General features: G+C 52.1%; 2 protein-coding genes across 9 annotated transcripts; both read left to right on the plus strand.

Moving 5' to 3' along the window:
* The first annotated feature begins 13,580 nt into the window (after window positions 1-13,580).
* TRAF3IP1 (TRAF3 interacting protein 1) lies at window positions 13,581-75,354 on the plus strand. 6 transcript variants are annotated; one of them, XM_047846543.1, is made up of 18 exons: window positions 13,581-13,761; window positions 16,517-16,585; window positions 16,959-17,120; window positions 18,858-19,001; window positions 19,104-19,517; window positions 21,899-21,970; window positions 22,871-22,946; window positions 25,279-25,380; window positions 27,081-27,176; window positions 30,378-30,479; window positions 32,665-32,685; window positions 33,810-33,873; window positions 34,281-34,364; window positions 35,458-35,581; window positions 35,782-35,818; window positions 40,565-40,641; window positions 71,927-72,150; window positions 73,724-75,354. In XM_047846543.1, the coding sequence occupies exons 1-18, from the start codon at window positions 13,639-13,641 to the stop codon at window positions 73,887-73,889; spliced, it is 2,157 nt and encodes a 718-aa protein (XP_047702499.1). In that variant the 5' UTR covers window positions 13,581-13,638; the 3' UTR covers window positions 73,890-75,354. The 6 variants fall into 6 exon arrangements, with proteins under 6 accessions (XP_047702499.1, XP_047702500.1, XP_047702502.1 ...); XM_047846544.1 differs by having other exon boundaries at window positions 33,813-33,873; XM_047846546.1 differs by lacking the exon at window positions 25,279-25,380 and having other exon boundaries at window positions 13,582-13,761.
* A 20,870-nt stretch (window positions 75,355-96,224) lies between these two features.
* Window positions 96,225-113,258, plus strand: ASB1 (ankyrin repeat and SOCS box containing 1). Of its 3 annotated transcripts, none has more exons than XM_047846574.1 (5): window positions 96,225-96,576; window positions 100,481-100,622; window positions 102,853-103,155; window positions 111,248-111,633; window positions 112,891-113,258. In XM_047846574.1, the coding sequence occupies exons 1-5, from the start codon at window positions 96,528-96,530 to the stop codon at window positions 113,016-113,018; spliced, it is 1,008 nt and encodes a 335-aa protein (XP_047702530.1). In that variant the 5' UTR covers window positions 96,225-96,527; the 3' UTR covers window positions 113,019-113,258. The 3 variants fall into 3 exon arrangements, with proteins under 3 accessions (XP_047702530.1, XP_047702528.1, XP_047702529.1); XM_047846572.1 differs by lacking the exon at window positions 96,225-96,576 and adding an exon at window positions 96,830-97,031; XM_047846573.1 differs by lacking the exon at window positions 96,225-96,576 and adding an exon at window positions 96,831-97,014 and having other exon boundaries at window positions 100,476-100,622.
* The last annotated feature ends 26,756 nt before the right edge of the window (window positions 113,259-140,014 follow it).

Genomic DNA, 140,014 nt, shown 5'->3' on the forward strand with positions numbered 1-140,014 from the left:
TCTTTGTGGCCATAATATGTACTGTCAGCAGAAAGGAGGCTACTCAGGCTTCTGGCCTCCGGGTGAGGGCCCCCGCTCCCTCAAGTGCTGGTGTTAAGTCATTAGGGTTCCGGGGAAGGAGAGATGACTGCCAGGCATCCCTGTTTCACCCTTCCGGAATGATCTGGCCCTCGAGACCTTTCCTGTCAGCCCACCTCTCACCATCTGAGCCTGGAGAGCCAGACGATTGGGCGGACCTTGGCCCGAACCGTTTCTAGCCCTCAGGGTCAAAGGCCAGGAAGAGGTCACTGAAAGTCTCAGCGCTGGACGGATTGTTCCAAAGTGATAGGGAGGGTGGGCTTGGCCTGTGGCTGTGCCTGAGTCCCCCTGCCCTTGATGTGGAACATTGGCTCGAGAGACCCAGACTTGTGGTTTAGGAAAAGAAAATGGACTTCCCTTGTACATGAGCGTGACAGTCTCTGTTTTTAGTGGAGTATGTTTGTATGCACGTGTACACAAAGAGGAATGTGAAAACTTCAGTGGGTTTTCTCTGGGTTGTGGAACATGAATGACATTAGTTTTATTCTTTGTATTTTTCAGTGCCCTTCATGTATTCCTTAATGGGTACTTCTTATGTTATATGTACTTGTACATGTAAATTGTAAGTTCTATCTAGTCTGCATTTATAGATTATAAGCATTTCTTTTTTAATTGTTTTAATGTTTATTTATTTTTGAGAGAGAAAGACGGGGGTGGGGGGAGGATCGGGGAAGAAGGAAAGGGAGACACAGAATCCGAAGCAGGCTCCAGGCTCTGAGCTGTCAGCACAGACCCTGATGTGGGGCTCGAACCCAGAAACCCTGAGATCATGACCTGAGCCGACGTAGCATGCTTAACCGACTGAGCCACCCAGGCGCCCCTCTTATAAACATTTCATAATTACACAACTATGGTTTTAAATGTTATAAACTACTAAATATAAAGTAAAAAATTAATTTTGAACAGGATGTTTAGTATCCGATTAAGTGGCTTGTTCTGTGACCGGGGCTGTATTCACAGAGACAGAGAATAAGGACCAGCCCAGAAAAACAGCCAGAGCCCTGGATTTTTTTTCTCATTGCACATTTACTATTTTTGTCTGGCTTCTATTCATTTCCCAGAGTTTGTCTTCAATAATCAGATAAATATTAGCTCCACGCTACTTTGAGCAGCCACGGCCGGAAATTCACCAACCTTACGTTTATCGTGCAAATCTGCCAACATGGTAAATAACGAGAACAGTCTACAGAGGTCAGGGAAACAATGAACAAACCGCAGAAAACAATCTGACGATGGAGACCCGGTGCAGGTGTGAGCCCAGCGAACCGCCAACGGAGGCGAGCGCCGTGAGCTCTCAGGGATGGAGGACACACTGTGGTATTAGACATACGGAACACGCAGAGGCTTTTAAGCGTCACGGCAGACACAGATGCCACAGAGAGGTAGAAGGGATAAAGCGACGGGCGCGGGCGTACCCGCGAAGCCAGGGAAAGTCGACGCGGCGACGTTGCCCAAAGGCGGCGCAGAATTCGTGTTTTTCGGAGGGTCTTGTGCGCGTGACGGAATAAAACATATGCTGATGGGGGGCCCTGGAGGGAATACGGAAGAGTGATCCCGTTCTGTTGGGTGGATGCAGTGAAAGGATCGTCCAAGCTCTGTGCGTGGCCTTCCTGTTTTGCTTGTACAAAGAATCCAGGGTTTGGGTTGCTAATTCCTGTGCTCTCTTTCCCGCGTGGATTTAAACACAAACAAACAGGGGCGCCTGGGTGGCGCAGTCGGTTAAGCGTCTGTCCGACTTCAGCCAGGTCACGATCTCGCGGTCCGGGAGTTCGAGCCCCGCGTCGGGCTCTGGGCTGATGGCTCAGAGCCTGGCGCCTGTTTCCGATTCTGTGTCTCCCTCTCTCTCTGCCCCTCCCCCGTTCATGCTCTGTCTCTCTCTGTCCCAAAAATAAATAAATGTTGAAAAAAAAAATTTAAAAAAACAACAACAAAACACAAACAAACAGCCTTCAAAGGGTGTTTGCTTAGAGGCCCTGCGTGTCTCGTGAGCGGGATTTCAGGCAGCCGAGGCAGAGACTTAGCGTGGGCAGCGGGGAGGAGGCCCTGGGGGGCCGGTGGGTTCACTCTGCCCTGCCTGGGCCTGGTCCCTCTGCAGACGCTTCCTCCTCTGACGCCCCACAGGCCCCGGGGCTGGAACGTGGGACTACCCATGCTCTTCCAACAGTGAGGACCCGGCGGATCCCTGCGTGTCATCTGGGTGAGGACACGGGGCCCCGGAACAGTGCTGCCGGTCAGCACTGGGTGGGAGCTGCTTGGGGTCCTGGCAGTCACCTGATGAAGAAAGTCTCCACCTGTCCCAGGTGCCTGGGATGGGGACACTGTGTACCCTGGCCCCCCACCTTGTCCCCAATTTCCATTCTCGCTCTCCCCTCTGTCCTCCACTCAGGACTCCGGACTTCTTCTAAAACTCAGAACTCATCAGCCAATGGCTCCTTTGAGGCAACTTTCGATGGCACCCATGCCAGGATAATGGAGGCTTTTTAATTCTTAGGGGCTAAACCTTGGGCTGGAGGTTGATGAGCGTTCTCCAAATCTGTCTGAAATGCACTCAAATAAGAATTATCTCCCGGGGCCCCCGGGTGGCTCAGTCGGTTGGGCGTCCGACTTTGGCTCAGGTCATGATCTCGCGGTCCGTGAGTTCAAGCCCTGCGTCGGGCTCTGCGCTGCTGACTCGGAGCATGGAGCCTGCTTTGGATTCTGTGTCTCCCTCTCTCTGCCCCTCCCCCCGTCAATGCTCTGTCTCTCTGTCTCAAAAATAAATAAACATTAAAAAAAAATCATTTCCCCCTTTTCCAAGGATGAGCTTTGCCTCATCCTCTCCAAGGGGTTTGTTGTTGTTGTCGTTGTTTTAACCCTTTTATTCCCACTTTTCCCTCTGCTCAGTATCAGGTCATCGGGGTTTCAGGCCACATTTAGGTAACTCCAGGGATGAACTGCCCTCACGGACGCCCTTCGCCGGCAATAAAGGAAGTGACGCAGACTTGGGGGCGGAGCGTCTATGATGGAGAGTTGTCCCTCCAGGTCTTCGCAGGGTGCACAGGCCCAGGCCGCGTGACCCCTGCCACAGCCCTGTCGTCCCCGGCGGCTCTGGGCCTCCAGCTCCACGGCACAGTGTGAGTGTGGTGTGTGTGTGTGTGCATGTGTGCCGTGGGTGTGTGTATGTGTGAGGGTGCCCGTCGCCGGGGACCTGCATCTTTCATCAGCCTCAAAAGACTGACCCATTTTCCGTCACCGCCTCCCCGTGGCCAGCGGAGCCTTTGTTGGGTTTGTATAGCAGACCCGAACTGGAGCCAGGTCGTGTTTAAGAGCAGGGGTGTGGGCCTCGAAGACGGCCGAGGAGGCGCAGGCCTGGCTCTCCTGTGAAAGTTCAGCTTCTTTCCTCCCGGAAAATTTCGAAGACTCTCGTTTCCTTTTCCTCGGTCGTAGCTGAAACCTGCCTTCAGACACGAAGCCGACGGTGGACAGTGGGAACACCCCGAAAACATAGCCCGCGGTTGGTAACTGGGACACAGAGCCAGCTGTCGGGCCCCCACCCCCGGGGCTCAGGTCTTGCACCCAGCCGACCTCGTGTTTGCAGAGAGAGGTCCGGGCTAAGACAACCCCTAGTGCACTCAGCGTTTGTCCAGAGCCCTTTGGGTCCCAGCAAATTGAATTGTTTTTGGTTTGTTTGTAAAATGGCATTGCACTTAGAACAAAAACAATGGCTTTCATCTTAAAATACTCCATGCTCCTCTTGCCTGCGGACCCCTGAGTCGCCGGGTGGGGGGGGGGTCTGTCTCATCCAGTGGCTCCATTCAATGATGTAGCCCTCCTTTCTTCTAGATGCTGGAGTTGTGCCTAGTATTACCTGTCTGACACTTACAATCATCGTCGGGCACCTATCAAGCTTACCTATTCGGATTGAACAAAGTCACCCTGAGAGAACAAATGTCTAAATTGTTAGCTAGGGGCGCCTGGTGACTCAGTTGGTTAAGCGTTCCAGTCTTGATTTTGGCTCAGGTCATGATCTCATGGTTACTGAGATCAAGGTTCGTGTCCAGCTGTGTCCTGACAGCAGGAACCTGCTTGGAATTCTCTCTGCCCTTCTCCCGCACAGGCACACGTGCGTGCTCTCTCTCTCTCTCTCTCTCTCTCTCTCTCTGTCCCTCAAATTAATAAATTTTAAAAATTAAAAAATTTTACTGCTCATTTATTTTTGAAGAGGTGAGAGAGAGAGGGGGGAGGGGGAAGTATGAGTGGGGGAGGGGCACAGAGAGAGCAAGACACAGAATCTGAAACAGGTTCCAGGCTCTGAGCCGTCAGCACAGAGCCCGACACGGGGCTCGAACTCACGGACCGCGAGATCATGACCTGAGCCGAAGTCGGAGGTTTAAGCGACTGAGCCACCCAGGCGCCCCAAAACTGTAGAAAATGTGAATTGTTAGCTAAATATTGCCATTCTGAAGAAGCACATCATGCCTGGGCTTTTGTGTCAGTAAGAAGCCAGCAATGGGACGTTCTCCCCCTTGCGGGGTCGTCTAAGGGGAAACCTTCTCATCCATCAGGAGCCCTGTACGGTTGCCGAGAGCAGGCCCTGCAGGGAGTCCCAGTCCCCGTCCTGTCCTGCCGTCGACCCGGTGCACGATGCTGGATATATTCCTGAGCCTCAGGGTCTCTTCTGTAAAGTAGAGTGAACGGCGGGACCTATCCCGATTTTGTTTTAAAAATCGACGTTTAGGGGCGCCTGGGTGGCTCCGTCGGTTAAGCGTCCGACTTCGGCTCGGGTCACGATCTCACAGTCCGTGAGTTCGAGCCCCGCGTCGGGCTCTGGGCTGACGGCTCAGAGCCTGGAACCTGTTTCCGATTCTGTGTCTCGCTCTCTCTCTGCCCCTCCCCTGCTCATGCTCTGTCTCTCTCCCTCTCAAAAATAAATAAAACCTTAAAAAAAAAGTTACATTGTGGTGAAATACACGTAACATAAAGTTGCCATGTTCCTTCTTTTCAAGCGCAGCTCTGGGGTGCCAAGTGCATTCACCTTGCTGTGCAGCCAGTTTCCAGAACCGTTCTCATCCTGCAAAACCAAAACTCTCCTCGCCCTGCCCCACCTCCCCCCAGCTCCCCGGCAGCCGCCAGCCACCATTGTTCCGTCATTGGGCTTCCACGACTCTAGGAACCTCACGTAAGTGGAATCTTACAGTTTTTGCCTTTTAGTGAGCGGCTCGTTGCGCTGGGCCTCACGTCCTGGAGGCTCATCCACGCTGTAGCACAAGGTGTGGGCTGGGCCTCCTCCCCACCGCAGCCCATAGGCTGCACCCCTGGCCCGCACTACCTGCCCCCTCCTTTTCCCTTCCCTTTGCCCATCGGGTTGGTCTCTGACCCTCTCGAACTCCCCGGAATTGAGAGTTAAACCTCCTTTGGAGCCCCACCACCCTCGTGATTCATGGTGGGCCTGATCCTCAGCCATTTCTGACCTGTGGGCTGCCAGGGAGCGGGCCCAACCCGGCTGCCTCTCCCGGGCCTCCCCTGTCTTCCTGCTCTCTCCAGGCAACCCCCATCCGAGTCCGGGTCCTCTCGCAGCCCTGCGGTGGCACCCCCTGCCGGACGGCTGTGTGACTGCAGCACCAGGGACTCGGGTCTCCCTCTGACCCCCATCCTGGGGACTTCAGGTCAGGGGCCAGTGGGGGATGCCGCCCCAAATTCTCCCGTTAGGGGCTGCCTCCCCGGACTGCTCCCGAAAGCAGCGATCTCAGCTGGAGGTCCCTGGGAATGTGGGTTTGTGCCCCCAACTCGATCAGCCCTCTAATGGGGGCTGCCTCTGGGGAGCAGAAGGTGAGTAGACCCCTCTGGTGGTGTCCTAGAGAGGAGCTTAGCCGGGAGCTGACAAGGACCGATACTCCTCGTGGAGGGGCACCGGGGGGCACTACGGTGGTGTAAGCCTTCTCCTTCGGGTTCAGGTGGCCGAGGTTCATGGTGTGCCCCGAGAGACCGTAGAATCGGTTCCCTCTCCTGGAGCCTACGTTCTCCTGGGGCGGAGACACTGTGCAGCCAACCACACAATTCTTCAGTCGTGGCCCCGAGGCAGGGGCACCATGAGGCACAGGTCAGGTGGCCCCTGAGAAGGGGCCCACGTGTTGGTGGGAGTCCACTGCAGGGTGGCAGCTGGGGAGAGTTCAGGCGGGAGACTCCGTTTTTGGGTGATTCGAAAGGAAGCTGTGCTCTTGAACTCCAGCCTGTCATGTGTGAGAAGGACGCACACACGGGAAGGGCTGGGCACAGGGAGGTGGAGGGAGTCCCCGGGTGGGGTCCCTCGATTCCCTGCCCTCTTGCTGACACCCACTCTGGCGGAAAGCTCCGGGTCTGCACACGTGCCTCGTCCTCATGTACTTCTGGAAGGAGCAAATAGTGACCGACTCTAGATACTAGTTAACCAGACCTTTGGGGAAGGGGCTTGCTTGGGACTCTGGCGGCAGAAGACTCTTGCCCTTTGTTGGAGAACCAGCCTCCTGTGCAAAGAACATGAGAGCCGTGGTCCCTGCTCCAGGACCCTTAAGCATTCATCTGCGTGTGTTGTCAGGGATCCAAGGGCCATCCGTCAGGCCCCCAGGCTCTAGGAGACCCGGTTTAAGGGAACATATGGGGGGGGCACCTGGGTGGCTCAGTCAGTGAAGCATCTGACTTTGGCTCAGGTCATGATCTCGCGGTCCGTGGGTTCGAGCCCCGCGTCGGGCTCTCTGCTGACAGCTCGGAGCCTGGAGCCTGCTTCGGATTCTGTGTCTCGCTCTCTCTCTACCCCTCCCCTGCTCCTGCTCTGTGTCTCTCTGTCTCTCTCTCAGAAACAAATGCACATTAAAACAATTTAAAAAAATAAATAAGGGACCGTGTGGGATGGGGGCTCTGCCCTGATGGTTCCGGGGCCACTGCTCTGAGTGCCTGCTGTCACAGATAGTTATTGGGGGAGATGTTTGAGCTTATGTACTTCACATCCTTCACTTTCCTGGTGAAATAACTGACGACTGACGAGGTCAGAACCCACCCCATTGGGACACCTGGTTACAGGTAAAGGCCGCCCCAGGTGACAGCTACCCTCACCGCTAGTTCGGGATGCTTGCCACAGAATCTTCACAGGTCAACTTAAGTCTTGTAAATGACCCTGTTAGAAGCAGTTAGACATAAATGAGGCTACAAATGGGACCTGGGACTCAGTTTACCAACACAGTTTATCAATACCATGATTTCCTCCTCTGACAACTTTTAACTTGTGTTTTTGATCAAAAAGTTCTCACGTATTGAGAAGTAAATCTAAATTACAAGGAGGTATAAAGAAGCAGAAGAAATGTCCCATTATTCCAACTCCCAGATAGTCTCTGAAACCTTGAAATCACTGGACGTATTTACACACACACATACTCCCATTCGCACACATAGACGTTCAACGTCACTGAGATCCCATTGTTTACATAACATGGCAGTTTAATTTTTTTATTTAAAATTGTGGTATAAACAAATCATAGTATTAGGAGCCCTTTGAAAGAGCAGTTTTAGTAAGAGCATAGTCTATTCAACATCCAGCAAACAGTTATCGAGCGTCTGACAATGTTAAAGGTATAGGGGGTTCAGGGGTAGGCAAATCAACCGGGCCCCTCTACTAATTGAACTCACTTTCTGGGGGGTGAATGGGGTGGGGGAAGAGATAGACAACAAAAGCGCAGATAGGAATAAAAAAAATACTTTCATAGAGTGATGAGTACTTTGAAGGAAATAAGGTAAAGTAACAGGCTGGAGAATTCAGATGTGATCTATTTTTGGTATCTCTGAGATGTCACATGTGAGCTGAGACCCAAATAATGGCAAGGATCCAGCTGTATGAAGATCTGGGGGAGGAGTGTTATTCAGTTAGCGGGACCAGCAAGTGCAAAGGTCCTGAGGCAGAAATGATCTTAGCCAGTGTAGGAAGAAGGTCTTGCCTTCTTTTTCTCGAGGCTCAGCTGGAGAGGACAGGACAAAGCCTTCTATGCAGGGCCCTCGGGATTCACAAAATGGTGTCCGTCGCCTCCCAGCTTAGATGGGGAGCACACAGCAAGGTGCTTGACTGGCCGCACAAGCTGATGCCTTCCTTTCTGAGCCTGCCAGGGAGTCCAGTCTCAGATCCAGGGCTGGTGAGGCTGTCTCCAGGCTCTGGGTCACTCCTCTTTCACCTGGGCTCACCTCCCCAAGTCCTTCCCGCAGGCTGACCCACATCCTGGGCTCCTGGCCTCCCCTGGCCTTTGTCTCGGGGGAGGAGAGGCAGGGTCTGGATGCCCTTGGCTTTGTGGAGCTCTCTCTCCTGGGATGAGTCACGGCCACTGACATCTTCACTCATTCAGAAACTGCTTGTTGCAAAGCATCCTGCTGGCTCTTTATTCCTCGAACACTTCCTGTGCCGTGATTTCCTATGCTTCTTTAATCACTTGCCACTTTCATGAATGGCTCTTTTTTACGTTCTCTTTTTCTCTAATCCTTACATGACTCTGAGGTGCTGAGGGGTAATTCAGGCTGCAGGGCCCCCATGACGCCGGCCCCCGGAACTGGAGGCCGCCCGCTGGTCTCTGGGCCCCTCTGCCTCCCCACTGTCCTCAGGTGGATCCGTGTCTCTTTCTCGGCGTCTGGGACCCTTTGCTGCATCTTGCCGGCCCCGCTTGCCCAGGGCCCAGCCCTCCTGCCCCGGGTCTCCATGTGGAGGCCTCAGGATGATGCAGCAGATGGCTGGAGCATGTTCCCACACTCTGTGGCCTGCTTCCCCCAGACAGACCCTCAGTGGGATCGGGTGGCTCAGCTTCCTTGTCCCAGATCCTCTCAGAGACCCTCTCTCGTGGCCCTGTGGTCCCAAAGAGAGCAGTGAGGCCTGTACCCACAGGCCTGCATGGGCCTCCTCGGCCTAGATGGCTCCCCTGCTCTCCACAGGCTGTGGGAGAAACTGGAAGCAGGTTTCCCCCTCGTGTGGCTCTGGCTGGGCTCCTCAGTGGACCCTCAGGGGCCCTCCGTGACCATGCCCCCTGGCCCCACTGCTCTGTCCGACCACTCACAGACCAGCCATTGTTGGCCATGGTGTCCCATGGCTCCGGGCCCAGATGATTCTGCCCAGCGTGAACTTCCAAGGAAAGGGTCTAGGCAGTGTCTTTGGGGAAGGGAGGGCACTTGGGGTCAGAGGCCAGGCAGTGACCTCCCTGAGTGCCCCCTCTACCCTTACTCAGGCCAACCCCAGCCGATGTTCAGAGTTCAGAGGTGGGCGTTCCTCACAGGAGCCTCTGGGCTCCCAGCTCGGCCACGGTGAGATCAGGGAAGACTCAGGACCTTCCAGCTCTCAGACGTTGTGACATCCTCTGTATCTGGTGCAGCCCCGAAGGGCTCCATGCGGCGATCCTGTGAGAATGACATACCACCCTTCTCTCCCCAGCACCTGGAGGGCAGGAAGCTGGTGCGTCTTTGTCTGAAGGCTTAATCGCTTCAGAGCTTTGGGCCGGCTTTCGGGAACGAAGGGCACAGCCGTGAGGAAGGACACAGTCTCACTATGGCCCACTCCGCCATTTGGAAGACTTTCAGCGCTGTCAGAGGGGGGGTGGCAGGGAAGGGGAAGAGAGGGGCTAACCTTGTTCTCCATTTGAATAAGAAGTGTTTCAACATGGGCGAGGACGTTCAGAAATGGTGAAGTGGTTGGGGAATTCTTTTCTTCTTCTTCTTCTTCATGGAGTTTGATTTAACGCTCGTTCTAGGGAGGCAGGACATGTGTGCGATAAAGACAAATATGTGGACAAACACGAGGACAGTGAAGATCTGGAACCCCCGAAGGACCTGATTCACAGCGTCCACCATCACGCTGGACTGTTCCAAGGGACTGAACTGCTAGGCAGTCCTGCCCCTGCCTTGGGCTGAGTCTGGAATGGAGAACCCAGTGCTGAAAGAAAGGGGTGGATGAGAAGATACATATGTAGATGGTGGGGTTTCTAGAAAGTCAGGGCAATTTGACGAGGCAGGGGGCAGAGGACGGAAGTGCTCTGGCCAAGGGGGTAAGACCTGAAAGTTGGGGGGAGGGTTACTAACTGAGGGCCACCCGGGAGGCAACACCTCTGAGGGTGCAATTTGCTGCGTGCTTTTTCCCCACGGGGCACGGAATAGCCCTATATAACGAGGCTTGTCGAATTCCTTCCCTCCTAGGTTGTCATTCTCTTAGGTGGCCCCTGACTTCTCAGTGAAGCCTCAGACAGCCAGTCTGCCTGCCTGGTGGAGTGCAGAAAGAGACGAGGTTGGCACTCTTGGAGGGAAATGAGCCCTGGTGGCTCACCTGGCCTCTGTGTGGGTGACCAAATGCTGTCCTGGGTGCCATTAGCAGCGGGGTGAGTGATGTGCGGATATCAGAGGATGGCAGGGATATTGCTTACTGGAAGGTACGTGGTTCTCCAAGAAGTCCCCAGCCCCTGTTGACCTTAAAAATAAGGCTCTCGGTTATTTTGCCAGCCAAAATGGGTTTATGCTGGAATAGGGGAGAATTGCAATCAGGGACAAGCAACCTACAGCAAAACCATAGGCAAGTCCCTAGGACAAAGGAGAGAAATTGTCTCCAATAGAGGAAAGGGTGAGTTCAGAGGGCTGTTCCAAACAGAGTCCATTGAAGTAAAGCAGGAGTTGGAAGTACAGTGGCTTCTCATTGGCTGAGCTGTGACTGTCTCTCATTGGCTGGGCTGTTGCCTGGCCAGGAGGAAATCTTTCCTCCTGCTGCTGGGATGGTAAAATAATGTCCACGTGCAAGTTCCCTCTCTTCCTGTCGGATCTGCAATTGCTAACCAATGCTAGGAATGAGAGCTCAGCCTGCTGGCCTTCTGACTATGCTAAACACTCTTTTCTTTTATTAATTTTCACAGCACATAGCACGGATTCCATGAACGCCTGGACACTTTATGAGTTATCCTCACCAAATACATATGAATATCCAATTAGTACATGAAAAGAGGCTCAAAATCACAAATCACTAGAAAAATGCAAGTTATAACCATAATAAGATGCCATCACAGCACCACTAGAATGACTGAAGTTAATTTTTTAAATGTTTACTTATTTTTGAGAGCGAGAGAGAGAGATCAGTCCGGGGAGGGGCAGAGAGAGAGGGAGACACAGAATCCGAAGCAGGCTCCAGGCTCTGAGCTGTCAGCACAGAGCCTGACGCGGGGCTGAAACCCACGAACCGTGAGATCGTGACCTGAGCCGAAGTCGGACGCTTAACTGACTGAGCCACGCAGGTGCCCCAGGAATGACTCAAGTTAAAAAGAGTGACCTAGGGGGCGCCTGGGGGGTTCAGTCAGTTGAGCGTCCAACTTCGGCTCAGGTCACGATCTCACGGTTCGTGGGTTTGAGCCCCGCGTCGGACTCTGTGCTGACAGCTCAGAGCCTGGAGCCTGCTTCGGATTCTGTGTCTCCCATCTCTCTGCCCCTCCCCCACTCGTGCTCTCTCAAAAATAAATAAATGTTAAAAAAAAAAAAGAGTGACCTAAAAAAAGAAAAAAAGGACTGACCTGTCAGGTCTTGGCAAGGATATGGAGCAAGTGGAAATCACACACATGGCTGGTGGGAATGAGAAATGATGCCATCAGTTTGAAAACTTGGTGGCATCTTGTAAAGTTAAACACATTCTTACCATACAACCCAGGAATTCCACTCCTAGGTATTTATTTATTCAAGAGAAAGGAAAACTATGTTTGCCCCGACTTGTATGTAAATGTTCTTAGCAGCATTATTTTTTTTAAAAAGATTTTATAGCTTATTTACTTATTATGAAGAGAAGGGAGTGGGGACAGGAACAGACAGAGAGGGAGAGAAAGAGAGAGAATCCCAAGCAGGCTGCACGCTCAGCTCAGAGCCTGATGTAGGGCTTGATCCCATGACTGTGAGACCACAACCCAAGCTGAAATCAAGAGCCAGATGCTCAACCAACGGAGCCACCCAGGTGCCCCTAGCAGCATTACTTATAAATAATCAAAACCCAAAAGCAACTCAAATGTTGATAAACTGGTGAATGGATAAACAAAATGTACTATGGGATACTACCCAGCCACAAAAAGGAATGACGTATTAATGTATGTAGCAACACGGGTGGATTTCAAAATTGTAAAAGAAAGAATTAAACACAACAGACTATGTACCTTATGATTGCATTTATATGAAACTCTAGAAAAGGCATAATTATCATGACAGAAAGTGGATCAGTTGTTGCCTCCTGCTGGCAGAGAGAGGAGATAGACTGCATGTGAGCGAGAGGAAATGTCTTGATTGTGGTGGTGGTAACATAATTGTATATAGTGACCAAAATGCATTGACCAGTACGTATACTTAAAATAGGTAAAGCTTATTGCATATGAATAATAATCAAATATAAATTTTAAGTTAAAAAACTCCCACACCTAGAAACATCATGGGCAAATTTTTAAAAACCAATGATAAAAGAAAATCTTGAAGGCAGCCAGATACATAGAACAAAGGTCTACGGCAGACTTCTCTTCAGAAACTAAACAAGAGGCCAATGGAGTAAAATGTATAAAGTACTGAAAGAAAAAGAAATTGTTAACCCAGCTTTGCATGCTCTGTGAAACAAGCTTTCAAATGTGAAGGTGCAATAAACACTTTCAAATAAAGGAACCGTGGGAGCACTCTTTGCCTGCTGATATTTGCTAAAAGAAATAGTAAAGGAAGTTCTTTAGACAGGAGAAACATGATACCACATGGAAATTTGAATCTACCCAAAGAATGAAGAGCATTGAACATGGTAACAATAAATGTAAATAAAATTTTAAAAAGTACGATTAGAAGAGAGAAACAGATAAAGGGGGTCAAAGGTACAAATTTCCAGATATAAAATAACTAAGTTACGGGGATATAATGGACAGCATGGTGACTTTAGTTTAATATTGTGTTACATATTTGATTTGAAAGTGCTCATTACAATAAACAGCTTTTGAAACTATGGTGGTGGATGTGAACTAGACTTACTGTGGTGATTATTTTGCGACGTACACAAATACCAAATCATTATGTCCTACACTTGAAACTGATGCCATATATGTCAATTATATCTCAATAAAACAAAGGATTTAAAAATGGGGCTACAATCAGCATCTTTTAATAAAAAAGAACCAAAAACAGATCACAAAGCCTCCAAACTGCTGGAAGGACTTCTGCAGTGAACTTGTGCCGGCGGCCCGCAGACGGGTGGGACACAATCACCGACACCTGCTAGAACACCAAGGGCGTGGCTTCGTCCAAGTCGCGAAGCGCGGGCGCCGACTTCTGGGGCAGACTTCTCCCAGCAGGCGCTGCGGGCGGGGCGGGGCGCCGCGGCGCGTCCGTTGCTAAGGCCGCGCCGCCCTGGCGACGGGCTCCTGCGGCTCCGCGCACGCGCCGTAGCCGACTCCGGTGCACTGTGGGATGGGAGCCCGGGCGCTGCGTCCAGGCCGGAGCGGACGGCGGCGGCGGCGGGGCCGGCGGCGGCCCGGGAGCGCGGCTTAGGCTCGGCGGGTTGGCGGGGGCGGCGGGGGCGCGGGCTCGGGCGGCGCCGCCATGAACGCGGCCGTGGTGAAGCGGACGCAGGAGGCCCTGGGGAAGGTGATCCGGAGGCCGCCGCTGACGGAGAAGCTGCTGAACAAGCCCCCGTTCCGCTACCTGCACGACATCATCACGGAGGTGCGGGCGGGGCCGGGGGCCGAGGGTCGGGGCCCTGGTGCGGGTCGGGACGCAGGTGGGGGTCAGGACCCAGGTGAGGGCCGGAGTCAGGGTCCCAGGTGGGGGCTGGGGCCCTGGTGCGGGTCGGGACCCGGGTGGGCGCCGGCGCTAGGAGTCAGGCCCCAGGTGCAGCCGGAGTTGGGGTGCCAGGTGCGGGCTGGGGCCCAGGTGCGGACGAGCCAGGGTCGGGACCCGGGTCAGGGTCAGTGCCGGGAGTCAGGGTCCCAGGTGCGGGGCCCGGGGGTGGGGGTGGGGGTGGTCAGGGCCCAGGTGCGGACGGGCCGGGGCGGAGCCGGTTATCGGGACCCAGGTAGGGGTCGAGGCCACAGTCAGGGTTGGCGTTAGAGTCGGCCTCGCCTAGCCGAGCACAGCCGCTGCCCGGGCCCGCTGGGCCCAATCCCGCGGTGCCTGTGCACCGAGTTCCTTGCCTTCACCCCTGCTCTGCCCTCTCATCCACCCCCACTGGGCTGCCTCCCTCCGCCCCTCAGGGAGCCTTATTTCTTTCCTATGTATCTGTTAGAGCTCATCTTCCATTTAGCTTGGCAGGGCCGTTTTTGTGACCCCCCCCCCCCCCCTTCAGTGCCTGGCTGGTGAAAGGTGACCAGACATTGTGGGATATTGAAGTTATTCTTTTCTATCCTCATGTTTCCCGAGCATTCTCCACACTACTCTGCACCGTGGTCCCCATGTTTTGGATGTTCGATAAATACCTGGGGGTGAATTTGTTGAAGGTGGTTGTAGTGGGACCCCAAAGGGAAAACTCTAGAAGAGCAGGTTGATATTTGCTGCTGAAGGGCACAGCCTGGCCTCCATGGAGATTGTCTGTAACTTTTCCCCAGTGGATGGTGAATTACCGAACGGTGGAGACCGTGTGTGTTTGTTGCCATATCCTGGGTGAACTGAACTGAGTAAGGTACACAGAAGGTGCACAGCCAGCCTTTGTTGTTGAACGGGGCTGTCAGGGCTCCTGGTAACTCAGGCCGAGGCGCGTTCCGTGGTGCAGCTAAGAAGGGTATTGAACCCAGCAACTTGGGCGTGGCCTCTGGGAGTTAGGAATCAGGTTGAACTTGCAGGCTTCTGAGGGCTCCCCGAATTGGTGCTCGTCTTCACTTCTCTTTCCGACCGGTGGGTGCCTTCCTCTCCACAAACTGCTTTACTTATCCGCTCTCTCAACTTAGTTTATAATGTGCACCTCTGTGTTAAACACCCTAACTGTGCTTGAAACTCTGGAATCCCAGCCACATCCCAAGGCTGCCTTGCCTAGCCTCTACCTCCTTCCACCTGTCCCGGCCAGTGTTTGGGAGGGGACAGGGCCGTGTGGAGAGCCTGGTGGGAGCTGGGCTGTGTGCTGTGTTATCCTGCGAAGTAGGCAGGTAGTGACCTCTAAGCCAGGAGGTGAGGCTGCCTGACCGCAGTGCTTGCCACCATGGCCCGACATGACACCTTTATCTTCTGTGTTAGTCCTCTCTGGCCACTGAAGTGGGGAGGCAGGGGGCATATGCCTCATCCTGTGGGTCTTGGTGTGGTGCTGGGCTCCTGGAAGGCCAGAGCACATTGAAGTGGAGGAGGAGGAGGGACATTCTAGCAGGAATTGACTCGATTGACCAGGCAGCCAGGCTGTGTGGAAGGAGTTACACGTTCTCCACTGGGAACCAACGGTCTGCTTTTCTTTCATGGGTTTTCTTTCCTAATCTAATGCTGAAATTAATTTCTCTGCCCTGTGTAAAGGCAAATTCATTAATTGGCACCTACTTGTTAAGGATATTAGGATGATTGACCTATTGGAAAGCATTTTCAGGTAGGGGGTGAAGAGTCTCCTCTGAAAATTCTTCACTGCCTCTGAGTATTGTGTTCAAATCACCGTTGGTATCTTAGCTACGGCTCAACTAACTCAGCCTCTTTCATAAATCAAAGCATTGATCTTGTGAGGTTAATGTTTTGTGTCCCTTAAAATTATTATTCACAATTTTACTGCCTGCAAACTAGGAAAACGTCCAAAGAGACAAAATGAAAAGGTTCCAGGAATATTAAGGATTCTCTCTCTCTTTCTCTCTCTTTTTATGTTTATTTTTGAGAGAGGGAGAGAGAGAGAGAGAGAGAAACAGAGTGTGAGTGGGGCAGGGGCAGAGAGAGGAGACACAGAATCGGAAGCAGGCTCCAGGCTCTGAGCTGTCAGCACAGAGCCCGATGCGGGGCTCGAACCCATGAACTGTGAGATCATGACCTGAGCCGAAGTCGGTCACTAAACTGACTGAACCACCCAGGCACCCCTGTACTGAACCCTTTTGCTCCCTTGAACGGGACCCTCTTGGCCCCGGGACCTTGCAGGGACCGTTCAGCCTGACACGTGTTTCCTAAACACCCCCGCCCCCCACTCTCGTTTCCTGGTAGCGGTGCCCTCAGTTTAGATCTGATTTCCTCTGGGAAGCTTTCCCTGACACCCTTGCCCCTCCTGCATTTGGGTTGGGGACCGATCTTGTGCTCCCTAGTGCCCCGCAAGTGTTTGTAACGTTCACCCGTCCCCACTTCCAGACTGGGTCCTGCCTGGTAAAAGGCCGTGGCATGCGGTAGATACTCAAAAGCTTGTTGAGCAAGTGAAGGAATTAAATCCTGGATGTGGACAGGCTCTGACGGCTCCTGACCGTGGGGCTCAGGGGGTGAGGCTGATGAAGGGGCTGTCCCGTGAGGTGCTGACCGTGGCCTCGATCTTTTGAAGGTGATCAGGGTGACTGGTTTCATGAAGGGCCTCTACACGGATGCCGAGATGAAGTCTGACAACGTTAAGGTAGGCTGGGGGCGTCACACCCTCACCTTAACAAATGGGTGTTTTGTCAGCGGCGTGCCGGGTGTGTGTCGGCTCGAGGGGTCGGTCACTCTGTGGGCTGCGGTTCGCCCTTCCCGTTCCGTTTCCTTTTTTCCGCCAACTGCGCATCGTGCTGATTTTATCCGTTAACAAATGGAGTCAGTGTTTCAAGGTTTCTTCCGGCCTCTCCGCTAGAATTAAAAGCGTCAGCGAGTCATTTTGTTTCGTGACAGAGGGTTCGTATTTCCAGATTTGACATCTACCAACAGTAAGCGTGCCTGTTGAACATACCGAAGAGGGTGCAGAGTTCTTTGGAAGTACTTTTTTGTTTGTGTTTTGAATGGAAATCTTTCAGGATAAAGATGCAAAAATTAGCTTCCTTCAGAAGGCCATAGACGTGGTGGTGATGGTTTCAGGAGAGCCGCTGTCGGCGAAACCAGTGCGGATCGTGGCCGGGCACGAGCCTGAGAGAACTAACGAGCTGCTGCAGAGAATTGGAAAGTGCTGCCTCAGCAAGGTAATGCTGGCGAACTGCAAAGTGCTGTCTCAGCAAGGTAGTGCAGGGGTGCAGAGCTGGCAGGACCAGAAAGCAAGATGGGGACGGCAGGGTCGGAAGCGTGGGGAGAGGGTCTGGTGGCGTCTGTCAAAGGCTATGCTTCGCAGCCTCCGAGTCGCAGGAGAAGCGATTTAAAACTGTACCGTGAGACAAGTAAGGGGATGCCACGCACACCTTCTCCAGGCTTCACTGTGAACCAGGGGACCTCACAGGCGCTTGCTCTCGGGGCGGGTGGCCGGAGGCTGCGTGCCCGTGCACCCAGCCCTGCCTGCCTTCTCCTTTTGGGCCTCCTTCCAGCGCAGGGGCGGGGGCGGGGGCAGGGGGTGGGCAGGGCGGAGGACCTGCTTTTCTTCTTCTCTGGGGCTCATGGGATGTTCCTGTCCTCTGCCTACCTTTCTAGCCTCTGTTTTCTGCTTCTCTCCATCCCTCCCTTCCCTCCCCCTGCCCCGCACTGTCCCTCCGCACCTCCTCTCCTCCTGGCTGTTGGCTGCAGAGCTGTGCTGCCTTCAGAGACACCTTGTGTCACTTGTGCAGGGGCCGCTTGGTTACTTCCTGGGATCCTCGCTGTGGGTTTGAAGCTGGGGTCCCTGCTTAGACCCAGCCCGGGTCATTCTTGCCAAGGACGTTAAGGACATCTCAGCTTGGTGATGGCAGCAGGTGTCTCTAAGGCCTGGGGAGAGGGCATAGCTGATACAGCCCTTCGTGGACCCTGTGGATCGTGGGCGGGGCTAACCTTCCATGTTGCCAAAGTGGGAAAGGGTGGCCTTCAGCCCACACAGCGGTGGTGGGGGTGGGGGTGGGGAGCAGGGCCCCGAGGAGGCCTCCAGAGAGTCTCGCCCTGGTCTGCATCCAACTCTCAGGCTTGGAAACGAGGAGCTCATTCCGTCAGGGCCCCGGCTCTGTCCCCAGTCCCCACCCCTGCATCCTTCATGTTCCTTCTCTTTCAAAACACATTTGACTCCTGCCTTCCCTGCTGAACCCATTGCCAGCTTCCTGTTGCGTCTGGGCACAGCCTCTCCATGGCCCGGCTCACAAGGCTTCTGGAGATCGGGTCTACTTCCTGTCCCCCGGCTCCCTCTCAGCTCTCACGCCCGTGCCTGAACCCTGAGGTCCCCTGCATGGTCATGCTTCCTGTTTCTTTGTCTGGCAGCAGGTGTGGGATCGGCTGTCCCAGAGCCCTGGCCTCTCCTCCCTCCCAGGCGTGTAATTGTTGCATTTGGTCTCTCCCCCAGTACACACAAGCGTCCTTGACCTGTGGTCTAGCGCCTGGCGTGTGACAGTCGCTCAGGGCATCCTTGTGGAATGAACAGGCGGGATTCCTGAGCGGAGGTGTTCGAAGCCTCTGCGCGGTGGCAGGGACGCTGCAGGAGGGTTTTTGTGTTTCATAGAGCTCGAGTTAGATCATTCCGTGAGGCCCTTTCCATGCGGGGCCCCGTTGATCCTGGGCGGAGTTCAGGCACTTGTGGAACTGTGTGGGTTGCCTTTGTTGTCCGTGCTGACGCGCCGGAGGCGACCGTTACCAGGAGAGGCCGTGCTTTGTGCTAACAGTATTTCCTTCTAGTATTTTCTCCCGGGACCTTCCTGGGGAGACGCAGGACGCGTTTAACGAGCTGTCCCTGAATGCCGACACTCGCATTTGTCACTTGTGCTGATGTCACTTTCACCTTGCCTTTCGTTTCCTCCCGCTCTGATGACAAGCTCTCCAGTGACGATGCGGTGAAGCGAGTGTTGGCTGGAGAGAGGGGGGACGCGAAGGCAAGGACCCCCCTGACGTCCAAGTCTCAGGGACTGGACAACAGGAACGCGCGAGAGGAAGGGCCCGGAGTTCGTGAAGATAAAGAGGTGAATTGCAAGTTGTGCATATCCGGCAGGGAGATAATGAGTCTTTTTGTAGCCCAGGTAAAGGTGTTTATAAGTGATGCTGTTATTTGACCTTTTCTTCAGGATAAAAGATATTCTGAGATAAATGAGGAAGGTGCAAGGAGAGACCAGAAACAGAGGGAAGAAGTGAAAGAAGAAAGCAAAGCACGAGACAAGGACAAGGACAAGGACAAGACGACGGAGAACGACCGTGAGAGACACAAGGAGCCGGAGAGGGACAAGTACCGAGAAGGAGAGAGAGAGCGAGCCAGGAACCGGGCCAAGCAGGACAGGGACAGAGGCACCCGAGAGCGGGACAAGGACGTGGAGCGCACGAGAGAGCGACGGAGTGAGGCCGGGAAGGAGGAGAGACGGCAGGAGCGGGAGCGAGACAAGGGCCGGGACAGGGACCGCGACAGGCGGCGGGGCAAGGACGGGGACCACTCCAGGAACCCCGACAGGGAGAAGAGCAGAGAGCACGACAAACCGGAGAGGAAGGTAAAGTCCTGGTTGCGGCCCTCTGCCTTTAGTCGTCCGGGCACGCACGATTAGGAAACCGCTTCTCTCCAGCACCCCCTACGGCAGGCTCGGGTTCCCAGGGGAACCCCAGACGGACCCCAGGCGTTGCCAGGTGTTTTACGAGGTGGGCGTGCACGTGGGCGTTTCGGAAGACGGAGCTTCACGCCGTCGCTGTGCGCGCAGTTCCTACGTGTGCCTCGGCCGTGTGCAGGTTCTTACGCACCGCCTGGCTTGTGGGCACGGCTGACTTCTGGCAGGATTAGGGCCACGCTCTAAGCCCTGTGCGCATTAGTGGAGGAGCACGAGACCTCTGATTGCTGTAATTCTCGTTTGATTAAGTTTTCAGGTACATTTACGACAGGCCAGAAAATTTGTTTGGTTTCAGATGGTGTTTTCTAAACGTGCAGGAGACTTTTGGGCTCATAGAGGTGGGGAGGCCTCTGCCAGGACTGGCTTTGCAGGTGCCTGTTCTCACGGGGACACTTCGGCGTCCCAGAGGCGGAATGTGGAGATCTGCTGGTTTCCAGCTACTAGGAAGGAGGGGCCGAGGTCTGGAAAGGTTCAGGGTCTGCCCAGGTGAGGTGGTTGGGTAGTGAGGAGCAGGGCCAGTGCTGGCACTCGGGGTTGTGCCTCCCGGCCCTGTGGCATCTCTGGGATGTACTGTACTGGGCGATGATGGGCCCAGTGGGCATGACCCTGGGGGAGCCTCAGGGTCTCCCAGGAGCCCCCTGGAGTGATGGGCCCTATGGTATGTGTCCTGAAAACCAGGCTTCCCTTAGAGAAAGGCTTTAGAAATAACAAAGGCATTCTGCACATTTTGCCTCTTTTTAGAGGTCTAAGAAAAAGTATTTTTCACTGACCTCATTTTTCTGAGGCGCTAGCACGTTCTCTCGTTTTTTTTGTGCCCGAGTTGGGCAGCCCCCGGAACGGGATGACCTTCTCAGCTGTCCAGGTCTTATGAAGTTTCCCATACTGTACGTTCACTGAAACTGCTGATGCTGTGACCAGTGTTATAAATAGAAAGCTAATTCCAAAGACGAGTTTTTATAGGCGGGTCTGTGGGACACTGGAGCCTGGTGGGAGTGACGGCTTGACTTCGCGGGTGAGACCAGGGCGAGGGGCCTGTGCTGCTGCTGCCTTTTTTTTTTTTTTTTTAATTTTTATTTACTTATTTGTTTTTTAATTTTAAGTAGGCTCCTTGCCCAACGTGGGGCTTGAACTCACGACCCTAAGATCAAGAGTCGCCTGCTCTACCGACTGAGCCAGCCGGGCGCCCTGGGCCTGTGCTTCTGCTCAGAGCTGGTCCTCCAGGCCCCCAAAGCCGGCCGTCGGGGTGGTTTTGCGGGGCCAGCTGCTCCCGTGTAGATCTGGGGTTCCTCTGCAGGGTCTGCAGGGCAGTGCTCGCTGGTGGTGAGGACACCCCGTGTGGACACCTCCCAGGGAACCAGGCTCCGGGACTTTGGTACCGGCGGCTCTGGGGAGGCTCCCGTCCTCACCCTCCGTCAGCTCCCTTGACTCTCTTCCACTCGATTTCTGTCTGGAAGAGACGATGATTAGACTTTCTCAGTCCCCCTCAGGCTTTTTGTGAAGATGAGGCGGGTGGTTGGTGTGTCTAGAGTGTGGGGGTGTCGGGGGGGGGGAGGGCCAGGTGTCAGGGCTGGGGGTACGGTGACTCCTCACCCTCAGGGGACAGCGGGGCGGGCGAGGGGCTGCGCACAGAGCCTGGTGCCTTCCGCAGGGAGTTAGGAGGACACTCCCTCGTTGACTTGAACCGTTGTCCTTTGCTTTTCAGTCCTCGAGGAGGACGATCTCTGTGTAGTCTCTCCTGCTTTCTCCTCCTCGCATCAAGATGCGTCTGTTAGAGACCTGACTGTAGGACTGAGTTGGTGTGTGCAGTTTGCACGTAATTTGCTCTGGGAGAACTTTCCCGATGTACAGCCTGAAGCCTTCGCTTACAAAGAAGCGTCCATTCGGACGTTGCCCCACTCTCGGAAGCACGGACTGTGGCTGTGTGTCCGTTTCTGTTCACTCCTTACCCCGTTTCCAGATTCCTGCATCTCGCTGAGGAGTTTGGCCTGGTGTGGGGACCCCGCATGTCTAGGAGATGCCGTTCCGTAGTTTCCCAAGAGGCACCGCCCTGACCCCATGGCCCTGCCCGGTCTGCCCCATGGAGAAAGGTCCCGGAAGGCCCTTTGGAAACATGGGTGGCGTCAGGCCTGGAGTGTGACCGATGCTCTTAAGGGAAAGTGATCTTGCTGCTGGTCAGCAAGAAACGTCTCGCATCTTGATGTGTTTGTAGATGTCACAGATTTGAATACCAACAGAATAAGATGAATTATTGTTGTTGTTTTTTTTAACAGTCCTCGAACTCCGGGGAGGTGTCTAAAAAGTTGTCAGATGGATCTGTGAAAGACTCCAAAGCTGAAACAGAGGTAAACTTTAAAAAATAATTTCAAGAGACGTAAACGGGTAGCTGTGTTGATGTGGTGACCGCAGCACTGTGGCCTCTTCCAGCCCACGGAGACCCGGGCGCGGGACATGGCCCAGGCTCATGCAGGAGTCCAGATGTCCATGGTGGGCTGTGGGGCTTATTCGTTTATTTGACAAGTATGATGTATGGGGTACAAAGGGATGGGGGCGTCATCCGGGAGAGGGTCCAGTCTCCAGGCAGACAGGGAAAGCAGGGGCACTGGAGGGACCCCTCCAAGCTGTGCCCAGCCTATATGTGGGACCCTGCGGTGCGTATCCTATGGCTGGGGGACAGCCGAGGCTGGGCCATGTCATCTCTGCGCCTCTGGGCCCCAGAGGTTAGACTCATCCCGACTTTCACAGTCCAGTTTGCATTTCAGAAAGTGTATCCAGGCAGCTTCAGGGAAGATGGATGAGGTGTGGAGTGGAGGCTGGGGGCCAGTTAGGAGTCATCCTGGCAGGTGCAGCAAAACCACAGCGGCTGCTTTGTGCTGTCTTTAAACGTGAATGCTCGCACTGTGGATTGTTACGGACGGACGCGTGTGAGTGAATAGCGTATAGCCACCGAGAGTGAGTCCTCGGGAGCACAGCTGCTAAGATAGTGTTTCTCAGTGTGGCTGGTGGACTGCTGGCCTTTTTAGGCCTTTGCAGAAGATTGGTTTCTGACTGTAGAGTGAAGGGGCCTCCGTGTGTTCGGTTCAGCCGCGGGTCTGGAGCAGCCCCGTTCCGCTCTCGAGCGTCTGGATGGTGGTGTTCTCTTTGCTCTTTGTTCTTCGTTAAGCAGAGCTTGAGTAGGAAGTCTGCTCAACGTGTTGCTGTGACATACGCACTGATTCATTCCTTCTCCTTCTCTTTTCTTTAAGACTGAGGTTTCCACTAGAGCGTCTGGGTCCGTGACAGCAAAGATGTCAAAACGGCGATCCAAAAATTCAATGGAAGGTACTGCAAATTTATCATTATAAGTAACTGAAAATATGGAAATCGGTCACCGTGTCTGGTAGAAAAAAGTCCTGTAGCTAGAAGGCAGATGTACCATTGGGAGAATGAACAAAGGCTATGTGAAAGGGGTGAAGATATGTCTGTCTCTTTCTCCCTCTCTCCCTCTCTCCCTTCCTCTTTTCCTTCCTCTCCCTCTTTCTCTCATGCATGTGTGTGTGTGAGCCCATGACACCACGGGCAGGGGAGCGCCTCTTTGCTGGAGATCTGTTGCAATCTGGGAGATGTGCTCAAATTTTAATCTTCCAGAAATGGTTGCCGGTCGCCCGTGTTTCCTTGACTCTGGTCGTGTGAATCGGTAGGCTCAATTTAATCCTGATGCAGAGTGGCCGACGAAAGCACCCTGCTCTTAGGTGATGTTTACCATTTAAAGATCAGAAATGGTCCCCAGGAATCATGCCAAAAGCTAGGAGCTGGAGCTCAAGTGGGCAGGCCCGGCCGGGGCTTAGCCCATGGGCAGTACCTGGTTCTGACGGACCAGTAGGTGGGAGCAAGGGTCAGGCCGGTGCCGGCGAGCGCCCCTGCAGGCTTTCCAGGGAAGTGTCACGTTACTTTGAGCAGCGGTCGTGTCCGAGAAGGCACCCTTTTCCTACGTCGTAGAGGTCCAGGTAGCGTGGACCTAGCTGGACGTGAGAAGTGGCACGGAGATGAGGCAGAGTCCTCTCCTCATAATGGTATGCGGTGCCCTTGAGCGTCTCTGTGCCGGCACCGGGCCTCTTGTGGGCGATCTCTGTGGGCGAGGCTCCCGGGAGGGGCCCCTGGTGCCCGGGGCAGGCAGGCGTTCGGGTGTCAGCCGAGGTGCACACCAGTTCCCCGCGCCCGATGCCTTTTCCGGTGTCTTTGAGGCTTGCCGACTTGGGGACGTGAAAAATGAACGGTGCTGGCTCTTTTTAATTGCTAGTGAAATTGTGCATTTTTAACGTGTGTTAATCATGTGTATTGACCTCTCGGGCCTGTCCTCTCCTTTGTGGGCTCGTCACCGCCGCGATGGAGTTTCTGTGTTGTCCTTAATTTGTGCAAGCTCGCTGTCTGTGAAGCATGTCTGCTGATTTTTAGATACGTGTTTGTTCTCCCCCCCCCCCCCCCCAGTTCATCTCTACTCGCTGTGTTTCGTTCCTCACTTGCCTGAGTGCTTGATTTTTCTGCACTGGAAGCGGCCAGTCGTTTTTTTTTTGTTTTTTTTGTTTTTTTTTTTTTGGTAGTTTGTCTAGAGATTCGAGAGACGAGGATTTGTGCTTTATCCTGCATTTTTATATTTAATCTTTTTAGTGACGCTGTAAAGTGAGGCTCTCAGTTTATTTTTCTGGAACACCAGGTGTTCCAGAATTGTTGATATTAAGCCATTTTGTGCGCTTCTTCTTCCAGGTTATTTTACAACATTGCATCAAAGAGTCTCACGTCCCTCGAACGGAACTAATTGGTTTGTCAGGATTAGGTTGCCTGTGCCCTCACTGGGGAAGACTGGACACCTGTGGTTTCGAGTCAGGACGCGTGTCTCCGCCTCCCCCAAGAGGACGCGTGTGCCCGTGCTGGGCGGTGTCGGCGGTCAGGATCGCGCTCGTTTGTGGTCACTTTGTTCAGCGATGGTGTCTTCTCTCCCCCCCGTTACTAGCGATGAGTGTCAGAACGTGTGCGTGTCGCTGACTGTTGTCACTGCACCCCAAACCTGGCCTGTGTTCACCTCAGCCCATAGTTCTGTTGGTTTCGGGTTGTTTCAAGCTGACGGTCGTTACTGTCTGCTTTTCTAATAGCTCAGGGCGTGTGCATCTGAGTTGACTGGGGAGCTTGTGCCTTAGGGCTCCTTTCCTGTGGTCTCACTGAGATCCGATCACCAGAGATTCCAGGCTTTGTGATGATGAGCTTTACCGAGGTGCCAGCAAGCTGGCGGGCTCTCCCCTGCCTGCCAGTCAGGCGCGGACCTCAGCGCCCAGCCTCCCCCACCAGAGCTGCTGTGCTCAAATGGGTACGGCACAGGGCACTTGGGCAGATGTCCAGCATCCGCAAGGTGCATGAGGCACGGGACATCTATGTTCTACTCAAGGAGATGAGCCTACATTTACTGGAGTGTGGGGTCCCAGGTTTGTTAGACACACAGACTCTTAAAGCTCTTCTAGAATCCCCACAGAACCCAAAAAACATTCTTCATAACAACACGATGATTTTTGCCTATGATTAAGTAGTGTCTTATAGCAGAAAAATATACTACGAGTGACTGTACAATGAAGCATTACAAGTTAAGTTTAACACATACTTTCATTGTGCAATTTCACATCAGGAAGAAGGGACTCTAGAACCAGTGAAAATAGCGCCTCCCCTGAAAAACAACATAACCCTTCCTACAGTAAAGCTAAGAAGGAACATACCGTGAAACAGCTCGGTAAGACTAAGCAAGCCCTCGTGGGGGCTGTGAATGTTGGAGAGTGACACCGTTGCTTCTCTTTGACCAGGGGACAGGTGCAGCTCTGCGGGTGGAGCCCTGCTTGAGCCGGGCCGGGGCTGTGGGGGGGTGGCTCTGGCCAGGGTGGTGCAGGCTCGGGGCGTGAAGCCCTGCCCGCCAGAGCTGCCCCAACCGTGAGTGGGTCTCCTACCATAAGTCAGCGACGGGCTGAAATTGTCCATTTGAGTGTTCTGCAGATATTTCTGGAGTACCTGCCCCCCCCGGGGAGTGTAACGTAGAGGGACAAGGCAGATAATAAAGAGAACGAGGGTGCTGCCTTCACGTTAATGACGAGACTTTTGATGGAAACTGTAGCCGGGAGGGGTGGGTGCGGTAGGGGCGGGGTGCGTAGGCAGCGAGGCTCCGAGGACGGGCCATCTGGACAGAGAGTTGACAAGGTGACGGGGGACGTGCGGACGTCCGGGAACAGGCAGAGGCCCTGGGCGGGGGGACAGCCTCGCCTGTGTCAGTGATGGGAGGCCCAGCAGCGAGGCGGGCAGGGAGGGGAAGGGGGGAGTGGCCCCTGAGGAGGGAGGCCCGAGGTGTGGGCCACGTTGGTCAAGTGTTTGTAGCGAGTGTGAGCAGAAGCCCTGGGAGGACATGAGGCCGGACAGAGGCCTGATCAGACTCGGGTTTTAGAAGCATCTCCTTTTGAAACTAGAGAGGTGCGGGCGCCTGGGTGGCGCAGTCGGTTGAGCGTCCGACTTCAGCCAGGTCACGATCTCGCGGTCCGTGAGTTCGAGCCCCGCGTCCGGCTCTGGGCTGACGGCTCGGAGCCCGGAGCCTGTTTCCGATTCTGTGTCTCCCTCTCTCTCTGCCCCTTCCCCGTTCATGCTCTGTCTCTCTCTGTCCCAAAAATAAATAAACGTTGAAAAAAAAATTAAAAAAAAAAAGAAACTAGAGAGGTGCAATTATGGAGGCCGGACGGCAGGTAGGTGTCCGGGTGAGACCTGATGGCAGGGACCCGAGTGTCACTGGTGAGAGCAGACTGGGTGTAGGACACATTTATAGAAGGATGACAGATGTGCGGGGTGACCGCGGGGCACTTGCTAGAAAGGAGAGGGCACAGAGGTAAGGTCAGTGGGGAGGGGGCTGGGCACCTGTATGGCCCATTCACTGAAGCGACGGGGCTTTGGGAGGAAACGGTTGGTGGGATGGGCGGCAGCACGAGGAATTCTGCTTCCTGCGCACGAGGTTCAAGTGCCTGCGAACAGCCCGGTGGTGTGTGGAGACAGCAGTCGGAGGCGTAGGCCCGGGGTTCAGGGAGGGGCAGGAGCCACTGAAGGTGACGTCGAAGGAGGTGGGGGTCTTCTGCACGGTGGTCTTTCCCTGACACAGAAACTCGTGTGAAATTCAAGTAGGGGGCCGTGGAGATGGAGAGGGTGGGCTCCGGAGCCTGCCAGGACCTGCGGGGCGGAGGCAGTACTGCTGGGGGTCCCACAGTCCGGAGAGAGGGTGTCCTGAGAGCCGGGGGCCGGAGGGGCGGCGGGAGGACCGGGGGAGGCGTGTGTCCTGTGACTCTGGAGGGGATGAGCGAGCATGAGCCTCGTGTAAAGCCCTGTCCGTCCCAGCGGGAGGACCTGCCCCACACGCAGAGTCCTCTGCAATGTTTTAATCTGTTGTTAACTATTTTGTGTCAGGAAGAAAGGAAGATAGTATCTCAGCCAAAATTTTAGGCTCCATAGTGTCTGGATTAAATAATGAACCAGATCAGGAAACTACCACCTCGGATATAGGTAAGAAAAATATATTCTTTAGTTTAAATTCTTTACCACTTTGACGTAAAGTATTTATCTCGGTGTAGTTATATTTTTTATTATTCTAATCATGATATACTGAAGATCAGAAATGCTGCCAAATATTGATACAATATCAATGACCTTGATATTCCACTTGCTTCAATTTGCTAAGTTATGATAAAGAATATTAACTCAGTTTTAGTTAACTTTTACGTGCCTTTTTACACGTAACTCGTTTTCGCATCTGGATCAAGATGCTTTCTTCCTCTTGCTGGTGGGATTTAGAAAAACGCTGTGGGCGGGTGGATAGAGAAGTTATTCAGCTTTCCGGTCCTGCTCCGCTGTGTTGTATTAAGGGAACGCCCCCGATAAAGGTTTCAGGGTGCTTGCCGCGGCGCAAGGGGACGTTGTCGCCCACGGCTTGCGCTCTTACCCTGAGGCGGCAGTGGGACAGGTGCGTCGCGTCCCCGCCCTGCTGCTGTGGGGCCATTAGGTGCATGAATTCGGGGTTTCAGATGGGGTGATCCTTGATGAGTGTCAGTATTTGTGACGTTAAATTCTTCAGAAATATTAAGAAGCTTGAGTGACATTTAAGAGAAAATATAGCGTGTCTTTTTTTAATGTTTTTTTTTTAATTTATTTTTGAGAGAGAGAGAGCGTGAGCACGAGTGGGGGTGGGGCAGAGGGGGTTCTCACCGACGAACTTGACGGCGGGGGGCGTGCTGCCGTTCGGCCACATCCTCTCAAAGTATACGGATCTCCTTTCTGCGGAGGCTCAGCTGCGGGCAGCTCCGAGGAGGGGAGCCCCGGGCAGCCCCCGTAGCACAGGAGAGGGGTGGGTGGTGCCGGTCGTGTGAGCGGAGACCGCCACCTGGGGCAGCCGGCCGGGCGGTGACCGTCTGCCCGTGTCCCAGACCAGAGGGAAGACCCCATTCCTGCCGTTGCCACCTCTTGGCCTCGAGCAAGCTTCCTGGGTGCGTGGTCCGAGCCGCAGGCCCCTCTGCGCTCAGTGGGTGCAGAAGCACCTGCCTTGAGGCTAAATGAGCTCCGCCCAGAAAGTGGCCAGCTTGTCGCACGTGGGCCACACGGCACCTGCTTTGCAGATGCCCCGTTAGTTACTGTGGGTCTCGTGCTGAGATGGTCTGATGGGATGGAAGTACACCCGAGTGGCTGTTTAGACCTGTGCCCTCACTTGGTGGGTGTTCTCTCCGGAACCCTGTGGCACACGGTTCTCAGTTGAGAGCTTTGCAGAGATTGGAACGGAGCCCGGTGCCCCCTGGCGGCCACGAGTGGAGCCCTGCACCCGGTCCCTGGGCGGTCCCCTCCCTCCGCCCCCTGCCCCTACGTCCCGCCCCTGCAGGTCACCAGCATGCCTGTCACAGGGGTCATCTCGTGCTGTCGGGACTCCGTTTTCTCAGCTGCCTCATCTTGGCTGATTTTCCAGCTGGGCGTGATTTCCAGATCCAGTGCTGGGTCTGCTCACTGAGCCTTTCCTCCCGGGTCCCCTCACCCTGAGCTGGTGCTGCTAAGCCATGCTGGCCCCTGTTGTGCCTGCTCCCCGGGCCCTGGCCTGACTTTGGCTGCAGCGGCCCGCCCGCGGGACCGGGGCGTCACGGGAGCGTTCCTGCGTTTTGCTGTGTCCTCCCTCTTGCTCTCCCACGCGCCCCGAACCACCCCACAGGAAAGCTGTCCGCTTCTTCCCTGCTCCGTATCGGAGCACCAGCTGCGTGATGGGCCTGTTCTCTCTGCCGCTGTTTGACGGGACATGGGGACATCCTTACAGCTGCGTTGTGCTCGGGTGCTCTCACCCATGTCCTGTTGCTTTGTTGTGTACAACTTTTTATTATAAAAATGCAGAGTTGGGGCGTCTGGGTAGCTCAGGGTCAAGTGTCTGACTTCGGCTCAGGTCACGATCTCACAGTCCGTGGGTTCGAGCCCCGCGTCGGGCTCTGTGCTGACGGCTCGGAGCCTGGAGCCTGCTTTGGATTCTGTCTCCTCCTCTCTCTGCTCCTCCCCTGCTTGCACTCTGTCTCTCTTTCTCTCTCTCAAAAATAAACATTAAAAAGAAAGAAAGAAAGAATGCCACAAGACCTTGGAAGCGGTGAAACGGTGCAAAGTGTCATTGGTCCCCTTGAGATATAGGCAGAGGCGATGCATTTGGAAATCACTTACCGTATGGTGGGTTTTGTATGGCGTAGGAAAGTTTTGGCACTTTCAAATAAAGCGTAACAACCTATAGTTCTTGTGTTTTCTTTTAAAATTGATAATCTGCAGTTGCCAAGCTGATGTTTAAGTTTAGATTTATTTTTGAGGTTAGTATATCATATTCTTTGGTTGTCTTATAGATCATAAATAATTAACTATTGGAATCAGGCTGTTTAAAGCATTTTTATAGATCCAACAAAATTTCCTTAGAAAATTGCGTGTCTTCTATTGTATGTAGTTCTGTTACATAAAATCAGGTCTTTGATAGTTAATGATAGTTTGATTCTGATATAAACTGTTTATTTGAATACTTTAAAGAAATTGTAAGGTTGTGTTTCAGGAAAGGGAACAATTTTTCTAATTTTATTTTTGTCTCCTGATTTCATTTTAGAGAGTGAGGTCCTGTGGTGATGGGTTAGCTTTCTACCCTGGGTCCTGCCACAGTTTAAAATCTGTTCCTCTAGCACCTCCCGCCCCTTATTTTTAGTATAAAAAATGTTTTATTAGGTGTTTGATATTTTTTCTATTTTCATAGACATTGGCACATTAGTCAGCCATCAGTACACAAGTTATTTGGGAACTTTCGATCTCTAGGACTGTGCACTGTGCTGGAAGGATTTTTCTCTTTGCCCTGCTTTCCTGACACGGCCACCTATTTGCGGCTTCTCAGTTGGGCCTGGCCGCAGTGGGGAGGCGGGTGGAGAAGGTTCTGGAAATGGCGGTGGAGGGGCTAGTTGGCTTCGGCCGTGGGGACTCCACGCCTCCCCGCCTGGGCTGAGTGGGCCTGGGGTCTGCTCACAGTCCGGGCACCCCTTCCCTCTCCTGATCCCACAGCCACGCTGAGAGGAACGTTCTGGGTGTGAGTTCTCCAAAGCTGCCTTCGGTGGGTGTTCTGGGAGCTTGTGGGGTGGGAGAGCGGGGTAAGTACTGGAGCCGGAGGGGACCCGCCCGTGTGTGCGTCTTCGTGACCCATTTTAAACTGTTTTATGTCAGGCACAAAAGAAGCTAATACTAACTCAGCTAGCGTTTCAGACGATAATTCAGCTAGTCTGAGGCGTGAGCACGTCGAGCCAGGACCAGCAGTGAAGCGGAAAGGTAAGCGGGACACCCGTCTCCTCACTCCTTTCTCGGTGAGGGAGAGGGGTCCCCCCAGATGTAACCCTGGGGGGCTCCTCTCTCCCCAGAGGGCGGCGGCCAGGTCCCCTTGGCTTTCTGACCCACACGGAGTCCAGTCCCTGGTTCTTCGTCGGGACTGGATGTGGTGGGTGGCCCACTGTCGCCTTTTCACATCAGCTGGGCTAGGGCAGGCTGGTCACTGCGTGGTGACCCCAGTGTCCTTTCTGGGGTGGCGGGCGGAGCCCAGGCGGAGTCGGGAACAACCCGAACCGAGCTTCAGAGTCACTGCTGGAGTCCCGTCGGCCCAGCCGCACACCTCCCACGTTTCGCGTTCAGAGAGGACTTTTAAACAGCTCGGGACACTGCCCTGACCCGACGTTTCTGTCATGTCCTCGGGGTGTCCTAAGTCGCACCTTGGTGAGATTCTGCTCTGGGCCTGGTTTTTCTCTGCATCGAGAAAACGTTGTGGTGAAAGATGCGTCCGGCGTTTGTCGGGCACGTGTCGGGCTCGGAGGGGACGTCCCGCAGCCAGCGTCCGCGGGCCGGGTGACACTCGTCGGCTCGTGCACGCCGCAGGCCGGGTGCGTGGCAGGCCCGAGGCGGTGGGCGCGGGGACCCGGCCTGGGGGGGCGCCGTGTGGTGAGGGGTGCTGGCCGGGAGCGTGGGGGCCACGGGGCCGCATGGGGCCGGGTGCGTGCTGGCTGAGCGGCTGAATCGCACGTGGGTCGCGTCAGTTTGGTCCAGGCGGGGGCGGCCTGGGCCGTGTGGGCGGTGGGGGGACAGGCAGGTTCCGGGGTGCTCCGGGCAGGGTCTGCCCAGGGAGGAGGTGTGCGTGGGCGGGGAAAGAGGCAGAGCTGGTGAAGGGTCCGGACGAGACCTGCGCCCCTGAGGCTGGAGCCCTCGCCCAAGGGCGGGGGACCCCGCCTGCGAAGGGGTGAGGCCGCTGTGAGCTCACCATCCGGGTGTCGGCCTTGAGCTCCAGCAGCCGCGGTGTGTCCCCAACCCGATGGCGTGAGTTTCGACGAGAGCTTAGGAGTCTGGGGTCCAGGGCCAGGCAGCACGGTGTCGAGGAGAGGGTCTGCTGCTACCTGCTCTGGCCCCAGGGCAGGCCCGTCCCGGGGGTGAGCCCAAGCCCCCCGTTGCCATCACCCCGTCCTTCCGGTGGCGCTGTCTGGAAGCGCCATTTCCGGGTGCTTCCTAACCACCAACCCACAGTTACACTGGGCCTGGCCCCTGCCCTGTCACTCTGTGCAGCGTGACCTCCGGGAGGCTCCTGTGTTCCCTACGTATGGGCCCTGTAGGGCCTCCCGGTTCCTGTCGCCCTGGAGGCGTGGCCTCTCCTGTCCCGAGAGCCACCTTCTTTGGGGCACCATTCACGTGGCTCTATGACCGGTGACCAGAACGTTCTCAAGTGCGCCTCAGCGGGCAGGCTAAGGTGTCCGAGGAGCACTCTTCCCCCTGTGGGTGCGTGTGTGCCCTCGGGGCGACCCCGGGTCCCTGGCGCTGACTCGGACCCGTGCAGCTTCCGTGCTTCTGCAAACGTGGTCGTGTCACACAGAGATTGTCCTCCTGTGACTTGGGGTCCACCCCACCCCTGCCGGGCCTTCACTCGTGTGCTTGTGGCCACGTAGGTCACCTCTGTCCCCAAAAAGCAGCCCTTGAAGAAGGATCCTGGGTGAAAAGAGCAAAGGTAGCCCATAGGGAGCTAGGCCGTGGCAGAGCCCTGCTGGTCAGCTCTGTGGGGAGGGCCCCGTCGCTCTTGTCCAGTCGTCAGAGTGCCCGGAGCCTTGTTTGCCAGGTCACCCCTCTCGTCCCTCGTGTCCCCGTCGGTCTGCTGGCGGCTCCCTGGTCGTGTCAGCTGTTGCCGTGTATCTTTCATCTGTGTGTGTGATCCTCTCTCTTCATATCCCTTTCGTCTTTTCATTAATGGCATTTTATGGGTCATAGTTTCCTTTCTTCTTTGTCTTTCCCTCTTTGAAAACGAAGGGATCGCGGTGGGACACTGGAAAAGGCTCCGAGGAAAGGGCCGTGTTTTCCCGACAGGCGTTTGTGTTACTTAGTTTGTGTTTTTCCCTAGTCCTGCTCGTTTCGTATTCCGAGCGTCACTAAAACAAAAGTTGGTTTTCTGATGTGCCTTTTTTTTTTTTTTTTTTTTTTTTTTTAGGTGACTCCCCTAGTGATACAGGTAAGGAATGGCCTGCACTAAGTGTGTTTGCTATAAATTGTGTGTGTGTGTGTGTCAGTATGAACGTGGACTCTCAGATTTGTTAAGGAACCATACGTGTACCACTTTAAGATTTAATCTACACATCTTATGTTCCAGCAGAATGCATCTCAGGACTCTTTCCAGAGTAAAAAGTACATTTCTAAATTCAAATTTTGATTCATTCTATTCTCTAGAATACAAAGGCTTTTTACTTTATTTTTTTTTATTTTTTATTTAAAAAAAGTTTTTTTTTTCAACGTTTATTTATTTTTTGGGGGACAGAGAGAGACAGAGCATGAACGGGGGAGGGGCAGAGAGAGAGGGAGACACAGAATCGGAAGCAGGCTCCAGGCTCTGAGCCATCAGCCCAGAGCCTGACGCGGGGCTCGAACTCCCGGACCGCGAGATTGTGACCTGGCTGAAGTCAGACGCTTAACCGACTGCGCCACCCAGGCGCCCCAAAGGCTTTTTACTTTAAATAGTGGGATGAATTTAATTGCCTTAATAGAGTTTGTTACTTACCTATTAAGTCCTTTCACCAAAATGAAGAAGCTTTATTCAGATTACAAAAACAATTTGGTCCATACCCAAAGTAGAATCTGTTTAAATGCAGAAAAATATGAAGAAGGAGATGAAAAGCACTGTTTCTCATGGAAATGACTGTCCTTCTAGGACCCCTGTCGTGTGTGTGTGTGTGTGTGTGTGTGTGTGTGACGAGACACACTCGTTACTGTTACATGTTGGAGTGATGACGTTTTGTGCAGGGGGTCCGGTGTGCGGCTGGAGTTACCCACCGCCCGTCACTAATACATGGTGGCAGGTGACCCTCTTGACACCGCGGATTACACACGTCCATCCTTCTCAGGTTGTAGCTGACCGGATCCACCCACCTTTTCAAAGAAACAGAATCGGTTTGTACTTCCAGGGTTCGCACGCCGTCTCCCAGATCTTCACCACCTCTAGAAACGACTGTTCTGTCTTCATTAAAATGATAGACGAATAAAGCTCGTTTGCATTGCACTTACCCGATGGCTGTCTTTTCAAGCACTTACCTATTTGTGTTTCTTCCTTTGTGAATTGCTGATGCGACTGTCACGCTTCAGAAGAAGTCGGACCTTCTGTCCAGGAGAAATCCGAGCTGCCGAGCGAGCTTCCGGCCAACATCAGGTCTGCGGCCAACGTGCTCTCTCTTTGCACCTTCTGCCGTTTGTCCGGTGCTCGAGCTTAATTATGAGGAAATGCCTGTACAAAGAACGCAAAAACCGTTTGCTTAATTTTCACATGCTGGGTATAAGTAGCTACACATAGGGCATTTTAAAGATTTAGGGAAATTCATAATTATGGTAATGTTTTGGTTACTTTTTGGATCTTAAATTTAATGAAAATATAGGATTAAGAGACGGATACTTTCAACTTGTCAGGTTACTGGAATGTTCTTAATGCTCTGCAGACTGCGTCCTGACCAGTTGACGGTGGGACATTAGCGATGACATTGACCTGGGTTTTCTGTCGTCCCCTTTGAAATGTGCAAGTGTGTCACATTCCCTCTCTGGTTTTCCAATATCTGGGTTTAGAAAGCCACCTCGGCCTGGGAGTGCGAGACCAGCGCCTCCCCGGGTGAAGCGTCAAGACGGGGCGGAGGCGCTCACGGCGGACAGGTGAGGCCTCTGCTGCGAGGCGGGGTGAGGGTGGAGAGGGCTTCCTGATGGGGGAGTGTGTGTGGGAGGGGTTCGGGGCACGCCGGGGGCGGTGGGGGGGAGCACGGGGCAAAGCGAGGCTGGGCCCCGCCGGGGGCAGGATGATGCTTTTGAGGGCTGAAGGGCCTGGTGCCGGAGAAACGTGTACCGTTTCAAGAGCTCACGCCCAAGCACAGGTTCCCTCCTGACCTTGTACAAGGTCCCCGAAGCCAGGAAGAGGGTGTGCACGTGTGCATGCGAGCCTGCATGTGTGTGCGTGCACTTGGCTGTGCTGTGATCGTGGGGGAGGGAGTTACGGGCACTCGGTGAAGCGTGGTTGTGTTAGGCGGGTCGGGAGGAGGAGAAGGCAGGTGGGAGCCGCGGTGCATTTGGTCTGGAGGCTTGTGGTCCAGGCACAGGTGCAGCAGAAGTTAGTGTGCGAGCAGAGGAGAGCTGACAGCGGCCTGCAGTGGGGTGGCAGCGGGCGGGGCAGTTCCTGAGAGTGGCCACGGGAGGCCTGAGAGAGCCCTAGGACGGAAGCGGTCACCTGGGGGGACAGGGCCAGGCCTGCGGGCTGGGCAGCTGGGTGTTAGGCTGACTCAGACCGGTGGTAGGACTCGGGGGAGAGGAGGTGCTGGGCAGGGAGCAGGACCCAGAAAAGTGGGACCGGGGGAGGCTGCTGTGTTCTGGGAGAGACCCAGAAGCAGGGGTCTGTGGCCACATTGCCACCCCTGCCCTGGTGTTGCAACTTGGAAGAATAGGGCCCTCCGGGTGAGAGGCTGCAGGCGGAGGACTGGTGTCCAGAGAGTGCGGCCAGGGGAGGGGCAAGGCTCTGGGTGGGGGAGGCCCTGGGGGCCCCTGTGAGATAGGGGCACAGGGAGGGGGCTGGGTGAGGACCAGAGGCCAACATTAGTGGGGGCACAGAGGGCAGGACTCACAGGGACCCAGGCCTACATTCTGTGATGTTCTGGAGGTGGTTGGTGGTTGACCTCCTCCCTTGGAGCCCGGGGTGCATGGGATTGATGCAGACGTGTGGCCAGCACATTCCTGTGTGATGTGATTTCTGGTGCTCCAGGACAGGGAGTGGCAAAGCCGTGGCCAGTGTAATTGTAGACGCACAGAACTCCGACGGTGAGGAAGACGACCAGTTTGTGGTGGAGGCCGCCCCACAGCTCCCTGAGATGTCCGAACTTGAAGTGGTGAGTTAGCGGGAGCGTGTTTCTGTAGTTGCACTTGGACGACGCTGGAATCCATGCTCCCGCATTCAGGTTCCGGAGACGAACGTTCCTCTAACCTTTTGGTTAGATGTCCGCCTTCTTTAATTCTGTCGTTGCTTTGGGGACATCCGCAGAGGCAGGATTTCGAGAATCAGCTTTTTCCTCCTTCCTTTCCTGCCCAGGTGCCAGCGGTAGACATGGAGGAAGAGGAGAAACACGGTGAGTGTGGGGTGCGCACAGCTGTGCGCGGGAGGGGTCCCGTGCCCTTGAGCTCTGAGCGCCCCGTGTCGGCCAGGGTTCAGAGGAGCATCAGTGAGACACCGCAGCACGGATGGGCTCCTCCTCGGTTGGTGGCTCGTACTCCCGGATTCGAGGGGCGCAGCGCCCCGGGACCCCGGGACTCGGTCAGTAGCTTCCAGCGTGGCGTGGGGTTAGGGTAGAGGTTCGACCTCTGGGGTTGTTTCCAAATCGACAATATTTGTAATATTTGTTCTCTTCCCAAATGTCTTTGATTTCAAACAGTTGCAAAAGCAGGAAGAGTCTCCTAATGAACCCCCTTGTACCTATCACATGGCTTCAGCCGTGATCGGCTCATCTCGTTTTCTCTAAGCCTCTGCCTGCTGCAGACCCCATTCCCCCACGCTGTTTTCTTTGTTTGGTTTTTAAGTCTTTATTTATATTCCACTTGGTCAACATATATTGTAATATCAGCATCAGGAGTAGCATTCGGTGGGGCACCTGGGTGGCTCAGTCACTTGAGTGTCCGATTTTGGCTCAGGTCATGATCTCGCAGTTCGTGGGTTCGAGCCCCGCATCGGGCTGTGTGCTGACAGCTCAGAGCCCGGAGCCTGCTTCGGATTCTGTGTCTCCCTCTCTCTCTCTCTCTGCCCCTCCCCTGCTCATGCTCTGTCTCTCTCTCTTTCAAAAAAAAACACTAAAAAACAATTCTTCAAAAGGAGTAGTAGCATTCAGTGGTTCATCCCTTGCATAAAGACCCAGTGCTCAATCCTGACAAGCGCCCTCCTCAATGCCCATCACCTTTTGACCCATCCCCCACCCGCCTTCCTCCATCACCCTCAGTTTGTTCTCTTTCGTTAAGAGTCATGGCTTGTTTCCCTCTTTTTTCCCCCTCCCATGTTTGTTTTGTTTCTTAAATTCCATGTATGAGTGAAATCATATATTTGTTTTTCTCTGATTTATTTCACTTAGCATAATATACTCTAGTTCCATCCATGTTGTTACAAATGGCAAGATTACCTTCTTTTTGATGGCTGAGTAGTATTCCAGTGTGTGTGTGTGTGTGTGTGTGTGTGTGTGTGTGTGTGTACCACATCTTCTTTATCCATTCGTTAGTCGATGGACATTTGGGTTCTCTCCATAGTTTGGCTATTGTTGATAGTGCTGCTATAAATATTGGGGTGCATGTGCCCCATCAATTCTGTATGTTTCTATCCTTTGGGTGAATACCTATTCATATTTATCCAAATTACCCAATTGCTGGGTCATAGGGTAGTTCTATTTTTAACTTTTTGAGGAACCTCCATATTGTTTTCCAGAGTGGCTACACCAGTTTGCACTCCCACCAACAGTGCAAAAGAGTTCCCCTCTCTCCGCATCCCTGCCGACACCTGTTGTTTCTTATGTTAATTTTAGCCACTCTGATAGGTGTGAGGTGGTATCTCAGTGTGGCTTTGATTTGTGTTTCCCTGATGATGAGTGACGTTGAACATCTTTTCATGTGTCTGTTGGCCATCTGGATGTCTTCTTGGGAAAAGTATCTATTCATGTCTTCTGCCCATTTCTTCACTGGATTATTTGTTTTTTGGGTGTTGAGTTTGATAAGTTCCTATAGATTTTGAATACTAACCTTTTATCCAATATGTTGTTTGCAAAGATCCTCTCCTATTCCTTTGGCTGCTTTTAGTTTTGTTGGTTGTTCCCTTTGGTGTGCAGAAGCTTTTTGTCTTGATGAAGCCCCAGTGGTTCATGCTTGCTTTTGTTTCTTTGGCCTCCGGCCATGTGTCTAGTAAGAAGTTGCTGTGGCTGAGGTCAAAGGGGTTGCTGTCTTTGTTCTCCTCTAGGATTTTGATGGTTTCCTGTCTCCCCCAGATTGTTTTCAAGTCCTGGAGAAGATCATTTCTTCTGTTAACATGTCACGTGTCCCTCTAAAAGAGAAGGGCTCTTTAAAAACATATATATAACTATAATTCTACTGTGGTAACAAGACAATTTCTTAATGTCATCAAATACTGTTTTCCTAGTTGTTTTGTATATTTTTTCTATTTTGAGTCAGAATCCAAATAAGGTCCCTGCATTGCAGCTGATTGATGTTAACTCTTAGGTCTCTCTTAACCTCCCTCCCCTTTTCCCTCATAACGTATTTGTTGAAGAAGCTGGTTGGTTGTCCGTAAGAGTTTCCCACAGTTGGGTGTTGCCTGTGATATGCTTGTGGTTTTTCACATGCTCTTCTGTGCTTGCAACTTGGTTCCAGAGACCCAATCAGGTGCCAGAATACTTAGTAGGTGGTGGTGCTTCTTCCTGACGTCTGCATGTCTCTCTGCTTGTGATGTTAGCCTGGTGGCAGGAACCTGCCCTTCCTCAAGGTTAGCCGGAGGACGCCATTGTGCACAGCTTTGCCTCCCCAGCCGTGGCCCCAGGGCTCAGTCTCTATGGGAGAGGTGGGCGGCATGATTCATGCTCTCCCTTTGTTGATGGGTTTTCCTGAGTTTGTTTCCTGTCGCCATCCAAGCTGACTGTTGAGGGTTGGTGTTGATACCTGTATGAAATCACAGGTTTCCTTTTAATACACGTAATGTGCTTCATTTCAAGCCAAGTCAGTCTTTCTCATCAGTGTTCTGACTGTCCAGTGTTGACTCAGTGGAGCCTGTTCGAGTGGCTGTCTGGGACCTTTTGACACATCCCGGGAGACTTTGCAGCTTCCTCGTCTTCTGATATGGGGAAGATGTTTCATGCTCGCTCTGCGTGTTTCCCGCCCCATATCTGGAACCTTCCGTCTCTCCACGGAGCCTGGCTGCATGTTTCCTCTGGATTGGTCATTGTGTCTAGGGGTTTTCTTACCTTTTTTAAGACGAGAAAAATATATCCAAGTTCACATTGGCATTTCTAATGCAGCTTTACTCTTTAGAGTTTTTCTTAAATCTTTGATTTTATACATGCATATCTGTCTCATGCCCCGCATCCTGGCTCCTAGCGCCATCGGCCGTCTGTTTGCTGTCCCCTACGGCACGCACAGCACTTGGAGAACACCACCACCAGTAATGAGCCGCAGCAGATGACTGAAAACACTAGGAGTTTTCTTGGTAGGTCTGTCTGTTCTCAGGGTGCGTCCCACTGGGGACAGACAACCAGTTAACGGAACAGTTCTTTGTTAGGCTACGCTTGCCACTTTGATGTTAAGTTTCTTAGTTTCATTTTGGTTTCAGTTTTTAGGCATTGAAAAATTGGATTTAATTTTGTTTTATGTATGTAAAGTAGTCACTTGTTTCCAAGGTCAAATGTACCAAGCAAGATAGATTCAGAGATTCGGGGCTTCTGCCCTGTCCTCTCCCTCCCCCTGTAGGAAACAGTGAGAAATACGGCTTATACTTTCCTTTAAAAAGTATACGTGAATACGTGTCTGTGTGTGTGTGTGTGTGTGTGTGTGTGTGTGTGTCTGTTCACCAGGATCTATGCTTCTCCATCTGGCTTTTGTCACTGGGCAGCGTGTGCTGGCATTTGCTCTGCAGCGGTGCGGGGAAGTGGCTTCACCCCTGCTCCCAGCCCCGGCCTCCCTCACTGACCAGGTGCTTGGGGTTTACTCAGCCAATTTCATGTTGATGTACATTTGGGTGAGATGGTGTTTTAAAGAAAATGGTGTTTTTTTTTATGGTATTTACCCCATGGGTAATTCTTTTTTTCTAAGGAAGCTGAAGATTCTTGACTTAATATAAAAGGAGTATCTTGTGCTTAGAACCAGCTCAGAATTGTCACACGTGTTTGCAACACTTACCTGTTTAATTTACTCTTCATTGTTTTCCATTTACAAAGTTTTGGTTTATTCACCTTTGAGGAGCTCATTTCTTTGAAACGCTGAAATTTTTTAAAATTTAAATCCAAGTTATTTAACATACCGTGTAATAATGATTTCAGGAATAGAATTTAGTGACTCATCCCTTACATACAACACCCAGTGCTCATCCCAAGAAGTGCCCTCCTCGGTGCCCCTCACCCCTTTACCCATCCCCCCTCCCACAACCCCTCCAGTAACCCTCTGTTTGTTCTCCATATTTAAGAGTCTCTTAGGCTTTGTCCCCCTCCCTGTTTTTATCTTGTTTTTGCTTCCCTTCCCTTATGTGTCTTAAAGTCCTCATGTGAGTGGAGTCATATGATGTTTGTCTTTCTCTAATTTCACTTAGCATAATACCCTCCAGTTCCATCCACGTCGTTGCAAGTAGCAAGATTTCATTCTTTTTTTTTTTTTTTTTTTTTTTCTTCACAGCTTTATTTTATTTTTTTTTTTTTCTGAAATTTATTGACAAATTGGTTTCCATACAACACCCAGTGCTGATTTCATTCTTTTTGATTGCCAAGTAATACTCCATTATATATATAAACCACATCTTCTTTATCCATTCATGCATCGATGGACGTTTGGGCTCTTTCCGTACTTTGGCTACTGTTGATACTGCTGCTGTAAACATTGGGTGCATGTTCTCCTGCGAATCCGCATTTTTGTATCCTTTGGATACCTACTAGTGAAACACTGAAATTTTATCCTTAATTTCCACCACCAGCTACTTATCAGTGGATTGCAGACTCTCTTGCACCAAATAAAGATTATTTGAAGCCGTTTTCAGTATAGAAAGAGGAAGAACAAGAAATTAGTGTCCTCCCCACCCCCTCCCCATTTAGAATGGAAGGGCTCCTCAGGGCGGACAATAACATAAAACCACTGATTCTCAACAGGAGGGCTTGTGAAAAAGATTCTGGAGACCAAGAAAGACTATGAGAAGCTTCAGCAGCCGCCCAGACCTGGAGAGAAGGTAAGGAGGGCTTTCTGCAGAGGCTGCACACACTTGGAAGGTTCCCCCCACCTCCTCGGCCGGGAGGATAGAAACTCGGGGCTCCTCCAGTGTGTCCCGGGTGGGGCCGCGGCCTCGCCTGGGGGCTCGGGAGTCAAGGCCAGAGGCCTGTTCTGCTCTGACCCCGTGGCCGTCCCCTTCCTGCCTGGTGCATCCCGTCTCCCTGCTTGCAGGGTCGGGAGGCTGGCCGCCTGGCCCTGGCCGATGGCAGGAGAAGAGCCTGGGCAGCTTCCGGTCTGGCTTTTCAGTCTACCTGCTGTTAGTATGTGCCCTCCAGCGGTCTTGCTTACCGGTGTGGGACGTCCTTTTGTCGGGACCCATGGGCTTCCTGCCAGCTGCCACCCCTGGGCGTGTGACGCTGGGGTGCCTGCTTGCAGGCCAGGTGCCTCCAACGTCACGGCTAGGTTTTCTGTTACAGCCACTTTAACAAATAAGAGTATATCTTCACTTACTGGTTTTTTAACAGAAAGATGTTTTTTGGATAGTTTTGCTGGCAGCCAATAATTCCAATAAGTTTTACACACACACATGCACACGTGGATAATTCTGCCTAAAACGTCCTAGTTTGTCATGAAGATGTGGCCCGAAGCCGCCAGTGAGAAGACTGGTGAGAGTGACGTTCGAAGGGCGCCTGTAGTGTCACGGGGAGGGGGAGGGGCGGGGGGGGGGTAATGCTGCTGAGGCCTCGCTGGACAGCCCCCGCCGCGCTGGCTCCTCTGCGGCCTGTTGTCTGTTGCTGTGGAATTTTAATGTGTCCTGCTCCCGTTCAGGCCTGCGGAGCTGGCCTGGTGTCCCTGGCCGTGTTCCTGGCACTTGAATGTGTCCCTCCAGGCTGTTCCTGGAGGTAACCTTTGAGGCTTCACTTGGTTTAAATTTTATGGCCTTGCTTTTTATGCAAAGCACAGAGGTCTGTGCTTCAGACTTCCTCGGAAAAGTCCACTTCAGAGTAGGTATTTTGACTTTAGAAGATACAAGGAAAAAAACGTCCTTGTTTGGTGAACAATTTGCTGCTTTAAAAAAAGTACAGTTAGTATGGGGGTGCCTGGGTGACTCAGGTGGTAGAGTATACAATTCTTGATTTCGGCTCAGGTCCTGATCTCATGGTTGTGGGATCGAGCCCCTGTTGGGCTCCGCGCTGGGCGTGAAGCCTGCTTGGGATTCTTGCTCTGCCCTGCCCCTGCTCCTGTGTGCACAGGAGTGCTCGCTCGCTCTCTCTCAGAAAAATAAAAAGGTACAATTTATTTTTTTTCTCATTATCTTTAACATTTATTTTTGAAAGAGTGCAAGTGGGGGAAGGGCAGAGAGAGAGGGAGACACAAGATCGGAAGCAGGCTCCAGGCTCCGAGCTGTCAGCGCAGAATCTGACGCGGGGCTTGAACTGAAGAACTGCAAGATCATGACCTGAGCTGAAGTCGGTTGCTCAACCCACTGAGCCACCCAGGCACCCCAAAAAAGTACGGTTTAGTAAGTGTTTCAAGGTCTGCGTATTACAGGCAGGGGAAACGCATGCTGCTGTGTTTTCTTTAGTGTGTTGGTAAATATCAGGTTTACATTTCACCGACTGGTCTTCTAAAAACCTCTTAGAGTTTTTTAAATAAAAGAAATTAAAACACACCGGAAAAGCTGATGTCTTAAGCTGATGTCTTTTCTGCCTCCGCCCCAGGCCCATTGTCCCCAGGGCAGTCACAGGGAAGAGCTGGTGTGAGCCTTACTTTATAAGCAGTTCCTACTGCTTCGGGGGTTTTCGGTGCTTCCCCCCGGTGCTGGTACGTTTGCTGGTCGCTTTCTTCAGGCCGCAGTGTGCTTCTGAGACCTTCCCCGTTTGGATACCTGTGGATCTAGCTTGTTCCTCTTAACTGGTAACTAGTATTCCGTGGTTTATTAATTCCTTTATTGACGGATGTCGTGTTGACTCCGCCTTCCACTGTTGTGAACACACCTCCACGTCTCCAGGCAGATGGGAGCCAGTGTCTCCGGAACAGTAGTCAGCAAACATTTTCTGCAAAGGGCCACGCGGTAAATATTTTAGGCTTACGGGCCATACAATCTATTGCAGCTTCTCAGCTCTGCTGATAGCCTGAAAGCAGCCCTGGGGAGGACAACAGGAGACGGGAGGCGTGGCCGTGTTCCAATAAAACTTTATTCACAGCAGCGGGACCCAGCCTGGGGCTGGGGTTTGCGACCTTCTTTAGCGTCTGTGCCCAGACCCAGAGCTCCTGAGCGTGCACAGAGCTTTGATTTCACCCCATACCGCCAAATCATTCCCCGACTGGCTGCACTGATTTACTCTCCCAGTGGAGTGAGACTCTGTTTCCACACGTCTGTGCCATCCACAATCAGGACAGTGAACGTGTGCGTCGCCCTCCACAGTGGCCTGTGCCCTTCGGACTCCCTTCCGGCCACCTCTCCCCACGCCCCGCTCCCGCCAGGACGCGCCAGCTGCTCCTCTGCTCCTGGTCACTCTTGTTTGTTTCCCAGAATCGCAGATGGTGGAGTGTGTGCTCCTTTTTGGTCTGGCTTCTTTTCAGTCATCGTGTTACTTTGAGATGTATCCATTTTTCAGCATGTGTCCTTTGGCTTGCTGAGTCGTAAGCGTGTTGTAAGATACACCCACTGCAGTTGTATGGATTTATCATCCTCTGTAGTGGGTGTAGCCATTTGTCAGTCGATGAGCCGTCGGGTTGTTTCCAGTTTCGGCCAGTTACACTCCCTTCCGAGCCCTTGTGGGGACAAACACTTTCGTTCCTTCGGGTGAACACCTAAGAGTAAGATTGCTGGCTCACGTGGTAAATGTATATTTATCTTTTCGGGAAACCGCCGGGCTCTTTTCCAAAGTGGTTGTACCATTTACATTTCCACCACAGCAGAGGAGAATTCCAGCTTCCCCACGTCGTCGTCAGCACTCGGAACGGTCAGTCTTTCTAATTTTTTGTGTTTTAATTTGCGTTTCCTCAACGGCTGATGATTATTCTCTCTTCACTGCTGGTTCCCCCTCTTGCTCTTTTCTTCCTATTGAAGTCTTAGTGTTGCTAGCTTTTCTATTCTCTTGAACGAATCCTTTTTGCTTTGCCAAGTCAATTTCTTGAGTGAGTATATTCCGTTTTCCTATTTCCTTTTTGAGTCTCTTTGGGTAATTCATACTTGAATCAGTTAGGATTAGGTTCACCTATGAGTGAAGGAGAGATCGAAAACATTAGTGGCTTAAATGACGTGGGAAGTGCTTTAGCTCCTGAGTCAGAGTCTGGAGGTGGCGCCTGTGTGACCCCCGTGCCTCAGGGCACCTCATGGGCCAAGGTAGCTGTCCCAGGTCCATCCAGGACTGCCTGCCAGCCAACAGGAAGGGGAGAAGGAGAAAAGCATGCCCCTTTCCTTCCAGACTCTTTCTTGGAAGCTGTGCCTACTGCTTCCACTTCCGCGATAGTGGCCAGATCTTTGTCACTAAGGGGCCGTGAAGTGAGATCTTCATTCCAGAAGTCAGCGTGCTCAGTTAAAAATCAAGGTTTTCACATAGACGAGAATTTGCCAAAATTCCTCACTGCCTGGAGTGCTCAGAAGATGATATTTGCAAGGCACATGGGTGAGTGGAGGAGGCTGGCTGCCTGGCTAGGGCCCGAGGGTTTCTGGAACCAGCATCTCCCACATGCGGGCTGCACATGGGGCAAAGAAGCTTTGCTGTAGAGGCGAGAGCGGAAATCGGCGTCCCCTGGCTGTGCCTTCTCCAGCCTTTCTCCAGGCAACTGTTGCGTCCACGTTTTCCAAAGTCGTGACATAAACATGTTTCAGCTGTGCCTTTGTGATTTTAAAAATACGCCTATAGTTACAGTTTTCCTTTTCTTCCCAAAATTTTGTGTCTTTTTACCTTGAGACTTTAAAGAAACAGTTGAAATAGGCACCCTCTAGCAAAGGATCAACTTTTGGTTTTGTAGATAGGCACTTTTGTTTTCATTTCATTGGTTTCAATTCTTTATTTTTCCTTTTAATTTCCTTGGTTATTTATGTTTTTAGTCCTTGTGTAAAATACTTAGCTCTTTTATTTTTAGCCTTTATATTTTATTTTATTTTATTTTATTTTATTTTATTTTATTTTATTTTATTTATTTATTTATTTTTTTTTGAGAGAGAGAGAGAGAGAGAGAGCATGAGTCGGGGAGAGGGGCAGAGGGAGAGGGAGACCGAATTGGAAGCAGGCTCCACGCTCAGTGCAGAGCCTGCCTCGGGGCTCAACCCCACGACCCTGGGATCATGACCTGAGCTGAAATCGAGAGTCGGACGCTCAACCGAGTGAGCCACCCAGGTGCCTGAGTCTTTGCCATTTTTAAAAATTAATTAATTAATCTACCTATTTTAAGTTTATTTATTTATTTTGAGAGAGAGAGAGAGAGAACACAAGAGTACAAGAGCAGGGTTGGGGCAGAGAGAGAGGGAGAGAGAATCCCAAGCAGGCTTCATTCTGTCAGTGTGTAGCCCAGTGTAGGGCTTGAGCTCGTGAATCGCGAGATCATAACCTGAGCCAAAGGCGGGCACTTAAGCAACTGAGCCACCCCGGCGCCCCCTGAGTTCTTGTCATTTTAAACAGATATATTTAAGGCCGTACATTTCTCTTTAAGCATGGTTTATCTTTGAATTTTTAATATGAATATTAAAAGTTCCTTGAACTTTAAGATGAAATACTTTATTTCTTTTTATCATGTGGGTTATTAAGGAGTCTGTTCCATAGCTTTGAAACATACGGGTTTTTAAAAAGTCTTTTTACTGGCGATTTCTAATACAATTTCACGTTCAAAGAATATGGTCTATATAATATCGATTATTTGGAGTCGAGCTTTCTCTGAGGCCTAGTCTGAGGGCAGTTTTCACAGGTGTTCCGGAAAGCTCGCAAGGTGTGTGTACCTTCTGTACTTCGGATCCAGACTCCAACGCGCCTGGTTTGCTGAGAGGCGGCTGTAAGAATCTCTTCGAGCTGCGTCGGCCGCGTCTGCCTGTTGCCGTTACTGGTTTATACGTACCCGTCGTAATAGTAATTGCTTGCCTTCTCTCTCTCTCTCACTTAAAAATCAAATGGTAGATGTTTCCTCTGCTTTTCACATAAATTGTAGTTGCCTTTAGTCTCGGTACTTTGTATTTTCTTTGGAGGCAGCGTGTGTTTTCAGCATGCCTGTAGCCCAGCTGTCTCTCCAGCCGGTCTTTGAAGTTGTGTTGGAAGAAAAGCTATTTCTTATTGCACTAATGGACTTGAATAACACATTATAGAATAAATATGTGAATCAGGCCGCTTTGGGCATTTTCTTCATTGTCCTGACCAACTTGCTCTCTTTTCAAGAGGAAATATAAACTCTGCTAATAGGAAGATACTAAGCCCATGCCAGCATTTTTTTTCCTTCACATTTATGAAGGGGTTTTTGAAAAACAGCCAGAAGAGCAGTTTTATTGGTGTTTCTTATGCTTTAAAAATACTTGCTTTTTGAACGTCATAAAAAAGATGCTTGAGAGTGATAGGGGGCAATTCAGAGATGGTTCCCTCACCGGGAAGTGCTGCTCGGGGTTTCTCGGGCCTGCTTCTGTCTCCTCCTACATTCTCTTTCGGGTTTCTCCACATCGTGTCCGTTCTAATCGAATGTAAATTTTAGATCCTTTTTCTTTTCATTCAAATTATTTTTTTAAATTTATTTATTTTGAGAGTGATGGTGTGAGTGAGAGAAAGTGAGAGAGAGAGAGAGAGAGAGAGAGAGAGAGGGAGAGAGGGAGGGAGGGAGGGAGGGAGGGAGAAAGAATCCCAAGCAGGCTCCCTGCCACCAGCCCAGAGCCCAGTGTGGTGCTTGAACTCCTGATCCGTGAGATCATGACCTGAGCTGAAATCAAGAGTCAAGACACTTAACTGACTGAGCCACCCAGGCGCCCCTCATTCAAATTCTTTATTTTGAAATAGAGTATTTCTCTTAGTGGATTTCTTTTTTAGTTTATTTAAAGTTTTTGTGACTTTACTCTCTTCACCTTTTAAAAAAAATTTTTTTTAATGTTTATTTTTGAGAGAGAGAGAGACCAAGAGTGAGTGGGGGAGGGGCAGAGAGAGAGAGGGAGACACAGAATCCAAAGCAGGCTCCGAGCTGTCAGCAGAGAGCCCGATGTGGGGCTCAAACTCACGACCCGTGAAATCATGACCTGAGCCAAAGTTGGACACTTAACTGACTGAGCCACCCTCCCCTACTCTCTTCACCTTCTTTCTTGGTCACATAAAGTGTGTCTTCTGGAGGTTGTACATCTTTTCACATGTGAAGTTGGTGTGTGTGTTTAATTTGATGTGAATGTATGTATTTTACTGCCCTTCTCAGTGAAAGTTGTAATGAGGGACTAATGTAGCTATCAGCTGTCTATAGAGATTACGGACAGTCATCTGAAAGAAGCATTTCTTTGGGAATGTGTGTCTTGACTCTTGGCATGACCTTTTTTTTAATGTTTATTTTTGAGAGAGAGAGAGAGAGAGCGGGGGAGGGACAGAGAGAGAGGGAGACCAAGAATCCCAAGCAGGCTCCACACCGACCGTGCAGAGCCCGATGTGGGGCTTGAACCCATGAACTGGGTGGGGAATTGTGAGATCATGACCCGAGCCAAAGTTGGATGCTCAACCTACTGAGCCACCCAGGCGCCCCTTGAAATGACTCTTGACGGATGAAATGACCTTATCACGCACATGTTGTATTTTAGTTACAGTAAGTCGTATATAGTGAACAATTATGGGGCGCCTGGGTGGCGCAGTCGGTTGAGCGTCCGACTTCAGCCAGGTTACGATCTCGCGGTCCGTGAGTTCGAGCCCCGTGTCAGGCTCTGGGCTGATGGCTCAGAGCCTGGAGCCTGTTTCCGATTCTGTGTCTCCCTCTCTCTCTGCCCCACCCCCGTTCATGCTCTGTCTCTCTCTGTCCCAAAAATAAATAAATGTTGAAAAAAAAATTAAAAAAAAATTCCTTATTATAGTGAACAATTGTTAGCTAAATTCTTACATGAACATCAGGGATTTCTATTTTATTCCCTTAGCTTGGCGATCTGAATACATCTTTAAGTTATGTCTCATTTTGGTCACTAGGTGGTGCAGTTTCATCACAAATACTTGAACCCTGTCTGAAAAATGCTCTTCAGAATCCCCCCCTTAACTGAAATTCTGCACCTGATAAAAAGTATGTTTAGTTAGGATGTTTGTGGTCCCAATATTACTGGGAAAATAGAAATACTGTTTCCATTTAAATTGCTATGAAGGAAACAAGGGACACATACTACGATATTCTTCACTGATGAGACTTCGGTGGCCAAACAGGGAACCACTGACCCTGTCTTTAGTCAGAAAGGGTGAGTTTTTATTTCAGGAAATAAGGCCATCGCTTCATGTTCCCAAGAAGTGCAGTTTCTTCCAGTATGCAGGCTGCGCATTTTAGATTTTGGATGTAAAACTAGATTGTCACCAGCAAATTATCAACAATATCACTTAATATTTACAGACACATGCCATGGATATATCCTAGACTGTGAAAATGGTTTGGAAACCATCAAAATGTCACATGTATGTGAACTTTGTGAAGATCATTACGAGTAAATAGGCCTTCTTTGTATAAACAAAGGTCATAATGTGGATAAAGTGTCAGAGTCCTTTTCCCGAAAATACATATGTGTGACTTAAAATTGGATTGCAAAACTGTGACTAGCTGTAGCCTTAAAAACATTTCCAACTCAAATACCCATCGTCTTCTGTTTCGTACGTTCACTCAGGGAATGGTAACACAAATAAAGATTTTATTTTTACTCAAAACGTCAACTTGAAATCCGTATCATTATATTTGTCACTTTTCTAGATTTAGTCAGTTTTGGCCTGACCAGTCATTGTGGCCTCGTGTCCATCAATATCCTATTTGCTTTGTGTAAACAAGTCTTGAGTTTGACTTTCACAGCCTGAGTCTGGGGAGTTGGGGGCTCAGTGCAGGTGCCGGTGTTGACACATGGTCCCTGCAGCACGTTAATGAGGGATCGAGTTCTAGCCTCGGGAAGAAAATCAGTTGGTAAGGATTAGAATGCAGATCGAGGTCAGTCACAGTGACCATAATAGGTGGGCGAAGCTCAGCGGACCCCAGTGCGCTTGTGCGGAGAGCAGTCGGGGAGCAGTTCTAGAAGCTACGGCCGCCCAGTGAGTGTGGGCCTGCCGCGGGGGAGACTGGTGAGGCCCCGGCCCTGCTGGAGAGTTCTCTCCGGTTTGCAGAGCCGTGAAGACTTTCAGAAGTACCCAGTGAGACCTCACGAAGGTGTTAAAGGGAAAAAGACCCTTAGAGAGGAGAGGCTTACCCGCGATCGGGCTGAGCCTGGGCGAGCCGTTGGCGTGGTCTGGCTTCATTCTTGGCTGGGAGCCATGTTGCTGGGCAGGGGCCCTGGGGTCTCTGTTTGCCCGGGGGCAAGTGGGGGTTCCTCAAGTGACAGCGGTGAGGAGAGCCACGGCAGCTCTCCCCTCTTGGGTCTCGTCCCCACACGTGACCACCTCCAGTGTCACCCTGGCGTCCAGCACCCAGAGGGTCGGGGCGCCCAGCACCTGGCCCCAGGCCTTGTGCTCCAGGCCTATGTCCCATCTGTCATCTGGCTCCCGGGCACAGGGTCTTAACTCAAGAAGGCACACGGGCTCTTCGGCCACAGCAGGCGGGTCTCAGATTTCCAGGAAGCCCCGCATGTGTTAGGACACAGGCCCTGTCGTGCGTGGAGCTCTCGGCTGTAGGAGGAGCAGTTGTTTCCAGAGTTATTTTCATCCTGAAATTCCATGTTTCTTGGCTTCACTTTAGACAAATTTATTTCTTGGTGACTTTTTTCCTTATTCTTATTTTTGTCCTTTCTAAAACATACACATTTGTGCTCATTGTTTTAAGTGAGAAATGCATTTGTTTTATTTTCCGAGTTCCCATCTGTGTTGTTCCTGTCTGTTTGCTTCTGACTTGAGAAGCAGCTTCCCGTGAAGCACTCTGCTGCCCGAGGGACAGGCTTGGCGGATAAATGACCCGTTAACCCGGGCGACATGGGCTCAGAAGGGGCCGACATGGCCAACCAGTGACATGGCTTTCTCCCTTTTCTCTGGGAGATGGGTTTCAAGGCAATTTTTAGGGTAAAAAACTGAAATGCTTGACATCACAATACATACTTGGATTTCCTACTTGTAGCAGTGATGCACGTATAATTTTTCATATTGGAGCATCATCAAGGTTTTCTGATTGAATTCTCCAAACCTTTCTTTCTGGCCAAAGACCCCTCCCCACCAGCCGGGACCCCTTAAATAACTAACAGAGCCTCTTGGAAAGCCTTCTCACCGAGGCCAGGACTGACAGCCACTTCGTGAAGAGCTTGCATTATGTCAGGGTTTTGCTCTACATAAGCCTTAAACTTCACAGAAAATTCTTGGGGCGCCTGGGGGGCTCAGTCGGTTAAGTGTCTGACTTCGGCTCAGGTCATGATCTCAGGGCTAACGAGTTCGGGCTCTGCGCTGACAGCTCAGAGCCTGGAGCCTGCTTCTGATCCTGTGTCTCCCTCTCTGTCCCTCCCCCACTCATGCTCTCGCGCTCTCTCTCTCTCTCTCAAAAATAAGAATGAACATTAAAAATTTCTGATTTCACAGAATATTCTTAAATCCCTTACAAGGAAAAAAATTAAGATAAAACAGAAATGTGTTTATTTCAGACATTTGGTTTTCTGTAAATTATGAATAAAATACACCGCATGTTAACGCATGGTCTGAAGTTCACTGTTATAGGTGTGCTTCCTGTTACAAACACGATGCATTCAAAATGTTTTCTTCATTAGGTTTTGAAACTCAGGAATAATTTCCAAATACGCGTATTTTTGGTACTCACTAGGTTTCCAGGTAGCTTGTGAAAGCTCTATTGTACTACAAATAGAGTTCATTTGCATTGAAAGATGATAGAAAATTATGTTGTAATTGTAACAAATAAACCAAATGGACTTAATCATTTTACACAGCGTTAAAAGCAACTTTTGAAGAAAAGCAGATTTAGAAGCAGGTCAAACATTTTAAGTTGTGAGGGGCACTTTTGGGAACTTTCAGATCCTCCCGAGATCTGATTGATCACGGTGTTGAAGGTCCTGGCAGAGCATGTCGCGTTGTCCTCGCGGGGTCTGCCCTGCTGGGCCCACTTGGGGCCTTGTGGGTTGCGCTCAGCCTCCAGCAGGTGGAGCGGCCCCCGGTCTGGGAAGGAAGGGCTCCTCCGACTGCATGTCCCCGTGCGTGGTAGTGGCCACCATAATGTCCCAACGCTCGGCCAGCTTCGCTTGGGTGTGCTGCGGCTCAGAGAAGGGCCCCTCACCCCCACCCGCAAACTGCTCAAGAACCAATGGCCGACCTCATCCCTGAGTACTTGACTGATTGCTGCAGACTGGGACTTTCTGCATCAGCACCCCAGGAGCCCGGGCCTCCCAGCGCGCCCTGCATAGAAGCGCCCAGCCTGGAAACAGTGCACCCTCTGCACTTCCGTGACCTTGTCGACCTTGAAGAGGGTCAGCTGTTTCGTGGAGGGGCCCTTGGGCTGGGGGGTAGGGGTGGCGGGGGTTGCTCACGGTTAGATGCAGGTAGGGCCTCTGGGGCAGGAATCTCCCAGAAGGGAGGTGGCTGATGGCCCAGCATCCGTCCCAGGGCACGTTTCCCGCCACCCCGTGACTGCGGTGCTCGCCCGGGTCTCCCCACGCGGAGGACCCTGCCAGGCTGCCCCACTGTCTGCCTCCTTTTCCCCCTGTGATGACTCGCCTTTTCTGGAAGGTACCGTGAAGTGTGAGTGTCCTGCTCTTACTCTCAGAGTGACCTCTTGTTCATATCATCGCGGGCTCACGTGGGCGGGGTTCCTCGAGGGCGTAGACGCTCTGCCTCCTGTGTTGGTGCTCACGGTGTGTCCGCTTTGTCCAGTGGGGGCCCCTTCAGGTGGGCGTCTGCGTCCTTGCCGGCTGCTCTGGCTGCCTTCTTAGCTCACTGGGGTGTCCAGCGCCTCCTCTACTCTCCCTGCCCCCGGAGCCGCCATTTCTCCTGCTCCCTCTTGGCGGAAGCCAGATCTGCTGTCTGTGTGCCCACTGCCTTTGTGGTGTGTCAGCTCCCAGGCCCGCTCAGTGTCCGAGCCACGGGAACTGTGTGTGTGTGTGTGTGTGTGTGTGTGCGCGCGCGCGCGCGCGCGCGTGCGTGCACCATGGGCATCGGGCTAGTTTCTTCCCTTTGTTTATAATTCCCTTGTCCGGTCATGAGGAACATGTTGTTGTCCTCAATAGATCGAGTCGGTGAATGAATCCTGTGTCTCCTGTTGCTGCTGTCACCGCTGTCCCGGGTGCATGTCGTCTACACCCACCTTGGGCTCCAGCAACCCCTGCCCCGTGGGCAGGCTCCTCATTGCTGCTGGGCTAGCCATTTTCCCCGGATAGGACTCCCTCCACCCTGTGCTGGCTGCTGCACCCCTCCCCCACGTGGATGTCCTGAGTCCGGACCTGTGGCTCTCCCCCTCCCCCACGCGGATATCCTCACTCTGGGCCCTGTGGCTCTCCCCTCCCCCACCCTGGTGCAGGTGCTCCCTCGATTGGCCCATCTAACGGGCTTCGGAACTGAATGGTTCAGGAGGAAAGAACCACCAAGGACTTTCCCCTGGAATAGAATCTCGTCAGGTGGAGACCTATGTCTCTTCTGTGGCTGGCAAGGTGCTAGACGAAAGTTACCCTTAACTTGTTGACTAGATGAATTTCAGCGAATTAATTAAACACAAGTCACAAGAGACGGGTAAGTGGACGGGAACAGATGATCATGTATGAGGCAGCACCTGGCAGAATGAACTAAAACCCTGTGCGGAAAGACAGTGGAAGTTTTCACGATGCTTCTGGAGGAAAAGGGGACCTGGTAAGCAGGTGCCGTAGCCTCGGGGAGCCCCACACTGACCCCTCACCTTGTGTCCTGGTGCGGAGCCCTGCATGGCCTGGCCCCAGGCCTGGGAAGCAGGCACGGCTGTCTTGCCCCGTAGTTTTCTGCCCCAATGTGGACGTTGTAGTTTGGACGGTAATACAGATTTCAAAGTAAAGTGTGATGAGAATGGTAAGTTTCTGACCTAGATGGGATGTTGAACAAAGTATGGTTTTTTAGAGGCACTTGGGTCCTTTCACAGAGAGCGAGCACTCAGCCTGCTGTGGGTCTGCCCTTAAAAGGGCTTTTATGTTCCAGGAAAGAACATATTGTGAGAAACAATAGGTTCTTTTCAAAAAAACCAAAGTCAGAGTTGCTTTTAGATTTGCTCTGCAGCCCTCACTGCTGGAAGAAGAGGCAGCTGGGGCTGCAGGCTTGTAGGGAAACAGGTGGACTCGGGATTCTTACTATTTAGTCACGTTGGCATTACAGGTGTAGAGGTCAGGAAAGATCTACCCAGATGTTGGACGGGCTCAAGAAACATTGCTCTTGGATTCTCGAAAAAATAAATTGCCTAAGACCTAGTTCACCCAGAGAACTAGGAAAAGCAAACGTGAAAAACCCACACCTCTGCAGAAGCAGGGGGCAGACCTGTGCTGACGGGTGCAGGGGCCACCTGTCCCCTGGGGTGTGTAAGCACCTGAAAAGCTCCAGTCCGACCTGAAACACATAGTATAAAATTCGCAGTAGGGGGGGCGCCCGGCTGGCTCAGTCGGTTAAGCATCTGACCATTGGTCGCGGCTCAGGTCATGATCTCACAGCTTGTGAGTTCAAGCCCCGCGTCAGGCTCTGCGCTGGCAGCATGGAGCCTGCTTGGGATTCTGTCTCCCTCTCTCTCTCTTCCCCTCCTCTGCTAGCGTGTGCTCTCTCAGGAGTAAGTTTTGCAAAGAGAAGAAAAGCAGCCAGCCTGGCCTGAAACACAGTTTTATGGAAGAATAACATACGAATCGACGGTAGAGGGCCAAGGGAGGTAAAGTCACATGAAAATCATCATTCAGAACTTGCCCCCTTCACTTTCTTTTAGGTGTTTTTTGATGACTGAGTTCTTAGTTTTAATGTAATTAAATTGCTCGGCCTTCACGCTTACATTTCATGTTTTTGGTGTCTTAGTTAAGAAATCCTCCTCTGTCCTAAGGCCAGAAAGATACTTATTCTCTTTAAAAGATGAAAACTTTGTTTTGACACTTCAGTCCTTAATCCACCTGGAATTGATTTTCCTGTGTTGTGTTGAGACAGAGGTGCTGTGGTTTTTTTCCCAGTAGGAATAACCAGCTTTTCATCCTCCCCACATGGCTCCGTGATGTTACCTCTGCTGTATGCAAAAGTTACGCGTGCCTGCGGCGCTCTCTGGATCCTGGACCCCAGAGCTTAGCAGGCTTTTTCTAGAAAGGGTCGGCACGCACGCATTTGCAGCTGCGAGAACCACGCACGCTCTGTCACCGGTCTTCAGCTTCGCGGCCATAAACAGCATGCAGACGGGCGAGTGTGGCTGGGCTCCGGTAAAACTTTATTTACGGATGCTGAAAGGCAAATCCTCTAGAATTTTCATGTGTTCCAAAATACTACCTTTTCGATATTACTTTCAACTATTTGTTTTGTGAAAGCCGCTCTTCGCTTGTGGGCTGAACCAAAAGAAGAGGCCGTGGGCCCGGCTGCAGGCTGCGGTCTGTTCTCCCTGGCCCTGCCCGATTCCACACAGCTTCGATCAGCTTTACGAACAGGTCTTGTGACTGGTGATGTGCCTCTTCCCGGTCCTTACCTCCCATAGAGGTACTGTAAGCAACTTCTTTTTTTTTTTTTTTAAATTTTTTTTTTTAAACGTTTATTTATTTTTGAGACAGAGAGAGACAGAGCATGAACGGGGGGGAGGGTCAGAGAGAGAGAGAGACACAGAATCGGAAGCAGGCTCCAGGCTCCAGGCTCCGAGCCGTCAGCACAGAGCCGGATGCGGGGCTCGGACTCACAGACCGCGAGATCACGACCTGAGCCGAAGTCGGACGCTCAACCGACTGAGCCACCCAGGCGCCCCATGTAAGCAGCTTCGTGAATGCCACAAAAAAACCCTCTTGGGAACTCAGCAGGAGTGTTGGTGAACACAATCTCTCCGTGTATTTGGCCTCCTCTGATGCCTCTCAGTGAACATCTGTGACTTCTTTCTGTGGCGCTTGTGCCCATCATTTGGTAGGTTTGTATCTGGGCACTCTAGAGGTCGTTCTGCTCTTGGAAAGACTCTGCTTTAGATTTTTTTCCTGGTCATTGGTGGGTACAGGCTGTTGAGTGCTTACGATCACTTCCTCGATAAAACTACTGTTTGAAAAAGACGTCTGTTGATCCTTCTGTATTTCCTGTGCCATGGGAGCAGCTGGATACTAACCCAGAGAGGAGTGAGGTACAGACAGGTACTGTTGTCACCCCTGGTTTGAGGCGGGGGCATCAAGGGGGACTTGTCTGGGGCCATGGGACTGCTGAGAACCAGAGCCCGGGTGCAGGTGCAGGCGTGTGGCCCGCGTCTGAGCTCCTCCCCTGCGCTGTGCCCATGTCGCCGTTGCCCCGAGACCCAGTGGCCTTGTTCCTCCTCTCCGGTCCTCACGCTGTCCTCACCGCTGTCCAGTTACTCCCACTGGACCTCCAGTTCGAGAGGAGCGATAACAGCGATAGTAACACCTTCTTCCTTTCTGATTTTTAGTAACAGTTCTGGAATTTACCCGTTTCCGACTGACTTAATGTAGCATCGAGCAACCTAACAGACTGACAAAGTCTGATTTTTTCCTCCTATGGGGCTTTCTCATGAATGGGCGTTGAATTTTATTGAATGCTTTTTCTGCATTGAGGTAATTCCGTTTATTTCTTTAGTTCGCTAAATGGCATTTATAGCTTTCTGATATTAAGTGATCGTTCCATTTCTGAGATGAAACCAACATTGCTACACTGTCTTCTCTTTTTCAATGATTGGTAGATTCTGGTTGCTAATTAGTATTTTTCTATTTATATTCGCGGATGGGATGGGCCCATGATTTTCTTTTCCTCATATGATCCTTATCTTGTGTTAGTCCCAAGGTGAAGAGTGAACCAGGGAGAGTTCTTTTCTGTGTTCTAGAAGATACAGTAGATGATGGAAAGAAAGGTATGTTTCTTGACATTTTGGTAGGACTTGTCCATAGAACCATCTGAGTGTGATGTTTCCTTTATAGGAAAATTTTAGGCTACTGCTGTTATTTTTATATTAATTATGGGAGCATTCAGGCTTTCTGTTTCTTCTTGAGTCAGTTTTGGTTATTAATTTCTTTTTAAGTCCTCAAGTTTATTGGAAAGAAGCTCTTGATAGAATCCTTTTAACATCTGCTTTATTTGAAATTCAGTTTTGTTCTGTTTTTATTAATAATGTTACTAATTTGTATTTTTTCTTCTTTTTTTGAGGCAGTGCTTCCAGAAGTTTGTCTGTTAGTCTTTTTAAACCAATAGTTTTTGGTTCCATTGACCTTCTGTTTCGTATCTTTGTTCTTTTCACTGATTTCTCCCGTTTTCTTAATTTCCTTCCTTGTCTCTCTTTGTGTTTATTCTGTTGTCCTTTTGATTTCTAAGTTGGACACTTACATTACTAATATTTGCTTAGCCTTTTTTTAAACCTTAATATGAACTTGATTTACGATTACAAGTTACAGTGTTTTGTGAGTCCGTATTCCCTCACCAGCCATTTATTTATCACCTGCTGATTGTTGGGCGATCTCCCAGGCTTGTAATCAGAAGTGGATGTGTAGCGTTACCAAATGTCTTTTTGGCAGCTGTTGAGATTATCATCTATTAATAGATTCCTAAAGCTGAGCAGTTCTTACGTTCCTAAAATAACCTTTGCCTGGTCATAGTCTATTAATTATCCAATGCAAAACCATATTCAATTCACTAATATTTATTTTTTGTTTGTTTACATTTTATTTATTTACTTAAGTAATCTCTACAGCCAGTGGGTCTCAAACTCACAATTCCAAGATCAGGAGTCACATGCTCTTCTCACAGAGCCAGCTAGGCCCCTCAGTTTACTCATATTTTTAAATGGAAGTCTATATTCAAGTGACATTGGCCTGAAGTTTTCACACATGTGTGTGCTGTTGTTGCCAGTTGTTAGGAACATGATTATGTTCATTTTATGTAATTTTGTTAAGTTTATTTGTTTTGAGAGAGAGTGAGTGAGCAGAGGAGGGGCAGAAAGAGAGAGAGGGAGAGAGAGAATCCCAGGCAGTGCAGAGCCTGATGTGGGGCTTGAACTCATGAACCGTGAGATCGTGACCTGATCCGAAACCAAGAGTCGGACACTTCACTGACTGGGCCCCCCTGGTGCCCCTATGCAATTAATTTTTATAAAAGTTTTTCCCATGCCCTAGAATAGTGTAAGTCAGAGGAGTGATCTGGTTCACGGAGGTCGTGGAACTGTGGGGCTGCGTGCCCTTCCGTCCTCTCTGGGGGTGCGTCTCCCCAGGGCTGCTGCTTAGAAGCAGGAGTTCACTTCCTATTCGATGACGACTTGAGGTCCAGCAGCTCGGAGCCTGCGTGGTTCTGTGGGCAGCCGTTGCCGACACGGCCCGGGTTCCTTTGCTCTTGCCTGCAGGGCACGTGGGTATGAGGCCTGGGGGCCTGGGAGAGTCCTTCTCCGGTGTGCTCCCAGTGACTCCTCGTGTTGTCCCCCTTCCGTCCTGGCCCCAGGAGCCCTGGGATGAACAGAGTCCAGCTGCCCTGTGGCAGGGGCTCAGCAGGATCCCAGAGTTACGCGGTTTGTTCCTCGCGGGTACTCCAGCTGTCCTTGGGAAGTAGGGAGGAGCAGGTGTCTCTACATAATCGGGGGCCTGTTTTCCTGAGGCCCAGGTCTCTCCCTGCTCTCGTCTGTGCTGCCAGCCCAGAGTTTTCTGGAGGCAGGCTGCTGGTATCTCGGGCCTGCTGGACTGTAGGAGGACCTGTCGGAGAAAACTCCCATTTCGCTTAGAGACCCTTCCCGTCACCACGCAAGTCCCTGCACACAGGCCGCCCTTCAGAGGGGCCTTCCCTGTCCAGCGGCTCCATTAGTCCTGCCCCCACCCCATCGCCCACCAGTCTCTGACCCTGCTCGACCTCCTTCCCCGGCGTCCACCGCTCACTGAGACTGTGGCTGTGGTTTTGGATTGACTTTTGGTGGCTGGAGGAGTCGGGCATGGCGAGCACAAGCCAGAGCTCACCGCCTCGTCTGCGCCAGTGGGTCAGGGCACCTGCCACACGTGGTGGCCAGCGTGGCCTCGCCACTCGCAGGGGTACTTGGGACCTGACTTCCTGTGTTTGAATTTGCCTTTGCTCTTCTAGTGTTTCGACTCACTCCGTACAGTCTCCACTAACCCCATGACATCTATTTTCCACCGAAGACCTCGGATAGCCTGACTTCTCGTTACAGGCCTGCGCGCTTCTTTGCCAGTTCACGTGCCGACCGTTAACACGCGTGGCCTTCACGTTGCCCAGAGACTGCCGGGTATGATTGATGGTGAATTCGATCTGGTACTTCGGGGCTATGAAATACAGTCAGAATTTAGGAGGTTAAATATGTAAAAGCAGAACTGGAACCAGAACTGTAAGAAAGATTGTAGCAGTAGGCTTGGCAGAGAATGATGAAATCTAAAATAGCAAATCCAATTAGTTAATAAAGGGATGGAAATAAAAAGCAAAATAATTTAATAATCTTGGTGGCCATTTCCAGAGATTATAGGGAAAAGGGAAAAATACTTAAAAAAAATTTTTTTTAATGTTTATTTGTTTTTGAGAGACAGAGAGAGCGTGAGTGGGGGAGGGGCAGAGAGAGAGAGGGAGACACGGAATCCGAGGCAGGTTTCAGGCTCTGAGCTGTCAGCACAGAGCCCGACGTGGGGCTTGAACTCACGGACCCATGAGATCATGACCTGAGCTGAAGTCAGATGTTTGACTGAGCCACCCAGGCACTCTGGGAAAAATACTTTTAAAGTATATTTTTAGGGACACCTGGGTGGCTCAGTCGGTTAAGCATCCGACTCTTGATTTTGGCTCAGGTCATGGTCTCACAGTTTGTGAGTTCAAGCCCCATATCGGTCTCTAAGCCTGGTTGGGACTCTCTCTCTCTCTCTCTCTCTTTCTCTCTCTCTCTCTCTCTCTCTCTCTCTCTCTCTCTCTTTCTCTGCTCCTCCTTCCCCCAGTCCCTGACTCACGTGAGCTTTCTCACAAAAATAAATAAACATTAAAGTGTATTTTTTTTAAGTTTATTTATTTTTGAGAGAGAGAGAGTGCGAGCCAGGGAGTGGCAGAGAGAGAGGGGTGGGACAGATGATTCAGAGCAGACTCTGTGCTGACAGCAGAGAACCCAATGCAAGGCTTGAACTCACGAACTGGGAGGTCATGACCTGAGCTGAAGTTGGACACTTAACCGACTGAGCCCCCCAGACGCCCCTAAAGTGTATTTTTAAACTCGGATTGTTTGTGGCCCCTGCCTGTAGCATGGAAAGTGATCGTAAAATGTAAAGCAAGTGAACTTGGAATCCTACGTCCTTTGAAAGGTACTTACAGGTACGTCTGCTTAGAGCCACTGGTGCATTAGGACCATATTATTAAATACTGGTGCCAGGACCCCTCCTCAGACCCATTAGATCAATCTTTGGGCACGGTCCTGGCATCGGTAGCTTACAAAGTTCCCCAGGTGATTCTAATGCACAGCCAGGGACCAGAAGCTGCCGTAGAACTTCTGGTCCAGATGGTGCTGGGCCCCGGAGGAACAAGGTGGGAAGCTGCCTATGCCGGCCTCTGGTTCCTGTGCACAAGGCTGATCACGTCAACCCCTCAAAAGACCCCCTGGAAGTCTTAATGCTAGGAGAGGACAGAGCCTGTCCCTGCCTGGGTCCCTGGGTGGTGGCACTAACTGGATCTGGCTCATTTGAGCGGGAAGCTATGGAGGTGAGGCCGATATTGAAGCTTCTTCCTAACCGATAGAAAGCGTGCCCTGCTGCCCTTGCCCGGTGGCCTGGGTGTGGGCCAGTTATACATCTTCCCTTTGCTCCCACGAGTGGATGGGGACCTGGACGGATCCCTGGATGACCCATGTGCCCAGGTTGCTGTGTGAGCACCAGGGATGAGCCCATCCCTCCCTGAGCACATTCGCTGATCTCATGGCGCTCTGCCCTCCGGGTAGCACTGCTGTGAGAGGCCCGCACACACCTGGTGATCTCTGAGCCCCGAAACCTATGTAACACACAGGCGTAAAGAGACCAGGGGAGTGTGTGGTGGGATGAACGTGGGAGAGACGCGTGTCCGTGACTTCGATTGCGTGCACATGTGTGGGGCGTGCGTAAACGCTAGTGCGGCGGCAGGAAAGGTCTGCAAGGACCTTCCTGGGAGCGACTTCTGCGATGATCTCAGTTCTTCCCAGTCTGTTAAGTCTGCTCCTCTGGTTTGGTTTGGTTTTCCGAGGGTTCTCCTGGAGCCTGCTGTCCTGTTCACAAAATGCCACCGGTTTTCTCGCCACAGACAGCATGCAACATGGTGCCTGGTGTCTTTCGGGGCTGTGTGCATGGAGCTTCTGGGGCTAAGCAGCTGGGGTCCAGAAGCGATCTTCCTCCCCTGGTCGGCATTTGCGTGGCACGTGGGTGCTCTGACCTGGGGTGCATGTGTGTTTACAGTGTTCATGTCCTCTGGATGAGCTGGCCCTCCTCAGCAAATAGTGACATGACCTTCTTTGTCTCTCGTCACAGGTTTTGGCTAAAAGTCTGTTTTGTCCGCTGTAATACATGTGGCCTCTCCTGTCTTTTGGTTTCCATTTGTAGAGGATCTTTTTCCATCCTTTTGAGCCAATTTGTGTGTCCCTAAAGCTACAGTGAGTCTTGTCAGAAGCATATGGCTGGGTCTCGTTTTTTTAATCCGTCCGGCAACTCTATGCCTTTTGATTGGAGAATCTAATCCACTTATATTTAGAGTAATTGCTGATAGGTAAGGATGTACTAATACCATCTTATTGTTTCCCGACTGTTTTGTAATTCTCTTGTTCTGTTCTTCTCTTGTGATGTCTGTTGTGAATTAATGGTTTCCCACATGGTATGCTCTGATTCCATTCTCTCTGTGTTTTGGGAATCCACTGCACGTTTTTACTTTGTGGTTACCACAAAGCTTACATAAAACATCTTATAGGTAAGGTTGTACTTTGCACTGGTCATAAGCTAACTTCAAAAGCACACAAAAACTCTTTTTAAAACCCTTTGACTTCCCCCTTTTTAGGTTTTCAGTGTCACAGCTCAGCTCTTTATATTGTGTGTTCATTAACAAATGGTTATGACTGTATTTTTAGTACTCTGTTCTTTCACCTTTATACAGAGCTAAGTGGCTGACACGCCTCCTCCCGGCAGCGTGAGGGGCCTGAGTCTGGCTGCTCATCTCCGCCAGTGTTTCCTTGGCCGCACCCACGTTCTCATCTGCGCCTTTCACTGCGGCTTGGTGACTCTTCTTGGGATTTCCTGTGAGGCGGGCCTGCTGCTGGCAACCTCCTCCTCTCTGTCTGGGAACGTGTTTGTCTCCTCGCCTTCATTTCTGAAGGACAGCTCTGTGGGGTCGTGTTCTCATGGGCACTTGGTGTCTCTCGGCCTCTAAACGTATCCTCTTGCTCCCTCCTGGCCGGAAATCTGCGGCCTTATGGGGTTCCTTGTGAGGTGCAAGCTCTTCTCATGCTGCCTTGAAGATTCCTTCTTTGTGGGTGGTCCTGTTCTGTTATAAGGTGTCTGGAGAGGATCTCCTGAAGGTGAGTTTGTTTGGTGAACCTCGTGAGCTTCATGAACTTGGAACACCCAGACCTCTCTCCAGACTTGGGACGTTTCAGCCGTTGTTTCCTTGAAGAAGCCTTCTGCCCCTCCTTCCCCCTCCTCCTTCTGGGCTCCGGTAATGCTCAGATTGCTTCATTTGATGGTATCCCACGATCACGTGGCCTTTCTTTACCCCCTTCACTCTTTTTGTCCCGTTCTGTTGTCCTCAGAGGTCTGTCCTGTAATTCACACATTCTTTCCTCCTGATGCATCATGACGTTGGTGCGCTCTCCGTCGTGTTGTTTTCATTTTGTTCGTAGGATCTTCCGCTCCAGAATTTCTGTGTGGTTGTTTTTTATGATTTCTCTCTCTCTGTTAAACCACTCATTCTTTTCATGTATAATCTTCCTGATTTATTGAACTGTCTTTCTGTGTTTTCTCGTAGCTCACTGAGCTCTCTTAAAAGACCCGTTCTGAATTCCTCACCAGGTAGATCGCAGATCTCCCCGTTTTGGGGTCAGTTACCGAACAGTTACGGAGATACTTGGTGGTGTCGATGTTTCCCTGACTGTCATGTTCCTTGGAGTCCTGTGTTGCTGCGTTCCCCTTGAAGTAGCAGTGATCGCTTTCATCTTGCCTCACCGACTTCAGGAGACCCGTGACCTCTGTCAGCCCTGCTGGGGAGTCAGATGCTTTTTCAGACCTTGTGTGGACCCACCTGCCCTGTGTTTCTTGCTCCCTCTTGGGGCAGAATTCTTGAGTTTCTGTGCCTTCTCTCCACGCTGCAGTGCCCCAGGGCAGGCGGGCAGGCGCTGACAGCTCCCTTTTGCTTCCCCAGGGGCCGACTACAGCTGTTGTTTGTGGCCGCTCCCTGGCCCGCAGATTCGCACTGGCTTTGCAGTTCTCTCTGGCTGGCTGTCAAAGCTTGCTTGTGTTGCCATCAGGAGTGCACACAGGGAGCCAGCAGCAGGGCGGGGGTGTGTGGGTGTGGGCCCATGGGGGTGGGGATCCACGGGCAGGGTGGATTTTCTGGCGGGGTCCGCAGTGCAGTAGGACCTGGGTCCCTCTGATGCCCTCCGAGAGTCCTGTCTGCCTTCTCCCAGCTGCTCCCTGCCCCCAGTCATACGGCTCAAGACGCAGTGGTCTGGCGAGGGTGAGAGAGATGTTGGACCTCTTTGGCAGCGTCCTGCATGGCTGGGGAGGCCAGGTGCTCCCTCACCCCCTGTCACCCTGTCACTTTCCCCCATGGGAGAGATCACGAGCTGAGGTCTCTCCTGGCCCTCCACCCTGCCCCCTTGGAGAGGTGATGGGGGTAGAGTCAGACCGTTCCTCATACCCTTCTCAATGCTTTCAAACTCGTGTGTGTGTGTGTGTGTGTGTGTGTGTGTGTGTGTGTGTGTGTGTATTTTGTTTTTTGTTTTTTTTTTTCTCCATCGGTGTGCTGGAACTTCTCTGGAAACCGGGGTTTCCACACAGGCTCTCTTCGTCCATGGGTAATTGTCTAAGACGGTTCCCGGCCCCTCCTGGAGGCTGGCCCTCCCCGTCTGCTGCCTCACGGAGGGCTCTCTGCCTCCTTGGCTCACCGACACCCTCACGCTCTGAGCCAGAGCCGGGAGATTGTCCCCACACAGCGAGCGAGGGTGAGGGCGGGCTGGCCCCCGTCCTTTCTCGGGCTCTCAGTCAGATGTGGGCTGGAAACAGCTGCATCTGATGTTTTGTTGTTTTCTAGTTGTTTCCTACTTCAGCTCCAGCCTTTCCATTCTGGCCAGAGTCTCCTTGGGATATTTTAACAGAATTATAGAACCCTAGAAATCATGGTTAGGAACTAATATTTTGTTCCTAAATCATGTATTTTATATAATTAAGAGTGAACTAGAATATGTTCTAGGACTGAAGATCCACCTCTATCAGATAAATATAGTTCTGTTTCCATGAATAGCATTTCCTTTTCATCTCTGCCGCCACATCCAGGGAAGAGGCAGCCTTTCAGCTAAAACCAGGTGGAGGTCAGTGGTTGCAGCAACCTTTGACCATGGCTTACCTCCCAAGAGACTATTCTTGAACCAAAAAAAGTCACTAGTCACTAGTAAGTGTGTTATTTCTCTCTCTCTTTTTTTTTTTTTTTATCTTCTTTTAATGTTTATTTTTGAGAGAGAGAGAGAGAGAGAGAGAGAGACACTGTGAGCAGGGGAGAGGCAGAGAGAGAGGGAAACACAGAATCCGAAGCAGGCTCCAGACTCTGAGCTGTCAGCACAGAGCCTAACGTAGGGCTCCAACCCATAGACCATGAGATCATGACCTGAGCTGAAGTCGGACACTCAACCGACTGAGCCATCCAGGTGCCCCGTGAGTGTGTTGCCTCTTAAGAAGACATGGCGTTTATAAACTTCAGCATCCTTTGCAACTAGAGCGTGCAGTGACCTGGGAATGGGAAGGTGCCTCCGTAAGAGAGCACGTGTCCCATCAGCACCCTACGTGGCAGCGAGCGACTGTGTGTGTTCCCACCAGACTCGGGAACAGGGCTGCGAAACACAACCCTGTCCGACTATTCTGGGGGCTCTAGCCAGCACAGAAAGAGGCGAGGCGTGGAGTTCTTTACGGGGGGAGACGGGCTCATCATTAATTGAAATGACAGCAGTCTGCCAAGGAAATTGATCCCCAAAAGGTTAACTGTTAGAGAAAAAATGCATAGGGTGGCCAGTGACAAAATAAATATCCTAAGTCCGTGTTTTTCCTGCAAGTCAGCAATAACCCATTGAAAATAATGTGCCTGAAGTTCCTCTTCAGAACTGGGAACAAAAATGTAACTTACCAAGCCACGCATTTAACAAGAAGTTTATAGTAACTATTTTGAGAAGCCGCAGAATTTTACCAAGAGATGCAAAGGGCCTGGAAAAAGTCAAGAGAGTGTTTCTGGGTGGGAAAATCGATACGGTCGGGATGTTATTTCCCTCGACTTACTGTATAAATTTAATGGAATAACAGTAAGTATTTAGTGGATGTTCTGGAGCTTGGCAAAGAATATTCTCAGGTTCGTCTGGGAATAAATATGTGGAATAGCTTTTCATCAAAATGTTTGAAAGGACCGGTTTTAGGCCAGTATGACTCTGGTTACTTTAAGTAGAGGAGAGATTGTCGGGGCTGAGAACTGGAGCTCTGCATTTCCCCGTTGCCTGCTGCCTTTGTCAGTCAGATCGGCTCCCTGTGGGATGAAAGATGGCTTGAAAACTATTTCCAATTTTCGAGGAAGTCAGAAAGGCCAGTCTGAAGAGCCGTCGCTCCTGTGCTGTGCCCTAACCTGCAGCCGCTGTGGTGACCCCGCTGGGCCTCAGGCCGAGCCTCCTCACTCGTACTTGCCACAGACTTCCACGCGGTTCCTCCCCCGCCCCCCCGCCGTCCACGGCCGCCAGTGTCTGTGGAAGGAGCTAACGTGTAGCGAGCTCTGGTTCTGTGCCGGGTGCTACGAGGTCTGCTGTGGCGTGCGTTTTCCTCCCGTGGAGGTTTACCAACCAGTTCTCAGTCAGAGACCACTAGAACAACAGCTGCCGTTTCTAGAGCACTTGTTACGACTAAGGAGCTACAGACATCGCGTCATTTAACTTGACCGTAATTTATTAGATAAGCGCCATCCTCCTTTCCTAGGCCTAGAAACAGAGTCACAGAGTTATTGTGTCTGAGGTTGTTAGGCCGTAAGCGGCAGAGGCGGGTCGTCGCCCGCGTGGCTGTGTGGCCCCGTCCGGGCACGCGGCTTCTCCTGGAAGGTTTCTCTTAACAGCATCTTCCTGACTGCCTGTGAAATAATTGAGAAGATTTTACCCGCAGCTGTCAGATTGTGGAAATGCCATAGGAGTTGATGTTCCTTTATATGCACAGAAACAAAATGCCGGTTCATGAAAAATATTTGCTGTCAGTTGGTACAACCATTAAATGGAAAACTCTTTGACGTTATGTCACAAAGGTGAAGACCTACACACCCTTTGGCCCAGCAATGCCCTTGGTCATTGCACATCCCAGAGAGTCCTGTGCACATGTGCATTGGGACATATATAAGATCGTCCACAGTGGTCTGTTTAACAGTTGTAGTAGCGACTCATTACTTAGCTGTTCAGAATAATCACTTTTCCTAAATAGTTATCGTCGGAGCCCCAGACCAAAAACAACCCAAATGTCCATCAGCGGTAGAGCGGGTGGATAAAATCATGGTATATTTGTGTGATGAAATACCTACCGTTCAGCAATGCAAATGAACAGTATACAGGTGCTTGTAGGTACACGGTTGATTCTTAAATAGAACGTTGAGCAGAAGAGGCAGACACGTGTGGAAATGTACTGTGTGGTTCCGTCTGCACCCTACGAGGGAGACGGGCACACAGGGAAACTCGCAGGTGCACACAGACCCAGTAGTGGACCACGTGGAGGGCCGCGTGGTCGTAGCCTGGGGCGTTGGGGACCCTGGGAAGGTTGGTTTTCTTGACCCAGGCGAAGGCTGCTGGAGTCACTTTAGCATTTTGTTGTACCATTTATGTTTGATGCGCTTTTTTGTATGTGTGCAAAAAGGTTAAAGCATTTGATGGCAGACTGTTTTATTTTACTGTGCGTTCAAGGGATCGGGTTTGACCCACGCTAGGGACACATGTTTGGTTGAGAGAGAAGCTTGGCGGTAGAATATCTCTGGATGAACAGGACACTCTGAATAGTTACTCTGTCGATCTCTGCCTTTCTCTTGTAACTCGGATGCAGGCACTCTCGGCCTACGAAGAAAATGAGCTTTTGGCAGGTTGTACATAAATCAGTTCCCGAGGTCATGGGAGAGTATATTATTTAAAGCAAATACTCACACTCTTTGATTTATGATTCCCTCTCCCCACCCGACATTACTCAGGCCTTTGTTTATTGGGTTTGCTTAATGTAGGGTAGAGCTCTGCCCGGCAGCGTTCGTGACCCCTCGGATCCAGAGACAGAGTGGAAGGCAGTGTGCACATGCCACAGCCCTCGTGTTGCACCCTAAATCCTGCTCCCGAGACACTTCTGGCGGTGCCTAAGGGTCAGGCTCCTAAGGCATTCTTTTAAAAACAGCGTTTTCTTCTGGTGAAGCATCGCGATCGAAATTTAAAGGAACAAACCTTTCACGTCAGTGGTTCTTATTTATTTGACTTAGAATAAATCACCATAAACTTAAAAAGTCGCCATAAACACAAACGCTTACATTTCTGGAGACAAGTGTGCGTGCGGTAAATGCAAATCGTATGAAGTCCCAGAAGCAAGCAGCCGTTCACCTGGAAAGTCTTGGAAACTCACGCTTTCTGAAGCACATGTGCGAAGTGGGCAGCCAGACGCCGAAACGCTTTGTCAGAGGCCCTTCCTGCCGGAGAAGCAGCTGAGTAAACAGAGTGCGGCCTGCACGAGGAGCCGGAGGCCACAGCCCGGTGGGTTTGTGTCCCCGTGAGACCCGCCGCTGCCACCTCCGTGCGCGTCGCCCGTGGAGAGCGAGGCCGTGGCCGGAGTGCCACAGAAAAGTGTGGCCCGGAGATGTGCTCTCCCGGCAGAGAGTTTCGAGATCTGATTTCGTGGCAGCGGGGCATTTACATGTTTACAAAGTAGAGCTGGGACGGGACCGTGTCGGGGAGGAGGGTGTATTCTCGATGAACGATCCTGTCTCTCTGAAGCTCGTCAGTTGGTGCCGCCGCTCCACCCGCACGTGTTTTCCGGTACGTGCCGGAGTGCTCGGAGCAGAGTGCTCAGAGCAGGCCCGACTTCGAGTCCTCTGTAGCTGACGAGTCCGCCCGAGAGAGAGAAGGGCCACGTCGCCGCACTGGAGGCAGAGCACGCGGGCCTCGTCCCGCAGGGGCTCGTGCTTCCGTTCTTTTTGTCCGAGAAATTTATGGCAACGGTTAACGCCCATTGAAGGTTTACTACGTGCGAGGCTCCGGGCTGCCTATTTTATATGATCCCATTTAATCTTACCTACAGGGTAAATATTATTATTTCCATTTTATGGTGAGGACATTGAGCTACAGGCAGGTCAAGTGAGGCTCCCGGGGCCATACAGTGAGGAGGTGGCGAGGCTTCGTACGTGCAGAGCACGTGTTCCGACCGCTGGCCCGCGCGTTTCCCCAAAGGCTCCCTGTGTTCCCCGTCGTTTTGGTAGTGGACGTATAATGGTGGAGTTTCACTGTATCTTCCTCTTGTGCTCCCAGAAATTGAGCGTGGCTCGTGTGACTGATTCCTGGGTGGTGGATATGGTGCTAGATTCTCATATTTCACTATACGTATTAAAAGTCTATAAAACAAGGGTTTATAATGTTACGTTTGTCTGGAAATTCGCTGACACAGCTATACGGGCTGTGTATAAATCAGTCTGTCGTCAGAGGGGTGTGCTTTTAAAGCAAATAATCACTGGCTTATCCACCCCACCCTGCCATGTTCGTTTAGATGGAAGTAGTTGGTTGGTTTTTTTTTTTTTAATGCCAGAATTTTGATGTTTTGCCACAGCGTGTTTGCAGCAATGATAAAAGTTTCTCCCGGCTCATAATCCCAGCCCAAATGCATTTTGTTTTGAATTCTTAACCCCTTAAAAATAAACTTATAAACGTAAGATTAGTGTTCCCAATTCTGCTTGGCGCTGTGATTCAGAGCTATGAGGGAGTTTGACACGGTGACCCAAAACAGGGAGCTTGGCCAGATAACCCCTTGGTGTCTTTGTCTCCCTTGCAACTCACCTGTTTTATCGCACATTTACACATATTAGCCATGCTACGCTCTGCACCCTGAACAGTTTTGTATCAGACTCGACACAATGCCAAGTACGTGGGAATTATTTACCAAGCATTATGAATGGGTTTTAGTAGAATTTTAAATTGCTCAACTAAGTCAGAGTTTTACTAATCTGGATAAAATATTTTTTTTTAATTAATTTATTTTTTTTTCAACGTTTTTTATTTATTTTTGGGACAGAGAGAGACAGAGCATGAATGGGGGAGGGGCAGAGAGAGAGGGAGACACAGAATCGGAAACAGGCTCCAGGCTCCGAGCCATCAGCCCAGAGCCCGTCGCGGGGCTCGAGCTCGCGGACCGTGAGATCGTGACCTGGCTGAAGTCGGACGCTTAACCGACTGCGCCACCCAGGCGCCCCATAATCTGGATATAATAAAGACAACATTTTTTTTTCCCCTTGAGAAGTAGTTTTTTATTGTCTCGAGTTCATTTTGGTCATTTAGCATTTTACTTGAAAGGCATTTGTGTGGCCACTAACTTTTTTCGTCAGTGAAGTTTATTTTTACATAACTGTAGACTCAACGTGCAGTTGCAAGAAATAATGTACATTTTACATTCCTACCAGCCATGTCCAAGTAATTGAGTTTTGCTGCATCCTCACCGGCCTTTGGAGATTTCCCATATACTCCGTTTTCCCCACCGATACGTCGTGTAAAGCCACGTTCAGTATCATACCAGGATATTGACCTTGATGCAGTCAAGATACGGAACAGTTCCATCACCACAAGGATCCTTCCTGTTGCCCTTTACAACCACGCCTATTCCCTCCCCTCCCACCTCACCCCCTCCTCAGCCTGTGGCAACCACTAACTGTTCTCCACTTTTACAGTGTTGTCATTTCAAGAACGTTCTGTGAATGCAGTCATAGAGCATGTAGTCTTTGGAGATTGGCTGCTTTCGTGCAGCATAACTGTCTGGAGAACCATCCAGGTGGCTGCGTGAATCAGCAGTTCGTGCCTTTTTATTGCTGAGTGTTGTCCCACATGTGAGTGTAGCGCTGTTTCTTTAACTGCTCGCTTGTTGAAGGGCATCTGGGTGGTTTCTAATTTTTGGCTACTCTGAATAAAGCTGCTGTAAACATTCACGTACAGACTTTGTGTGAACATAACTTTTCATTCCTCTGGAATAAGTGTCCAGGAGTACAGTTGGTAGGTCGTCTGCTGGTTGCATGTTAGTTTTTCAAGAAACTGCCCAACTGTTTTCCAAAACCTGTTTGCAAAACCTGTACAGTTTACATTCCTACCAGCCATGTCCAAGTAATCAAGTTTCTCTGCATCCTCACCGGCCTTTGGTATTGTCACTCCTTTTTCTTAAAGCTACCCTGGTAGGTGTAGGGTGATACCACATTGTAGCTTCAGTTTGAATTTCCCTGATAAGTAATGATTTTGAACATCTTTTCATGAGCTTATTGGCCATCCGTGTATCCTCTTTGGTGAAATGTCTATCTGTGTCTTTTCTCATATTCTAATTGGATTTCCTGTTTGCTTTTTTACTATTGAGTTTCGAGAGTTTATATTTTTTTAGATACTAGTCCTTTGTCAGATACACGGTTTGGAAGTATGTTCTCTCTCCAACTTGTCTTTCAGCCTCTCAACAGGGTCTTCAAAAGTTTTTGACTGTGACAGAGTCAGCTTTGTCACCTCGTCCCTTAATGAGTCACGCTTTTGGGGTCAAGTGGGAGAATTCTTTGCTTGGCCGTAAATTCCAAAGGTTTTCTCCTAGGTTTTTTCCTAAAAGTTTTGTACTTGTACGTTCTACATGTAAGTCCATCACCCACTTTGAGTTAATTTTTGTACAAGAAATGAGACTTAGGTCAAGGTTCCTTTTCCCCCTCTGGATATCCAGTTACTCCAGTGCCACACGTTGAAAGGCTCTGTTTCTTTCATTGAATTGCTTTTGCACTCTTGTCAAAAACCAGATGGGCATACTTGGTTGAGGGTCTATTTCTAGATTCTTCATTCTGTTCCATTGGTCTGTGTGTCTATCCTGCCAATACCACACAGTCTTGATTGCTGTAGCTACATAATAAGTCCTGAAATGAGATAGACTGATTGCTCCCTCTTTATTTCTTTCTTAAAAAATATTTTAGCTATTCTAGATCCTTTGTCTTTCTGGATAAGTTTCAGGACAATCTTTTCTGTGTCTCCAAGAAATTTAGTTTGGATTTTGATAGGAATTTTATTAAACTTGTATATCAATTTGGGGAGAATTGACATCTTCACGATGTTTGAATCTTGCAGTTGAGGAACATGGTATGTCTCCCCATTTATTTAGATCTGTTTTGATTTCTTTCATCCACATTATGTAATTTTCGTACGCAAGTCCCACATATATTTTGTTAGATTTACACCTAGATACTTTTCTCTTTTGTTTACGTATACAATTGTAAATGACACTGTATTTTTAATTTCAGTGTCCACGTGATGACAATATATAGACATATAATCGATTTTTGTATATTTATCTTATATCCTGCAACCTTGCCTAACTCTTACTAGTTCTATGAGTTTTACCTTTTGTTTCTACTCATGTTTATTTAACATTTTCTGTGTGCCAGGCATTATGTTAAGACTTTCCATGTGCTTGTCCAAGTTCAGTAGGTAGTGGAGCCAGAATCTTGAGAGGCAGACTATTCGGTCACTTCATTTGTTAGTTTGGCAGATATTTAAGGAGAACCTATATGGGCCACAGTGGATGCAGACACAGGGCTCCTGCCCTCCTGGATCCTACAGTCTGAAACTGGCATTAGAAGTAACACAAATGGTTATATGATAAAAACAAGTTAATTAGTTATAATTTAATTAACAGCATTTGACTCATACTCTAAGTCAGTAAAGCAGTGACACCTTAGACAGCCTTGTGGAGCGGGAACATCCAGGGAGGGCTTCCTAAACAGTATCCAGTATCTTGGGAACGGTTTTCCAAGAAGCCAAACTATTCATTGGTTCTTGTCACTTACATCAATTTCTGAAATTCAGAGATGTCTGTGATAAAAGCTCATATGAAGAGAATTGTAAACGTCGGTTGCCAAAGAGCCCAGCAACTCCTGGCCAAAACTGAATGAAGTTTTCCAGTTGCCTCTGTCTCCTTCCCTCCTTTGCCTGCTACTGTGTGAGACCTCCCCCCTACCCTCTGCACCAGTGATTCCCACCGAGGCCCCAGGCTCCTTGACCTCTGTACCAGCCAGCTCAGTCCAGCCCTCTCCAGCTGACCCTCCGCTTGGCTTGGTGCTGCTGGCCATGCCCTGCTTGCAGACTTCCTCTCCTTCCTTTCCACGTTGCCAGGTTTCCTCCTCTCTGGAGGGTTCCCTTCCTCCTTTCACCTGGCGAGCTGGGTTGCGGTGTCATTTGAGATGGAAAAGAGGTCCATTCAAGGAGTGAGGTGCAGGGTCAGATCCCTTTTCTGTCAGTCTGTCTGGGAAAATCATCAGTGTCCCTCAGCCTTGGTAACAGTAACTATAAGTTTCTGGTCAGTTGGGGAATAAATCTTACTTTATAGAAATTTGCCCTTCAGACAGCCTTCCAGGTCAAGACCCCTCTACCCTTGAGAAGGGAAGGCACGGACCCCCGGTGGGCACAGTGTACCTGCTCCCATGGCTCGGGGCTGCGGCTGGCCCAAGTGTCACGTTCACAGGAAGGACAGTGGGTCCTGAGCCAGTACTGTCCCCACTCCTGTGTCTTTCCACCCTCGGCAGTCCCGCAGAAATGAGGATGTTTCCTTCTCTTCCTGTTTTCCCCACTGACCACAGGAGAAATTGCTTGTCTCTGAGTCAGCGTGGAAGAAGGAGAAGGACATCGTTTCCAAGGAGATAGAGAAGCTGCGTGTGTCCATCCAGACCCTGTGCAAGAGCGCACTTCCCCTGGGGAAGATCATGGACTACATTCAGGAGGACGTGGACGCCATGCAGAACGAGCTGCAGCTGTGGCACAGTGAGAACAGGCAGCACGCCGAGGCCCTGCAGGAGGAACAGAGGTCAGCAGGGGCGAGGGGGGCGAGGGGCCCCCACATCTGTCCAGGGCCCCGGGGGACATCTCCGCCGAAGGAGGAATAGAGGTCGGCAGGGGTGAGGGGGCGGGGGCGAGGGGTCTCACATCTGCCCAAGGCCCAGGGGGATGGGGAGCCCCCACATCTGCCCAGGGCCCTGGGGGGGATGGGGAGCCCCCACATCTGCCCAGGGCCCTGGGGGGGATGGGGAGCCTTCACCTCTGCCCGGGGCCTGGGGGACATCTCCCCTGCAGGAGGAACAGAGGTCAGTGGGGGCATGGGCCCGGGGAGGGGGGCCCCACATCTGCCCAGGGCCGGGGGACATCTCCCAGGAAACCACCACCCTCCCCAAAAGCGGTGTCTTCTGCATTCATACCGCAACATGCACTTTTTTGTAACAAGTAGGAAAGATTTGGAGTTACCTTTCGCACGTAATTAGATGTAGGCAGTAAAAACTATGGGGAACTGTGCAGTATGGGTATTATTTTTTTATGTGTCTTGCCACAATCCCCCCAGTTTTGTAACTGTTTGTAGTTTGGCAGTGTTTTCACTTTTTACTCCAGAAGAAATAAATACAGGTGAACCCATTTCGAAATTGCTACCGTGAAGGAAATAGAACCGCTAAAGAGAGACTTATCTTAGGGAAATGTTTGACAGTCTGTATTTAAAATCGTCCCAGCATGAAACTATATCAGTTGTTAATGTTTTTTTTTTTTTCCAGAAAAGTATCTGATTGGACTCAGTGATATATCTCTAAGCCCGTATAATAAGCTGTGTTATAACGAAGCTATACTCTTTTATTAGTCTGCTTATTCTTAAAAATTTCCTTAAGATTTTAAATTCCGGCACGACAGGAGTTAGGAAATCACCGAGAACTTTTTGGTGCCGAGTCCAGCGTGGTCATTTGTTAGCACTTCGTACGTTTCGTTTAACGTACTAAAAAGTAGCACCCAGATGGTTCTTCCTTCGCAAAACTGATGTTGCTTTATGGCAGGATGGTTGGACACCATCACTCTTTTTGTATTTATTCTGTATCGATATGCTTAAAAAAAACTAAAGGGAAAGGCTGATTTGACCTCTGCCTTCCCAGGTATGTTCTAGATTTTTCCGGGCACGTAACCCAGCACTGAAAGGCCTCATGCCTTGGGCAAGGGAGTCCGGGGGGAGGGTCTCTGGGGGGAAGCCCTTGCAGCCGGGTGAGGCTCCCCCTGGAGGAAGGTGAGGGAGGCGGAGGGCTGCCCAGGGCGGCGGTCTTGGTGGCCGCGCCGTCCCCAGGGCTCTCTGCAGCGTACGTCACGTAAAGACTTCAGACACATTAGGCTCCTGTGTATAATTTCACGTTTGACTCCACTTCGGGTCGCGGTGAGGCTGTGACCCCCGTCGTTCCCAGGCGTGAGGCTTTCGTCCCTCCGTGTCATCACCCGAGCGTGTTCGTACTCCTAGCCCTTTTCTGTGGATGCCGTGAATAACCTCTGTTTGTCTTCTTGCGTCGTTTCGGTCAAGAAGCACGCGTCCGCGGAGCCGCGTGGTCCTCACGAGCCCCTGTGTTGTTTCCCGCCAGCATCACGGACTGTGCCGTGGAGCCCCTGAAGGCCGAGCTGGCGGAGCTGGAGCAGCTGATCAGAGACCAGCAGGACAAGATCTGCGCCGTGAAGGCCAACATCCTGAGGAACGATGAGAAGATCCAGAAAATGGTGTGCAGCATCACTCTGAGTTCCAGAAGGTGAACGCTCGGATGTCTCGGAAGCTGCCAGCCCTCCTCGGGCCGAGAATAAAAAGGCAGAGAGAGCCTCGCTCCTCTCTAAGCTCAGTTTCCCGAAAAAAATGAAGTTTTCGGTGTCCTCCGACCGACGCGCAGGCACGCTCCCGCCCGGAAGGGCCGTGTTCTCGTACCTTCCTCCCGCTGGTGTGTGGCCCGTGGAGGGGACTCCCGCACGCGTGTTCTCCGTGTCTCGGCCGCGGCCTGTGTGCTCAGCTCTGTGCCAGAATCCTCCAGCAGGCGAGCGGTGCTGGTGCGCCGAGGGAGACCCGCGTCCCTCGTCTTCAGGTCTCAGACCTGGAGTCAGGCACTGGCACTTACACGCAGAGCGAGGTCGACTTTGATGAGCAAGGTCGACTTTGAGTTCATCCCCCCTTGCAGAGGGGTCATCTGAGCCTGTATCTCTAGGAGGCACGCGGGAGGTTTTTAAACCTCTTACCCACGGCCCATGCTGCTCGAGGTCATTTTCTCATGGGTCCCTGTTGCCTCTGGCTTGTGTTTACAGCCTTAAAGTTCAGAGATTTGAGGAGGTTTCAGTATGTCCTTGGCGGGAGTCTGGCCCCCGGGTTCTCCCCACGGAGGCAGCAGTGAGTCCGGGTGGGGGGCCTCGCTGTCCTGCGCCCGCGGCTTCGGCCTCTTCCCTCTTCCGCGCTCAGTCGTGCGTCCCTGGGAGGCAGGAAGACTTCGAAGGATGCACCAGTTGACCCCGTTTTTTTGATGTTACCATTTTTTTGGGAAATTGTTTTTTAAAGCAAGGGTTTTTAAAAACATGGTTTATATTTAGTTTTTCACATACGATATCGTCAACACTTACGAAAGTCTTAACTTTGTATGTAAAGGCTTTCCCCTGGTCAGAGACATACTCACAGCTCTTGGGTTCTGGGTCCCGATACCGTTATTTCTAGATATTTGTTGTGTGAACCACGCGGTGCCATTGAAACGCTAGAATTGCCTGAGGAGTTTTGCTTCTTTAAGGATTAGCACGAATGGCATGGGTAGGTTTTCTTCCTGGCATTTCCAAAATACGTCCTTTTCTAAGTTACGTGATCTTCCAAGCTGAATAAGCCTGACATCCGATTAAGTTCCGCCGTTTCCACACACGGGCCATCTCCTCGTTTCTACAGCGCACCGTTAAATTGTGTGATCAGATTGTGCCGAGTACGTTGTTGGAGGCGGGCGGCCGGCCAGTTAACTGTCCTTCGTACACTTCTCTCTCCTACTGAGTTGAACGACTTAGCCCTACAGGGACTGTTTTGCTTCAAGATGTCTGCCTTTTATGAATTTGTATATCTGAATAGAGTTTTTGTGTTGCAAAAGAATTGCATACATTTTATGTGAGTCAGATTTTGTATGAAGTAGTTTATCAAATTGTATCATAAAACTTATTTTTATTTTACACATAAATCATTAAAAACGATCACATATTTTTGCTAGAAGCGTATGGGTTGTGCAATTCCGTTCACACCTGGAAAAAACATTTATAAGCATTTGGGAGTTTTTTTATTTTCAAATGTGCGTATTTTGCTTTTTCTGGTGAAGAAAGTTCAGGGAAATTTACCTTTTCATTCATACCATGACACTTACACCTCTTCTGTGTAAATTGAGGTTTTATAAGCCAGGTAAGCATTTATCAGAAATTTCAGGATCATTCATGAAGTTGTAGAAAGTCTCTGCATGTGATTATGACCGTATCTTATCATAGGCACAGTCAGTCCTCAGGTTATTCATTACTTTGAGAAAATACACAAAGGAGATCATTAAGTGTTTTCCTCTACTTTGGCTGAGACATTTCCAGGAAGTACTGAAGTCACACTGCAGGAGTTCTAATTTAAAAGTTGAGCCGACGCTAATTTACGTTCGAAGAGAATGCGTAAAGCTTTGGAAAAAATAATTCAGGACTAAAATTTGAGCTTTCTGCCCCCGTATTCACGCTTATTTTTCTTTTCAGTAAGCAACTTAAAAAAATAGTAACGACTGGAATCTGTGAAGATGATGTCATTTAGTGGCACGAAGTGCAGGTTAGGATCTGGGGTGGCCTGGAATTGCATTCGGCGCTGACAGGTCCCCTGAAGTGTACTTGGACTTGATAGCTAAGCTGCGCCCGGCTCACTGAGACGCATCTTCCGTCCGTGCGCAGTGTCAGGGCATAGAGCGAAAGCAAGGCCAGCAGGGCGGGGACCCGCAGCCGAATGAACAGGTAGATGTCAAAGGTCACAGGCCGAGGGTGACCCGTTTGCTCGAGCTTCCGCAAGAATCCGGCTCAAACGAGGCCGCGCACAGCAAGACCATGTGCTCAGCCGTTCCCGCCGATGGGGAAGACATTCCGCTCAGAGCTGGACTCCGAGCCCAGCTCCGGAATCTTCCACCCACGCCGGCGATGCAGAGAGCCGCTCACCTCCTCGCCTCCGTGGCCACGCCTCCGAGGAGCCAAGCACCGCCTCCTTCGAGCAGGCTTCCACGCGGTGGTCCGCAGCAGAGGGTGGAAGTGAGAACGGGAGTCGCGGAGGCCCCCTAGCGGCAGAGGCCGGAACTCCTGTCACGCTCCGGAGCCCAGCTGGGGCCTGCCCTTGGGCTCTGAGGTTAGCTGTCCTGCGATGCGCTTTATAAATAAAAAGCTTTTATATTTTTCTAAGAGGTGTTTTGATAAGTATAGTTTATACAAGCCTTACAGTAAGGCAGAAGTGAGGCCCTGCAAGACTCCCTTTTTTGTTCGTTAACGAGCGTCTTCAGAAAGGGAGATTGGGAAGGACATTTTTTTTAACTTTTTTTTTTTTAATTTATTTTTGCAAGACAGTGAGAGACAGAGTGCTAGCGGGAGAGGAGCGGAGAGAGAGGGAGACACAATCCAAACCAGGCTCCAGGCTCCGAGCTGTCTGCACAGAGCCGGATGCGGGGCTTGAACTCACAAACCGTGAACTCATGACCTGAGCTGAAGTCGGTGCTTAACTGACTGAGCCACCCAGGCGCCCCAGGGAAGGACTTTTTTAAAATTCAGCTAGAGAAAAGACATTTAAATGGCTTTGAAACTATAAAAAATTTTAAATCCATATTTAGAGCTGAGTTCCAAATTGATAGCTTCTTAAACCAAGCAAGGAGATCTTTCTGGTAAGAAAACGGGGTTCAAAACGTGAAGTCCATAAATGACACGGAGGCTGTGCCCGGTTAGCCGGGGAGGGGTCCAGGCTTTGTAGACCAGTGTGATCAAAACCCACGCTGCCCTCCCCGGGCCAGAGCTGCCAGCAGGGCGCCCTCGGGCCCCCGCCCCCTTGTCACCTGCCAGGCAGTCGCAAGGGCACGCAGGACGGAGGGCCTCCGGGCTCATCAGTCACCCTCACGTCGTCTGTTTTGTCCTTCAGTGTGCTCTCACGTCTCCCACTTGGGTCTCAGAAAAAGCCTTTTAGCGCCACCATCGCCACGACCGTAACGATCAGAAAGCACTTAAGTTTGCCCTTCAGAACCTTCCTCGAAGCAGGTACCCGGCTGGACGCTACCAGCTGGTGTGCGGGGGGCTCCCTTCCCGGGGGACACTGGTGCGAACACGGGCGCTGCTGCTTCCCCGCAGGGGGGTGGTCCCGCCCCGACGGGCTCTGGCTTTTCTCTAGTGTCCCTCCTGGTAGGGACGGCACAGGACGTGCGTGGTGGCACGTGGCCATCGGGGCGTCGTCGAGGGCCGTCAGGCGCTCGTGGGCTCTGCAGCCGGCGGGGTTGTTGAGCCAGATCGCGGCTGTGCTGTCTAGACCTCAGGCATCTGGCGAGGTGTCCGCTCCCCTGGGGACAGATGTGGGAATGTCCGGATTCGTCATCGGTTGGAAGGACCTCGCCAAAGAGGCCGCGTCTGTGAATGGTGTTGCCCTGGAGGGAATTGCCGGTGGGCCTGCCTCCTGGACATCTTTCCCAACCACTGTCTGGGGGGAGCTGTGGCAGGCGGGTCTGTGTGACTCACACCGGCCTGAGTGCGTGGGCCGGACCCACACACTGGAGAACCGACTCAGCACGTGGGAACGTGAATCGGGACCAGCCCTGCCGCAGTGAAAGATGGCAGGAAGCATCAGGACGTGACGGGGGCTGCGTGGCCTTGGAAGCGCCGTGGAAACCCCCGGGTCGTCTCATGAAGCCGGACTCTGCGACCTTGGGAGGCGTTGGGAGACGAGGCCCGGCTGGCCCTGGGCCACGGCCTGATCGTGGCTCCCACCAGAGCCCAGCAGGGCACCCTGTGACTGTGCTGTGTGAAAATGAGTTTTTAATATTTTTAAATGTACTTTATTTCATTTTTTAAATATTTATTTTGAGGGGCACCTGGGTGGCTCAGTCAGTTGAGCGTGGGACTTTGGATCAGGTCAGGTCACGATTTCACTCTTTGTGGGTTCGAGCCCCGCGTTGGGCTCTGTGCTGACGGCTCGGAGCCTGGAGCCTGCTTCGATTCTGGATCTCCCTCTCTCTCCGCTCCTCCCCTGCTCACGCTCTGTCTCTCTCTCTCTCAAAAATGAATAAACGTTCAAATTTTTTTTAATATTTATTTTGAGAGAGAGAGAGAGAGAGAGAGAGAACGCAAGCAGAGGGAGAAAGGGAGAGCGAGTCCCATGTAGGCTCCACAGTGTCAGCACAGAGCCCTGTGTAGGGCTCGATCTCGTGACCACGAGATCATGACATGAGCCAAAATCCAGAGTCAGACACTTAACCGACTGAGCCTCCCGGGTGCCTGAAGATGATTTTTTTTTAAAAGAAACTTACCCTTTCTTTTATGTATCATTATCCTTAATCATTCCAGTTTTTTGTGTATTTGTGTGTGGCATCATTATAATTTTTAAAACACGGCTCTACAGTTTCATTTAAGGTGGTCTTTTTATTTTTGAAGAGGTGATCTATTGACACGGATCAGTAACGTAAGTGGCAGGGAGGAGACCACACGGAGCCCTCCCTCCCTCCCGTCCCTGCCCCTGCAGGCAGCCATCCCATTGGCCGCGCTGTTTCTTTAGGGAAAAGCAAGCAGACTGAGTACTCAGTCTTCTACTCCCCACAACACACAGAGTCACGAAGGGGAGCATGCCGTGTACACTGTTGCACACCTTGCTTTTCAAGTGTGCTCTGGGGCGCCTGGGGGGCTCAGTCGGTTAAGCGTCCGACTTCGGCTCAGGTCGTGATCTCGCGGTCCGTGAGTTCGAGCCCCGCGTCGGGCTCTGGGCTGACAGCTCAGAGCCTGGAGCCTGCTTCGGATTCTGTGTCTCCCTCTCTCTCTGCCCCTCGCCCTCTCATGCTCTGTCTCTCTCTCTCTCTCTCTCTTTCTCTCTGCCCCACCCCTGCTTGCGCTCTCTCTCTCTCAAAAATAAACAAACATTGAAAAAATTTAATAAACTCCTCTTACACTCATAGATTCAACCCCCCATGATCAGGATGGGTTATTCTGACTCATCGATTAGTTCTGTTACGTATTCATCATCCCTGTTTCTTGTCGCCCAGTGCTTGCCGTCTGGTTGTGAGGGATGGGCCCCCCCCGCCGTGTTGTCAGTTACCCCAGTCTTCTGTGGGTGCCCTGTCCTTGGGGCGTGGTCCCCCAGTGCTCCTGGAGTGCCGCAGGCTGACGGTGCGGGGAGCCGTGCGTCCCCTGCCAGAGGCTGCCGCTCCCTTCCTCACCTCTGCACCACGAGGGACACTGGCGAAAGCTTTCTCCGGTGCCTTCCGAGACGGTGTGGAGGACACCTGTGAGGAGGGTGCAGACCCCCGCCGCCCACGGCCCCCGGGACTCACGTTCTTGCCCGCCGGCAGCCGCCCAAGGAGCCCGCGTTCCCGGCCGGGCTGTGTTCCCCACTGTCACTTCGGATGGATGGTCCCCTCCTGGGTCATAATCCAACCCTACCTGGAAAGGCCCTTGGCAGACTTGAAAATCAAAACCGGGACCCGGACGCTCGGGTGACTTTTCATCGCCGGCTTCTGTGCCGTGTTCCTGGGTCACCGCATTTTGCTGAAGCACAGACGGTTTGGTATCAGCGATAGTCGGTGGACGGGTGTGGGTTTCAAGCGTAACAAGGGAGGAGCCCAGGCCAGAAGCTCGGCCTGCTGGCCCGCGGGGCACGACAGGCCTGCTTTCCCTACGACGGGCCTTGGGGTCATCCATGGGACTGTGCCCCTCGCCCACGGGGAGGAGACGGGGGGAGGGGGGCAGGAGCCGGTGACACGCACGGCCTGGGCCCTGTGTCGGTCCTCGCCTCACCTCGCCTCCGCTGGCAGAGAAGGACAGTCTGGTGAGGCCTGGGGGGCGGGCGCCCCACCAGGTGCCTTTTGCCCTGATGAACTGTTCTCATCTGGTGACAGAGGCTTCCCCTTCCCTTAAGAAACCGCCGAGGCAAAGACAAGATCTCGGTGGGAAGAAGGCCACGGTGGCCTGGGAGTGGAGCTTGGGGTTTGGGGTCCGTGTGGCCCGGACACCCCCTCCTGTACCTCTGAGCCTGTGGTCATGGCCTCCTCAGGCTCGGGGGGCCTGGCAGGAGCCATGGGGTGTTCCCAGCTGGTCGGCCCACGTCCCCTTGTGGGCGGAGGTTCTCACACCTGAGTTTCTACTAGCGGAGGGAAGCGCCTACTGAAATGTGCCACAGACACGCAGTTAAGTCCAGATACAAGTCCAGTCTTGCGCGGTTAGAGAGCCCACGACTAGCATTTTCTTGGGAGGGAACAGGACGGCGGTCTGAGCTGAAGTCTCGCAGGAAAGCCTTGCCTGGTTCTCGAGCCTGGGGATAAACAGGGCAGGGAAGGGCACAGGTCTGCCATGGCCGGCTGGCCCCCACGTGGGGGCTCCAGCCTGCCGGGTGGTGGCACTGAAAACAGAGACGCCTGCCAGAGGTTCGCGGCTTCGAAGCCGGGCACGGGGCCCGTTAGAGCTAAGGGGGCCCGGCACTTCTGGGAAGATTTGTTTTGTCTTCCCAAAGTGAGTGAGGCCCTTCTGGCTTGGCAGTGAGAAGCCAGTGAGACTCTGGGCTTCCCCAGGCAGAGGAGCCGCTTGCCCGCCCCACCCGATGGCCGGTCAGGTGCGGGTCCCCCGGGCCCTGGGCGTTGTCATGGTCTCGAGCGCCAGCAACCCTGGAGGACTGAGATGTAGACGCCCTCCACCGCCCCAAACCAATCTGTAAATTGAATGCAGCGAAAAAAAAAGTCCACATGGGGATATGGAAGAAATTTAAGCCGATGCTATATACTACAGAGCTCTCGTAATTAAAACGAAGTATGGGAAAACATAAATTAATCAATAAAACAGCACAGGAACTTCCGACCACAGAGGTAAACCTGGGGATTTTGTTTCTGATAAATGTGGTATTTCAAAACAGGCGGTTCAGATTGTTGTGAGAGTAAATGGTATTGAAGCCTACGGTTATCCACGTGGCAAAAATAAAGTTATAACCTTGCCTCGGACCACATGCAAAAATAAATTCCAAAAAAATTAACTTAAAAATATGAGACTACTGGGAGAAAATAATTGAAGAACACTTTGCATTGATCATATTTATAGATGTTTTTGTTATTTCTTAGCACATTTATTATCATACTATTTATATATTTATGTCATTTAAAATAGTTCTGTTTTGGGGCGCCTGGGTGGCTCAGTCAGTTAAGCGTCCGACTTCAGCTCAGGTCATGATCTCACGGTGTGTGGGTTCGAGCCCCACGTCGGGCTCTGTGCTGACAGCTCGGAGCCTGGAGCCTGCTTTGGATTCTGTGTCTCTCTCTCTCCTTACCCCTCCCCTGCTCACTCTCTCTCTCTCAAAAATAAATAAACATTAAAAAATTTAAATAGTTCTATTTGGGGGCACCTGGGTAGCTCAGTCGGTTAAGTGTCTGAGCCTTGAGTTTGGCTCAGGTCATGATCCCGGGGTCGTGGGGGAAATATCTCACGGTCTAGCCAAGCAAAAGTAAAAATCAGATGGCCCCCTTGGAAGAATATTTACAACATCTGTAACAGAGTTAATATTCATAATAGATGAAGACTTTTAATTAATAAGAAAAATACTTATGGCCCAATTGAATGATGGATGAAAGATACAGTCAATTCATAAAAGATGCCAATGGGGAAGAAGTGCGTGAGACCGACGTTTAACCTTCCTGTCAAGAAATAACGTGGCCGAGAGTCTAGAATCCAGACAGGACAGAGTTAACCTGGGTTGGAATCCCAGCAGGTCAGGCGCCCTGCCTTCGGCCTGTGCTGGGCTCCCTTACTGGCTTGTGACTTTGGGCAAGTGGCCGACACTTCCTGCCTCATTTTCCCCTGTATTTGGGTTAATCCACATGGCACCTACTTTGTGGGTTATTGTCAGAAATTGCACACCCCAGCCCCTTACTGCCCTGTCTCTGTCTCTTAACACACACACCCCCTGGTGCACAAAGGCTAGAGCTTCAGGCCTCAGCAGAGATGATCTTCAGGACCCCGGCAGGCTGAGCCTGGCTGTGGTTGCTGGTCCCCTCAAGGCCCCTGTCACGGCTCAAGTTTGCCTGGAGAGGCCTGTCTGGGCCCCAAGTGCCCTCCTCCAGCCAGGGAGCTTCTGTCGTTCTCTCCTGCACGGAAACCGCCTCCGCCGTGGCCCCGGGGACACCAGGGGAACATGGCAGGCAGCTCCTGATGAGATGTGCCTCTCGGAACAGATACTGATTGGGACAAGGACATTCGCCAGTTCTTCTGCTTCACTTTCAAGCAGCCTGTGTGAGATCCTTCCGGGATTTTCCAAAATTGTCATTTACACTCCGGGGCAAGGCTGTCTTCTGCGATCACAGGCCCGGCGCTGGCTGGCTGCCTGGCTGCCTGGATCGGCTGCAGTCGCCCTGGGCTTTGAACCTCAGTCAGGGCTCCCCGTCCGGGAAGTCTCCTCTCCCGTTCTGCTGGGGCCTCGGGGAAAAAGAACCCTCTTGGTGGGAAATCGTTTACAAGGATCCTTCGCTTCCAGTTTCCCATGTGAGCCTCTCCGGGGCTGGGAGTCAGGCCTCCTACCCATTTTACAGATGAGAAAGCCAAGGCTGCAGGGGCAAGTCACAGGCCTCCGCCAGCTCTAAATCCCAGGCACCTTTGGGGTAAACGGGGCCGGGGCTGAGTTGCAGAGCGTGTGTGGCCCAGGGGAGCAGCCCTGGAGGCTGCTGCTGGCGGTGGGGCTGCTTTGTCCTGTCATCTGAGCACAGCGCTAAGGAGACCCTTGCTCTAAGGGAGCCCAGCGCGCTGTGGGGGACCCCGGCCCTGCTCCAAACCCCGCACCCGGGCTGGACGCACAGCCACCTGCGGGCCGCAGCCGCTAAATCTGAGTGGGTCTGTGGGGCCCCCGGTACCTTAGGGACCCGTGAAGGTGTTTTGATTTCTTTTATAATCAGATAAAAAGGAACTTTTAGGTCAGACTAGAAGTTTTCATATATACTATTAACATAGTCGTCTTTCTATCAACACAGTTGTAAAAGATCATTTTTAATGCTTTTGGCGGAGGAAGGGCCCACGAAGAAAGTGCCCGCAGGCTGAGTGGGTGCCGGGTCCCACCCCGTCCCCCGCATGGCTGGGCCCACCTCGGAGCTGCCCTCTCTCTGCTCTCCGCCCGGCGCCTCGTCCAGGGGGCCCACAGAGCTGGCGCTCTTCCGGTGGGTTTTCCGCCTCAGGGGTTATGCGTCTGAAGGAAACTGTCTTTGGGGCACGTTCAACACAAACACTGGGATGCATTTAAAAATAGAAGGTTCCAAAAAAACCCCTCTTAAGCGTTCAGCTTATGGGGATGCTTGTGAAATCAAAACCTTGGCCGTGAACTTGGTTCTCTCAGCCCGTGTGCTCCTCCCCGATGCCCCCCCCCCCCGCCACAGTGGCCCCCGTGCCCTAGCCGAGGGCGGTCCCCACCCCTCCCCCCCGACCCCACGGGGCTCCTGTCCTGCAAGGCTGCACACCCGTTTCTGTATCTCCCTCATCTGTACACCTGCCCAAACAACCGTGCGTGCTGTTTAGATTCTCGGAGCCCTCAGCAGTGGAATGAGGAAGGTCACAGCTTGTAAAGGGCAAGGTGGTCTCCCGGGGGGGTGAGGCGGACCACGTGTCATGCGGCTTCCCCTCCCCGTGCCCTGCAGAGGGGCCTGGCGGGGCCCAGCCTGTGGGGCACCTCCAGTCCACACCTGGCCGCCTGGCTGCCTGCCTGGCCGACCCCCAGGTGCTGGCACTCGAGGCCCTGAGCTCTGGGCGCCGGGCGCCGGGCAGGCCGGAGCCGCCTGTGCCCCACGAATGTCATGCTTCCGGGAATTGTGCGTGATTTTACAGTAAATAATTGCTTTTAATTTTATTTATTTCAAAAGTTTTTAGTATTTATTTGTTTTTGAGAGAAAGAGAGAGAGACCCAGAGGAGGCAAGGGGGAGGGGCAGAGAGAGAGGGAGACACGGAATCCGAAGCGGGCTCCAGGCTCCGAGCTGTCGGCACAGAGCCCGACGTGGGGCTCGAACTCACGGACCGTGAGATCATGACCTGAGCCGAAGTCGGACGCTCAACCGATTGAGCCCCCCAGGCGCCCCACACACTTTATAGTAAAAACAGAAGTAGTCAGCAGGGAGAATTCATCACTTAATTGTCTTCCTGTGCCCCTGAGGTTATTTTTTATCTGGACTGTTCGTCTCTTCCCAGCTGCTGTTTCGTTTCATTCCCTTCAGCCAGGCTGGGAGTAGTGACACTATGGAAACGGGCAAAGTGACAGAGTGACCCCAATAATGACGCACGTGTCAGAGCCACACTTGTGAGTCGCGGCCACAACGCACACAGGAGTTCAGCCAAAATCAGCAACATCTTCTATGAGAATAGATGTATTATATCCCTGTTAATATTTATAATTCACCTCCCCCCGCCCCACCCCGACCAGGGGAGGAGACAGTCTCGGGTTTGGTCCTCTGGCTGGGACTGGGGGGCAGGAGGGTCTCCTTGTGGCTCAGGGCCTCCCCCCTGCCGGCTCCGCCCACCGGAGGGCAGCCCCTGCAAACCCCCCTAGGTGCCTGGGGTGATCCTCCCTTCCAAGACCATCTCCTTCCAGAAGTGGTTCATCAGGTGGCATTCCTCCCGAGTCCCCAGGCCCCTGTAAAGGCGGGTCCGCTGGATCTGGGGGGGCTGCCGCGGGAGGAGCGCAAGGAAGGTGAGCTGATCGCTTTACAAACAACCGTACCTGCCCTGCAGCAGACAAAACGGCCTCCTGAGGTTCTAGCTCCTTCAGCCTCTGTTTTCTGGAACAGGCGCATTTGGGGGCTTTGGGTGTGGCCTCCTCCCCGTCAATTTAGTGGCTCCAGGCTGCTGAGGCGCTCCTAGGGGTCTGGCATGTGGCAGGGGGGTTCCAGAACCAGAGAAGAGCTGGAACACAGGGGGTGGGGGTGGGGGGCATTGCAGATGGGGCAGAACTTGCCTCCTCCACCCCAGGGAAGATGGGCTGCCCCAGCCAGGGTCCTGACCTGGGAAGCAGGGGAGGGGGGGGTCCCCCGTGTCCTTCCCTGATCACCGATGCCTCTGTGGATCCTGTGTGGGGCAGGCGTCAGGCCAGCAGCAGCAGCACTGAGTGGCTCAAGAGGTAGGTGGGTGGCGGTTCCCGCTCCTTTGCCCCCACAGCTGCTGCTTCTGGCTCAAAGACCTTTGTTGTTTGAGCTTTCTGCTCGCCGAGTATTTGTTCGGCCAGAAACCAGCGCCAAGAGGGAAACAGACATGGCTCACGGCCCCGCCTTCCTAAGTGAACCCCCGTTCACATGCTGGCCGCTGGCGTGGGTCCGTTTTCCCATCTTTACAAACCGTTTTTACAGGGGAGCTCGGTCATCACCACCATCTGTCTCCGGAACTTTCTCGCCTTCCCTACTCTGTCCCCAGGACACCCTGCCCACCCCCCACCCCCAGCCTCTGGCGCCCACCCTTCTGCTCCGACCCTGTGGGTGTGACGGCTCTGGGGACCTCACGGAAGTGGAACCACACAGTGCTGTCTTTCTGCGACTGGCTCGTCTCACCAGGCACGACGGCCGCGTTTCATCCAGGTTGTAGCCTCGGCAGCCTTTCACTTCAAGGCTGACATCTCACTCCATGGAGAGACCACATGTTGTTTATCTGTCCGCTGATGGACACACAGGTTGCTCTCAGTGCTTGGCTGTCGTGAGTAATGTCCAGATCGTGAACGTGGCTGTCCAGATCCCTGTTTGCGTCCTCGTTTCCCATTCTTTTGGATGGATACGCGGAACTGGGGTTGCGGGGATCACATGAGGATTCTCTGATTGTTTGAGGAATCCCCGGTCTGTTTCCCACAGCAGGGGCACCGTTGTATATCCCCACCAGCAGCGCCCAGGGTTCCCATCCCCCCACATCCCTGCCCACACTTATTTTTGTGTTCCGCGTAATTTTGAAAAGGATCTTGGGCACCGTGTTATACCATCCAGGCCCATTCTGTCAAGCCCGTTGATGGTCTCACCCAAATGTGCATCCTGGAAGATGTTTCTCCTTGTTTCATCACTTACTGAGAGAGGTATTGAAAAGTGTCCTGCCCACTAGGAACGTTATTTCCCTTGATGTATATTTTCATCCTTTGCCTTTACATCTCTCTGAATTTTCACATTTTGTGTCTCTTGAAACATTCTGTCAGGCAGTCTTGGTTTTCACCTGGAGAATCTGGAGAATCTATTCCATTTGGACGTATTATACTCTCTCATTACGTGGGCTCAGTTTTTCCTACTTTTTTGCTCTTGCTCACTTCCCCCCTGTTTTTTTTTTTTTTTTTGCCTTGTTTTGGAAAAAGAAAAGTTTTTGTCCTATTTCTTTATTTTTATTACTCCATTTTCCTAGACCTGTCTAGTTTGAAAGTTATGCTTTCAAACTATGGTCGTTATTTTAATAGTTACTTTAGCTACTTTAAACTCCTTCGAGTTTACAAAGTCTAAGATTAATCTGTATCTTTTTTTTTTTTTTTAATTTTTTTTTTCAACGTTTATTTATTTTTGGGACAGAGAGAGACAGAGCATGAACGGGGGAGGGGCAGAGAGAGAGTGAGACACAGAATCGGAAACAGGCTCCAGGCTCTGAGCCATTAGTCCAGAGCTCGACGCGGGGCTCGAACTCACGGACCGCGAGATCGTGACCTGGCTGAAGTCGGACGCTTAGCCGACTGCGCCACCCAGGCGCCCCAGATTAATCTGTATCTTTAGCTTCCTTCCAACAATACGAGGATACCCCTGGCTAATATGATGTAGTACCTTGTGTTTTAAGTTTCTTTTAATTAAATTTTTTTCATTTCATTTATTTATTTATTTATTTAAATGTTTATTCATTTTTTTAAATTTTTTTTTTAACGTTTTTTTATTTATATTTGGGACAGAGAGAGACAGAGCATGAACGGGGGAGGGGCAGAGAGAGAGGGAGACACAGAATCGGAAACAGTCTCCAGGCTCTGAGCCATCAGCCCAGAGCCTGACGCGGGGCTCGAACTCACGGACCGTGAGATCGTGACCTGGCTGAAGTCGGACGCTTAACCGACTGCGCCACCCAGGCGCCCCAATGTTTATTCATTTTTGAAAGACAGAGAGAGACAGAGCACAAGCAAGGGTGGGGCAGAGAGAAAGGGGGACATAGAATCCGAAGCGGGCTCCAGGCTCTGAGCTGTCAGCACCAGAGCGCGACATGGGGCTCGAACTCACGAACTGCGAGATCATGACCTAAGCGGAAGTCTGACGCTCAACCGACTGAACCACCCAGGCGCCCCTAAAAAATTTTTTTTAACGTTTATTAATTTTTGAGAGAGAGAGAGAGAGACAGAGCATGAGCAGGGGAGGGGCGGAGAGAGAGAAGGAGACACAGAATCCCAATCAGGCTCCAGGCTCTGAGCTGTCGGCACAGAGCCCAACTCGGGGCCTGATCCCACCACCCTGGGATCATGACCTGAGCCCAAACCAAGAGTTGGATGCTTGATGGTCTGAGCCGCCCAGGCGCCGCCCCAGCCCTGTGTTTCGATTTTGCCTGCTTTTTTTTTTTTAGTTTGCGAATTGTTTTATTGTTGCTTATCTGGGCAGCCGACTCTCTCAGAATGTATTCACCTATTTACCAATATCTGCTCATCATTCTGTCGTGCATCTCAGACTTCCATCCGGGACCCTTCTCCTTCTTTCTAAAACTGATCGATCGCTCAGAAGTCTCCTGAAGGAACACGTGAAGCAGCCAGCAGACCTGTGTGCACAAAGCTGTGCGAGCAGCCTTGAGGCTTGCCTGGACAGCGAGTCTATGGAAACCGTCCGCCCTCGGCCAACCTGCCTTCCTCCGGTGGCAGGGGCCACGCGCCCAGCTCAGCCTGAGGCCCCAGGTCATGGCATCCCCACCTCTGGAGCTGCGGGCGGCCTTCGCCAGCCCCCTGCCTCTGCAAGGAGTTGTGCTCAAGCTGGTACTTAAACTAAACAGACTTCCTATAGGAAACACACACACACAATCACACGTCTGCTGACGTCGCTTTTATGGACATTTCCCCAAGAAATATTTCTCTCTGGAAAAATAAATTCACAGGATGTAATTAAAACCACTATATGTGTATGTTGGCCTGGGCGCTTCCTAAGTGCTTCACCAAATGGGCCACCAAATAAAGAAATAAAGGCTGGCTTTGTTCACGTCTAGGAACAATGATCTTTATTAATTGTAGCCCAGGGCATTCTTGGGTTACTTTATGCATTCAGAAGCAGCCAGCACGTGCCCTCGGTGCTGACCGCAGTGTGTCCACAGCTGCAGGGGACAGGGCGCGGGTGGCGCTGGGTCAGCCGGATAGAGGCAACTGAAGGTTGAATGGCAGGTACTTTCTGGCTGTGACCTTTGAGAAAAGAATATCGCCGTCTCGTCTTCAAACATCAGAAAAGTTTCTGAAAATCAAAATCAAAAAATTTCTGAAAGAAAGTTACCCAAGCAACGTGCTTTTGCGTGACGTGGCAGAAAGGGGCTATGTGGCTGCGTTGTCTTCCGTGGCCCTCTTGCTCTGCCCCTTTATCTACTTCTTTTGGGGGACCTCCCGGGCCCTGGGGGGGGGACCCAGCTCTGGGCCTGGCACCGGCCCCTGTGGTGGGCACGGGGCCACAGGACGGCACTCAGAGTATTCCCTGGGATGGAGGGAGCATGAGGGCTGAGAGGCTGTTTTCTCGCAGTTGCTGAACGAGGTGTTTGAAGGTCGATGGTGACGCCACGCAGAGGAAACTGTCACAGTGGAGGCTGCACACAGAGCAAAACAACTCTAAAGATGGATGACACTTGGGGCCAGACTTTGGGTTCCAGGATCCAGCTGTGCCTGAAGACCATCCCACCTTGGACACCCCTGTTCTACAGACGTCTTAGTGGGTGTTCAGTTTTGTCAGCTTGTTTAGGTCATGGTGCCCAGCTGTTTGGTCAAACAGCAGTCCAGATGTGTGGTGAAGGTATTTTGCAAATGGAATTAACATCCACAATCAGCTGTCTTTAAATGAACATTACCCTTAATAATCCGGGTGGGCCTCATCTAATCAGTTGAAGGCCTTAATGGCAAAAATAGGTTTCTCTGAAAAAAAAGCAGTTCTGCCTCAAGACTGCAGCATACAGACTCTGGGTTTCCAGGCTGCCAGGCTGCCCTATGGATTTTGGACTCAAGACTACAACATCAGCTCTTGTCTGAGTTTCCAGCCTGCTGGCCTGGATTTCAGACTTGCCAGCCTTCACAATCACATGAGCCAGTTCCTTAAAATAAACCTCTTTGTGTGTGTGTGTGTGCGTGCGTGTGTGTAATAATAGACACATATAAATGCACATACACACATACACACACACACACACACACACACACATCCTATTGGTTCTGTGTCTTTGGAGAACCCTGACTGATACAGAGGGCTTCCCAGGGCAGACCCTAAAGTGTGTGCAGGAGATTAAGCATGGGCTCCCAGGGGACTGGAGCAGGCAGTGGCAGGGGACAGGGAAGGGGGGCCGCAGGTGGAATGCGATTTCAGGCATCGGCAGGAACCAAGCCGTGGGAGGCTCGGAGTGGGAATCCTGCCTCCGGCAAGGGGTGTAACTTCCACGTACTTCTTTGTCTCTTGCCTCTTTGCAGAGTGGTGGCTGCGGGCATGAACAGTGCCTGCTACAATGGGATAGATGCTTCTGTCCCTACTGGTTTGAGTTGAGACCCTCATTAGCAATGGGGAGTCCTGACAAGTCACCCACGGGCTGTGTGAATGAGGGGAACCGAACCGCCTTCCCAAAGACCATGGCAGAAACTCGTAATCATCCAAGTGGCCAGACTCTGCTGGTCGATACAGGCTTGGAGCAGGAGCTCTGGGGCCAGAGGAGCCTGACCCTGGCCCACTGGCTGTCCAGGGCTCTGTCTGCAGAATGTGAACCGAGAGACCCATGGTGGAGGTGAATGCCTGAGCTGATGGTCGCGAAGGGTCAGGCTGGAGTTTCTGTCTCTGAGACCAACGACCAGTCACAGGGGGAGGGGCTGAAGCTCAGAGAGGACCAAGGAAACCCATCTGCGGAGAGGGGTAGAGGAGAGGCTGGCAAGCTGAGAGAGGGAGGGTGAGACACACAGGGTGCTAGAGGGAGAGAGTCAGGGACAGTGAGACATCGGGGCAGAGCAAGACCAAGGTTCAGGGAAACAGAGGCAGAGATGGAGAGGCAGAGTGATGGGGAGGGATCGACAGAAAGGCAGAGAGAGCGACTGAATTATCTAAAATAGTGGCAGCGATATACACCCCTCCCCCACTGCCGTCTTTGCTTTGGAAACGACATTGACATTCCTTATCGAGAGGTGGGCAAGGTCTCTCCCTCTCTCTGGACACTCCCCTGGGAATCCAGCCCTCATATTGTGAGGAGCCCAAGTCCACAGGGAGGCCACATGTCGTGCTCTGATGGCACCAGCCCGGGAGCCGGCGCCCCTCAGACGCCCCCAGCCCCAGCCTTTGAACTCCCAGCTGAGGCCTCGGACATCGGACATCGTGAGGCAGAGGCAAGCCTTTCCTGCTGTGCCCCATCCAAGTGCTTGGCCCACGGACACCCTGGGAGATGACCCAGGATCGCTGTCCTTGGAAGCCGCTCAGTTCTCGCTTACCTGGCAACGGATGAGGAGAGAGAGAAGGGGCACGAAGGGAAAGAGACAGGCAGAGATAAATACAGAGACCCGTACCCGAGCAGGCTGCAAGAGAGAAACACAGCAAGAGTCAGAGAAGCTTCTGAGTCCAGTGCAGCCAGCCTTTCTAGGCCACCTTGTGTCCCCAAGCCAAACTGAAGACTCCTTTGGACCCAAAGCAGCTTCAGTGGGCCTGGTCTGTGTCTGTTGGCCACCGGGCCTCTCGCAGGAATGAACGCAACCTTCCCGTGCCCCACGCTGCCCAGCCCACGGGACACAGGTGTTTTCTGTCCTCTGGGCTCTGGCTGGGCTGGTGTGGGTGGCGTGGGGTCACCCCGGGTCTCCTTGGAGTCCTGCATGCGTTTCCTCCTCGTCCCTCTGCACACGGCAGCCAGTGTGCCCCTTGTCAAACCTGATCCGATCCCTGTACCCCGAAGCCTTCCCTGTGACACCAGGGGAGGCCCGGTCAGTAAGCCGGCCCCTCCCTGGCCTTCACCCGACTGCCCAACTGCCCGTTCCCCGGACTTCTCTTCGTGGTTGACTTTCTGCCCTTCTCTGCCTCCTGCGGAAGCCTCCCCGCGCCCCAGCCCTGCTCTGTCCCTCACAGCCCTCGCTCAGCCGGTGATTTGTGATTCTGGCTCCATTTACTGGGGGTATTCATTGCTTGCAGCCGCCCCCATAAGTCACCACACACTCAGTGGCTTAAAAACGCAGAAATGTATTCTCGCACAGTTTGGAGGCCAGGGGTCTGCAATCGAGGTGTCTGCAGGGCCGCATTCCTCCTGGGGCTTCCAGGGGCAGGTCCTCCCGGTCTCTTCCGGCTCCTGATGGCCCCCGGCTTCCTTAGCTTGTGGCCACATCCTCCAACCTCTGCCTCCTTCTCATGTGGCTTCTCCCTGTGTGTCTGAGTCTCCAATCTCCCTCTGCCCTTCTCCTATCAAGACACTTGTCATTGGGCTTAGGGCCTAGCCTGAGTCCAGGGCCCTGAGATCATTGCCCGGATTTCATCTGCAAAACCCCTTTTCCGAACAAGGTCGCGCTGTCCGGTTTCAGAGGTTGGGAGGTGGGCTTCTGCTTCTGGGGGGGGGGGGGGCACTGCACACCCCGCCACATTGGGCCACAGGTTCCATGGGCCGGGGCCGGGTCTGCTCACCCCTGCACGCGGGACCACGCACAGCGCCTGGACGAGGACGCTTGTTAGCTCTGGTCGATGAATGACTCTATCCGTTTGTTCAATAACCAGTGCTGGGCAGCTCCCGTGAGAGAATCAAAATATTTGCCCGACCGGAGGCAGCTTTCGAGGAAGCTCCGTGGCCGCCAGCAGAGATAACACGGCTCTGAGTCCAGGTGGGAAGAGATAAACGAGGCGGATGTGTGCGTGGGGGCTGGCGGGGAGCCCAGGCCCCCCCCCCCCCCCCGAGAGGCTCGGGTGGGGGCAGGGAGGCATCTGGGGAGCCGGAGAAACACGTCGCCCTGGGCTGCTTTGTGGGGGGCCGGCAGGGTCCGGGTGGTGCAGACACTGGCTTCTGGATGTGTCCTGGGAGCTGCCCGAGGGAGGAGGCTGGGGTGAAGGGCCCCCCGTGTCCAGCGAAGGAACACGTGGGAGTTCCCAGGATGTCATAGGAATTGTCAGCCCACATGACAGAGCCGGAATCTCAGCTACTTTCTCTGCAGGGCAAGTTGACCTGGTGGCGAGGGGGGGAGGCAGTTCAGGGCAATTCCAGGGCTGGGGGAGGGGCCCAACTCACTCTGGTTTTAAAACCGGGAGTCCTGCGTTCGGGAACCCCCTCGGTCGGGGGCGCAGCGGGAGGGTTGGTCCCCTAGGACCGGGCGAGTCGTCCCTGAGTCTGTGGGCTCTGCCGTGAGTCACTACCCCCTGCAGACTCAGGCACAGGCCCTTCCTGCGTCTGGAGGCCTGGGGCTGAGATTTCCTCGCCAAGCCCCAGAATCTCCCTCCCCCTCCCTGTGACGGGAGCACGGCAGGTGCTTAGGAAGGAGAAAGGAGAAGATGGAGGACACGTGGTCTCGCTGCCACCTGTGGGGACACACACCTCAGCAGGTCAGCCCGGGGCTCCACGCTGTCCTCGGCCATCTCCGGCCCGGGGGAGTGGGTGTGTGAAGAGGCATTGTCGGCCACACTGACCGCTCCCCACCCTTCTCCACTGCCTTTCCCTGCCCCAGCCTGGCTGGAGGCCTGCTGGGACACTGCCTCTGACTTGCTTTGACCCTTGCTTCCCTCCCAGCCTGGGCAGAGGAGGGTGGGTCCCCAACCCGGGATGCAGTGTGGGAGAAGGGGGGCCTGGCCTGAGGCTCCTGGGAGGAGATGCCCCAAACGCAGGCCCAAAGGGTCCCCAGAACCAGGAAAGCTGCCCTCTCCCACCCTGTCGTTTGGTGATTTACTGCCCGTTCCCGGAGCTGGGCGGTGGGGATCGAGCTGCCAGCACCCCTGAGCCCGGGCCGGGGTCCTCACCACATGCAGCTGTGGGGCTCAGGCTTCTAGCCACTGGGAGCACTAGCAGTGTTTTGGGAGGAGGGGAAGGGACAGGAGCGGGGACGAGGGGCCCCAGCCCAGACCTCCTGAGCCAGAAAGCTATCGTTGGACATTTTTGCTATAAAGATGATGCCTGATGAGTAGCACCATAGCTAAATCTCTCACGCATCTGGTTACTTCCCTAGAATAAATGCCTAGAAGAGGAGTTTCTGATCAAGGATTATGCCAAGCTGTCCTCCAGGAAGACTGGGCTAGACTCCAAGGAGGGCTCATCCTGGGGACAGTGGGCATTTTGTTCTGGGGACATAGATGGGTGGGCTGCTGTGGGGGTGGCCTGAGCTGTCAGATGGCAACAGGAGGCTGTGGGTGATCTTACGGTGGGAGGAAGCAGTGGGTGTGGGAGAATGTGAGGGTGCTGCTGGGACTCGGAGGGGGGCAGACACAGCCCCCACTGTGCCTGGGGTGGCACCGGCCCCGTGTCCATGGGCTGGCATGCCCCGTGAGCCCACGCCTGGGCTGGCACTGGCAAACTCTGTTGGTTATAGATTACGTGAGCTGAATTACTCCCATCTGCAGAATTCACTGATCATCCTCTTGTTGGTGGGTTTTCGGGGCTTAAAAGACCTGGAGGAAGTGGGCCCTGGAGAGAGGTGAGGCCTGAGGAGAGCGGCCCCGGGGGTGCCGAGAGCCGTCTCAGCCACTGTGTGCTTTGGGAATGGCACCAGGCCCCTTAACCTCAGGCTCCTGAAAAACGGGAGGGTTAATGCCTCTTCCAGCGCCTGCTGGCATTGACCGTACCGTCCTCGCCTGGTGGGCACTTAGGAGGAGGGGTGGGAGGCCATGAATGGAGTGGGGCCTCAGATCTTTCTCAAGAAGAGACAGGATTCCGAGGGCAACATCAAAGCCAGGCCTAGGCACAGAGTGACGCTCTGCTCTGGCCACCTAACCCCTAGATACAAAGGCACTGATGCCTGGGGACTGGGAAGGCAGCACTGCTGAAGGTGATTGGGACAGGGCTGCACATTAGAATCACCTGAGCCTCAAAAATCATGAAGGCCCAGGCCACACTTCAGACCATCTGCTTCAGGACCTCTGGGGTGGGGGTAAATGGGGCCAGCCTTCCTTTTTTTTTTTTTTTAAATGATGGTAACATTTAGGGGTGCCTGGGGGGCTCAGTTGGTTGAGCTTCCGACTTCGGCTCAGGTCATGATCTCATGGCTCATGGGTTTGAGCCCCGCGTCGGGCTCTGTGCTGACAGCTCGGAGCCTGGAGCCTGCTTCCAATTCTGCGTCTCCCTCTCTCTCTGCCCCTAACACACTTCAATTCTGTTTCTGTCTCTCTCAAAAATAAATAAACATTAAAAAAAAATTGTGGTAACTTATACATCATAGACTTTATGATTTTAAATGTTCCCCCCCCCAAGTTTATCCTGTGAGGGAAAGAGAGAGCAAGCATGCACATGTGATCGGGGGAGGGGCAGAGAGCTAGGGAGGAAGAGAGAATCCCAAGCAGTCTCCACATTGTCAGCATGGAGCCCCCTATCTGGGGCTTGAACTTATGAACCGTGAGATCATGATCTGAGCCCAAATCAAGAGTCAGACGCTTAACCAACTGAGCCACCCAGGCACACATATTTAACTTTTTTAAAGCGTACAGTTCAACAGTGTTATGTGCATTCACACTGTTGTGTGATTGATCTGTGGTCAATCTCCAGAACTTTATCATCTTCACAGACTCAAACTGTGCCCTTTAAACAAATCCCCATTCTCCCCGCCCCCAGCCGCTGGCTCCACTGTGCTGTTTTCCTTCTCTAAAGAATTTGACTCCTCCAGGGACCTCACACAAGTGGAATCATACAGCATTTGTCCTTTTGTGAATGGCTTATTTCACTTAGCATGAGGTCCTCAAGGTTCATCCATGTCGTAGAATGTCCTTCCTAACATGCATATCATTCCATTGTATGACCCGACCACACTCTATCTATTCCAGCGCTGATGGACACTTGGGTTGTTTCTGTGATTCCGGACCCAGTGGGCTGGGCACACCCCTGGTTCCCGGCGGTGCAGCACCAAGGGCGTCACCCCCAACCCTCTGCCAGGGGTGCTGTCTGCTGTTATCAAGTCCAAACAGCATTGCAGGAAGCCCTCTTCCCCCACCAAACACCCCCGCGGGCCTGCCAGGTCTGCGGCCAAGGGAATCCGAGCTCCAGAACCCACGCTCAATACACACATTGACTGTACTGACAACGTTGCAAGAAGCGAGAGCGCAGAAGTTATTCCTTTGTTCACTAATTTATTCAACAAATGCTTTGTGTCAGGCAGTCAATAAATGCTACAATTTAATAGACGAGAGCCCTGCCCTCGTAGAAAGCATTCTGGGGGTGCATTCTGCTAGTAGCACATTGATACATGCACCCCGTAGTGGCGCCCGGCCATCAGAACCGGCCGCGGGGAACCGAGCTGGAAGTCCGGCACCTTCGCATCCACGCTTTCCCGGGGCTGCTCCGGAGCGGGCCGCTGCTGCCCACGCAGGCCTTCTTTAACCCGCACTCCCGGGAGCGCGCCGTCAGCCCCGCACAAACCCGATTCCCACCAGCCTCCCGACCCGCCCGTGGTCTCGCAGACACCCGCGAGCACAAGGCCACGCCCCCTACCGGGGGCGGGGATGGGGCCGCCCAACCAGCGCTCGCGGGAGAGCGCTAGGCTCCGCCCCCAGGTGAGCTTGTTTTTCCAGACCGCTCCACTTTCGTGCAGAAACCGCCGCACCGCCGGGCCCAACGGCGCGCACCCCCGACAGGCCGCGCCCCCGGAAAGCCAGCGCCCCGCTGCCGGCGCTCGTTGGGCCTCGCGTCGGGACGGGAGGCGTCGGGACCGGAGGCCGGAGCCCCACTCGGAAGCCCGCGAGGGAGGTGCGCGCTCGCCGGAAGCCGCGCCCCCGACGCGGCCCACCTGCCCGCGGCGCCGGAAGTGGCTGTGGCCGCTCTGCTTCCGGTCGGCGGGGCGCTCTCGGGCCGGGGCTGCTGACCGGGGGAAGTCGGGAGCGCCCATGGCGGAGGGCGGCGGCCCCCACGGGCGGGCCGGGCCGGGGCCCGCAGGTAACGTGCGCGCCGCCGCCGGGCCGCGGGGGCGGTGGGGCAGCGGAGGGCAGGGTCCGGCGTCCCCGCGGGGGGGACGCGGCGGCCGCGCCCGGGCCGTGCTTCCTCGTCCCCGGCCGGCCGGGCCCACGCAGCCGCGCCCTGCCGCCGGGGGCGGGTCAGCGCGGCTCTCCGTGCGGGGCGGCCCGGCCGCTGCGTGTGCCCGCTCCTCGGCCTCGCGTGGACGTCCTCGCGCCGGAGTTACTGTCCTGTGGAACTTGCTTTTCTAACTGCCGGCTCCTGAGCCGGTGGGGATTTGATAGGACCCCAACTGTAACAGTAGGACATGGATCATCTCCCAGCTCCGAACGCACGGGTCAGGAAAGCCCCCAGAGGCCAGCCCCTCCCGAGGGCAGGTGTTTTTTTCTCCGCCCCGCCACCCACGGCTTGCCTGGGGAGGTACATCACACGCACAGGCAAGGGACAGCGATAACACCGTCCCCGGCGAGCTCTTCGTGACACAGCATGTCCAGGGGCCCACCGGCAGAGGAGGCAGCGAGGAAGGCTCACGGCGACCTCCCACAACAGCCCTCAGACTTAGGGTTTCCACCTTGAGACCCTCGTCCTAAGCACAGGAGAGGAGAGGTTCGCCCTAACCTGTGGCGGGATTTCCTCCGTGTTAGTTGTCTGGGCTTGCCCTGCCTACCGAGTGCTTCTGTGTGCTCTGCACTTTACGGGTTCGTCTCCCAAGAGTTTCTTACACCTGGAGACTGGCTCAAGTGGGCCTTTTCATCCCTCCATTCGTCCACCAGACGTTTATCGAGGAACTCCTGCAGGCCAGACCTTGCCTGGGCGGGGGACAGCCCAGCGAACCGGGGCAGGTCAGACAGAGCGCCTTCCATCCTGAGATTCGGCTGATACTGACTTTGACCGCAGGTATCAGGCCTTTGGTGCCTGGGCTGTCATTTCAGCCCGAGGGAGAGGAATGGGCTGAGAGGAGGCCTGAGGGCCCCTTCCCAGTAGGGACGGGAGCCGTGTGGAAGAAAGGCTGCTCTGCTCCTGTATACAGGGCTCTTTTGTATCTGTGCAGTGCTGTTTTGTTATTTAGAGTGTTGCGGGCCCGGGAGTGGAGGGGCCGCGGACATTTCCAGTGAAGGTCTAAGTGCTCTGCGGAGTAATTGCGTTGACAGTGGAGGAGCTGATCAGAAAAGCACAAACTTGAAGTTATCCTGGGATCTGGAGCTGGGGAAGAGGAGGCTGCACTGAGCTGGGCCAGGGAGCGGGTTGAAAAGCGGCCAGCGAGGGGAGGCCCGGAGAAGAACCTAGCAAAAGTCCATGGCCCCCCACTTAACCTGTCAGGCTTTGTTCTATGTTTTCTGCATCTTACCCCTCCTGCTTTGAACTCTTTCACTCTGTGGGGTGAGACTGTGGGTAACTGCAGTGGAGGAGAGTTTGGGGCGGCCCTAAGGGTTCCTTGGGGCGGCCCTAAGGGTTCCTTGGGGCCTGCCTGTTGATCTGCCACAGGTGTTGTGGGATCAGCTTGAGGGACCCATGTGTTTGTGAACCCTTGCTGCCCTGCCCGTCTGCCAGTGACCCGTTGAGTCCTAAAGGGCAAGGAAACATTCATCACCCCCACTGTGCCAGGGCCAAGCCTTGTATACAGTAGGTACTCAAAAGAGATACGGTTTGAGTATAAAAACCAACTTCATCATTGGAAGGAGTGCACCTGCGGAGGGGCGTCCTTCTGTGCCTGGTCGCATGCTGGAACAGGGTGGCAAGGCAGGAACTTGAGTGCAGGGAGCCGAGTTCGTGCGCTTTCCTTACGCCCCTCCCTGTCTGTGATGTTGTATGCAGAACTCTTGATTATCTGGAGATTATTTCTGAGCTCTAGTGTCAGGTGAAAAACTCGAGAATTTGCAAGTAGGTATCTGATTTTACAGATTTGTTGACTACCTATAGTCCGTTCAGGCTATAACAATACCATATACTACTGGGTGGCTTAAAAGCAATAGAGATTTATTTTTCTTAGCTCTGATGGTTGGGAAGCCCAAGACCAAGGCCCCAGCAGATTCTTTGGGGGAGGCCTGCTTGTTGGTTCATAGACAGCAGCAGTGCCTTGTCCTCACGTGCTGGGGGGCGAGCAGGAGCTCTCTGGGGTCTCTCTTAATAATGGCATTCATCTCATTCATGAAGGTTCTGCTCTCATGAGCCAGTCACCTACAAAGTCACTACCTCTTCAAACCATCACCTTGGGGGTTAAGATTCCAACATTATTTTTGGGGGAGACACAAGCATTCAGTCCATAGCAACTACTCTTTCTATCCCTTACAGATTTTGATACCCATTTATCTTTATATTAAGGTCTTTCCTGAGCAGTGGATTCTGTTTATGTTTTTATTCTGATGACAAATAATCAGTTCTGTTAACTAACTGGTAGGGTAGATTTCGTGTCATATGTGCTGAAAAAAAATGATTCCCATTCCTATTTCCAGATAAACTTTTATGATATTTGTGTTGCATATAAGAACCCCGAAGATGGGGCACCTGGGTGGCTCAGCCGGTTAAGCGTCTGACTCTTGTTTCGGCTCAGGTCATGATGTCACGGGTTTGTGAGCCTGCTTGGGATTCTCTACCCCTCTCCCGCTGGCATGCTCTCTTTCTCAAAATAAGTAAATAAACATTAAAAGAATAAATACCCCCCCCCCCAAGAGATTTGTTAAACCTCTTCATTTATGTGGTACCATTTAAAAGTTTCCTAGCATCGGGGCGCCTGGGTGGCTCGGTCGGTTAAGCATCCGACTTCGGCTCGGGTCATGATCTCACGGTCCGTGAGTTCGAGCTCTGCGTCGGGCTCTGTGCTGACCGCTCAGAGCCTGGAGCCTGTTTTGGATTCTGTGTCTCCCTCTCTCTCTGCCCCTCCCCTGTTCATGCTCTGTCTCTCTCTGTCTCAAAAATAAATAAACATTAAAAAAAATATTAAAAAAAAAAAAAAAAGTTTCCTAGCATCGACTCTTAACCCGGGTGCATGGTATGTGCTCACCGCTTCTAGTCTTTGTTGTTTTCCAGGTTTATAGTCTGTTATGCGAGGCTGGCCTTCTATTTATATGCACGTTTTTAAATTTTCCTTCTTATCAAGGTGTAACTTATATTTAGTGAAGTGTCCCCATCTTAGGTTACCGGCTGATGAGTTACTCACGTAGACTCCTCTGAGGTCATTACCCAGTCCCCTTGTTACAAACAGCCGCATTTGTTTGGCTGTTGAATTTTGCCAAGGGCAAGTGTCTTTCTGTAATTCAGAAGGTGATCCTATGGTTTTTTCCAATATTAAGACACTCCTACATTCCTGGGATAGGTAGAGTGATATTATGGTGGATTAAAAAAAATTTTTTTTTTTAATGTTTATTTATTTCTGAGACAGAGACAGAGCATGAGTGGGGGAGGGGCAGAGAGAGAGGGACACAGAATCCGAAGCAGGCTCCAGGCTCTGAGCTGTCAGCACAGAGCCTGACGTGGGGGTCGAACTCACAGACTGCGAGATCATGACCTGAGCTGAAGTCGGAAGCTCAACCGACTGAGCCATCCAGGCGCCCCTATGGTGGATTTTTTGATACGTATTTTAAATTGAACCTTGCTAATATTTTATGTAGGATCTTCTGTATCCTTCAGTACGGTTGACTCCTTACCTCCCACCCCACCAGCGTTTTTAAAATTCTTGCCCTTGCCAGGTTTGGTGTCGGGAATGTTCTTTCATTACGGGAAACTTTCTGTATTTCTCTGTTTTTCTGGAGCACGGGAATGATTTGTTCTTGAGCATTTGAGGGGTCCCGTAGCCAGAGGACAAAGGGCTCGCTGCAGATGGCGCCCCCTCCTGGCTGGTGTTGGCAGGGTTTCCCCTGGCTGACAGGAACCCCTCTCTTCAGTGCAGGTCCTAATCTGAAGGAGTGGCTGAGGGAGCAGTTTTGTGACCATCCGCTGGAGCACTGTGAGGACACAAGGCTCCATGATGCAGCCTACGTGGGGGACCTCCAGACCCTCAGGAGCCTGTTGCAAGAGGACAGCTACCGGAGGTGAGCGTCACTGTCCTGGGGCTGGCCCGGTACTTGGGCCCCGTGGGTCTGCGCGGAGCTGAAGTGCATGATCCATGAGGGTCCATGTGACTTCCTGGTCTGCAGGTGAAGGCCCTGGTGCTTTCCAGGCCAGGGGGAGAAAGGAGACCGGGGAAGCATGGTCAGACTTGTAGGGAGACCTGAGTTCAAGTCTCGCTCTGTCATTGACCTTTATATTTCCTGGAAACTTCTGGCCCTCTCTGGTGTCAGTTTTCTTGATGGTAATCCTGATGGCAGCACTGTTACTGTCGTCAACAGTGGTCCTGTCCGCTTCCAAGTCTCTTGTGGCTCTTTTTTTTTTTTTTAAATAGTTTTTATTTTTCTTAATTTTCTTAAAGTAGGCTTCACACCCAGCACGGAGCCCAAGGAGGGGCTTGAACTCACGACCCTGAGATCAAGACCTGAGCTGAGATCAGGAGTTAGATGCTTAACCAGCTGAGCCACCCAGGCACCCCCAAGTCTTTCGTGGCCTTTTACCCTAAGCTGTATACATAAGTTCCCCTTTGTTATTTTCATTTGGTTACCTCTTGGTGGGCGTGGACTTCCTGAGGTACCCCATTTATACATCACCCCTGATGTGCTCTCCTCTAGCTTCTCTGGTCCCCAGTTGTCTGCCTCCTGGGCCTGGGGCTCTGTCTCAGGTCAGGTGTCTCACCCTCCTGGGATCTGCTCTGAGCTCACCTTCTTATTCCCTCTGTCCATAGAGCTCTGCGTGTTGCCCGTCAGATCCTCCAACCCCGTCAGGCTCTTCCTTCGTAGCAGCGCGAGCGTTGATGTTACCTTTTTCCCACTGGGGACACCTGGGAGAGGGTAGAATCTTCCTTGCCTCCGGGGGTTCTCTGTTTTGTGTGTCCAGGACTGGAGTCCCAGCTAGATTTGAAACTGACCTGCCACTGGAAACTCCTCATGCTCTGTGTTTCTGTTTCCCCTTCAGGGAAGTTGATAGAAGAAAAGCCTGCGTATGAGTGGTGAAATTAATGCCACATTTTATGAATAGCTCCCAAGAGAAGGATTTCTAACAATACAAGAGTAGGTTTCTTTTTCTACTTCTAATGTCTTAGCATTATTGTTCAGAATAGATAGCAGTATTAAAAAAAAAAAAAGCTGTAAATTTCTAGGAAGGATTATCATACAAAGACATCAGATGGATTCCACATGAATATTTAATATGAACGACTCAAGCCCAGAGAAACGCTTGAATTTGCAGAGGTAACAATAAAAACAATAGAATGAGACGGAGTTCAGCTGGGTCTTAGACAAGTGTTTTCATACTGCTTTTCCAAGTACTTTTTTTTCTTGTTTTATTGGGGTTTAGTAAATCTGTCTCGACGATATTTTCCTGTTGATGTGTACTTCTCTGATGAGGAGTCCTTGGAGCGTTCCTCGGTCTCCTTGGCTAGTGGAAGCCAGTGCGCCGAAGGAGGAGCCCCTGGCCCACTACGTATTTGCACGTCACTGCTTCCGTGATCCGGATCACCAGGCTCTGGTCACAGCTGCCTCGGGAGCGTGAAGTGAACCGCGTCTTGATGGAGGACGTGGTGGGTCAGTGGACTGCATGGCCGTGGCACTCCTTGACAGGGAACCGTGGCCTGATTTTCCCTTTTGATGAGAGCTGAGTCTGGCCAGTTTCCCTCTGCTGATGTTGGCCAGGAGGGTAGCCCCGTGTGGCCTTAGTGATTCCTGCAGGCTGTGACTTGTGCTGTGTCACAGGTAGAGGGACCACAGCGGTCACCTGGCTCCAGTGAGGATGCCGAGGCCCGACCTCAGGCCTTCACAGCTGGTAGCAGGTGAAAAGGGGCCTCGGGACCCTGACCCAGATTCCCGGTGAGTGTCCTGCTCTCCACCCCGCACTGACTCCCTGGGCAGACCCGTCTACCCTTTGTGGAGCAGAGAGCTCTGGACCGAGAATCAGGAAATCTGAGATCTCAGCCCTAGTGCCCATCTGTCTGCCTGTGCCTCAGTTTCCTCTGCCGTGGAATGGGCCCTTCAGATCTGCTGTGCCACGTGCACGGATCCAGCATTTCATAAAACAACGCACGTGGGGGCATTCTTAAAGCACAGGAGTGTCCGTCTGAAGAGGTTGCCCTCCTGCTGTCTGTTTCATGTAGGTACCAGTATGAGAGGAAGCCGAGCGGCTCGTCAGTTTTCCAGGCTGCCCCTCACAGCCTGGCTCCCCTATGTTCTTTCTTAGCCGCATCAACGAGAAGTCTGTCTGGTGCTGCGGCTGGCTGCCCTGCACACCGCTGAGGATCGCGGCCACTGCCGGCCATGGCAACTGTGTGGACTTCCTTATCCGGAAAGGGGCCGAGGTGGACCTCGTGGATGTAAAGGGACAGACCGCCCTGTACGTGGCTGTGGTGAACGGGCACCTGGAGAGCGCCCAGATCCTCCTGGAAGCCGGCGCCGACCCCAACGGAAGCCGGCACCACCGCAGCACCCCAGTCTACCACGCTTCGCGTGTGGGCAGGGCTGACATTCTGAAGGCCCTCATCAGGTCAGTACTGTGGAGGCCCGGCCACCCTTGTGCCGCATGGGTCCCTGCGGGGGGCGTGGCCCCAATGCTGCTAGTTCCTGTGGCCGTGTTCTCATTCCTTGTTGTCTGTGTTTGCCTCTCTCTATCTCACGTTAGGCTTGTTAAAAGATTTGTCTATTGTAGGTCTTTCTAAACAGCTCCTTCTTAGCTCTATCAGTTGTCTTATTTTTGTGGTTACTGGTTAATTTGTTTTAATTTTTTCCCATTTGCCTTACTTTATTTTTCCCCAAACTTTTGCCGTCGAATGATTATTTTTTTTCTTGAAGTGTCAGCTTTCAAGATTATTAATTTGTCTTTGCCTATAGCTTCGGTCATATCTGCTAAGTTTTTTCCTCATTTTGAAATTGGTATTATTGAAGTCGCTCTCCTCTTTGTTCTTATGGCTATGGAGGAGAAGGGTTGAATACAACTTTGTATGAACCAATTGCATAGTATTGTGCACAGGTAATGTAGAGTATGTAATTTGCATTTGGGGGATTCTTTTGAGTTTGTTATTTTTTTAATGTCGAACTACATTGTTGTGGTTGCTTGAACAAAGTACATGACCGTGGGTGTTTTAGTTGCGTAGTACAGTATGGTAGCCTCAATTGTGTTTCATGGCCCCTCTTTTTTTCTTTTTTTCTTGTTTCTTTTTTTCTCTTTCTCTTTCTCTCTCTCTCTCTCTCTCTCTTTCTCTTTTTTTTTTTTTTTTTTTACATTTTTAGCCATTGGATCTGCCACAAGTTTAGAGAAGTCTGTTGGTCTTTAATCACTGTTGTGATTTGTCAGTGTCCCCTTTTATTTCTAGTATTTTTTGCTTCCTATGTTTTGATGCTAATTGAGCCCCTAGAAGTTCTTGCCTGTGGGTTGTATGCACATTATCGAAACCAAAGGTAACTATAGGTTTCACTGAAGGCTCATTTACATAGCATTCTGCCACTTAGTTTTACTCTGGGTTTAAGTGGTTCTTTGGGTGCTCACCTTTCTTCTTTGCATGTATGGGCTTCTTTGTTTTTTAATAGAGTCAACATTATTGCCATAGTTGATGTTAGGTCTGTGTCTGTCTTTTCGTTCTTTAGCTGTTCCTTAGTTTGTATCATGTTCCATGATCTGTATTTTCTTTGCTTTCTCTGTATTTTATTTTACTTAAAATTTTTAAAATTTTATTTTTAATTTTATTTTTGAGAGGGAGAACGACGGAGAAAGTGAGCAGGGGAGGGGCAGAGAGAGAGGGAGAGAGGGAGACACAGAATCTGAAGCAGGTTCTAGGCTCTGAGCTGTCAGCACAGAGCCCCATGCGGGGCTTGAACCCACAAACCACAAGATCATGACCTGAGCTGAAGTCGGACGCTTAACCGACTGAGCCACCCAGGCGCCCCGCTTTCTGTTACTTTACATGGTTTATGGTCTTATTTACTTACTTACTTGTACTTACTTACTTGGTTAATTAACTTACTTATTTTTGGTCTTATTTTAATTGTACTAATAGTTAACTTTTAAAAAATCTGGGGGCGCCTGGGTGGCGCAGTCGGTTAAGCGTCCGACTTCAACCAGGTCACGATCTCGCGGTCCGTGAGTTCGAGCCCCGCATTGGGCTCTGGACTGATGGCTCGGAGCCTGGAGCCTGTTTCCGATTCTGTGTCTCCCTCTCTCTCTGCCCCTCCCCCGTTCATGCTCTGTCTCTCTCTGTCCCAAAAATAAATAAACGTTGAAAAAAAAAAAATCTGAACAAGATTACGTTTTCATATTCTGCCTCCAGTGACTTCTTTCTACCAAGGTGCCTTTTTCCGTGCCTTGCTCTGGAGGCATTTTGTTCTGCGGTTGGACAGAGTGTAGTTGAGGTAGGCAGTTTGCAGTGTGGAAAGGATTATAAGGGTCCCATTGTGCCAGGCCCCAGTGGGTGTGGTTCTGAGGAGCAGGAGGTCTGCCGTCCCCCATGCCCAGCACAGAATGTGGGTTTTGAACCAGGTACCGACAATATATCTACTCCATCAAAAAAAAATTTTTTTTTCAACGTTTATTTATTTTTGGGACAGAGAGAGACAGAGCATGAACGGGGGAGGGGCAGAGAGAGGGAGACACAGAATTGGAAACAGGCTCCAGGCTCTGAGCCATCAGCCCAGAGCCCGACGCGGGGCTCGAACTCACGGACCGCGAGATCGTGACCTGGCTGAAGTCAGACGCTTAACAGACTGTGCCACCCAGGCGCCCCCAAAAAAATTTTTTTTAAGTGACCACGGAATTGGCTTTTGGAGAGACAAATGAGGGTAATATGGTTGTTTTGCTAGAAGGTGATAAAGCTGTGATGGTTTTTGCCTTCTTTTTAAGTATTTTTAGCTTGATGATCTAAGCCACCTCAGTCCCCTGTCTTTGCATCTTGGAGAATGTTAGTCATTAATTTGGAAATATTCGTGAGTAGGATCGGTCAGTGAAATTTCATCTTGGTTCCAGAAATCCTTGAAGGCATCTCAGTCAGTTCATGATGCATACCTGCTTTGGGTTAGCTGCAGGCTCGTCCTTCAGAAGTCCACACACAGATGTGCTGTTTGAGAAAGCGTTACTGTTAGTAGACATCTCCTTCCCTCACTGGAGCCTAGGACGTTACTTTTACAATGAGGTACCAAGAGCATATACTAAAAAGTTTTCTCTGAATTACCAGGTAATTGACTTACTGACTTGGAAAATAGGAACGGGGTGGTTCAGTTACTGAACAAGTAATACAATCTACATACGGTGTCAGCTCCTGCCTTGAGTCATTGTCCCTTATATGCAGGGCCCTTTGCTGTCACGTTGTAATTTGCTGTTTCTCTGCAAGTAAATTCCATTTTGTTGCTTTTAAATTCCCTTGATATATGTTGCTGATGGTTTTTTTTTTTTTTTTTTTTAAAAAGGTAAGGAGTGGTGTTTCTGTATGTGCAAAAGTTATACTGATTCACTGAGTTGTCCCGGTGGAGCCTTGCCAGAATATTAAAAGCAGGAGGGGAATTTTGGAAAATATTCAGGATTAAAATGAACTGGATCTTATCCAGTATGTTTTTATGAGGGGCTGTCTCTCCCGTAGCTCAGCTAATACCAGATTGTCCTGTTGCCCAAAATTACAAACAGTTTGGAACACCTATCCCTAAGAAAAGGAGGGGAAAAAAAAAATCACCCTGTAAAATCGAGCTCTCTTTTTCTTAATTGATCGAGTGTGTGAAATGAAACACCAGTCTCTGCTTGGTTTGGTACGTGTTTTAGGATGTTTCCGTGGTCCAAGAGGATAGGCGATGTCTGCGTTTGTGGTGTCTGACGATGCTGCGTGGCATCCGTGGGGCAGCGGATGGTCTTGTGAGCACATCGGCCTGTGTGCCCCTCCTTCTTCTTCCTTAGGCCTGTGCTGCCCCAGAGCAGAAGTGTCGGTTTCAGGGAGGAGTCCCTTCGGACACTCAGAACAGTGCTTAAGGGACGGGTGATAGAACATAACTGCTGGCCAACCGTGGAGAACGAGGCTGTTTCCCGTGCCCTGGACCCTGCTCGTTGGCCCGTCGTCACTGCTTTCCACGATTCCCTATTTTCAGTGACACGTGCTGACAGAGCCCGTGTGGCGTTGCAGGGCTGTGTGGGGGAAGCTCAGGGAGGCAGGTGCTGACCCAACTGGGAGCCGGGGAGCGCGTGCTGGGCGGGAATCTCACAGGGGTGAGGCTGGGCTCTTCTCGTCGCGCCCTGTCAGGTTGCACCCGATTACACTTGTCCCGTTGCCGCTGGAGCGCGCTTGGATCTTTTGATTAAGGCGGCGTCTGTCACGTTTCTCCGCTGTAAAGCTATTCTTTTTCCCCCTCTGTAATTATTTAGTTAGTAAGTATTTTGTGGGGGGGTACCGTGAAACACGTGTTTATCCTATTTCTTATCAAATTTTTAGTGTATTCATTTATTTGTCTTAGACCTGTGGTTTCCCAGTGAGTCATAATCCCTTACTTTATTATTTTGATGCTCAGATTGTCTTAAATTTGGCTACAGGGAGCCCTGTCAAACTGGAACCCAGCTTTGTCCTTATGACCTGTCCCCCAACATCCTTTGAACAATTCCTTACTTTCTCCTATAACAATATATTCTAAGCTCATCTAGTACTGTGCTTGTCTTAGCTCTGGGATTAGAGATTTCTCCAAGGAGTCCTGGCTTCTTTTTAGTGGAGAATGGTGTTTAGAAGCCAAGATCTGGTTACTGGGAGTGTTTATTGCTTATGGGCTGTTCTTTTCGGGCTCTTGGACTGGACAGAGCTAAGGTTACATATACACGTTTCTTTTCTATTTTATTTTATTTTATTTTATTTTATTTTATTTTATTTTATTTTATTTTTTATATTTTATTTTATTTTATTTTTTATATTTTATTTTACTTTAATTTTATTTTTATTTTTAACATTTATTCAATTTTGAGAGACAGAGAGAGACTGAGCAGAGCAGAGGAGGGGTAGAGAGAGAGGGAGACACAGAATCCAAAGCAGGCTCTAGGCTCTGAGCTGTCAGCATAGAGCCCGATGCGGGGCTCACACTCACCGTGAGATCATGACCTGAGCTGAAGTCGGAAGCTTAACCGACTGAGCCACCCAGGTGCCCCATACATATACACATTTCTATCTGTATTTCTGTCTCTAAATACAGTGACAGTTGAGTTCACCCCAATACTTCTAATCCAATCTGGTACCACAGGGGTCATCTTACTTTTCTCCCTTTCCAGATTTATTATTGGCTTTTCTGACAGAGGCCTGGTTCCACTTATCCTTAACATATTTATTTATTTTGCAGTCCCTCCATCTATAACCGATGTCTTAATGTTGCTGCCCCCTCCCACACATGCCTCCTCACCCCATGTGGGCTCTAACACCCTGTGCTAGGCAGTGTTTTTTAGCAGACGTCCTCTAAACTTTGCCAGGACACTGATAACCTGAGCCAGGCCACCCTTTGTGCTTTAATCAGTGGCCTCTGCTTAAAGTGACCTGGGTTGGTAGTTTGCACTTGGGCTGGGGGAACTCCAAATCCTGACAGTAAGTTGTGTATTTGGACTTCCCTGAGCGCAGTGACCAGGGCAGGTCCCTTGTGGGGACCCTGAAGACTCTGCCTTTGTGGAATGGTTTAGAGATGGGCCCTGCTGAAGATTGAGGCTTCTAGGTCTGGCCGCCCACGCACCCGTCCTGTGAGAGATGCATTTCCTCACGTCTGGGCTGTCACCGGGCCTCAGAAGAGAAGAGCTCGTGGACAGCCATAGGGTTAGCTCAGGGACTGCCGTGAGCATGCCCATCTGGGAGCGGGGGGTGTTGCATGAAGCTGTCCTACTGGCAAGCTGTGCTTCCTGTCTTGGGTTCTTCTAGGTGAATCTGATGCTGGGAGTGGTCTGGATCGTCTGGTTGTTTTGCAAAGAGGAGCCACCCTGCAGGCAGGACGTGATGGCACCAGGTGGCTACACAGTTGGGTTAAAGTGGTTTCTTTTGCTTTTAATTTTTGGGGATTGCTTTTTATTTAATTTGTTTCACGACATAGATTTAGCTGGTTCCAAAGTCAAATCTATAAAACAAAGTACACTTAAAAAGTCTAGCAACTTCTATGCTGGTCTCCTTCGACTCCCCTGTAGATGACCATTTAAAAACTTTTATGGTTTATTCCCCCTTGTTAAGTTGTAAGCCTAGTGTGGATATGTCTAGGAGTGTTGTGTTGCAACCGCTTTCCCCCAGATAAACAGTAGCATACTACGCACTTTGACTGTCCTGCCTTTCTCACTTGTGAAACGTATTCTGGAGGTCATCCAGAGCAGTCTTTAGCGACACTCCTCACGCCTTTTCATTGTGGTACAGCGCGGCTTTATGCGGGTGGAGCACAGTGTATTCAGCCGGTCTCCTGTTGAGGGACCTGTGGGTTGTTTCCTGTCTTCAGCCGTTATGGATGATGTTTCAATGAATTGTGTGCATGCTTCTTTTCAGAATTGTGCAGATGTATCTTGGGAATAGATTCCAAGAGTGTGATGGATGGGTCAGAGGGTAAATGCATACGTAACTTTGCCAGCTGTTGCCAAATTTCCTGCTGTAGGGACGGTTCCATTTTGTATTGCCGCCAGAACTGAACGAGACTTCTTGTTTCTTTAGAGCCTGGTCAATAAAATTTTGGATTTATCCCCGTCTGATAGGTGAGAAGTGGTATCTCAGGGTAGTTTCTCTTGTTTTCTTTTTTTAAAAAAATTTTAAAGTTTCTTTTATTTACTTTGAGAGAGAGTGGGTACAAGCTGGGGAGGGGCAGAGAGAAGGAGAGACAATCTCAAGCAGGTTCCACACCATCAGCACGGAGTCCGACGTGGGGCTTGAACTCACAAACTGTGAGATCATGACCTGAGCCAAGATCAGGAGTCGGATACTTAACGACTGTGCCACCCGGGCATCCCTAGTTTTTCTTTTTTTAAACTATAGTTGACATAGTGTTGTATTAATTTCAGGTGTAAAGGTAGTTTTAATTTGCATTTGTGTTATGAGCGAGGCTGAGCCTCCATTTTTACATGGCTAAGCCTCTCTAGCTCATTTCCAATAGAGCAGTTGATCTTTTCCGTTTATTAGCTCTTTATATATTAAGGATATTAATCCTTAATATCCTTAACAACAACATTCCCCTAATTTTGTATATCCTTAACAGCAACATTCCCCTAATTTTGTACATACTGCTTTACTTTGCTTATGCTGGGTTTTTTTTTTTTTTCTATGTAAAAGTTTTTCTTCAATTTTCATGTTAAAAACCTTTGCTTTTACAGCTTTCCTTATTTGCTCTTCCAAATGACCTTTCTAATCAACTTCTATAACTCCAGGGATGTTACTATTATTTGTTTATATTTATAATGAACTTATTTAGTTCTCGAATGGGATTTTCATTTATGTAATAAACTTAGGGAAAATTGACCTCTTAATGTAGACCCTTCCTCGCCAAGGCAACGGTGGTGGGTCTTTCCTTTTCCGAGAGCTACTTGTGTGATGCCTTCAGTAGTATTTTATAACTTCCTTCATGCACATTTTAGACACGTACCATTAGGTTTATGCTTAGACAGCTCACTTTAATTTTGCTGTCATAAACGAGGTCTTTTCCGTTTTGTTTTTGAACTTGTTTTTGTTTGTATATATGAAGGCTGTTGGTTTTATAGCTTTATTAACGTACTTAATAAATTCTCTCATTGCTTATTGTATTTTTATTAATTATTCAGGACTTTCCAGACATAATCATACCTTCTGAAAATAGGGAAGGTTTTTCCTTTTCTTTCTCATCTTAATTGGCTGATTGCTTTCTCTTGTCTGGTTGCGCTAACACTTTTGTTTGAAATGCCTAACTGAGAGTAGGCAGGAGAGTGGGCTCCAGGAGGAGAGCCGCCCCTGTTTGCCCCCCATTAGGTGAGACTCCGACATCTGGGTCTTGTCTTGAGAAGGAAATGTCCACCACTTCTTATTTTATTGAGTATTTACGAACCTGCATTAGTGTTGAGTTTTGTCACATGCCTTCAAGTTTTTTTTCCCACCTGTAGAGATAATCGTGGTTTCCCCCTTAGTTCTGTGAATATGATGGACTGTGTTAATGGAATTTCTAATACTGGAACTGCCCTTGCATTCTTGGAATAATCCTCATGAGGTCATGGTACGTTGCCTTTTTAATATACTTTTGGATTCTCTTTGCTAACATTTTATTGAAGGTTGTTAAATTGATACTCACAATTGCAATCGGTTGGTAGTTTGTCTTTGTGGTGGGGCCTTTGTCGGGTTTTGGGATTGTTTGGCCAATTTCGTAAGATGACTTTGGAGTTTTTCCTTTTTTTTCCTTTGCTTTGAAGTAGCTGAAATAGCTGTGGAATTGTTGGCTCTTCAGAGGGTTTAGAGAGTTCCCTTGTAAATTTCTTGGTGAGTGGATTCCAAGTTCTTAACCGCTGTCTTACCTTTGCTGGAAGTCACGAGACCCTTGTGATCTGTGGAGGCTCCTGTGCGGCGCCCCGGTGCTCACGGAGGTCAGGCTGTCTCCCGAGGGTGCCGTGGGAAGCTGCCGACTTGGGTCTGACTGTCCCTGTGCCTCCCCTGCAGGTACGGGGCTGACGTTGATGTCAACCACCACCTGACTCCTGACATCCGGCCCCCTTTCTCGCGGCGCCTCACCTCCCTGGTGGTCTGCCCCTTGTACATCAGCGCAGCCTACCACAACCTCCAGTGCTTCAAGCTGCTTCTCCAGGCGGGGGCGAACCCCGACTTCAACTGCAATGGCCCCGTCAACACGCAGGGCTTCTACAGGGGCTCCCCCGGCTGCGTCATGGATGCCGTCCTGCGCCACGGCTGCGAGGCCGCCTTCGTGAGCCTGCTCGTGGAGTTTGGAGCCAACCTGAGCCTGGTGACGTGGGACTCCTTGGGCCCAGAGTCGAGAGGCAGAAGGAAGGTGGACCCCGAGGCACTGCAGGTCTTTAAAGAGGCCAGAAGTAAGTGGCCTGACTTCCGTTCTGACTCGCAGGCTGTTTGGGTCGGTTGAAGGAGTCGAGTGGCAGGGATGAAAAAAGCCTCCAACTGAGCACTTAGTCAGAATCTTCAGTTACGGCTAGGAATTTTCGAGAGTACTTCCAGATGGGTCTTTTCTTTTCAAATTCCTAGACACAAAGACATCCGTGGAAGCGCGTGTTCTCAGAGTGCCTGAAATTATGTGCTCTTTACCCCTTTGCTCTGCTCTGTGGCCCCCCAGTTCTCTCTCTGACACACGGTTTTTAAATGTTGGCCTGACACCAGACTGCCGGCCCTGCCCCCTCCAGGGGTCCTCACCCCCTTCTTCGGTTCCACACCAATATGTTGTTTTTATTGTGTGGTACCTCTGATTTTTGTTAGGATAAAGCCCATAGTGCGCTTATTTCGGAAGAACGGTTTTGCTAACGAATTAACAAATCGATAGGCTGTTTGCAGTTGATCTGGGGCTTGGTCTTGTTGCCAGAGTCCGTCTCTGGGACTCAGAAATTGACCTTGTGCGCCTCTGCAGGCTGCTGCGTGCCCTCTGCGACCTGCCCGCGCCCGGCCTCATTCTCACCTGGGTCTCGAGGGCGTCTGGGTTGAATACCTTTGCCCCCACCCTTACCTCTCATAGAACTTTAGGTTGTTGTGTTTTTGTGGTTGGGGTTTCCGAAGGCTGTCATTAGAACCCGCTCCTGCCTGCCGGGGCTTCCCCGGAAGAGTTGGTCGGTGGTCAGCGGGAGGCACCCCGGGGGAGTGGAGCCTCCTGCGTCCTGCCTGCTCCACGGGGCACAGCCGTGGCTGGGCTCTCCTGCCCCAGAGCAACATTGTGGGCCCGCACGCCTCACATACTGCTTGGCCTGTCTGTCCTGGCCCCCCTTGGGGTTTCTGGACTTGACCGAGAGCGGAGGCTGACTGCGCGCGTGTGGGTCAGTTGCTGACATCTGGCGGGGCCTTCTGTCGTCGGCCCTTGTTTCTCTCTAGGAAACGAAACACGGTCAAGGAGGGGCCGTCACGGTGAGCAGGTGCCCCGGGGAACGAAGCTCTCACCCCTTGGGCAGGCGGGGGAGGAGCAGGTGACAAGACCTTCCTCGCCAGGGACTGCCCTGTCCCCTGTGAAGCTGGGCAGTTGGCAGTGAGTGTCAGTGCGTTCTGTCAGTCGCAGCCAGCCTTCCGTCTTCAGGCTTCGGAGAGGAATTAACCTCCCTCCCTCTCTGTCCCTCTCTTCCATGGCGTTCCAGGTGTCCCCAGGACCTTGCTGAACCTGTGCCGGGTGGCTGTGAGAAGAGCTCTTGGCAAATACCGACTCCATCTGATTCCCTCGCTGCCTCTGCCGGACCCCATAAAAAAGTTTCTGCTCTACGAGTAGAGCTCAGATGCAGCGGTCGACTGCGCGAAGAGGAAGGTGACTGCGGTGAAAGCGAACACCGGGTCCTGCCCCTGTGAACCAACCACCCCCTGTCCTCTGACCAAGTCCCATTTGGCTGTTGGTAAAGCAGAAACGGCCTTGTTCCCACGGCTTGTATCTCCACCTCGGGTGCTGGGGGCACTGGACAGTCCTTGGGTCATTGTCGGCTGAAAAGTTCATACAAAACCTAATTTCGCTCTTCCTCAGTATCTCTGTTTTGGATTCTCACAGTCGCATATTAACGAAATGGGCCGTGCGGCGTGTGCAAGGACGGGCTGAGGTTGGAGGCCTGCGGACAGCTAGCTCCGGCAGGGAGGACTGCTAGCACTTTCCAGAACTGTACTTCCGTTGATGTTTGTACTTCTCCATTCAGTTGTTTGATTCAAGCCTTCTAATGCCTAAAGGCAAGGAGAGTTTGGTGGAAAAGTAGAGCTCTGGAACGCAGTTCATGGACGTGCTGGGTTGTTTTCCCTGCCCCCGGGGTGGCCTGTGGCACCTGTGTACACACGGCCCTTCCTTGCCACTGGAGCGTTGTCTTCTCGTGGTGGCGGTGTCCTCCGTTAATTGTCCTCACTGCGCGAGGGTCCCCTGGCCTCACGGGTCGGCTGTGTTGTCTCAGTGCTGCGTTTGCTCACCATCTAAAGAGGTACCTTCCGCAGCGCTGCCCCTGTCCTGATACCGACCGTGCCTGGCACTGCGCCACCGGGTCTCGCGGCTTCTCTTTGAGGAGTTTCCCGACGGGGATTGATCTTGGGAGGCGCACACCGAAGAAGTAGCCAGTAAACTGACTGCCTACACTCGGACCAAGGACCGCTCCAACAGCATTCACTGCCAGTTCCGACAGAAGGGAGGCCCCGCGGCGCTGCCTCCTAGTCCTTGCGCGCACCGGGGCGGGGAGACTCGGTCGTCCTCCGGGTGGTTCCACAGTCTCAGTTGCTTGGTGTCCAGAGGACAAAACATGCGGCGTTTGGTTGATTGGTCTTCACCGTTGGGGACCGAACGTCTTGGTCATTGCTCCTAGAACCCGAGGACGGGGATAGCGGTGAGGTCAGAGGGCCTCCGCCGGCCTGCTGGGGTGCCGGGAGGTGACGTGAGCCGGGTCACCATCCCCAAGGCTGCGGTTGTGGGCAGGGCTCACTCACACCTGGGCTGTGCGGCTCGGCTCTGTCCACAGGGGTGGGGCGGGGCGGGGCGGGCCGCCGGCTGCCCTTGCAGAGCCCTCCAGGAGATGCTGCTTCTGGAGAAACCACATGTGGCACTTTGAAGCCTCTGAGGACCATTGTGTGGAATCATGGCGACTCTAACCCTTGGAAGGCTTTAGAAATGGGCAGATTGCAAATCTGCGTGTAGGTATTCTGTAAGAAGAGATACCTTGTTTGTAACAATTGCACTGATGAATGATACAGGTTTATTTAATGACTAACAGCGTTGCATGTCGTAGCCCAGCAGACAGGCGGTGTCGGTCATTGTCGTATGCGGCTCGGGGAGAGAATTCTCAGCCCCGCCTTGTGTGCGGTGGACGGCTCCACCGGAAAGCTGTGCTGTGACCCGCGGGTGCCTGTGTGAGGTCTGAGGGCAGAGGAGTCGCTGGATGGTTCAGAGGGGAGACGCAGTCACTGGAGGCTTTATGCGGCTGAAGTGATCCTGTCACAAGCTCTGGCTGTGCGTGGTGTCGGTGTGGGATGGCTGTCCGAGCCCGAGATTGGGCTTGTGTGCCGCCACCAAAGACCCGGGACCCTGGATGGCTGGCGCGTGCCGAGCCGGGGTCGGTCATGGCGCAGTCGGGAGCTGCGGGTGCGGGTAGCTGGGGACCAGCGCCATTAGAGCCACGGCCGAGCGCTGCTGGGGTTTCCGCTGAGAAGGGCTGGGGGTGCTCCTTGTGCACTCGGGGTGGGAGCAGGCCCACGGGCTGTGCCAGGACCTCGGGGAGGTAGGGCTCTGCCTGGGCACAGGGGAGCTTGAGCGCCCCGTGGGTGCACTGGATGCTGGTAGGGGCAGCGTGTCACTGGAGGTGTGAAGGCCGTGGCTGGCCACCTTGGTGGGCCTGAGAGAGGAGTCCGGAGTAGGTGGTCGTTCGCCTTACTTCTCAGCTCTTCCGGCTCTGGGTCCCCTTGCGGCCCAGGTTCTCTGGGTGAGTTGCGTCCGGACTCGGGGCCCGCACGGAGTCTGCCCCGCTGGGTGCTTTCTGCAGAGGCCTGTGAGGGGCAGGGCCTCTCCAGCCCTGCCCAGGGTAGGAGGGTAGCTCCATTCTCGGACCTTCTGGAAAGCAGCACCTGGGCACGCGGCCAGTGCAGAGGTCTCGCACCTGTAGGCGCAACCTTCAGGCTGCACGGAGCCAGGGGCCCAGCACAGAGTGGTGTCAGCGTCCATTGCCCAGTGGAGCAGGTGCAGGGCCGGTTTCTGGGGGGTGGAACCATTTTCCCAGGGTCTTTCTAAAAGGAATGGACTGAGTTGATCCTCATAGTTGGGCCTCACCCGGACCTGGCCAGGGAGGTAGCATGAGTCGGGGGGGGGGGGGGGGGGGGGGGCGGGGGGCGGGGGTGTCTCCCACTCTGCCCCTAGACTGTCACTGTGCCCCAGGGCAGTCTGCAGGGGACTGGGGCCTCAGCTTTTCCTTTGAGGAGGACAGGTCTGATCAGCCAGACTCTGCTGATTGTTTCGGAATCCTAGCAACTTTGAGGTTCAGCCTCTAGTTTGAAACTTCTGCTGCCAAACACAAATCTGAAAACAGGGATAGTTGCTTAAGGTCATTCCTACCTGTTTTGAGTGACACTGTACTAAAGCCTCCTTTCCTTTTGTTGGCAAGGATAGGATCCTGGAGAAGAGAGAGTAACTGTCAGAACACTTCATAAAATCGCGTTTCTGAGGCATGGGGCACCCGAGTCCGGGGTAGCAAGGAAATGTGGTGATGAGGCTGCTGCCTGGCTGGGCCCAGAGTCGTCCCCAGGGAGGGGCACAGCGAACCAATGGGAAGTTGCTGGTGTCCCGCCAGCCTGGTCCCAGGAGTGTCCTTACTGTCCCCACACAAGGGGCCTTGGCTGCTGTGGACAGATGGGCAGGGATTAGGGTCCGGGGCAGCGTCGATATTTGAGAATTCAGCTCTGGCATCCTGGGTGGGGATTTTGAGTACATTTCCCAAAGCCATCGATGTCACGCCCAGCCGTGCCTTTTCATGTTAGTTATGTTATTTATGTATTTATTTATTTATGCCCTGCCTTGCTCACGGAAAGGGATCAAGGCAGCGATGCTTGGCTTTTGATGTTCTGTTTTGATCTTTGCTAAGGTCCCGTCAACACGCACCTGTCAGGTGATTTTGAAAAGAGAGGACAGTTAGCAGTTTCCTCACGTTGACCGTGTTTCCGTTTTCAGGCCTAAGTGCCGTCCTGTTTTCTTTTTTCCCTCTCCCACGAATTGGTTGGGGCAGAAGGAGGGGGGGAACGTGCCGTGCCGCGAGGGTGGGCCTGAGCAAAGGGAGATCGGCCTGAGAGAGACGCGCTTTGTGCTTTTCCGCTCCCTGCCGTGTGGCCCGGGCAGGTCCCAGGTGACGTGGAGGCTGTGCTCTCACACTGGCAGCCGGTTGACTGTGCCTTCCCACGGGACTTCGTGGGGACGCGTGGGAGAGCGTGTGACGGCACTTTGTGCATGAGCGGTCCCTGTGACTGTAAACTGCTCTCCCTGTGACTGTTGTCCTTCTTCTCAGCGGTTATGCGTTAGAGGCGATGATGGTGCTGAAGAGTCTGTGACCTTGGGGATCGGGCTGTCCTTTGTGTCCCAGGGGGCAACGAAGGTCATGGGAGCCCACAGCGTAGGCCTTGGCACAGGGGGCTCTGGGCAGGTCACAAAGATAAGGACATGTGTTAAATAACGTACAAAGTCAAGTTTATTCGACCTAAAGGATCTTATTGTATTCTGAGATAATGGCCTTCCTAATTTGGGTGATAAAATATACTTTTATGTAATCAAGGAGATAATAGAGGGCAATATTTTTATTTTTTAAAATGCTCTTGGCTATAATATATTGGCTGCTCTTTGTCAAGCCCCAGAATTTCTTTCTAAGTTTGCCAGTCTCTTAGGTCTCAAAGTCAGGGAACCGCGGTCTAGCTGTGGTGTGTGTTTGCATGGTGATGAGAAGTCCTCTCGGACTCTTCAAACAGCCTATACGTTGTTGACGGGAGGGCATCACAGCATTTCTGCTGCCCGCTGATCTCAGGATCACCACGTGCGGCGTTAGGAAGGGCGTGCTTACGTCCTGGCAGTGACGGAAGCTCCCTGTGGTGATAGGCCTCTGGCCTTTTCCTGGGTCTGTGAGAAGCCCCCCCCGGGAAGTTTCGCGTGGCCTTCTCAGGCCTTCTCAGCGACGACTGCCCTTACCTCAGGCCCTGGGGGCCTGTGGCACCGCTGAATGTTGGTGACGACGCCAGCGGTGGGTCTTGTGCCTGCCGGGCACTCAGCGACCAGTCCTGAGGGGTCTGGATTCCCTTCCAGCTTGTGTCTGCTCGCTGGAAGTGCCTCATTTGGCCGTGTGACCTCTTTGTCTCTGGCTTACTCATTCATCCTCCCCTCCACCCCCAGCCTGACCCCCTTGGCGTGGAGTAGAGTAACTGATGTGCACTCATTAATGGTTTGTGGGATTGTGTCCACGGAGGGACGTGCGGATTTTGAAGTGGAGGGTAGTGACGTACACGACATGTACTAGAAGTTCTGGGCAGACAATCAGCTGGAGGAGTGAGGCAGGGAGAGGGGTGACTTCTGTTGCCTTAACACGTAATTGCTCAGTGTCTGGAATACGTGGGGATCTTTTTTTTAAGTTGTTTTGCTTCCAGATGTGCACAAATGCATTTGGAGTGTGGTGGGTGTGCACACAGCTTTCCCGTACGTACGACACCACAGCAGCGTCCCTGCTCGGCTCCGTTTGCACGGCTCCCGGTGCTTGTGGGTGTTGGGCACAAGAGTGTGACACGCAGGGGGCCAGTGTGCCCGGAGGCGTGCTGCAGGGTGTGTTCACCGTGGCCTGCTTCTCCCTTCCGCTTTGGTGATGAATGAGTGTCCCCCGCAGCAGCGGGGACCGTGACTGTGCCTGCCCTTGTGCCTGGTGACGAGTTTCTCTAAGTGTGATGAACGTCTTCGATACGTTGTTGTAACTTTAATAAATGCTTTATTACCCTTTAATTCACCCTGCCCATGCCTTAATTTGGGGGACTGTTTATCTCAATGGGTAGAGATGGGTCTTGTGAAATCTTTGAATACACATTTCGGGAAAAGTTTCTCTCTGGAAAGTTTCTAACAATATGGAAGGAGGGACTTTTGGGAGCTGCCCTGAAGGATCTTGCTGTGTTGTAGGGAGGCTCCCAGAGTGTGGCACAGGCTTATACTGCTGGATGGAACCTGTTTTACTTAGTGGGGTTTCCAGTTTGAAGAGACCGTGCCCCTAAAGTGTTTGAAACCCATGGCTTTCAAGTAAGGTGACATCCCTACAGTGCTCTGCAGGGGGGAGGTGCTGGAGAACTGTGGGAAAAACCATGGTCTCTGGGCCCATGTTATACGTGACTTATTTTGACAGCGGGAGGGATGAACCCAGGAATGGATGAACTAAATAAAGACATATCTCATATCTCAGTGATGCTCTAGCACGTTCTCTGTGTGTGTGATTTCAGATATTTTCTTCATTCTTCACCCCGACCCCCCCTCACCCCCAGCCACACACACACCCACACCCACACCCACCCACCCACACACACACCCCCTCCTGCTCTACTGAAAAGGTGGCTTGTCTCTGTCTCAAAACCAGCTCAATTTGTGTGGCAGAATTGCTAGTTTTCCTTCACTCTCCATTTTTTATCTGTGATAATAGAACCCACAGTTTTAGCTGGACACTTAAATTCCCAGAATAGTCTTCATTTTCCAGTCTCCTGTATGGTAGGTGTGGCTGTTTGCCAGAACTCCTTTCCGAAATTGTGTTAAAATGATAGGGAATTTCACTTTTTTAAAAAAAGTATAAATCCCTTAAGATGACTGAATGGCAACAAAATTTTGGAACCTCAAGAAAATAGATGAATGGTAACTACTACAGGCACATCTGAGAAAACGACCTTGTAAGAAGTGAGCGTATCTGAGAATCTGACTTTACTGCCAAGCTCCCAAAGGCTCTGGGGTCGGCAGTTCCAGGGACCTTAGAAGTGGCTGTGAAAGAGGGTGAGAGTGTGAGGACCGGCGGAGAGCCAGGTCACGGGACCGCCAGGACTCCCCGCTACACACAGTGGGATGCTTGTGCCTGCCCCGGCCCAGTGGGCCCTGAAGGGAGGTGTGCCGCATCCAGCCTTCCGTGTGTGAAGTCTGCAGCTGGGTAATCGGGCTCCTATCCTGTAGGCAGCAGCAGAGCAGAAAGAGACTTCTTGGGGAATCTCACCAGCCTGATGGTGTAGAACCAGACTAAAATGGAGTCACTTATGTCAGGGACAAAATGTAGACCATCAGCGCAGGTGCGTAAAGGAAACAACCTTACAGGAATTGAAAGCTCTTCTTAGAAGTCAGCAGAGGACACCAGCCAGCCCCCAAACGCCGGGTCTGTTCACTCTCTGGACTTCTCCCCTCCCCCCCTTCCCCCCCCAACTCCCCGACTCCACTACCCTGATCCAAATAAGAAAGAAGACCACTAGGTAACCAATCAGCTGAAAAAGCAAAACAACTTTTGTATGTGTCCTTTAGTCTGTGAGCAACTTGGAACTGATTGCTTTTGGAGCCTTGAGTTACCTGGTTTGCAGGCCGAAAACCCTGCAATAAATTCATCTTTGTTTTTTTTTAATGTTTATTTGTTTTTGAGAGAGAGTGCAAGTGGGGGAAGGGCAGAGAGAGAGGGGAACAGAGGATCTGAAGCAGGCTCTGCGCTGACAGCAGAGAGCCTGATGCAGGGCTTGAACCCTTGAACCGTGAGATCGTGACCTGAGCCGAAATCAAACATTTAACCGACTGAGCCACCCAGGTGCCCCTCGTCTTTATGTTTTAATTCATATGCAGGTATGTTTTTGACAAAGACCTAACATACCAGTACTGAATGTGAGCAAAGAAATGGTCACATGTCTTGCAGTGGATTCCAACAGATCAAGAGCACTCTGAGAACAAAGGCCAAATTTTCCAGATTACAAGAGCCAATGTAGTGCTAACACAACGGAAGACTCTTGGCAGGACATCACTGAAATGTCCATACCGGAGAGAAAAGATCCTACAGCTTTTGGAGAGAATCAACAGGACACGTACAAAGTATCAGGTATCAAAATCACTCCATGGTCCTCAGTTGCCACATGGGACCGTAGAGGAATGTGGACCTTGACTTTCATAATTCTGGAGGGAATATTTTGAGCTAGCTTAAAAGTCAAGCTAAAGATTTAGTTTCTTTAAAAATTTATGTCTCACATACACGCAGAAACCACTAGTTAATGTACTGCTCCTCCAAAACGAAGTAAACCAAGAAAGGAGAAAACATGGTATACAGGAAACGGACCCAACGCCAAGGCGCAAGGTGGAAGCTGGCACAGTGAAAGCTTCCAGATGGCGGCTGTACATCAGAAGAGAAGGCATCCAGTCTCGATTAGATGTGAGCGAGCGAGATGTCTTAGTTATTAGACTGCTTCTCGCCTCTGAACGTACTTGTACAGGAGTTGGGATTCAGTTATTGACAAGTTCCTAGGAAACCAAGGGACATACTCCAAGGAAAAGAAAAGGGTGGGTGGGAAAGAAAAAGTGACCCCGGTAATACTAGCTGACTCAGCAGGGGTTAGTATTGACATGGTCCTAATAGGATCAACACTGAGTTTGAACCATACAGCCATAAAGCTCTGAAGAGGGTCAGAGGGTGGGGAAGTGTGTGTGAGTGAAAGCTGTACATACGATCCTCATTTTCTGTGGGGAGAGATGGAGGGGTGAAGCCTAAAAGAAAGGCTGATAGTAGGAGGTAAGAAAGTAACAGCCAAATGAACCCAGAGAGAGAAGGGGGGAAAGTAAGAAAGAGCAGAAATTCATTAAAAAACAAAAGCGAGAGGGCAGCAACCAAGCCAAAATATGCTTCTTTCTAAGTAAAATATACACACCTTCGGAAAGGCTAGTCCCTATTAAAAAGGGCAGTGTTACAGATAATGTTGCTATCCATTAATACGGATATCATCAACGACTTTGTGATAAGAAATGTGAAAATTTAGAGAACATGGACAAATTTCTGGAAAAATAGAACTTTCTATGGAGGTGCTCTGACAGTAACCACAGCCTCCACCGCTCTGCAGGAAGTGTCATTGGAGCATCTGCCTCGTAAGTCTTGGCGCGTTTCCTTTAAGAGGAAGCGAGGCCCCGCCCCGTGTGGAAATGTCATTTCCCGGCGCCCATTTTGGTGACGTCACGCAGCGTCGGGCCAGTGAAAAGCCGGGAGGGTGTTCCCGTGCTCGCGGACTAGGAGGGGGCGGGGCCTCTGGTGCCGAACTCTCGGCGGTCGGGCGGGGTCTCGCGGTTCCCGTGAGCCGTCGCGGAGAGGGCGGGCGGGAGCCTTCAGGACCCGCTGCCCGCGGACGTGGCCCGGTGCCGGCCCCGGGAGGAGTGGGACCACCTCCCCCCCCCCGCCCCCCCCGCCCCTCCGGACAAGGCTGGGAGCCCGCCGCGCAGTGATGCGACGGGGCTGGCTCCCTCGGGCGGGGTGTTTTGTCAGTGTCTCGGGGGCGGGGCGGCCGGGCGGGTCCGGGCGAGGCGTGGCCGCGGGCAGAACCTTGCGTGTGCGGAGGCGTGCGAGCGAGGCTTCGGCCTCCGCGTGAACCAGCTCCGAAGCAGCCGCGGGGAGAGAGCCTGCGGAGGGGCCGCCGAGTCCGGGGGCCGGGGAGGACCGTCCCCGCCCGCGCCGGCTTCCACGCAGGAGCGGGGCGGCTGGGGCCGCCTTTCCCACGGGAAGGCACAGCAGACGCGAGCGGGCCGCCCCGCAGCCAGCAGCACGGTTCCCACTGCAGAACAGCCTCGTGGGCGCAGCCAGTGTGGGAAGGCCGCATCCGGGGAAGGTGCGCGAGAGAATGGTCCCCGAAGCGCCGTAGTGCTGGCGTCTTAGCCACAGCTGAGCTCACTCAACCAGCATCAGGATGTTCACACCGGAGAGATTGCCTCTGAAGGCGCAGAATGAATTGCTATAATGCAGCGCTGGGCAGTTCCCAGCCTAGAAAGCTGTTAGGAGTGCAGCGGATGTGGGAAAACCTTCTGCCAAGGCCACATTTGTGCTGCACAAGAGCTTTGGAAGGATGACTAGTGTGAGAAAGCGTTAAGCTGCAGATCCGGCCGCCTTCACCTCTAGCAGATTCACACTCGAGGAAGACCTTATGAATGCAGAGGGGGACGAAGGCCTTGCACCAGAGTCTTCCTCATTCAGCACCAGAAAAGTCTCCACAAAGGCCTTCTGAGCGCAGCCAGCCAGTGTGAGACAACCTTCAGCCAAGGGCCTTACCTCGTTCAGCATCACACTGGAGAAAGGCTTTAAGTATGCAGGGAATGCGTTCTCCTTGTCGAGCATGACCCAATGCGCGGGAGAGAACCTCTGAGAATAGCCTCCGAGAGGATGCAATCGGCCGGAAGTTGAACGTCGTAGGGTTACACACCCACGCTGGCTATATTCCTAATGAGTGCCAGGTGTGTGGGAGGCTCTTCCGAGCTTCGATCACTTTCTGACCTGCGGGGACCCCAGCCAAAGTTCTTTCTCAGTGCCTGCGACAGAAGCCCCGTCACCAGCTCTGCCAGCTGGGAGGGACTCATCTCACTGCTCTTCCCAGTCCCTGGGGACACTCAGAAGCAGCCTGAGGCCACCGGTGGACTTTATTCTCTGCTTGACTAGTTAGGATCTATGTGTGTCTCAGCTCTGGCGAGGAGGACCTCAGCTGGGCTCGTTTTGTGGCTTATAGGGATCGTTTACCTTTTTTTCAGAGATATTATTGGCCTCATAGGGCTCTTTGTTGCCTTCGTCCAGCTTCCAGGTCAAACTTCCCAAGGAACTGCCTTCCTCCCATTAATCTGCTGGGTGTGGAAATAAAAGCCTTATTGTTTAAGCCACCTTTTTTTGGTCTGGGGGTTTCTGTTGACTGTGGGGTTGGTTGAGCGCAGAATTGGGGTCTGCAGCATTGAGGGGATGCGTGGTGGGGGAGAGTTGATGACAGGGAAGAACTCTCAGTCTGCTTTTGGCTTGATTTGCATTGCCCCCCAAGACCTCCAGGGAATGACTGAAGGGCTTTGTGGGCTCAGTGCTGTGGCCTGGATGTCAGGGTTATTTTGGGGTCTGGAGGTCACCCTGAAGAGGAGGTTGGTGTGGCTGCCCATCCCCCGGTCCCCAGCAGTGCATCTCAGGCGGCCTGAGTTTGGTCTGTTGTACCCAGGGCATGCCCCACATTTCCCAGCACTGCTGAGCTGGGAAGAAAGCTTCCCACGATCTACCTAGGAGCCATGACCCCTGAAGTCCAGAACCTAGGAGGCAGGTGTCCTTGACTGTGGGGCGTGCAGGGGCGATGTAGGAGCCATAATTAGTGCAGAAACACCAGGTGTAATAGGGAGTGGGGAAGACTGGCCCAGTTAGGAGGGATGTGCCCTTGTAAATGGGCATTTATAGATGCTCTGGTAACTGTAGCTTCGCCAGAGGAGAGTGTGCAGAAATTCTCAGCATCTTCAGACCCGTATCTCCTATACCTATGCTCACCGTCCACATCTACAGGTATCCTCCACGTTTTGAAAGTTTGCATCAGTACCTCTTCACTTTTACCACAGACCTCTATTAGTGCCTATTCTTGCTGACTGAAAGAAATCTGAAGGGCATTTTCACTTCTGTGAAAAAGGTGAAAAGCAAAAGTAGTGTTGAGCATTCATCGTGCAGTGAGCCATTACGGAGGCAGCGCGTACCCCGAGCGGTGAGAGCGGCCCCGCTCAGCTCCTTCCCCAGGAACCGCACGCTCGGCATCTCAGCACCAGGAGACCGTAGCTTTGAACTGTGTGAGCATCTGTGTTCTGTCTCGATTTATTTTGTGCATCTGTCTTATCATCAGTATTCTTTTCTAGAGGCGCCGCATTCAGTTAACCACTGTCAGAGATCCCTGTGGACTGTGGCATTCTGCTGACTGCTACATACCTGCCGTCCTCCGTGGCAGATGCAGCCCCCTGCCTTTGGCGGTCAAGTCCTGCCGTGTGGCCTCTGCTCCTCCAGATCCCATCACCCCCGCTGAAGTGAGCCATCAGCCCATCTCAGTGGCAGTATCCCCTCCATCACACCTACCTGCCAAGGAGAGTAATCCCAGAGCTTTTCAAGGATGTGGGTGCTCCTCTCACGAATGTATTTCTTAGTGCCCTCGTGAAGGGAGTATCTCCCGGGCCTTCTTGAAGTGTGTAGTTAGGAGGTAAAGATGCAGGCCTCACACGATAAATCCAGTCCGACATTCCTATCACCTTGTTAAATGGAGGCCGTTTTTGAGTTTAGGTTTCAGTTTAAGCAACCAAATACGCTCTTAGAGCCACCTCCCGCTGCCCAAGTGAGAACCTTAAATCTGGACTCTAGTAACTTTACCATCATCAATAAATTTGGTCTGACCTGGTGTTATATTCCATCCGCTTTGTTCTGACACCCTTAGAATCCACACATGTTCCCCATACTTCTACTGATATATACTAGCAAAGTCTTACTTGTTTCCTCGGTGTGCAAACCGTTCTTCCTGGGGCATAGTGTGGACCCGTGTGTCCCTCTGAAGCACTCTGCACTTTGGGCCTAGTCATGGGTCTGGTGGCAACAGAGGGTATTGTGGTGAATGAGTATCCCCTTTCCAGGCATCCCTTTTCCTTGGCAAGGTTGTCACGGGATTTTCAAGCAAAGGAAGATTAATCTTCTAAGACACCGTGGGGCAAACTTACTACTGATAAGAGAGGCACAGAGTGACTCAGGGTTTATGATGGTCAGTTGCATCTGGGTCTGACCAGATGTCCCCTCTCCGAGTTTCAGGATCCTCTCCCAGTCAGTGTCCTGGCTTTCCCTTGAGAAAGGGAAATACCAGCCCTGTGACTACAAGGAGAAAGCTTCCTTTACAGCTGTCCTTGAAATTCTCTGGGTCTCACCATGACTTGTCACCTTCTCTGTGTGAGCACTCATGCACTCAAGAGGCGGTCCCACATCAAGTTTCCGTAGTCGTCATTACTTCCATAAAACAACAAATTCAGCAACCACTGGGGCTCCAAGGCACTTGCTTTGGTCAGAATTCCAATCAGCCGAAGGCCAGAACTTGATTAACTCTTAAAAAAAACACAAGCTACTCTTGGGCGCCTGGGTGGCTCAGTCGGTTGAACGTCGGACTTCGGCTCAGGTCATGGTCTCTCAGTCTGTGAGTTTGAGCCCCGCGTCGGGCTCTGTGCTGACAGCTCGGAGCCTGGAGCCTGCTTCGGGTTCTGTGTCTCCCTCTCTCTCTGCCCCTCCCCTGCTCATCCTCTGTCTCTCACTCTCAAAAATAAACTTAAAAAGATTAAAAACAAATACAAACTACTCTTAATGAAAAGATTGATTTTATTTTTTTGCCATCAAATAATCATACATTTTATAAATTACATTTTATGTCTACACTTTTGTCTTACACCAGTGCATGCCATGGGTTACTAGCATCGCATTTCCCACAGGTAGTGAGTTCAACCACGTATATCTAAGATTCAGAGTACAAATTAATCCCCAGGTCCCCCCCATGCACGTCTATCCCTTGGGAAACTCCCGGTACCAGTGTTGTGTCCGTCAGGGTCCAGTCCAGTCCAGAGTAACCACACCACAATCTGAACAAAGCAGGTGTGATGTGAAGAATATTGACTATTTCCGGGGTTCTAACTACTATGTGGAGACGCCTGAGGGTTCCAAGGAATACCCTGAGGGAGAGTAACAAGGAAGGAAGAATGTGGAGGGAAGGACTCCCTCCCTAAGGCGTGGGGATTGAGACCTTGTTGGAGACGGTGCCGGTTCAGCTCAGCAGACTGCAGAGGAATGTGTTGGCTTGATCTGGACTGGAGTTGGTCCACGTTTGTTGGGGAAGACTGGTGGGCAAGAACTCCAGCAAGCAGAAGCTAGACCCCGCCTTCCCGGTCCCGCTCCCCTCGCCCCCACCTTTGGGAGGTCTACACCGATCACCTGGAAACTGCCCCTGGGGAAGGGAGGTACCATCAGACTTGCCGAGGAGCCTGCTGGGGCGCGGCTGGCAAGCCCTCCATGGGGGTGTCGTTGAACTCTCCAGAAGGTGGCTGGGCCACCTGCAGAAGCTGCAGGAAGCTGCCTGCGGTGGGTGCCGCTGACCTGTCCTGGGGAAGCCGTCTCGGGTGTCCCGACACTCCCTGGCGGCGGGCTTCCCTGGGTGCGCCGACTCCAGCCGGGGCCCGGGGAGCAGGGAGGAAGGCCAGCCCTCCTCCAGCGTCCCTCCAGCCCCCTCTACCGGCAGAGCCTGGCTCGGCGGCCGCCGGCGCCGGAGAGACGCCGCGGTCTCGGAGGCCGGCTGCGAAAGGGAGTTCGAGCTGATGGGAGGGAGGCAGTGCGTTTGCACAACCCTGGCACGACTGAACTCGTTTTGCGAAGTTCGCATAGCCTTGGTGACAGAGCCCAGCAGATGCGGGAGGGAAAAGGCACCCTGGCCTAGCTCAGGCACAGAGGCGAGATCCGAAAGGAAATCCGGCGAACTGGCTTAGCGGCATAGAAAGTAGGATGCGTTAAGCCCCCCTTGGGTTTGTATCCGCAGCCGCTGGCTCTGCGCCAGGGTCCGTGCTCCTGTTTCGTAGGACCGAGTTAGTACCGACTCGTTTCAGGGCTGCGCGCAGCCGAGGCCAGTGGAACGCAGTCCCCGGGCTGGGGCTCCTGGACGCTCCCTCCCCAGGCGCCTGCTCCCTGGACGCAGACGGAGGCAGGCTCCGCGGGGATAGCAGAGGGCTGGGGGCGGGAAGGGGCGGGGAGGGGAGAGTATAGCCAAGCGCGGGGTGGGGGTGGGGGGGGGGTGGGGGGGAGAGCTTCCTGCCAATCAGGAACCTCCACCTGGGGTTGTTACACAAGTGACACTTCTAATTGCTGTTAATGTTTATATACTTAGAGAGAGAGAGAGAGAGAGAGAGAGAGAGAGAGAGAGAACAAGTGGGTGAGGGGCAGAGAGAGGAGACACAAAATACAAAGCAGGCCGAGCTGTCAGCACGGAGCCTGTCGCGGGGCTCGAACTCTGGAACCGCGAGATCATGACCTGAACTGAAGTTGGATGCCTAAGCGACTGAGGCCCCCAGACGCCCCTAAACTTCTCATTTTTGAGGCAGTACACATTTTGGGGGGTGTGTTTGTGTTTTGGCCTTCCTTAATAATGTTTACATTATACAATAAATTATATATCTGATATTTACAGATTAAGGGGTGAAATCAATGATTGTATTAGTAGATGTAGAAAAAGTGTTTTAAAAAAAACCTTGGCAACTGGGCATGGAAGCAGGTGTCCCTGCTGTGGCACAGGGTGCTTGGAGGAAACCTATGACGAGCATTCTGGCAATGGTGACAAATGTAGGGCTTCGAGTTGGGGGCACTGAGGCAATTCACGACAAAAACAAATAAATAAATAGCATAAGAATCAGAAGGTTGAAAGCAAAACCTGTTCTTTGACAACATGAATACAGAAAATCCTCAACAGGTCAACGTGTATGCTTGTGCTCGATTTCTGGTAAAATGGTCCTCACTTGGGAGGCTCAGTGGGTGGCAGGGGTAGTGAGGCCGGGCTGGCTCTGACCTTGCCGGTTTCACAGAAGGAACTGAGCGGCCAGCAGAGTCCGGCTCAGCCTGGTTCTTTTCTTTCAGCACTTGGCAAATGCTGTGCCTCGTCATTCTGGTCTCCGTGGTTTTTGATGACAAATCATGTCATTTAAATTGCTTTTCTTATATAGGTACGATGTGTCTGGGGGTGCTTGGCCGGCTCAGGCGGAAGAGCCTGCGACTCTTGATCTTGGGGTTGTGAGTTCGAGCCCCACGTCGGGGTGTAGAGATTACTTCAATAATAAATACATAAATAAGTAAGTAAGTAAGTAAATAAATAAAAAGATGTTTTTCTCTTGTTCCTTTCAAGGTGTTTTCTTTGTCCTTAGCTTTGAGGAGTCTTATGACGTGTCTCGGTGCAGATGTCTTTAGGTTTACTCTTCCTGGCGTTTGCTTCGCTTCTTGTCTCTGTGTGTGTATGTGTGTGTGTGTCTCTCTCTTCCCAGGATTCTGATGTCATGAGTGTCAGATCTTACGTCATCATCCCCACAGGTCCCTGAGACTCTGTGAATTTTTGTTGCCAACCTGCTTTTCCTGTGATGTTCAGACTGGAAATTTCTGCTGTTCCAGTTTACAAGTCTCTCCTCTGCCTTCTCTGCTCTGCTGGGGAGCCTTCCAGTGAGTTTTAAAAAAAAGCATTGGTTACGGTATTTTTTCAGTTATAAAATGTGCATTAGCTTCTCCACATCTTCTGTTTCTTTGCTGAGGCTTCTGTTTTTTCATTGATTTCCAGTGTGTTTGTAATTGCTTGTTGAAGCATTATTATGATGGCTGCTTCAGAATCCTTGCCGGGTGCTTCCTGTGCGCGTCAGCTTGGTGTTGGCATCTGCTGACCGTCTTTTCTCATTCAAGTTGAGAGTTTTCTGTTTCTTGGAATGATGAGTGATTTTTGGTTGTATCCTGAACATTTTGGGTATTTGGGGTTTTATTTCAAATCAAACCTGCCTTAGCAGGTAACCCCTGATACCTCGTCGCTGGGAGGAGTTACTGTCAGGTGGGGTTGAAGTCCAGGTTCCCCTCGTGGCCTCTGTTGACACCCTGGGGGGTGGAGAGGATGCCTCCCCAGAAGCTGTAGGGGTGTGGGTGGCAGGGTGGTCTCCTCATTACCACTGGGCAGTGTTGAAAGTCCTGACTCTCCCCCAGGCTTCCTCTGACATCACTGTGGTGTGTGTGTGTGTGTGTGTGTGTGTGTGTGTGTGTGTGTGTGTGCGTGTGTGTACACGTGTGTGCATGTGTGTGTGTCCATCTGTCTATGCTGATTTCCTTTGGACTAGGTTTATGTCATGACACATCAGCCATCTCAGGGGAAGCCCCAAACCCAGTGCTCCCTTGTCACTGATACTTAGAGGGACCTTAGATTTCGAACATTTTCTTAATCTCTACAGAAAATGGGACGAAAACCAAAAGCACTAGGTTTACGGAGCCAGGAGGGGCAAGCAGAAGGCCCCTGGGCAGTGGGGACAGTGTTAGAGTCCTGTAGGGTCTTCCTGCTGAAGGAGACAAGTGCACCTGCCCTAACGTGAGTCTTCCTATGGACACAGAACCTACCTGAAGGCCTTGGAGGGCTCTGGGTCTGCTGCCAGCTGGGCCTCTCGCCTTGGGCGGGGTATCTGTGCTCTGGCTCCGATTTTCCTTACCTACAAAATCACAGGGAGGAACAGTCTCTGGTGAATAACCAAGTATCTTTGGCGTTTCCCATTCTTGTCCTTGATGGCAGCATCGAAACGAAGGATGCCTCAGAGGAGCGTGGAGATTGGATTTGCCCGTGACTGCGCACGGGGAGTTTGTGTGGGGGTTCCAATCCAGGGTAATGAACAGTGGAACAGAATGAAGCCTTGGGGATCAGTACATCATCGGGGCATCACCCATGTCTGGTTTGCCTCTAGAAACAAGCAGCGTTTCCCCCCAAAGGCCCTTCAAATCTAAATCGGCTTTACAAGTGTGGCACTGCCCGTTGTGGGGCATCTTGGTGATGAGGACCCTCGGGAGGGCCCACACCTGGGCCTTTAGTCTGGGCCCTGACCTTATCTTGGGCAGGCCCAGAGAAGAGGCAGTGGTCCTGAGGCATGTCACAGACCCAGAGCCGGTGCCATGGGTCCAGAGTCAATGGGAAGCATGAATAGGCTGCCTGGTGAAAGACAGTGACAACAAAGGTCCCGGTCACTTACTGTCCTGGGTGTGAGATGCCTGCACGTACAGTCTCCACAGTCTCCATTGGTGCAGGGATCAGCCTAGCCCCGCCCCCCGCCCTCCCCCCCAACCCGGGCTTCCACTTCGGATGTGCTGTCGGCGTGGCAGAACTGGTCCGTTTGGGACACGCGTGATCACCATCCTGGGTTCAGTTTAGCAGGTGCATTGTACCCAGGGCAGAGCCACGAAAGGGACGGCTTCCAGAGCCCTGGGGACGTGGGGCCCTCAGGGCTTCTGGTGGAGGAACTCTGAGCGGGCACAATGCAAGCTTTTACTTCTGGCGAGAAAGGACAGTGTGGCAGCAATCAGCCCTGTGAGAGTGGATCGGAGTTCCTCCAGGGTTTGTACCTGCCACGGCAGGGGAGGGGGCAGGGGAGGGGGGCTGAGCAGACTGCAGCCATGGACCAGAACGCTGGAGAGTGACAGCTTCAGCTGCCCCACCCGCTGCATTGAATACGGACCTCAGCCAGGGCTCCAGCAAGTTAAAGGTGGCCCTCGCCCCGAGTTTTATTGTTCAGTTTTTGGTCCTTTACTGTGTAACTTGGCCTGAGGTGGGACTGAGAAAATGCATTGCCTTATTTCACCCTTGACATTTTTATTGCAGGGAATTTTCAAATCTGTGGGAAAGACTGTTCAGGCTGCTTCCTTGGGAATTATTTAAAGAGAGACAGGTTAGCTACTGAATGCAGGGAGAGAGGAAAAGAGCGAGGGAGAAAGAGAACACGCAGGAGGGAAGGAATTTCAAAGTAAGGAACGCCTCATCACGGCATTTTACTTGTCTGCTTGTTCTTAGTGTCATAATTTTCTAAGTGAGCTCTACTTGCCGGCTAGTTTTTTTTCTCTCCATTAATCGGATGTGTACTGAGCCTTCAGTGAGAGGGACCTGTCCCCAGCTCTGTGACCTTGGCCATTTCTCTTCTCTGGGGGAAGAGAAGTCTCTTCATGTGCGGGGAGCAGGCGGGGGGGGGGGGGGGGAGGGGAGACCAAGAACATCGTCCACTGCTTAGGCTTCTTTCAAGGGCTAAATGAACCTGAGCAGGGGATAGCTAGGGAAGGAGCACTGTTTAAAGTAGTGGGGGAAAGGGCTCCCCAGGAGAAGCCACACCTAGCCCAAATCTGGGAGTTTACTAGGAGAGGGGGCAGGTCTGAGGGTGGAGGGAGAGGGGGATCTTGTGCAGAGGCCCGTGGAGGAGGAGTGCCGTGCCACCCCAGGGGCTGAGAGGAGGCAGGCCAGTGAGGCTGGAGGGAGAGGGGAGTGAGGGGGCTGGAGAGGCCAGCAGGTGGAGATCGTGGGTGTGCACCGGGCCAGGTGAGCACTCTGGTCCTCATCCCAACAGCCTCAGGAAGCCACCTCACGGTTTTAAGTAGGGAAAGTCACAATGGGATGTGCGTCTTGAAAAGCTCTACTGGCCACAAGAGCCAGTCTTGGTGTCTAGGGGAAGCCAACGATTTGGCTCTTTCCTGAGGCCAGCTGGGACGCTGCAGCTTGGACGGTGTGGTGGTCGGTGGGGTAGGAGAGCGGAATGGAGAAAAGTGCGCTGATGTTAGGATTGTTTCGGGAGTTGGACCTTCCGGTCTTGGTGGCTGATCAGGTCATGAGTGCAGAGGAGGGGGAAGGTATCAAGGTGTCAAAACTGTGCCTAGATTTCTACCTCGTGCAACTGGATAGAGTCTTGCCATTCACTGATGTGGATGCTATTAGATGAGACTTGGTCTTGGGAATGTTCCGGTTGAGGTATCTTTGAGGCCTCCTAGTGAAAAATGTGGAATGGGTATAGTTGGATGTACAATTTTAGAGTTTAGGGTTGAGATGCGGCCCCTGACTGAGTCACCAGGCACCCTGTATACTTTGCTTTTAAAGTCATGTATTGAGTTCTATTTTTTTTAATGTTATTTCCCTCTTTTCTTTTTTCAATAAGGTCTCATTTATATATGATAAAATGTATCAATCCCATGTTTAGCCTGATGATTTGTTACACACACACACACACACACACACACACACACGCACACACCCACCTCTATCTCTACCTCAATCTCTATCTATCTCATCTTTATCTATATTCATATTGAAATAATAATCACCTGTATCAGGATATTTTAACTTCCTAGCACCCCAAAGTCTCCATCATATCCCTTGCATATGATATTTCCCTCAAAGATAACCATTTTTTGACCTCTATCACCATGGATTACTTTTGTCTATCTTTGAATCTCCCATAAATGGGTCCCGTATTATGTAATTTTATGCCCGAGTTGTTTACTAACATTATGGCTGAATTTATCTATATTGTTTTGTATAGCAGTTTTTTAATTGGTATGTAGAAATCCAATATATGAATATGCTATGTTTTAATTTGTTTATTCTACCGTTGATGGATATTTGAACCGTTTCTATGTTATTATTCTCTTGTGACTTTTCCTCCTGATCCTGTGTCCAGTGTGTCTGGTAATTTTTGATTGCATGTTGGGCATTGTTCCAGAAATTGATGCAGTTCTGAATGACATTATCTTCCTTTAGAGAGGGTTTACTTTGGTTTATGACAGGCAGTTAGATCAGGGGTAGACTGATTTAATGTAATGAAGTGGTGAAGTGATTTGAGGTGGTTTTAGTCTTCGCAAGGCCAAGTCTATTTCTGGATTGTCTTTGTTCACAGCTGTGCTCCTTGATGCGCCCTGAACTCCAACGACTCCACAGCATAGTGGGGGTTGCCTGAAGCTCTGCTTGGCTTTTTGGACTCTTGACTTGCTTTCTCCAGGACCTGTCAGCCTGTGGGCTGCTGGTCACAAATCAGGAATCACTTTGAGGAGATCACACTCTTTGGTGAAGAGTGTTGGGCTCACTTCTGTGCATTCTCCTTGTTTCCTAAAGTCCTCACGTTTTGGCTGACTTGCTTCCTTGAACTCCAGCTTTTTGTTTCTCTCTCTCAGACCTGTGAGACTGACGAAAATCTGCTTCTCTCACAGCCGCTTTCTGCTCGGCTTCCAGTCCTCTCCAATCCATGCTGCTGATGAACTGTCAAACACCTGGAGGGTGGGAGCGGCACTCGGTGTCAGACTCACATCGGTCAGTTTTCTTCTCCCTGGGATCTTTGTGTTTCATCCAGCGTTTCTTGTTATTGTTGGCGGGGAGTTTGGTCTGATACGAGCTATTCTGTCACGATCGGGCAGATTGATGAAATAATTCCAGACCGCTTGTTTCAGCAGCAGCTTGCCTTTTATCAGATGAGTTTTAAATTTGATTTTCATAATTGTCCCATGAAGTAGTCAGCAGAGTTATTGTTGCTGCCTTACAGATGGGGGACACTGAGGCCCAGAGGGCTAACGCGGTTGAGGGGGTCTCTATAGTTAATGTGTGGTGGGCCATCTTTAACCCTTACTCAACACTTGAGGCCCTCTTGCGCCATACCTGACACCATTTAACAGAACCCAAACTGTGCTCAGGGAACAGGAAACAACGGTAACCGAAGAAGGGGAACCTGGTGGGTGGTGGTTCAGTCACTGAGTTAAAAGGAAGGTACTCAGTGAAACACGAGTGAAATCCTCTATAAACAAACGCCATGTGGATGCAATTATTTTCACCCTAAGCGACTGGAAAGTCCCGGCAGCAAATAAACCCACTCCATGTGCGGTGAATGGGGCCATCACCACCTCCCGTGAGCAGAGGTGCTGAGGAGTGGAGCCGGAGACACCAGCCCAAGTCGAATGGAGGTTCGGGGACTGCGGGGTGCCCTCTGCTGGCTGGCTGCTTTGGGGTGGCCTCTTCAGAAGCCAAGGGCCGCCTTGCGGGGTGAATCGTGGGCTTTCCTTGGCGGGTGTTGGTAGTTGGCACACCGATTTCACGAGCAGAGTACCATTTGTGCATTTTCCCGAGAGAAGTGCCAACCCACCGGTGAGGGGGTGGGGGCTCTGCGAGGGCCTGGTGCCCCTGAGCCCCGGAGCCTGCTCTGAGCCACCCCGAGCTCCTCTAGGGAAAGGGAAGGACCCCCTTTACTGTCTGTGTGTGCCGTGAGGGGAAGTAAAGCCCCTCGGGTGGCTTCCCGGGAGCCCTCTGAGCTTTGGGTATTCCAGTGTGGCGTGCAGCACAGTCGAGGGGGTCTGGAGGCTGAAACGGGGCTGGCCCCCGGGGAGTGTTGGAGGAAAGCACGAGAGAACGGCTGGACAGCTCTTATCTGCTATGACTGCCTGATAGGACCCAGGCTCTTCTGTCCGTCTCTCACATTTGCCGACCATCGGGTTCTCAGGACAGGTGGCACCGGGTCCCCTAGTCACCCCGCCACACCTGGAGTCCCCTTGGCTCTGGGCTCCCGCGAGTCTGTGCGCGGTCCCCTGGGAAGCCCTCCTTCCGCACATGGTACTGAGGCCACCGGGGACCCTGCGAGGGAGACCGGGGTGCCACTTTGCTCTCAGACCCTCACTCTTCACCTGCCTCACATGAGCACTCCGGGCCCCTCCAGGGAGCCAGGGAGCTCCAAGTGTTTCTAGCAGGCGTAGTTCCAGGGATCACGCCTCCACGCCAGGCTCCTGGGCGAGGGTGTGCCGTGCTCTGTGTTCCTCCAGCCCCACTGGGGCCTCCTTCTCCTCGGTGCTTTGTGTCCTTTCAAGTAGCTGCGTCTTCTCCAGTCACGTCTTCTTATGGATCACGTCTTCTTATGTTCCTCAACCCTCGTGTGTTCAAGTCCCAGCCCCCGAGGTGACTGTATGTGGAGACCGCGCTTCTCGGGAGGTGATGGAGGCTAAAAGAGGCCACGCGGGCGGAGCGCTGGTGTCCTCAGAGGAAGAGGAGGACGCACCGGAGGCCAGGGCTCTCCCAGCGTCTCCCTCAGGAAGGCCGTGTGGGCGCAGCAGGAGGGGGACGGTCCACCAGCCGGGAAGAGGCCTCACCAGCAGCTAGCCCTAACGGCCCCTCGTCGTGGACTTCTGGCTGCCAGGGCTGCGGGAGAATACATTTCTGGGGCCGAAGCCCCCCCAGCCTGTGGTCCTTCGTGACCGCAGCCTGAGCTGACTCATACAGCTGCCCTTTACGACTCACTGCAGCCTGAAAAATACGATTTCTCCCACCTCCCCCGACTGGTTTCTCAAAGACATTTTTTAAATGTTTATTTATTTGGAGAGAGAGAGAGAGAGAGAGAGAGAGAGAGAGAGAGCGCGCAAGTGAACAGAACAGGGGCAGTGAGAGAGGGAGAGAATCCCAAGCAGGCCCCACATCATCGGTGCAGAGCCTGACACAGGGCTCAAACTCACGAACCCATGAGATCATGGCCTGAGCCGAGATCGGGGTCAGACGCTTAGCTGACTGGGCCACCCGGGCGCCCCTCTCAAAGGTAATTGTTATCTAAGGAAGCACATCAAGTCCACGAAAGCTCTCAAGGTCCGCAGACTGAGGCTCAGCTGTGGGTGTCCCCTCCCCCCCACTCACACACTTGCACACCTACCCCCACAGGGGTCTTCCTCCAACTGTGGCATGGGGTGTGTGTGTGTGTGTGTGTGTGTGTGTGTGTGTGTGTTTGACGTCTGGTTATGGTTAGTGACTGAGGCTGTGGTCTTGTTTGGAACTGCAGGTGTGGGGGCTGCACTGCTCCCTCACTGGGAAGGGCCGACCGCCACCCGGTCTCACGCAGTCACCTTTCTGCGGGCGGGAGGTGCTCACCACCAGCGCAGGCAGCGGAAAGTCCAGGGAGGCGGGATGCTTGCGGACACTGCTTTCTGGGCCGGGACTGACCTTCAGGCCGGCTTTCCTACAGTGGGCAGAATCCCGTCCTGTCCCACCCCTACTACCCGCGGATGTGGCCTGATTTGGACCTGGAGTCTTTGCAGGCGCAAATACGTTAAGACGAGGTCCTACTGGAGTGTGACCCTGGAGAGCGACCCTCAATCCCAAGACCGGCGTCCTTGGAAGAGGAAGGAGGAACGAGGAACCCTGCGTTGCCGGTGCCCCCACAGGCTGGAGGGAGGCTCGCCAGGGATTCTCCCTCGGAGCCTCCAGAAGGATCCCACTCTGCCCCTGCCTCCCCCTTGGGCTTCGGGCCTCCTGAGCTTCGAGGGAGTACAGCTCTGTGGCGTTAAACCCCCCAGTCTGTGGTTCTGTGTTAGAGCAGCTCCAGGAAATGGACCCATTCCACCAGCCTTTCTGGAGGCGCAGTCAAGTGGCAGCCACTGCTCTTGGTGCCGCGTGAATAGGGTGACCTGGTCCCGCCCCGCTGGGACCTTCAGCCCTGTGACCCAAGAAAAGGATGGGAAAGTGACTCACCGGTTGTCGTGGGGGCCCCAGAGGAGGGATTCCAGCTTATTTGGTGATGTGCCCTGGGGCTTGGGGCTCTCGTGGGGAGAGGATGTTTCCAGAACAGTCTCGTAGATTGGGGATGGGGGAGGGTAGACAGATAGGGGCCTGTGCCAAGGCCCCGAAGGGTGAAAGGGCATGGTTTAAAGTTCAGGTTTAATGACAGCACCCTGGACATGGTCTGAATCAGCTTTCTAACGGCACCGGCTCCCCAGGTGCAGCAGGGAGGCGGGGCTGGTGTGTGCGCGCAGGGCCCTCCCGCAGGCCTCCCCCAGCTGCACCTCCGTGCTGGGGTCCAGCCGCACATTCCAGAAGTTACTTTGATTAGCCTCACCTTTGGCCTACATGGCCGGAGGCCTGAGGTGGAGTCCACATTCTTATACAGTGTTTAGAATTATTCAAAAGCAGGAGAGGCCGCCCTTTGATCATACTTTGAGCCTCTTACTCTGTTCTGGCAATCGTCAGTCTTGACAAACTTCCCCTCCTTCGCGCACTCTCCCTCCCTCCCCCAGGTCAGCTGTCACCGCCCCCCCCCCCCCCCCCCAAAGTCCTGGGTGGAGGGCGAGTGACCTCAGCCCACGTGGCTCCTTCCACAGCCTCTCTGCTGTCGGGCCTCGCCCTGGCCCTGGCGCCCGCACACCAAGAACCCTAACTCCCCCTTGCATGGACTCCCCTTCAGCAGGGCCTGTCCCCCAGGGGCGGCGTTCAGAACGGCTCTGGTTCCTCTCAAAGGGAAAATGCACCAATTGCCAGCAGCATTTTATAGACGGACACAGAGAAAAGGAATTCCTCTGCCTCAGGGTTGCCGCCCGTCAGAATGGCCTGACCCCCCCCCCCCCCCCCAGGGGCTGCTCCAGCTCCAGCGTTGTGTGTCAGTCCTGGAGCCCTGGAATGTTCTCTGAGTCCAACAACTAGTTCTTGTTTCTCTGCCTCTGCTCTCTGCGGAGCCAGGAGGGATGTGAATCATGAAGGAATGGAAGTTTTCTTCAGCGACCTTGACCACGGGCTTTGTGGATGGCTCTGGCTGGGCGGCGGGATGTGTCAGCCCCTCCACTGTGCTCTCACCGCCTGATGTCTTGCTTCAAGTGATGTTCTCCACGTTCTCAGACTCCTCCCACGGCACCCGGGGATTTGGAAAACGGGCTGTCTCGTGGGACCCAAATGACAACGGTGTGGTGTGGCCAGGCTCTCCGAGCCGCTCTCGCCGGGCAGAGGCTGGCTGGGCTCCCCGTGGCCTCCTGGGAAGCACGAATGGAGTGTAGACCTGCCTGGCATCATCCGTCTTGGGCCCTGTGCTCACAACACGTGGCCAGTAGGCCCTGGCCTTGCCGCCCTCAGCAAGTGTTCCCGCTCAGGCGCCTCGACTCATGTGCACCTGCCCTGAGATGTTTATTCATTGGTACCTCGGGGAAGTTGGCTTTCTGTGGTGTGTGTGTGTGTGTGTGTGTGTGTGTGTGTGTGTGTGTGTCTGTTTTATAAAGAAAGCGAAAGTGCTTTTGAAGAAAGTAGCTGAACATTACTTGTGTGCTTCTAGAGCAGTGGTTCTTAACTGGGGTGACTTTGCCCCCATGGGACAATGGCCATGGCTGGGGGCATTTTTAGTGACCACATGCAAAAGGGCTGCATCCTGTGGATAGGGAACAGAGATGCTGCTCAACAGCCGGCAGAGTACAGACCCCCCCCACCCCCCCAACACAGCGTGACCAAGCCCAAAATGTCAGCAGTGTCGCTCTGGAGAGCATGGTCTGCGGCCAGATGTGCCGGAAACAGGCAGTCGGGGCCGTGGAAGGTGTCTGCTTTTTTCTCCTCTGTGTCTCTCTAAACAACAGGTGGGTCCTGTTGGAGATCTCACTGGCCGGAAGTGCATAGCCACGCTAGGAGGGCACACAGACCGCGATGGCTGACGCCACGTGTGGAGTGTTGGCAACAGAGGAAGCTCGCCCGACTGCTGGTGGCCCGGGCTTTTCCTGGGGTCATGTTAGAAATAAGCCCATCGACCAGTGAGAAGGAAGAGAGATGGTTCCTTATCAGAAAGGCCAAATAAAAGCTGTGCTCTCTGGTTAACCCTAGGTTTACAACCTACTGGAAATAAGTACGGACTCCCCTTCCCCACAATGGAGTCCCAAACCTTTAGACACGTCACTTCCTGGTTCTTCTTACCCGCTCCCGCTCTGTTTCGCGGGCTTATTTTTCACGGGCTTTGCAATGAGCATGCGCCAAAGAACTGAAGTCTCTGTGTCACCTCAGGGAAAGTACATTTGTTCCAATCAGATGACTTTTTGACCTTACATGGGCATAGGTGACTTCCTGGTGAGTCTGTAACCTCTGTAGTACTCAGACAATGAGGGGCCAGGGGAGGGACTTCTGTGCTAGGAGATAAGCTGCCTGCTGTAAATTGGGCCAGTGTGCTTAGTCCCAATCAAAGGAGGGAGGCGGAAACTCAGCGTACAGTGAAGGGAGGCTTTAATCAATGTTCTTGCAAGAGCGAGGGTCTGAGGAGGAGGTTACAGCAGACAATTTATCTCCTAGCGTGAAGTCCCTCCCCTGGTTCCTCATTGGCTGAGCACTACAAAGGTAAGTCCCTCCCCTGGTTCCTCATTGGCTGAGCACGACAGAGGTCCCAGCCTCACCCGGAAGTCACCTGTGCCCACAATATGCAGCGGGGAAGAAGAACCAGGAAGTGACGCGTCTAAGGGTTTGGGACTCCATTGTGGGGAGGCTTCGTACACATTTCCAACGGGTTGTAAACCTACTGTTAACTGGACAGCACAGCTTTTGTTTGGTCTTTCTGAAAATGAACCGTCTCCCTTCCTTCTCACAGTCAGTCACATAGGCATACAGTGCCCATGTGACTGACCTCAGCCACTCAGACTCCAGCCCCCAGAGCAAAGACAGGTGTTCACCATTAACTACACTGTTGGCGCAAACTGTCTGGTCACCCTGGCACCAGCTCTGAGTCCTCCTGCGGCACACTCGTCTTTCATCTCCCTGTCCCTGAAAACGTGTCTGCAGAACCTGTCATCGATCCAGCCTGGATGCTTCAAGATTTAGCTCCCTGTCAGCTTGCCTCTAAACGTTCAGATTCTTTTTGTTCCCCTGGTCCCTATTTGCTGTCTGCATTCCAACGTTTTTGAAACTGGTCCCACAGGCGAAAAGTGGGACCTCTCTGATGGCAAGGCAGTGACCCCTTTGAGCCCAAGCCAGCTGGTGGTTGGGAGACCCTGTACCTTGTCTTTTTCCCAGAAAGGAAACCCTGTGCCCTATAGTTACCCATGTTCCAGGACCCCCTCTCTTCATGATTACTCTGGAATCCCTTTAAGACACCTGTGCCCCACATGTCGTCCTTCCTCCTCTTGGTGATGGGGAAGACTCTTGTTCATTCTTCATTCTTGTTCTTCTTTTGGATTATAGGTCCACCTTGGTAGCACCTGCACAGGGAATACTCAGTCTGACTCTGCCCTGATCCCCGACACTGGCTTCAGCTGAGGGGTCTCTGAACATACACTGCCAAGACAGCCCCGATGAGGCCAGATAGCAATGGAAGGCTCACACAGGTAGAGGTGATGATAGGAGCTCAGACCTCCTTTGGAAGGTTCCCCAGTCATTCCCCAGACAGGCCCAGCCCTTCAGAGCAGAGAGCAGTTTCAAGTGACTCCAATTATGCTTTCCAGGTGACATTCAGCAAGAAGCATGTGG

The sequence above is a fragment of the Prionailurus viverrinus genome, unplaced genomic scaffold (assembly GCF_022837055.1).
Source record: "Prionailurus viverrinus isolate Anna unplaced genomic scaffold, UM_Priviv_1.0 scaffold_39, whole genome shotgun sequence".
Classification (NCBI taxonomy): Eukaryota; Metazoa; Chordata; class Mammalia; order Carnivora; family Felidae; genus Prionailurus; species Prionailurus viverrinus.

Bases quoted from the DNA above. Each gene is read 5' to 3' on its own strand.
- TRAF3IP1 (XM_047846543.1), top strand. From the start codon at position 13,639: ATGAACGCGGCCGTGGTGAAGCGGACGCAGGAGGCCCTGGGGAAGGTG. The intron at 25,381-27,080 runs GTAAGACTAAGC...ATTTTGTGTCAG, and splicing joins ACATACCGTGAAACAGCTCG to GAAGAAAGGAAGATAGTATC. The intron at 35,819-40,564 runs GTGAGTGTGGGG...GATTCTCAACAG, and splicing joins GGAGGAAGAGGAGAAACACG to GAGGGCTTGTGAAAAAGATT.
- ASB1 (XM_047846572.1), top strand. From the start codon at position 96,902: ATGGATCATCTCCCAGCTCCGAACGCACGGGTCAGGAAAGCCCCCAGA. The intron at 103,156-111,247 runs GTCAGTACTGTG...CCTCCCCTGCAG, and splicing joins ATTCTGAAGGCCCTCATCAG to GTACGGGGCTGACGTTGATG. The intron at 111,634-112,890 runs GTAAGTGGCCTG...ATGGCGTTCCAG, and splicing joins GGTCTTTAAAGAGGCCAGAA to GTGTCCCCAGGACCTTGCTG.